The sequence below is a fragment of the Elephas maximus genome, chromosome 1 (genome assembly GCF_024166365.1).
Source record: "Elephas maximus indicus isolate mEleMax1 chromosome 1, mEleMax1 primary haplotype, whole genome shotgun sequence".
In the NCBI taxonomy this organism is placed as follows: Eukaryota; Metazoa; Chordata; class Mammalia; order Proboscidea; family Elephantidae; genus Elephas; species Elephas maximus.
The window spans coordinates 190,360,821-190,504,999 of NC_064819.1; the positions used below are offsets into that span (position 1 = coordinate 190,360,821).

Sequence of the window (144,179 nt, forward strand, 5' to 3'; positions counted from 1 at the left end):
AGTGAACGTTTACAAATCAAGTCAGACTGTCACATATAAGTTTATATACATCTTACTCTGTACACCCATTTGCTCTCCCCCTAATGAGTTAGCCCTTCCAGTCTCTCCTTTTGTGACATTTTTGCCAGCTTCCAACTCTCTCTATCCTCCCATCCCCCCTCCAGACAGGAGATGCCAACACAGTCTCAAGTGTCTACCTGATATAATTAGCTCGCTCTTCATCAGCATCTCTCTCCTACCCACTGTCCAGTCCCTTCCATGTCTGATGAGTTGTCTTTGGGGATGGTTCCTGTCCTGTGCGAACAGAAGGTTTGGGGATCATGACTGCCGGGATTCCTCTAGTCTCAGTCAGACCATTAAGTATGGTCTTTTTATGAGAATTTGGGGTCTGCATTCCACTGATCTCCTGCTCCCTCAGGGGTTCTCTGTTGTGCTCCCTGTCAGGGCAGTCATCGGCTGTGGCCGGGCACCAACTAGTTCTTCTGGTCTCAGGATGATGTAGGTCTCTAGTTCATGTGGCCCTTTCTGTCTCTTGGGCTCTTAGTTGTCGTGTGACCTTGGTGTTCTTCATTTTCCTTTGCTCTAGGTGGGTTGAGGCCAATTGATGCATCTTGGATGGCCGCTTGTTAGCATTTAAGACCCCAGACGCCACATTTCAAAGTGGGATGCAGAATGTTTTCATAATAGAATTATTTTGCCAATTGACTTAGAAGTCCCCTTAAACCATGGTCCCCAAACCCCCGCCCTTGCTCCGCTGACCTTTGAAGCATTCATTTTATCCCGGAAACTTCTTTGCTTTTGGTCCAGTCCAATTGAGCTGACCTTCCATGTATTGTGTGTTGTCCTTCCCTTCACCTAAAGCAGTTCTTATCTACTAATTCATCAGTAAAAAACCCTCTCCCTCCCTCCCTCCCCCCCTTGTAACCACAAAAGTATGTGTTCTTCTCAGTTTTCCATAGCATCTTGATTCATAATAATCCCAAACTGAAAACAATCCAAATTTACATCAGTAATAGAATGGGTTATAAAAATAATAGAATGGATAAATACATTGTATGTTGATGAAATGGAATTCTAGGCATCAATGAATATAAATGGACTAACTACAGGTGAAAGGTTCCTGTGTGGCACAGGTTGCACTTGGTTGCTAACCTAAAAGTTGGCAGTTTGAACCTCCTCAGAGACACTGTGGAAGAAATCCCTGGTGATCTGCTTCTGTAAAGATCTAAAAATCCCTCCTAAATCAAACCCTTTGCCATGCAGTCAATTCTTACAGCCAAGGAAACCCTATGTGGAGCAGTTCTACTCTGTAACACATGGTGGCGCCATGAGCTGGAATTGACCCACTGGCAATGGTTTTTTTTTTTTTTTTAAAGTACATGTGGGACAATGGGTGAATTTCACAAACATAATGTATAATGAAAGAGGCCAATCAAAAAATTCTGTATGTATCATCATATTCATTTAAGTTCAAAAGCAGGAAAAACTAATTTTTAGTGGATAGTTACTTAGTTTGTAAATTTTTTTTTTAAAAAAAAGCAAGAAAATGATTATTTTCAAAATGAAGATAACATGGCTTCCTTTGTTAGGAAGGAAAGGTTAGTGGTTGAGAAGGGACAAGGGGGGACTTTCTGGCAATGTGCTATTTTCTTAATCTGGTTGGATATTTACACAGGTAATATATCATTGAGCTATAAATCTTTATTTTGTGCCCTTTTCTGTATATACATATTTTATTTAACAAAAAGCAAAAAATGTTTTAAAACATAAATTATTACTCTATTCATTTTAAATATAGCAGTAAACTAAATTTTTTATTTTAGGTTGCTTGAAAGCCCTGGAAGTTCTTGATTAAGTTTTTTTTTCCAATAATGCTTTAATTAATCCTTTTGTTCAGTTAATTGATTCTTATATTCTGATTCTCACATTACTTTGCATTAATTTGGCAAACTAAATTAATATTGAATGAGAATCCAATGCTCTGATGTCATTTGGATAAACACCTTGCTAAGTTCTTAGATGACTTCGTGTATTTATTTTGGTTTCAGAACTGATTTTAAATGTACAAAGAACAGAGAGAATAATAATACAATTATTGCAGGAAGAACATAATAGTTTGTAAAGACAATGAAAAATAGTCTTACATCTACCTAATGCACCTACTCAAATAACTCTACGGCATTATAGAGGTTATTTTTATCATACATTTGTATATTAAAATAAGCCTGAAGCAATACGCTGTGTTATTGATAATCAAAAAAATAAAATAACTTGTGGTTGAATCGATTCCAACTCACACCAACCCTGTAGGACAAAGCAGAACTTTCCACAGAGTTTCCGAGGAGCCACTGGTGGATTCGAACTGCCGACTTTTTGGGTTAGCAGCCGTAACTTGCCATAGCTCTTAACCTCTCTACCACCAGGGTTCCATATTATTGACAGATAATAAATATAATAAAATGTATTTTTGGTAATTATCATATGAGTCAGAATCGACTCAATGGCACTGGGTTTTGGGTTATCACATAAATGAGCCCTGGTGGCTCAGTGGTTTAGTGCTTTTGGCTACTAACCCAAGGGTTGGAGGTTCAAACTGACCCAGTGGCACCACCCAGCAGCACCACAAGAGCAAGACCTGGTGATCTGTTCCTGTAAAGATTACAGTCTAGGAAATCAGACCAGGCATTTCTACGCTGTCACTTGAGTCTCTTTGAGTGAGAATTGACTTGACGGCACCTAACAACAGTATTATATAATTAATAACATGATAAGTAGTACAAATATTGACACTAAATTGAAGTCTCATCATACTGTGGTCCAACAAATTTGATTTTGTTGCACTAATTCCCTTCCAGAAATATAGTTTCATGTATACATTTCAGAGAACGAGTTAAGCAATTGGCCGTTAAGCACTGTGGAGGATCTGAGATTGAACTTTACTGGCTTAAGCTTTCCATATTTTCATGGGTGCTGGAAGGAGCCTCCTGAGTTTGAGACAAAGGACAGCAAGCAGTTTGGACTGGTTCCCTCAGCCCTAATTCCCAGAGCTACCAGAAGAGGTCAGGTGATTCCTGCACATAGTTGGGTGGCTTTACAGGAAAGAAACTCCTGAGCCCCAAATAAGTTGGCCTCCTCTGAAGGGAGATGCTACGTCTTCCAAGACTATAACCAAACCTAGTCTTTGTTTCAGAGGGAGGTACTATCTCTATCATCAAAGACTTCCAAATCTGTTCATTACACAAACAACATTGAAAAAACAGTCCAGAAAAATAAATAAATAAATAAAAGTCTTGCTTGTAAGACAAGCAGATTTGGCCAATGCAATATGTCATTTGATTTCTAGACTGCTCCTTCCACGGGTGTAGATTGTGGATCCAAGTAAAATAAAATCCTTGACAACATCAATATTTTCTCCATTTATCATAATGTTACTTCATGGTTTTAGCAATCACCAATTGTTGTTGTTGTTGTTAGGTGCAGCTGAATCAGTTCTGACTCAAAGCAATCATATGTACAACAGAATGCAACATTGCCGGTCCTGTGTCATCTGCACAATTGTTGCTGTTTGAGCCCATTGTTGTAGCCACTGGGTCAATCCACCACTTCGACAGTCTTCCTCTTTTTCACTGACCCTCTACCTTACCAAGCATGATGTCTTTCTCCAGGGTTGGTCCCTCCTGAAAACATGTCCAAAGTACATGAGACAAAGTTTCACCATCCTTGCTTCCAAGGAACACTCTGGCTGCATTTCTTCCAAGACAGACTTGTTCGTTCTTTTGGAAGTCCATGGTATATGCAGTATTCTTTGTCAACACCATAATTCAAAGACGTCAATTCTTCTTCAGTCTTCCTTATTCATTGCCCAGGTTTCACATGCACATGAGGCGACTGAAAACGTTATAGCTGGGACCAGTGATATCTCCGGTTTTCGAAACTGGAAAGAGATCTTTTGTAGCAGGTTTGCCCAATGCAATATGGCGTTTGATTTCTTGACTGCTGCTTCCATGAGCATTGATTGTGGATCCAAGTAAAATGAAATCCTTGAAAACTTCAATCTTTCCTCCATTTATCATGATGTTGCTTATTGGTCCAGTTGTAGGATTTTTGTTTTCTTTACGTTGTGGTGTAATCCATACTGAAAGCTGTAGTCTTTTATCTTTATCTTTAAACAAGCAAGGTTGTGTCATCTGCATAATGTAGTTTTTTTTAATGAGTCTTCCACCAATGCTGGTGCCCTGTTCTTCTTCATATAGTTCAGTTTCTCAAATATTTGCTCAGCCTACAGATTGAATAAGTATGGTGAAAGTATACAACCCTGATGGATGGTTTCCATGATTTTAAACCATGCAGCCTACCCTTGTTCTGTTTGCCTCTTGGTCTATGTTCAGGTTCCTGATGAGCGCAGTTCTGTGATTCCAACTCTTCGCAACATTATCCATAATTTGTTATGATCCACACAGTTGAATGTCTTTGCATAGTCAATAAAACACAGGTAAGCATCTTTCTGATAGTCTCTGCTTTCAGCCAAGATCCATCTGATATCAACAATGATATCCTTTGTTCCATGTCCTCTTCTAAATCTGGCTTGAATTTCTGGCAGTTCCTGTCGATGCACTGCAGCAACCATTTTTGAATTATCTTCAGCAAAATTTTACTTAGGTGTGATGTTAATGATATTGTTTGATAATTTCCCCATTCTTTGGATCACCTGTCTTTGGATTGGGCACTAATATGGATCTCTTCCAGTCGGTTGGCCAGGTAGCTGTCTTCCAAATTTCTTGGTATAGATGACTGAGCTCCTCCAGCGCTGTATTTGTTTGGTGAAATATCTCAATTGGTATTCTGTCAATTCCTGAACACTTCAAGATGTATCCTGAAGTACAGTGCTGTCAATGATAGGATAATATCCGTATACCTACAAGGAAGACCAGTTAATACCACTATTATTCAAATTTACACAGCAACTACTAATGCCAAAGATGTAGAAAGTGAAGAGTTTTACCAACTTCTGCAGTCTGAAATTGACCAAACATGCAATCAGGATGCATTGATAATCACTTTTGATTGGAATGTGAATGATGGAAACAAAGAAGGACCTGTAGTTGGTAAATTTGGCCTGGGCGATAGAAATGATGCCCAGAGATCTCATAGGATTTTGCAAGAATCATGACTTATTCATTGCAAATACCTTTTTTCAACAACATAAATGGTGACTACACACATGGACCTCACCAATGGAAAACACAGGAATCAAATTGAGTACTTCTGTTGAAAGAGATGATGAAAAAGCTCAATATCATCAGTTGGAACAAGGCCAGGGGCCAGCTGTGGAACAGACCACCAATTGCTCATATGCATGTTCAAGTTGAAGCTGAAGAACATTAAAACAAGTCCACTGAAGCCAAACTACGACCGTGTGTATATCCCACCTGCATTTACAGACCATCTTAAGAACAGACTTAAGGCATTGAACACTAATGACCAAAGACCAGACAAGTTGTGGGATGACATCAAGGACATCATACATGAAGAAAGCAAAATGTTATTAAAAACATAGGAAAAAAATAAAAGAACAAAATGGATGTCAGAAGAGACTCTGAAACTTGTTCTTGAATGTAGAGTAGCTAAGACAAATGGATGAAATAATGAAGAAAAAGAGCTGAACAAAAGATTTCAAAGGTCGGCTCAAGAAGACAAAGTATTACAATGAAACATGCAAAGACCTGGAATTAGTAAACCAAAAGGGAAGAGCAGGCTAGGCATTTCTCAAACTGAAAGAACTGAATAAAAAGTTCCAGTCTCATGTTACAGCACTGAAGGATTCTAAGGGGAAAATATTGAAGGGTGCAGTGCAGGAAGCATCAAAAGAAGATGGAAGGAACATACAAAGTCACTGTACCAAAACGTATTGGTCCACGTTCAACCATTTCAGGACTGGGTTTAGCATATGATCAAGAATTGATGGTATTGAAGGAAGAAGTCCAGGCTGCACTGAAGGCTTTGGTGAAAAGCAATCACCAATGGTAAGAGACAATTTTCCATCGATGTCTCATGTTTCTGTTGCTATGAGTTGGAACTGACTCCAGGGCACCTAACAACAACAAAAACCTATTTATATAATTGATATGAGACACAAACTTTCCTCAGCTTCTAGAATATTTTAAAAATGAATTTTTCAGAATTCTTTTGAAATTAGAACAAATTATTTAACAGTCCATGTTGCATTCAGATTGCTATTGAGGGACATAATCACATAAAGTTCAAGCAGGACCTTAAATACACATATTATTTTCTGCCTCCTCCCATAAAAATGTAAATGCCTTGACAACAGTGACTATATCTGAGTGTAATTAATTCCTGTTCTAGTTGTTCCATTATTTGCATTAATCTAATTAAACGGTGATTTAAGTGTATCATGCAACTCTCTTCTTCCTTTCTCTCTCTGCCAATCCCATTACCATGAGGGGGAAAAAAATGGGTGTCTGTAACCAGACTGTTCTAAAAGTAATCAAAGGACGACAATATATCATTTTTTCAACATTATGCCTCCATCAACTCATACCCACAGAATCTAAGATAATGCACCCCACATAGCTCAGGCTTAGTGAGTGTTTGTTGCATTGTGTTGACTTGAACCAAGGACCCTATTCTACAGTCTGTAAGCCAAAAATTGTCTTAGTGACATGTTCAATAACACGTGCTGTGTTCTGAAAATAGAAAGCATTCATTTTTTCCCCCCAAAACAGTATGCAATCAACATTTCAGCTCAAAGACTTCTGTTCACTTATGATGATTCCGATACACAGCTGCATAAAACTGAGGCAAACATCTTATGTATCTCCACGAATAGGTTATTATGAGATAAGAAGTGAGTCAAGGAGTGCTTATTTTTTCTTCATTTGAGCACTTTTTTTTTTTCCTAGTGCTCATTTTCATCCTTTTCGACAGGAATTTAGCAGCCAGAGTCTATGATGGAAATACTATTCATATAAGTTCCTCTGGAGGCTTAATCATCAACACAGTGCATTGGAACCACTCCGATCCTCTTTTCTAAATTAAACATTTCTTTCAACAACAAATGCGCAAAGTACAAAATGTTTCCGTACTCCTTCCACGTCCAAATCACCTCCTACAGGTACTAGAAAATGTGTGTCAATACGAATTAGCATCTACAACAGCTACTCGCCCGTCGCTCTGCGGTCTTGTACACAAAGGGTGAGAGAGAGGCGTGGGGAGGCTGGAAGGCGTCTCTGCACCGCTGGGCGAGGCGAAGGCCGCCCAAGTATCCTGTTGGGGAGCGCGGAACCGGCGCAGGGTGAACTTGGGGCTCGGAATATTCGAATGCCCGGGAAAAGGCTGTCCTGCCCCACAGAGCCTGGGAGAGGGGAGCGGAGTGCGTGCGCGAGCTGAGCGAGCTCTTACGTCGCAGCGAGATCTATGCTGGGATAATTAGAGAGGAGTTGGGCTGAGCCGAGACATCTTTGAGCAGCAGCTGCAGGAGCTAGAGCCGCAGCAGCAGCAGCAGCCCGGCGGGGCGCGCCTGACTTCGGCCGCTCGGGTGCGCACTAGAGAGGTCTGCGCCCGCAGCAGCCGCCCCGCCGCGCCCACGTCCCGGGCGGGTCCGGGCGCACAAAGGCGGCGGCCGCACCGCGTGGCCTCCTTCCTCCGCGCGCTGAGGTCCCACTCCCTCCCTTCTCCTCTCCAGGAGGTGAGAATGGCTGGGCCAAGCGAAGACTTGGAGCAGCGGTGGCTCTAGCTCTGCTCCTTCACCCCTCCTGCTGGGGAGGCAGCGGGCTGCTGGTGGACGATGCGGCCGCGGCTGCTCCCGGCTGCACCCACCGCCCGGGTCCCCGCTGCCGCCCCTCTTCTTTGCCTGCTCCATCCCACCGAGAGGAGTTGATGCTGCTGTCGCCGCTGCTGAAATCGCAGCTGACGGATGCTGGGGAGTGCCGCATTGCTTAGCGTCCCCGCCTCCGGGTTTGCTGGTAGGAGCCGGCTGCTCTTTCTTCTGTCTTGCTTTGGGGTTTTATAGAAAATATAGAGATATATTTATTTTATTCTGCACTCCCCTCCCCTTCCCCCACTCTGCTTTTGAAATGTGCATTCTCGGAAGAGATTTTTTTCCTCCCGCGGTAAGTCCGCTGAAATAAAGGGCTGGGAGAAGGGAGAAGTTGGGGGTGGGGTTGAGGGGAGCCCACGTCGGTGCCAACGCCACCAAAAACCCTGCTGGTGCCTTATGAGATCACGGTGTATTTAGGAGGGGAGGAGGGAAGGTGCGCTATCTGCAGAGTCTCCACCTAACTGGATCATAAAAACCCACTAAATTGGATCATAGAAATTTTAAATACAATCCCACAATTGTTTTTTAAAAATAGCATCTTCGAATAAGCAGAGGGAGAAATAAGCTCTTTCCCCCACCTCTTTCTCTTTCTCTCTTTTTCTTTCTGGCAAAGACGCTCTCTCTCCGCCCTGGAGCTCAGCGCCGAAGAGCCACCTTGTTATTAATCAGAATTTCCATCGTTATTCCTGGCAGGCGCATCCTTCAGTAGGGACGGCAGAAGCTTCACAGTGCTGGGGCTGAGATGTGCGTGGGGGTTGTTTTTCTTACATCTCGGAAGAGAAGAGAAGAGGACAGTACCAAGATCAGCACCACCCGTGCCGGGTAGGATTCGGGGTGTTTTGTTAGGAGAGAAGAAGAACAGAAAGGGGAGCGGTGGGCTGGCCCGAAGTCCTTATCCCTCTTAGGGGAAGGGAAGAGTGAACCAAAGTGGGGCATTGTTTTTTAGGTAATCAGGGGGAAGAAGTTTATATCGCCCACAGAAAAGCTGTGGGAAAACAGGAGCAACAGGGTACCGGATTGGACACCAGGACAGATCATTTCCTGTAAAGGAAAGGAAACAGAGAGTGGTGAGGTCTGGGGGCAAGTGTGGTAGTGGAAGGGACAGGTTTGTTGTAGGACAGTCAGCAAGAGGAAGTGAAGGCTCAGGAACAAGCAGAACAATGACTCATTTACAAGCTGGTCTCTCTCCTGAGACCCTGGAGAAAGCTCGCCTAGAACTCAATGAGAACCCAGACACACTACACCAGGACATCCAGGAGGTGAGGGACATGGTCATCACCAGGCCAGACATTGGCTTTCTACGCACAGATGATGCCTTCATCTTACGCTTCTTGCGGGCCAGGAAGTTTCATCACTTTGAGGCCTTCCGCCTCCTGGCCCAGTACTTTGAGTACCGGCAGCAGAACCTGGACATGTTCAAAAGCTTCAAGGCCACTGACCCTGGCATCAAACAAGCACTGAAGGATGGCTTTCCTGGGGGCCTGGCCAATCTGGACCACTATGGCAGGAAGATTCTAGTCCTTTTTGCTGCCAACTGGGATCAGAGCAGGTAAATTCTAAATCCCAACTTGTACCAGAGGTCTTTTTACTCCCCCATTTTCCAGAATTTACCCAGAGTTGTTTCATAGCTTTGATGATTCTGTTCATGTGGCTAGGAGAGAAGAGAAAATAGAACTAAGAAATGGGTTTTGGGAGGGTATTTTTACCTTTAAAACTGACTCCACTAGCACCCAGTTCTTAGTGCAGTTTGAACCGTATTTATTGTGGTGCATTCTAAATCACTCAACTTCTAAATAAAGCTTCTAATTCATTCACCTCCTGAATAAGTTTCCTGGTCTGTGCAGAAATGAGTATGAGAATGGAAGCAACTTTTCCTCTTTCTTCTGAAAGAAATTCTTAAGCTAGACTCATGAACATCATCATCATCATTATATCACCATCATCATCATCATCAGTCATCATCAGTATAGTCATCTCTCTCGTTAGTACTGAAATTTTATTTTTTAATCGTTTCCTGTGTTCAACCAAGATTGAGTAGTTTTATCGCTTGGGAACTTTTCTGCTTGGCGATGTGTAGATGAAGGAATAATACAATGTGTGTCACTTCAATGAGAAGGAAGAGTTGTACCCTCTGTCACTGAGCATGTTAACTGACACTGAAAATAAATGCTGACTAGAGTGCTTGTTCTACACCTGTCACTAATCTAAAGAATATGTTTTCTCTCTGATGTGATTTTTCATCTTTTGGAAGAAAGTGGAAAACATTCAGATATGTCAGTTGGTAGACTTTTTGAGCTTTCTTGCTTCTTTAATGGGGGGAAGAACTATTCTTATTCCATTTATATTATTATAGAAAAATACAGATGACTTCTACTTTCTCAAAGAGAATTATTTTCTCAGACCAACAGATACAAGAAATTAGAAAAGAGTTTTGTGTCAAGTAGTTTCAGTTATGTTCAAAGTTAAATGTGTCTTATGGGACTTAAAACTGCTACCACAGCTGTGAGTCATAAGAAGCTGTTTGTTAAAACACTGGTGTATCTTTAGTTCAGTGAACTGTGACTTTTGATGTATTTGCTTAGTTTAAAGTGTCTCTGGAGCAATTGTAAAAGACCTTCATGGACAGTGGGAGAACTTATAATCTAGGCTGCTCAGAGTCTTGGGATCTTCGAATGTAAATTATTATAACAGTGTTTTTCCCTTTAATTGGTCACTTTTTCCCTGTAATTCTACATTAAGAACTACCCTGATTATTTAGATAGCTATAAAGAAGAATCATAAAACTAAGAAAATAACAGAGAGAGTAAACCATTGAGGGGAATGAAGTTTTGATAGAGACATTGGTTAGTTACAGAGATCTTACTCTACTTTTTATTAAAAAAAAAAAAATTAGGTTGCAAAATTTAAAGGGCTACATACAAAATTCCATCATATGATCACTATTTCCCTTTAAGAAGTTTTTTTTTTTTTTTTTTCCAATCTGAGGAGTACATTGTAAAAAAAAAAATAGGGTCATGCAAATTAATATTTGTATCAAAACTGAAAAATTTTATTCAATAAACTCTAATATTCCATATGTCCTTTAGAAAGAAACTTTCTTTGTTGAGCTACAGTGAAATGGGAGCTATGCAAATTTTATATTTAAATATATCCTGTGGTCTGTTAGAGACATTATCAGGAAGGCAAATTGCATTTAGTGAGACATCAGACCTATCTATTTTCATTTATTTCTATAGATGAATTAATATTCACGCTAGTTCATAAACCTAATTAAGATGAAAGTCACTTATGGCTCTCATGTACATCACATGGTGATTTTTCTGGACTTACTAAAGAAATTTTTTTTAGTTGTTTATCTCATACTTTCATATAAAGAATGAGTTACTAATAATAAAAATCTCCCTGGAAATCAACAATGGGAGGGGATTTATTGATTGACATGTAATATTATTTTTATCGCACCTGAACAAAATCTTAAATATTATTTTTTAGTGTGTATGTAAAGTTAAAAATGAGAAGCTGTAGAAATATATGTATATCAAGACCCGTAGACTAATAATTGTGAGTTCAATTTCTATGACTGGAAATGAACAGGTATAATAAAGAAGTTACAGTACATCAAGGTCAAAAAGTATAGAAATTAAGTAGAGTTTGTCAAAAATTCAGTTGAATTTCCTCCTCCTTTTTATATTCTTCTAACAAGAGTTCTCTCCTTCCTCACACCCCAAATCTACACACACCCAATGACAAGGACTAGTGGATAAATAGGCCTAACCTTTTGGCATCCTCTGTAAACCTTAATCACTGGGATATGTATGTAAGAACTGCCTCTTTCCTCCTCTGAAACCCACAAGACAGCTGTATTTTTGGCAGAGCTAGGGTGCCACCAGCCTTTCTCCTATCTTTGGCCTGAATCCCCTTCTTCCACCCTGCAGCCTCAGGGTTTACCTGTCTTGACTGCTACAGAAGTTTCTGCCGCCTTCCCTAGGTGTTTAACCTACTGCTGCTTTGTCAAGTGAATATGTTATGTGCCAAATTCCCTGATGCTCATACCTCCCCTCCTCTGTGACTGTGGTGTCCTCATCTTCCTTGTCCTGACCATTCCAGTCCAGGAAAATGGGCTATCTTCAGAAGAATGCATATCTGAACACAATTTTGACCATATTCCTTGAGTTGTTAGTAAATCATCTTGTTCTCAACAACTTTTTTAAAAAAGTAGCATTGTTTTAAAGAAACAATAGGTGGGAAATATAGATTATTACATAGGGACATTCCAGAAATGAGGTAGAAGAAGATGTCCCCCTTTATTTGGAAACAGGTTATTGTCAACTTCTCTAGCACGAAGGAAAAAACAAGATTTTGATAAATTTTGAAAAAAATTCGTGAAGACCTCTGAAAAATTGATCTGTATAACAAAACCACTAAGCCTGTATTATTATATTTCTAACAGCACCCAGACTAGAGTATAAATGCTCAATAAATATTTGTTGAATTAATAGTTACACATTAAAAAACAAAAATCAAAAAACTTAAGTAGGAAGTTCTCTGATATAGCTTTCTTCCATATTAAATTTGTAGAATAGTTTTCTGTGCTCCTCAGGAAACTGAAAACAGTAAATGTATGTGAGATGGTAACTATAAATAAAATAGTGTCTCTTTCTGCCACAATATAATACAGGCCAGCTTCAGGTTGTTTTAAAGAAATGGAGTACTTCCAAAGCCATTAGGAGAGGCATGGAGTCTTCGGGAAGACAAAGATAAAACCATGATATTTACAGTGCACCCACCTTCCAACAGGTTTAGAAAAAATAAAATAATTGAAATACTGAAAGGCTTTCATGTGAAAATGATTTCTGTTTGGTCTGTGGTTCTTTAAAAGAAAAAAGGCTCAGGTGATTTATTACATTTATTGAGAAGGGTGTACCTTGGAAAAAAACAAACAACAACAACAAAGAAAACAAACCTGTTGCCTGTCAAGTTGATTCCTGCTCACAGCGACCCTATAGGACAGAGTAGAACTGCCTCATAGGGTTTCCAAGGAGTGGTTGGTGGATTTGAACTGCTGACCTTTTTGGTTAGCAACCAGGCTCTTAACCGCTGTACCATTTGGGTTCCATACCTTGGAAAAGATCCTTATAATTTTATCTTCTTTCTCTGAGATTGTCTAACATAATTTCTGAAAACAAATGTAAACTCCACAAAATAAAGAACCGTTGGATTGTTACACTGCATCACTAGGCTGCAGCAGCCTTTCACGTGTTACATACTATGTTTCTGTCCTTACTGATAGCACCCTGCCTAGGACATAGTAGATATCTTCACGTGGTCCACCTGATTTTATCAACAGAAGCTAGAAGAGATAAATAACACTACTTCCAAAAAAGTAAGTTTGGAATGAAAGTAGATCAGAGTTTAGGCCCTAGGGTATAAGAGCGGGTACCTGAGAAGTTGAAAGCCACTGGCATCATAATTATTGGGAATATTCATGAGTAAAATTGTGTCACCTAAAATATAATGACATGTTGTCTGAGAGTTGGCCTGTAAGTTGTCAGTTAGCCTATAAGTAGTATTTATTTCCATAATCCTCATTAGACTTGTATTAAAGTTTGCTATACTTCAGTACAGTAAACAACTGTTTATCTGGAATCTGGTTAAAAGCCGTTAGAAAACAATTACATACAGTTATATACAGCTAGAACTCCAATGATTCTTAAAATAGTGGCAATTCACAAAGGACTGACCGTTTTGCACTGTCTTTGGCTTGTCATAACAGACATTGATTATCACTTATAGTATTGAAGTTCTGGAAGAGTTAGAAGACAGACTGAAAATTTCCTAAAAGTCAGTTTGTTTTTTGTATTGTGTGGCTTTTTCATAAAAAATATAATTTATGTAAATGGTCAGCTATTTGTGGTTTCAGTTAGAATTATGATTATGCTCCAATTTACTTAAATAGTGCAGCCAATCATTAAAAAAAAGCATGGCAATGACAGCCTAAAGTTAAAAAAAATAGCTATAGACTATAGAGGTTTGCTTTAATCTCAGTCACAAAGCTTCAGCCTTCTCTGGATACGTATAAAAAAAAGAAAAAAGAAAAAAATGACTAGGAATAGGTTAAAACAGACTAGGACAATTAACTAGATAATTAAGAAAAAACACTCATATGCAATAATCTTAAAACAAAAACAAAAAAGAGGAGGCTGATTTTTTTTTTTTTGTGGCCTGATATTTCAAGACTTCTTGTCTCAGTTGGTTAAAGTATTCATATATTTCTCAACTTTTTAGTTCACAGTGTCATATATATGTGGCAGGACCAGGGATCTTTAGGATCCCAGAGGCATCACTGTGCTGTGTTGTGGGTGTTTTGAGATTAGGTCAAAACTAGAAATAGTGGGTGTGGATTCCATGAAGTTTCTGTCCTTTCAGAGCTTTCTTATTTGGAGATGGGCTCTTATAACCAATAACCTGGAGGATGCAGTTTATTCCAAAGTATATTTTTGGTTCATACCATGGAAAGTGGGTGAGGAAAAAAAATGTCCTGAGAAATGTTAGTGAAATATTGTGACAAATCTCTGAAAAAAATAGGACAGTATCTAAAAACTGGGTCAATATGCAGTAATTAATGAAATAATCCCAAAATAACAGCAAAAGCCAAGAGTGCCAGCCTTCAGTAGGTCGTTGATTAGATCAGGCCAGAACCAGGCTATTTTCATGTTTCAGATAAAGCCGTTGCCGTCGAGTCAATTCCAACTCATAGCGACCCTATAGGACAGAGTAGAACTGCCCCATAGAATTTCCAAGGAGCGCCTGGTGGATTTGAACTGCTGACCTATGTTTCAGATAGGCGACTTTAAACAAGAGTGAAGAGGAGCAAAGGATTTGAGGTTACTACAGTGCACTGAAATGATGCTTCAGAAGAAATATTTAAAGATAGTTTAAAACATGAGCCAAGAGTTAGTTATTCATAAATTATCTTGAGTAAATTAATACATTTTCCCCATTCTGAGGAAAAAAAATTGAGCCCTTTTATATCGCTAAAGGCAGGCACATGTATTTGACTGTCATAGTTAGTGGGGCTGTTGGCATGAGGAAAAAGGATGTCCCTGTATGTTGGGTCCTTATGACATCAACTAACAAACTGAGGGAATAATTCTTCTTTCAAATTATTATTTTTTAAATAGACTTCAGTCAAGCATTTACTATACATGTAAAAATTTAATAGATACTAGGGGCAAATAAGGATGTTTAACATATACTTTGCACTATCAAGGCACATACAACCTCTATGGGAAGAAAAAAAATATGAAAAACTAACTATCAGAGAGGTCATAAGTGCTTAAATGAGGGTATTGTTTGTCAGTGCTGGAAGTTCAGTGAAACAGGACAGCTACAGATTGTAGGGAAAATATCTGCTTGGTTAACTAAATTTCATCTTTTATTGTTTGATTTTATTTATTTGTTCACTTGCTTATTTTAAAGAAGTTTTATAGCCTTTTTTTTTTTTTTGGTGCCCGGCACAGTTCTAAGCCCTTTACAAGGTTATTAAATCTTTATAACAATCATGAAAAGTAGGTATTGTTAATATTTGCATTTTGCAGATGAGCAAACTGGAGGCACAGAACAGTTAAGTATTTTGCCCATGATTCCACAACTAGTAAATGAATTGGTCAATTTTTGTGTGTGTGTGAGTGTGTGTGTGTGTGTGTGTGTGTGTGTGTGTTTAGTTACCAGTTTAAATCTAGGGAAAAACAAATGTATCAAAAAAAGCAAGCTCTGATAATTAAAAATAATCCATCTCTGGTTTAGAAAATCTTTTTTTTTTTTAAAATGGGGAAGAAATTCATATTTTTATTAGACTTTTCAACGGGAATGCTTTATGCCAGAAGAAAATGGAGTAACATGTTTCAGACACTCAAGGAAAGAAAATATGACCCCAGGATTTTACAAGCAGCCAAAATGACTTTCAGAATCAAAGGTCACAGGCAAACTGCTGTCAATATACAAGAACTCAGGAAGTGTTGTACACATGAGCCTTTCTGGCAGAATCTACTAGAAAATGAGTTTCTGATAATGTAATGACTAGAGAATCATTGACAAAAGAACTAGTGGTGGCTATTAAATATTTATTTACTTGTAGAAATAAGATTAGATGACGTTTATAAGAGGGAAAATACAGTATGTAATGTTATATGCATTAACAATACTGATACAGTACAATTATATTACACATCTATTTTTTTAAAAGGTGGGGAAATGAGGAAAGTATACACAAGAAATAATTTAATTGTTTTCAGTAATCACATAAGTGGTGATTACTCCCTGTTCTGAGGCTCTTGTGTGCATAATAAGCAATAAGACAAATGAATAATTATATAATATTATAATAATCTTACCTGCAGTGTTCTTGAGAACCAGGATTACTCTTGGTGTGGAAAGGAGAAGCAAGTTAGAAAAGGTTATGTAAAAATCACGTAATCCTGAATTTATGAACTGGAGGTAATATATGTACATGTGTCTGTCTATTTGTCTATCTAATCTAATCTATCCTGGTACTGTCCACAGGAAAGAATTAGAAACAGTGACCAACCAGTAGCACCCAGGTTATAGCCTCGCAATACCGTGTACCACTAAAAGAAAGCAGGGCTTCTTAGAGAAATACTGATTTTAGTTAGTTTAGAAAATTTTGATTAAACATCACATGATAGACAATTATGAACAGAAAATTAGGGTGGAAGAATTAATACTCTGAAGGCAAAGACTTTGCAAACCAGGCACTTGCTTAGAATAATCTTATGTTTATTCCTGAAAAGAATAGAGTTGCCTGTCTCATATGTTTGTATTTTTGTGGCACAATTTTATCTTTTTTTTTTTTTTGGTGGCATTAGGTGAGCATTTTTTAAAAACTTTTTTTTTCGAAGAAAGATATTTTTCCTTTGGATGTTTTATTACCAGATTCTCTCATTCTCACTCACTTACATTCCCACAGCAGTAAAACGAATACGAGACTCAGACAGCTAATCTCCTGTGCTCCGTGATACAAGCCAGACAGACGAATGTTTTGGAGTTCATATTTCCTCCAGGGTTTGCAGACATCGCTACTTCCCCACTTGTCTCCTGTGAATGTCTTACTGCTTTTCTTCCACCAAAACCCCTTGCCGTGGTCAAGTTGGAGGGTGCCCTGGTACAGAAACCACTGGCAGAGGGCCAGTCATTATTGACGTCCTGATATCCTATCTCTGACACACATATTAAGCCACTGAGACATGAAAAAGCAGAACAGCTACTCACCAAACCCTGTTCTAGGTATGAGCCACCACACGCCGTAGAAAGAACACTGGTTTCCACTCAGAAAGACCTGGCTTTTAATTCTCTTCTTCCTCCCCTGGTGATTTTGGGCAAATTGCATAAATTCTCTGAGAACCTATGTCCTCATCTCTAAAATAATAGGAGCAAAGCCAGCCTAGTGACCTTAGACTGTTTTGAGAATAAGATAATGCTTTGGAAATGGCTTTGGAAATCTTAAACTATTAAACAGATAGAGGTGTTATTATAGGTGTTATCATTATTACCACTTAGTAATACAAAACACCTAGATGGGTTCCCCAGCTTTAGCACTAGCAATACCCTGAGGCATGAATAAAGGTGGTTCTCCTTGTCTCTCCCCCAAGCACGTGTCTGATTGGAATTCCTTCAGACATTAGAAAATGCGGCTTAATAAAAACTGAGGAGGGGAGGCAGGCTTAATGAAGAATTTAATATTGGCTGATTGATTTAGTGACAAAGGGAAATTGCTGGCTGTGGTTCCCGTAAATGTGATGCTAAGCTGTGAGTTCTTCTCTGTCTGGCTGAGAGAATTGGTAAATAAGAAGGATCTGACCTGTTTGTGGTTTTAAGCTGTGGTGGAGGAGGAGATGCTGTGAACCTCGGAGAGGATCACGGGGCAGTTAGCCACCAAGGACCTTGCGTGCCAGAGACAGAAGCAGAGGCAGGGAGAAGAAGCTTCTTTGCTCTTATTAAATAATATTTTGAAAGTACTTGCAGAACTCACTTTTTCCCCGTTAACTTTTCCTGTAAAAAGGGAGGAGTGCCTGGCTGCAGGCAGGGTGCTGGTACCTCTGCAGCGCTTGTCCCCGATCTGGTCTAGGAAGGTGTTTTGCATTGCCCTTTGAGCTGAAAGAGAATCTTAAGTGTATAGTATTATTCAAAAATGATGTCGTTATGTCATTTTGATGACCTTTGTAGGAGCATGTAACTCATTATGGTCTGTGCCCCGGGAATAATTTGACTTTTACATATTATTATTAAATTAAGAACTTAAGTGTTTGGGGACAGAAGATAACCACTGATGGTTAAATGCTTTAGAATTTCAGAGGTGGGAGAGAAAGCATACTGGTGCCTTCAGCAGGTGGAGACATTCTCACAGAGGAGGTTAAGCCTGGGATGGTCTCAGAGAAGGGCAGAATTTAGATAAAGTGAAAAGGAAGAGGAGCCTCCCCAATACATGTCAGTGAAGGCATGGTGGAGGAGTATACCGGTTTGTTTGGGGATGGGCACAACTAGACCTCAGTAGCTGTGGTGAGCCTGCGTATGGGTGTGCCTGGGTAAGAAAGCTGGATTACTCAGGGACCAGTGGGTTTTCTAACCAGCCATCCAGGTTTTAGAATCATTAGTCTCACAATAGGAGATAGGCAGGATTTCTGGAAGAGAAAGAGGAGAGAGAAAGAAAAAGAAAGAGAGGGAGTGGATAGGAAAGTTAGATGCCCAAGACATTATAAAGGAAAAGAAAAACAGTTGAGACTTAGTGACTTGTAAGGGGAGATGGAAAGGGAATATTCAGGAATGATTCTTTATTAATTAACTCCAGTAGGCAATTCCAGAGGGGAACTTGGTTGGGGAAGCAATAGGATGAGCTTAAAATTAACAGGAAGTGTTTCAGGTAACATGGAGTCACTAAGGTGCTGATGTTCAGATGGCAGCCAGAACAATGAGACTATTGCCCAGGAGTGATGCTGGGTCTGGGGATATAGGTTTGGAACATTCACTAACCTGTTGGCATTGGACAAATGGATGAATGCATGGCTCAGTAGGTCAGTGTGAAACTACGTGATGAGAGAAGGGGATCAAACTCTATTTCCACATATGGGTGGTCAGAGAAGAGAGTGGAGCCAAAGAAGAGATATATGGAGTGACCAGAAAAGCGAGAGGAGGAAAAGTTCAGTGTAGCATCATGAAGCCAAATAGAAGGAAGAGTTTCAACAGCAATGATTGTAAAATGATTATAGCAAATATTTATTGAGTCCTGTGGAAATTCAGTGGCACAGTGGTTAAGTATTCAGCAGTTAGAATCCTCCAGCTGCTCCTTGGAAACCCTATGGGGCAGTTCTGCTCTGTCCTATAGGGTTGCTATGAGGCAGAATTGACTCGACGGCAACAGGTTTTGTTATTATATGTCAAGTGCTATTAAAAGCTTTACATGTATTTTTCTTATTTCCATTTTATCTTCACAACAATTTTATGAAGTTAGGAAAAAATGGCTGAAAAAATGCAAAAAGCAAGTATAGAATATGTGATTGTGGAAAGAATAAAAATCATATACGTAATTTGAGAAATTATGGAAATAAATATCTATTGTTTACTTTGTCCTGGGCACTGGACTAAATACTTTCTAAAACCAAACCTTTTGAGCCTATTCTGACTCAAGGTGGCCCCATGTGCTGCACAGTAGAACTGTGTTGCATAGGATTTTTGGTTAGTAGTCAAGAGCTGTTTGTATCACCAAGGGACAGGGCCAGTTTACCCAATAAGTAAGGTATGCATAGGCTTATTTATGCATACTTGCTAATCTGTAGTAAACAGATGAAATTGTTCATAGATTAGTAAATACACACAGGTAAGCCAGTGCATACCTTGCTTAATGTAAGCCAGTGTGTATCTTGCTTACTGGTTAATTTGCCCCTGCCCACGGATGATGTAGTTCAAGGAGGTAACATTTTATAAAGAGGAAAAGAAGGTTTAGTGAGGTTCAGAACTTCTTCAAGGTACAAGATCAAGCCTGGATTAGAAAAGCATGCAAAAGTCCCCATTTTTATTTTGTATTTGTTATAGATGTAGGTTTTCCATTGAAGAACAATAGACTGATTGAATAAAAATACCACAAATCATGAATTCATGAACATACATCCTACTGTACAAGGCAGACTGATTTTATAGCTGAGAAAATTTCAGAAGAATTAGATGCTTTCCTCCTAATTGCACAGTTATTAAATAAGAGCTATGCATGCCAGAGTCTTCTCCGTATAGTTTTTGCACATTATAGTAGCTTTGATTTCTTTCAAGAGCAATAGTCTATAAAGTCTTGTGTCAGAGCTATAAAATTTCTTGCTGGTGCCGTGACTTCTTCTTACTACAAACAATACATCATCCTCCCAAAGCTGATTTCAGATTCAAGTTTTACTTAATGCTATTTTGGGAAGCACAATCAGGAGACAAGAGCTGCATTAATGTGTTAGTTTGTTATTTATGGCTTTCTTCCAACAAAGAAGGGAAAAAGAGTGATGGTGGAGTTCATACAATTGTATGAACTCCAAAATGTGAATGTGGGGAAACTTTGTAGAGATTACTAATTTGTAAATGATCACAGTTAAAAATAATTTCAAAGAAGAGAATGATGGCAGGAATCCCGAAGAGATACAATTCAGAGATGCTCCATTTCTTTGGAAGGTATTTTATACACTTTGGCAAGATCTTGTATAATAATGCTAAGCTTAGGAGTAGCCTGCTGAGCTGCTAATAGTAATAATGTGTTATGTTTGACAACAGAGTGAGTCAAGAGGGCTTTTTTGCCTGCCCTTGGAATGCAGCTAGCTAGGATATTTTTATGTTTGTTTTTTAAATTTATGAATTAATATGATTTATATATATAAAGATCAAGGAGCCCTGGTGGTGAAAGGGTTAAGTGCTTACCTGCTAACCAAAGGGTTGGTGGTTTGAACCCACTAGTGGCTCTGCTGCAAAAAACCTGCTGCCATCCAGTCAATTCTGACTCATAGTGACCCTATAGGACAGAGTAGAACTGCCCCACAGAGTTTCTAAGGAGCACCTGGTGAATTAGAACTGCCAACCTTTGGTTAGCAGCTATAGCACTTAACCACTATGCCACCAGAGTTTCCCTAGAGCCTAGAAAACCCTGTGGGTCAGTTCTACTCTGTCACATGGGGTCTCTGTAAGTCGAAATGGACTTGACAGCACCTAACAACAACAACATACAAAGATAATTCTCTTTTTGGAGCAAGATATTTTATATCTTATATTTGATACATACATAAAACTTGGTTAGATTTATTCTTGAAAACTTAACAAACCTGCTTTTCTTCATTGCTTATACTGTGACTTGCCTGATTTTATTTCCTTTGAAACAACGATGTGTGTTTAAAATTTTCTGTTGATTTTGATGCAGTTTAGAAAAACCATCCTTCAAGGCTATTACTTAAAACAAATTACCTCTTGTCTTCAGCACTTACTGGTGTCATGATTTCTTCTCACTACACACAATGCACCATCCTTCCAGAGCTGATTTCAGGTTCAAGTTTCACTTAATGCTATTTGGTATCCTTATAGCAAGAACGATCATCCTCATGGTGAGATGAAAGTTCTGCGTTGGCCTCTCCCAATGTTTTAATTTTCTTAGAAAATCTGATCTTTAGGAACTGCTTGTGAAAACCCCTTTTCCCTTTATCATTCTTTTGTGAGGAGAGAAACCCCTACTGTTATTGAAAAGAAAGTCCTGGGATTATGCTGCCCTTACCATATCATTATGAATTTCAGAAATGAAATTATTAATTTTTTTTTGAGGGGGGTCTACATTTTAACCTGAAATATCTTCTTTCTTCTCCAACTTTCCAGTTTGTGTATGTTATAGGCTCTGGGTCATTATGCTGTGTTAAGCTATTAAATTTAAGAAAGAGGGAGGGCAGCCATGAAGTGACAAATAAAATTATTTGGCCATGCAGATGTCACAATTTTAAAGATAAATAAATAGTAGAACTACACAAAGTTCCATTTTAATATATATTCAGGAACTATTTTCTGATGTCACACTCCTAGGCCTATAATAGCCTGTCTGCTTTCCAGAGGTTTAAAAACAGTCCCTTGATCCTTGCCCTTTACAATGTAATATGCTGTCCTAAAGACCATCGTTCACTTTTTAAGTAAAATATAGAAACGAATATTCTCCAGTTCTGATTATACCCCACCGAGTACACTACATCTATGGTTACCAATAAAACAAAAAGTATGCCATGTGTATACTACAACCAACATTTATTGACGCTCTACTGTGTACCTAAACCGTTAAAAAAAAAAACGTTGCTGTCGAGTCGATTCCGACTCATAGCGACCCTAACTGTGTACCTACCATTGTACAAATGCTTTCACTTGCATCATCTCTTTGACTCCACCCTATGAGACAGAGTTAGTATAGTTACTCCCGTTGTTTTTTTTTTTTTTTTTTCCAGGTGAAGGAACTAAACTTCAGAATTACAAATCAATGACATGTCCGGGCTCATACAGCTAATGAGGGGGAGGGAGGATATCCCATTTTGAAGTCTTCTGATGCAATGTCCTTGCTAGGTTAGTGCTGCTGTCCAAAAGGAGATCCTATTCCAAACTATTGATTTTACAGATGAAGAAATGAGGCCCAGAGAAAGTGAGAAATTGCCTGAAATTCCACAGTTATTCTTTTCTTTATGAAGTAGTATGCTTCCTCCATTCGCCTCCAAATGTTTTTAAAAGTAAAAATAGAACTACCCCTCTTTATGTACTCACTGTCTCCTACTGTCTCCCTGGTGAGCCCATCACTTCCACTCAATGCTGAGAATTTCTACTCCTAATCCACCCACCCCCACATCGCACCTCTTCCTCAAGGTCCAGATTTATCTCTAGTTTTTCCTGAACATCTCCACCCAGAAGATGGAGATGTCTCAGAAGAAAAAACTTGAAATGCAGACTATAAAAAGTTGAAATTGTTAATATCTTCCATAGATTTACTGATTCCCATTAAATACTGTAATTTCCTGAGGATTTCCTTCTCAAAGTAATTATTTTGCTTTTCTCTCAGCTCTGACTGCATTATCTCCATTGCTTTCTTGAGTTTAGTGTCTATATGCTTTTGATTCTAGAATCTTCAGCCTTGAGTCCCTCCTGAGTTCAGAAGCTATTTTTCTGAGATATTTACTTTATATATCTCTCTGGGTGTTCTACGTATTTCTTAACAACAAGTTCTATTCAAACCCCTACACTTCTAGCTGTCCCAACTATGTTTTTTTTTTTTTTTTGCATTATTCATTCTGATGAATGATTTTTACCATTTACTCAGGCTCTGAAACTAGAATCTGTATGTCATTCTTTACTCTCCCTTCAATTGTATCCCCCACATTTAATTATCACAATTTAACAAATTTACAGTGCTGCTTAAATTTGGTTTCTATCTTCATTCTTATTGCCAGTACCTTAATCAAGGCCTACCATCCACAACTAATGTCTTTTTTTTTAAATTGTGCTTTAAGTGAAAGTTTACAAGTCAAGTGAGACTCTCATACAAAAATTTATAAACACCTTGCTATACACTCCTAATTGCTCTCCCCCTAATGAGACAGCATACTCCTTCCCTCCACTCTCTCTTTTGCCATCTATTTGCCAGCTTCTGACCCCCTCTGCCCTCTAATCTCCCCTCCAGACAGGAGATGCCCACATAGTCTCGTGTGTCTACTTGGTCCAAGAAGCTCATTCTTCACCAGTATCATCTTCTATCCCATAGTCCAGTCCAATCCCTGTCTGAAGAGTTGTCTTTGGGAATGGTTCCTGTTTTGGGCTAACAGAAAGCCTGGGGACCATGACTTCCAGGGTCCTTCTGGTCTCAGTCAGACCATTAAGTCTGGTCTTTTTATGAGAATATGGGGTCTGCATCCCACTGCCCTCCTGCTCCCTCAGGGGTTCTCTGTTGTGATCCCTGTCAGGGCAGTCATTGGTTGTAGCCAGGCACCATCTACTTCTTCTGGTCTTAGGCTAGTATAGTCTCTGGTTTATGTGGCCGTTTCTGTCTGTTGGGCTCATAATTACCTTGTGTCTTTGGTGTTCTTCATTGTCCTTTGCTCCAGGTGGGTTGAGACCAATTGATGCATTTTAGATGGCCGCTTGCTAGCGTTTAAGACCCCAGACACCACTCTCCAAAGTGGGATGCAGAATATTTTCTTAATAGATTTTATTATGCCAATTGACTTAGATGTCCCCTGAAACCATGGTCCCCAAACCCCTGTCCGTGCTACGCTTGCCTTTGAAGCATTCAGTTTATTCAGGAAACTGCTTTTGGTTTAGTCCAGGTGTGCTGACCTCTCCTGTACTGTGTGTTGTCTTTCCTTTCACCTAAAATAGTTTTTATCTACTATCTAATTAGTGAAAAACCCTCTCCCTCCATCCCTCCCTCCCCCTTCTCATAACCATAAAAGAATATTTTCTTCTCTGTTTAAACCATTTCTTGAGTTCTTAGAATAGTGGTCTTATACAGTATTTGACCTTTTGCAGCTGACTAATTTCACTCAGCATAATACCTTCCAAGTTCCTCCATGTTATGAAATGTTTCATGGATACATCATTGTTCTTTATCCATATGTAGTGTTCCATCGTGTGAATATACCGTAATTTATTTATTCATTCATCCCTTGATGGGCACCTTGGTTGCTTCCATCTTTTTGCTATTGTAAACAGTGCTGCATTGAACATAGGTGTGCATATATCTGTTCGTGTAAAGGCTCTTGTTTCTCTAGGATATATTCCAAGGAGTGGGATTGCTGGATTGTATGGTAGATCTATTTCCAGTTTTTTAAGGAAGCTCCAAATCAATTTCTAAAGTGGTTGTACCATTTTACATTCCCACCAGCAGTGTATAAGTGTTCCAGTCTCTCCACAACCTCTCCAACACTTATTGTTTTGTGTTTTTTGGATTAATGCCAGCCTTGTTGGAGTGTACAACATATGTCTTTCCATTCTAGTACAGTCCCATTTAACAGGAAGAAACATTTATTAAGTTTCTGTAACCTGCCAGGTACTGTGGTAAGATGCAAGGGGAAAAGAGATAAAAATTCAGCCCTAAATTTGGGTGGCTTGTGTAATAATAGGCAAATTTCCATTTTGTTTTTATTTATCTGCTTTTCTATCCCTTCATTCTTCTCTCTTTTTTTTTTTTTTTTTTATCTTTATGATACAATTCAGTGCAAGTAATTAAAGTTTGTTGACTCTTTTAACTGTAGCTATTCAAATATGGGGAGCCCTGGTGGCACAATGTTTAAGAGCTTGGTTGCTAACCAAAAGGTCAGCAGTTCATATCCACCAGCCGCTCCTTGGAAGCCCTATGGGGCAGTTCTACTCTGTCCTGTAGGGTTGCTATGAGTTGGAATCAACTCGAAAGCAATGAGTTTGTTTTTTTTTTATGAGTTCAAATATAGTGGTCTTTTTTATTGATGAAACTTTTTGAGATCTCATTCTCAAATTTTTCCCTATGAAGAAGATGTAAAATATCAGTATCATTGTGAGCATTCTTGAGATATTTAAAAAATACCATACTAGTTTTTTTTGGTAGTTGAAATGAGATTTTAAGAAAGCATAGGGAAGCCAGAAGGTACATTAAATTATTGTAAAATATGAAACTAGCTGGTATTTTCAAAAACATTGTAGTTTGGTAGAATACATGTTAAATTCTAATATGTTCAATGAGCACATATAGAATAGAGTAAACCTCCTCTTCAAAGAAGGTTTTAAAACAAAATCATCATCTTCAAATTCTTGAAGTATTTTAAAGGAAATTTTTAGTGTGCTAAAAGGTTTCTGTGTTTTCTATAATAGTGGCTGTCAGAATTAACGCAGTGCTTCTCTGTTGCTGATAGGTACACACTGGTGGATATTTTGCGTGCCATCTTACTTTCTTTAGAAGCCATGATTGAAGATCCTGAGCTTCAGGTGAATGGATTTGTTTTGATCATAGACTGGAGTAACTTCACCTTCAAGCAAGCTTCTAAACTTACACCAAGTATGCTGCGATTAGCTATTGAAGGCCTTCAGGTAAAGATTTACGAATTACCTAGTTTTTGGTTTCCCATGTCCCTTACTGAGTGGTTTAATTAACGTCTTTTGTCTCATCTATTCAAATAATAAAGTATCTTACTTACAGAATAATAAAAATAATTTTTTAAATAATTTTCCAGCACAAACATTACAACGCTTACTGAACAAGAGATTATAGCAGAAAAGCTGAAGAACGCGGGTCTTTTAACAGTTAGATGACAGTATGTGGCGCTTGATACATCTTACTTCTCACCATGTCTAAACATAAATACAAGTGACAAGCTTGATAATCAAAACAATTTTTATCCTGATAATCAAAACAAGCAACATCTTTTGGATTTTAGTTACTGAGCAATTTAAGGTTTGATTTTTGCTGGGTTTTCTTTCCTGTTCTATGTATATTTGTTAAGTGGCTGTATACTTGCTTCATTATTCCATTTAACACAGTAAATTTGGGATATGATCAGGAATATCTTCATGTTGCCTAAAAAACTGTTGGAAAGTTATTCAGTATGTTTTTTTTTGGTCTTTATGATATAAAATCACTGCTTTGACTTATTTTTTGGACTTAATTGGGGCTTATGTTGTCCATTTTTGGAGGGGGAGCCGTCACATGCACTTTATGTAGACACAGCACGTCTTCCAGTGAAAGATGATTCTTTAACTGATTTGGAATTATAAAATGGGGAAATAATTATTATTTGATGCCATTTCATAAATCTGCTATTGCCATTTTCTTTTTCACTTTTAGAATGTCTATCTTTTGCTTTCTAGTTTGCTCCACACTTTGTATATAATTTTCATGGAGTAGATTTCAAACTTTTAAAAAGGATTTTCAAATTACTTCTTGAGTGATGCTATTCATTATTTGCTTTTGATATTTTCCACATGTATTTTAGAAGTTTGCAAGTCAGGAGTTAATGTTTTCTAACTTTTATCACTGAAAATATTACTTGCTTTCAAATCACCCAGTTATATTTGTCATTTATTACACCAGGGTGTTAGACCTTTCTGTTTATGTTGAATAAATCAAAATTATCCAGATCCCTCTTCTACAGTAATTTCTGACTGTGTCTATAAAACTTTTAACCAGTTGCCATCAAGTTGATTTCGACTCATAATGACCCTATAGAACAGAGTAGAGCTGCCCCATAGGGTTTCCAAGGAGCGGCTGGTGTATTTGAACTGCTGACCTTTTGATTAGCAGCCAAACCCTTAATCACTGCGCCACCAGGCATCTAATTGATGACTCTAAAAGGACCACTTCTGCAGGTGGCAGAGCATATTAACCAAACTGAATTCACAGTTTGATTTCTGCCTCTGGAGTTGGTATGACACACTGATCCCTTTTCTCTGGATAGGCTTTTTTTCCTGAAGCAAGTTTCCTGATTTGCCCTTGGTGTCAAGCTTGCTCTTGTTGTGTCTTTAACAACACCTTTTTTTAACTTCACAGAGAACGTTGAAAAGGGTTGCAAAAGGGCATAAGACAAGGCTTGTTTAGAGGTACTTTTATCCTGTAGTATCAGGATTAATTCTGCCCTATTGCCAGGGATATATAAAGTGTTCTTCAGTTTGTAAAGAAAATTGGTTACCAGCCACCATGTTACTTAACACAGAATGATAGCCTAGCCTGTAATATTTTTTTCCCCTATTTAATTTGTGATCTCTTTTTGCACTAGTGGTAGGCTAGGCTTTCAGTTGCATGAAGGATTCATGTTGTTGTCAGTTTCCATTGAGTATATTCTGACTCATGGCGATCTCATGTGTGCAGAGTAGAACTGCTCCATAGGATTTTCAGGGCTATGACCTTTTAGAAGCAGATCTCCAGACCTGTCTTCCGAGGTACCTCTAGGTGGGTTCTAACTACCAACCTTTTAGCTAGTAGTCAAGCACTTAACCATTTGTGCTACCAAGGGTCTCCTGCATGAAAGACTAGAGAAGTCATATTATTCCCCAAGCAATTTTAAAAGCCACCTCAAAGATAGATTCAGTATTATCTGACAACTTATATACCTTATTGAGTCATTTAATAGTAGGGTGATAGGTCATTGTAGGGTGACAAACTGACAACTTGGTCATGTTTGGGAGCTTCCCCGTTAGCCATGGCCATAATCAGGACAAGTTCTTTAAGTGCTTCATGTGAGCATAGCAGAAGCTACAGTCAGGTTAAACCTCAGGGCTTGTGCCTAGAGAGGGAGATGATCTCCCACATCAGCATGGACCTGCACTGGCTACCTATGTGGGACTGCCTCATCTCTATTCCCCAGAAACATCTCAGTCCCCTTCTCTTTTCTCCGAGGACACAGACTGAGTAAACAGGGTTGATTCCTCTTATTTGGCAATTGTAAAGCCACTTAAAATAACTGAGCTCTTTCTGGGAATAATTTTGACATGTTATTAACTTTTAAACCCAAATTTTCTCCAATTCAAATTGATTTTTTATGGTGTGTGTGTGTGTGCATATAGCGTAAAAAATCAATATCTATGTCTATGTAAATCAAAAACCACTGGTAAATCTGAATAGGAATGAAAGATGCACTACAGGTGTTTCATTGGGAGATGTATGATTTCATATTTAGTCTCTTATTGAAGTAACATTTACTAACTTTTCCAATCAAGTCCCTGTTGTACTTTGCATTTACTATATGAGGTCTATTATTGTGCATCGGTGTATATTTCACTCAGAACATGAATGGACATTTTTCAAGATTTCAAGATTTTTCAAGATCATAAAATCTTTGCAGTAAAGATACATACACAATTTTAAGCTGCTGAACACAACTATCACAATCACTAACACCACCAACACTACCACAACAGTGAATACCTTCTGATTAACTCAGGAAAATGAAGAGATGGAAATATTATAATAGTTCAGTGCTAACTTATATCAAACTACAATTCTATTATGTTGATTTTATTAAATCAAATATTAAAAAAATAAGGAAGGCAATGAGTTGCTCTGTTGCCAGAAAGAAAACTTATTTTACTGACAGGTATTATGAATAGAATATGACTGTGTTTTGAAAAGGCCTCCTCTTTCTTCATCTTGAGGTGGCTGTATACCCTCTCTATCCACATACACCAACTCCCCTTTTTCTTTGAGCAAAAGAGTATTTTGAGTGACCTGGCCAGAGATAGCGCCTGATACTTTGAGTAAAGATGCGTAGACTATAGCTATGATGTCCACATCTGTTTACAGTGCAGGGTCAACTGAGGAACAGTGTGGAGGGGTAGAAATAGAAGCTTTTAAGTCAACCAGATCTGGGTTTAGATGACAAATCTGCCACATATTAAGTACTTGAGTAAGTTACTTAGCCTGTTTAAATCTCAGAACCTTCGCTTATAAAATTGACACCATAATGCCAGTTTTGAAGTATTATTATATTAGGAGTGATACATCTTGCACTTAGCAGGTGGCATAAGTAATTAAAGTAATTGATGTGGATCAGCTTATTTTTCAGGTGGCATATTTTTCTGGATGTGTGCTGTAGTTCTCCCAGTTCAGTGCCTACCTAGACGGAGAAGAACAAAAGTTGATTGACGTTGGGAATCTGAATAACATCATATTTTGCTTTTGGTACTTAGATTGCAAATAATGCATTTTTCACCTATTCTCTGTGTGGTTAAATGGCATCTAGATACTTTTACCTTGGATGCCAAATAAAATATATTTTCATGTTGGAAACCAAATGAAAAATATAATTTTTCCATCCTGTGAAACTTTATCTTTGTTTCATTTGAGAGAAGCTCCAGGTATAGCTGAAAAAGTGGTGATTGTGGGGATGTCCTGGACCATGAGGGTTCAGCAAGAATTTGCTAAATTGTTAAAGAGAGGAGGGGAATTTCAGGCAGAGGGGCATTAGGGAGACACTTTGATCAAATACACAGCTATAGGGGTTAAAGTATTTGATGCATCTGTTATGACACAACTAAAATGAGAAGCGAATCGAGGCAAATGACCAGAGATAAGCCCAGAGAGGTGGGCTGGGACCTGGATGTATGGGATGGAAGGTGGCATGCTATGTGGTTTGGTCTTGCTCTCTAGACATGGGAAAGTTGGAGACAGGAGGTAACCTGATCACTCCTCTGCATTGAAAAGATATCTTGGGTAGAAAAATGGACTTGGATCAAAAGGGTGAGGGGTTTGATCGAGAAAATCCCCAAACTGCTCTTGAGGTAATTATATCAATCTGATTTTATAGGACAGAAAATTAAACTTCAGAGAAATTAAAGTGCTTAACAAATTTTCTCAATTGACGCCAAAGCTTCAATCCAGGTTATCTTGACTCCAGTGAGCAATTCTTTCCCGACTTTTGCTGTTTCTTTTGTCTCCAGGGCTGTTCATTAGAAAAAGTGGGTAGGCTCAGGTTAAGAGTAACTTCCCTCACCCACCCCAAAAGCCTCACATTTTAATAAAAATGAGATTTGTTCATTGAGATAGACAGTAAAATTCTAATAAAAAAAGAATCCACAAATGACTGGTTTGTGACCTTGCCCTTTCTTTTCTTTTTTTTTTAAATAACAGTGGCTGAACCATTTTCTTTTTCCCAGTGATCTGCCTCCTTAAGTAACCACCAGCCTCCTAGTTCTCTGTGATAAAGCATGGTGGCCAATGGAAAGGCACTTTGGTGATAGCTAAAGGGAACTTTTATCAACATGACCACAAATATAAAAGCCATTTGTAATATTGATCCCGGGCAATTCTGTATGCTTTCTCTGTGCAGAATCTCCACAGGTTTTTTTTTTTTTAAATAAAAGACATCAACCATTTTTACCATTTTAATGTACTCCCTGGTGGGTAAGAGAGAACGTCAGGTAATTTTGTGGAAAGAAGGTATTCAGGTTTAATTTGAAAGAAAATACAAAGAGAAAATTGTCTTGCTTCTTACAAGACATTAATTGATTAGGGTGGTGGTAGAAACAGGAAGCATCTCAGAAAATCAATACAGGACTAAGTGAATGTGACTTATAGACTCTAAGAAAACTGCCTGGGAAACCAATTAAAACATGAAATGTTTGGGATTACCTAGAACAGCTTATACCCTGTTTGGATTTATAGTGAAATGATGTGCTTTTGTTTTTTTTTTGGATTGCTGTTGCTCTATTTTTATTTTGTTTCCTTGTAAACATTACTATCCTTAAAACTCATTAGTAATGAGAAATTCACTCTTACAAATCCAGAACCTGTTCGTGAATTTCTTAAATTATCCTAACTCTACCTGTGTCATCTGTTGCCCTTTGGGCACATTTATCCATTATTCCTCTTCATTTGTGTCCTGATGTGTTTCTGTGTTTTTGCTTTCATAATTTCACAGAAATCCCCAAACTCCATCTGCCAAAAGTGCATAATGTAGTCAAGGCATGGCTTGCTGGCAAGGAGTTTGATTGTAACAAGGAGTTGAACAGCTCTTTGAATTGCTACACAAGGCTCAGATGCAGGGCCATCTCAAATTGCCTAAAACGGTGCCAGGTGTTGTAAGAGTCCTTAGTAAATAGGACTTGTGAAAGAAAAAAGAATATGTAATTCATTCACAGTGCTCAATGCTGGCCCTTTCTTTTGACTCAAGGGCCCAGTGTTACCAGCAACCACCAACCTGCTGGCTCTGTGGTCTCTGATCATTCATGTGGAAAGCAGAAAGTGCTGCCTGTGCACACTCTGGCTGTCACTGTTTGGAGGCCCAGTCCTAACTGGGGAATCTTGCCAAAATCGGAAGACATGCTAATGACTTGCAGCATCATTGTCCAAGGCTGGGAGTGAGGAGTTCTATTAACTTGAAGGTAAATTAACTTGAAGGTAGCATTAGTTTATTCAGTTCTCCACATTCTATCTGCTTCGAGGTTGAACCTGTGTGTGTGTGTGTGTGTGTGTGTGTGTGTGTGTGTGTGTGTGTGTGTAGGGTGGGTAAGGGAGAATATAAAAAGGAAATGGGTGATATATCGAATAAATTAGGAATTTGTAATAACTCAAAAGGAGTTTGAGCTTTGCAGCAGTGTTCTTTGCAATAGTTGCTAACCTGCCAATAGTTTTCAGGCTTATAATGCTTTGGGCAATAGCAGAAACCTTTTGCATACAAGTTACCTTGTAAACTTGAGGCAGCATTATGGGACATTGATGGGAGAGGACTGAAACAACACCTGTCATTTTGAAAATGAACACACAGACTCATGAACTGTATTCATTCAGACAGCCTGGAAGTGGGAGCATTTATTTCCACATTGTATATGCACAGGCAGAACCATATTGAGAAACAGTGACAAGGGCAGTGTGTAAAAAAAGTGACATTTTCTTCATCACATGCATATCTGTCTAAGCTAACTGTGCCTCCTTTCAGTTGTTTCTTAACCCAAAACAAAACGAGTGAAAACCCTAACAGTGCTTTATTTCATGGTGTGAAAATATGATGGTTGAGCTGAGAAGCTCAGTTCCCAGAAATAGGATGCTGTCTTTCTTGAATGTGACAATAGGCTTGTAAAAGCTATATATAATATTCAGTTCAACAAGCAGGTTGAGGATTATATAACTTTTGGTATGGACTAGATGAATCGTGTATATATTGTTGTTAGGTGCCATCTAGTTGGTTCTGACTCATAGCAACCCCATGCACAACAGAACAAAACACTGCTGGTCCAGCACTATCCTCACAATTGCTGTTATGTTAGAACTCATTGTTGCATCCACTGTGTCAATCCATCTTGTTAAGGGTTTTCTTCTTTTTCTCTGACCCTCCACTTTACCAAGCATGACGTCCTTATCCAGAGACCGGTCCTTTCTTATAACATGTCCAGACTTTGTGAGATGAAGTCTCACCATCCTCACTTCTAAGGAGCAATCTGGCTGTACTTCTTCTAAGACAGATTTGTTTGTTCTTCTGGCAGTTCATGGTTGTCATGTATTGAATTATGTCCCCCCAAAATATCTGTCAGCTTGGCTTGGTCATGATTCCCAGTATTGTGTGATTATTCACCATTTTGTCACCTGGCATGGTTTTCCTATGTGTTGTAAGTTCTATCTCTATGATGATAATGAGATGGGATTAGCAGCAGTTACATTAATGAGGCAGAACTCAATCTACAAGATTAGATTTTATCTGAAGCCAATCTCTTTTGTGATATAAAAGAGAGAAGCAAGCAGAGAGATGGGGGTTACCATATACCACCAAGAAAGCAGTGCCAGGAGAAGAGTGTGTCCTTTGGACCCGGGTCCCTGTGCTAAGAAACTCCTAGTCCAGGGGAACATTGATGACAAAGACCTTCCTCCAGAGATGACAGAGAGAAAGCCTTCCCTGGAGCTGACACCTTGAATTTGGACTTCTAACTTACTAGACTCTGAGAGAATAAACTTCTGTTCGTTGAAACCATCCACTTGTGGTATTTCTGTTAGACAATGGCATATTCAACATTCTTCACCAACACTGTAATTTAATTCCTCTTCAGTCTTCCTTATTCATTGGCTAGCTTTCACATGCATATGAAGCAATCGAAAATGCCATGGCTTGGGTCAGGCGCACCTTAGTCCTCAAAGTGACATCTTTGCTTTTTAACATTTTAAAGAGATCTTTTGCAGCAGATTTGCCCAATGCAATACATTATTTGATTTCTTGACTGCTGCTTCCACGGTGTTCATTGTGGATCCAAGTAAAATGAAATCCTTGAGAACTTCAGTCTTTTTTCTGTTTGTCATGATGTTACTTATTGGTCCAGTTTTGAGGATTTTGGTTTTCTTTATGTTGAGGTATAATGCATACTGAAGGCTATAGTCTTTGATCTTCATCAGTAAGTGCTTCAAATCTTCCTCTCTTTCAGCAAGCAAGGCTGTGTCAACTGCATATTACAGGTTGTTAATGAGCCTTCCACCAACCCTGATACTACATTCTTCATGTATTCCAGCTTCTTGGATTATTTGCTCAGCATGCTGATTGAATAAGTGTGGTGAAAGGATACAACCGTGATGCACACCTTTCCTCATTTTAAACCTTGAAGTATCCCCTTGTTCTGTTCAAAAAACTTCCTCTTGGTCTATGTACAGCTTCCCCTTGAGCACAATGAAGTGTTTTGGAGTTCTCATTCTTCACAATGTTATCCATGATTTGTTATGATTCACACAGTTGAATGTCTTTGCATAGTCAATAAAACACAGGTAAACATCTCTCTGATATTCTCTGCTTTTAGCCAAGATCTATCTGATACCAGCAATGATATCCCTTGTTCCAAGCCCTCTGCTGAATCCATCTTGAATTTCTGGCAATTCCCTGTCAATGTACTGTTGCAATCACTTTTGAATAATCTTCAGCAAAAGTTTACTTGTGTGTGATATTAATGAAATTGTTCTATAATTTCCACATTTAGTTGGATCACCTTTTTTTGGAGTGGGCATAAATATGGATCTCTTCCAGTCAGTTGGCCAGGCAGCTGTCTTGCAAATTTCTTGGCATGGGGAGCACCTCCAGCACTGCATCTGTTTGTTGAAATATCTCAATTGGTATTCTGTCAACTACTGGAGCCTTGTTTTTCTGCAATACCTTCAGTTCAGCTTGGACCTCTTCCTTAAATACCATCGGTTCTTGATCATATGCTACCTCCCGAAATGGTTGAATGTTGACCAATGTGACTCTGTGTATTTCTTCTGTCTGCCTTTGATGCTTCCTGCATCATTCAAAATTTTGCTTTTAGAATCATTCAGAATTGCAACTTGAAGCTTGAATTTTTGTTCAGTTCTTTCACCTTGGGAAGTATGAAGTGTATTCTTCCTTTTTGGTTTTCTAACTCCAAGTCTTCCCACATTTCATTATAATACTTTACTTTGTCTTTTCAAGCTCCCCTTTGAAATCTGCTGTATAGCTCTTTTACTTCAACATTTCTTCCATTCTCTTTAGCTACTCCATGTTCAAGAGCAAGTTTCAGAGTCTCTTCTGACATCCATTTTGGTCTTTTTTTCTCTTTCCCGTCTTTTTTAATGACCTTTTAATTTCTCTATGTCTGATATCCTTGATGTCATTCCACAACTCATCTGGTCTTTGGTCTTGAGTGTTTGAGTCAAATCTGTTTATCAGATGGTCTCTAAAAATAGGTGGAATATACTCAAGGTCATACTTTGGCTCTCGTGGACCTGTCTTTATTTTCTTCAGCTTCAGCTTGAACTTGCAAAGGAACAATTGATGTTCTCTTCCATAGTCGGCCCCTGGCTTTGTTCTAACTGATAATATTGAGTTTTTCCATTGTCTCTGTCTACAGATGTAGTGGATTTGATTCTTGTGTTTTCCACCTCGTGAGGTCCATGTGTACAGTCACTGTGTATGTTGTTGAGAAAAAGTATTTCCAATGAACAGGTTGTTTTTCTTGCAAAACTCCATCACGTGATTACTGGCATCATTTCTGTCACCGAGGCCATATTTTCTAACTGCCAATCCTTCTTCATTTCTTCCTTTCATGTTCTAATTACCAGTAATTATCAATGCATCTTGATTGCATGTTTGATCAATTTCAGGCTGCAAAAGTTTGTAAATATATTGAATTTCCTTCTCTTTGGCATTAGTGATTGGTGCATAATTTGAATTATACTCTAGTTAACTCGTCTTTCTTGTAGGCGTATGGCTATTATCCTATCACTGATAGCATTGTACTTCAGGATAGAGCTTCAAATGTTCTTTTTGACTGTGAACATGACGCCATTCCTCTTTGTCATTCCTGGCATAGTAGACCACATGATTGTCTCATTTAAAATGGCCAATACCAGTCCATTTCAGTTCACTAATGCCTAAGATATGGATGTTTATGCATTACATTTCATTTTAGATGACTTCCAGCTTTCCTAGATTCATACTTTGTACATTCTACAGTCCAATTATTAATGGATGTTTGCAGCTGTTTCTTCTCATTTTGCGTTGTACCCCATCAGCAAATGAAGATCATGAAAGCTTGACTCCATTCACGTCATTAAGGTTAACTGTACTTTGAGGAGTCAGCTCTTCCCCAATCATATTTTGAGTGCTTTCCAACCTGAGGGCTCATCTTCTGGCACTGTATCAGACAGTATTCCACTGCTGTCCATAAGATTTTCACTGGCCAATTTTTTTTCACAACCGGACTGCCAGATCCTTCTGTCTAGTGAGTCTGAGTCTGGAAGCTCTGCTGCAACCTGTCCGCCAAGGGTGACCCTGCTGGTATATGAAATACCATAGGCCTAGCTTGCAGTATTACAGCAACATGCAAGCCACAACAGTACTATAAACTGACAGATGCATGGTGGAAAATATATATACTCAAATATATATTGTTTTTTTCTGTTGTTAAAATTGCTATTCATTTCCTATTATTAGTAGCTGATCCTGTTTAAAATGCCTAGTGTAAGAAGTAGGTGTCAACCCTGGCAGAAACGAAGAAATGAGTGCCCTAGAGTTTCTTAGCCCTTATTTACTGAATTAGAGTTGAGAGTTTAATAAGGTTTAATACCTCTACACTTTTGCTCACTACAAAAGGAACTAGTTACCATTTTGCTTCAAATAGGCAAATAATTACGGCAAAAAAAGTAACAGAAGCAATATAGCACATTTTTGATTTGAGTCCCTGAGATAATGATGAATGGATAAAGGTAATTACCATAATGAAAAACCGAACAGGCCATATGAGTTATTCTGCTTTTTTATTTTATTGGCTATGTTTAGACATGAGTAAGTGCAAGTTATCTGTTATTCTTTCTAGTAGCAGTGGAAATGCGTCTTGATATATCCTTCTCTTCCAGCAGAACCTCATTTTTTCACTCTCTTCAACTCAAAACTGCAAAATGTGAACATCCATTTATTCTTTTTAAAAATTAGTTTAGGACCACAGAGGCGTCAGGTTTTCCTATAGATAATGATAAAATTGACATACATACATTTCAAATGTCCAATCATCATTCCATCTTTGAAAATGAAGCCCCCTGAACAGTTAATAAAAATCTTTTAAAATCTCAATCTAAGGTGCCTGTTTAGTTTGCTTATATTTTAAAATCCTGGAACCATAAAGCCAGAATCTTGTAATCTCTTTTATCTTTATCAATGGGTAATGATCATGTTGTTATATTCCCTTATGTTTATTCTGGAAGTTGAAATATTCTTTTCCTTTATTATAGCTCTTCTGAGGAGCTGTTTTAATGGGCTTAGTTTTCTTTTTAGTTGAAATTGTAGAAACCATAATAAGCTCACAAGAGGAATGCCTTCTTGGATTTATCCCAGGCTATTCTTTGATGCCCAATTAATAGTTTGCTACTGTGGCTTCATGTCAACTGCATTATGAAAACTTCCCATCAGGTTGTAATTTTGCAATACAAGTCAGAATGTAAGGTCACAATAGCTGCTGTAACAACTGAAACAAAAACGTATATATTGGCTCAACTATCTATAACATAAAGTTCAAATAGGTGTTTCTGATCAGCTGATGGTGCTCTTTCTTGTGAGTCAGTGAACCACATTCTTTCCACCTTCCCTTGCCATCTTCTGCATGTCGTTTCCAAGGTCATTCTGTCAATTCCATTTCATTTCCTTGAAAGGTAAGAAAGCATGGAAGATCACATATGATAGATTTTTATGATAAATTTTTATGGGCCAGACCTGGAAATGGTGCACATTGGTTCCTCTTGCATTCCATTGACTAGAACTCAGTCAAGCAGACTCATAACTACAAGAGAGGTTGAAAAATATAGTGAGTGTTCCTAGGAAGAAGGGAAATGAGTGGATATCTTGTACTCTCCTGCACAATGCTGATTCCCTAAAATAACTTTGATGACTCTTCAATCAGTGCCTTAAGGGATGTTTTGCTTATGTTATCTAAAGGAAGAGATGTTAATTAGACAATGTCTCAAGGAAGTTTAATTCCTACAGCTAAGCACAAGGGAATAAATGCATCTTTCCAACAATTAATTCTGTGTACCGACTGCTGTGTATCTGTGTACCTGACTAATTTTGACTAGGTGAGAGGGCTAGCAATTTATATGTCCCTGAATCAGTGTAGTTATATCTTTTATGACAAATGTAGCACAGCTGTGATTCAGTCAACTCAACTCTTCACAATTATTCTGACTCGTCTGTGAACAGTAAGATGATATTTCCAAATATCCTAAATTTAATAATAATAATTCATTCCTCTAAATTCTTGAGACAGTGTTCAGGACACTGTTGTAGATTGAATTGTGTCCCCCCAAAATATGTGTCATAAATCCTAACTCCTATACCCGTAGTTAGGAGCCCTGGTGGTGAAGTGGTTAAAAAGCTTGGCTGCTAACCAAAAGGTCAGCAGTTCGAACCCACCAGCAGCTCTGCGGGAGAAAGTTGTAGTCAGTAGTCTGCTTCTGTAAAGATTGCAGCCTTGGAAACCCTATGGAACAGTTCTGCCCTGTCCTATAGGGTTGCTGTGAGCCTAAATTGACTTGATGGCATTTTTTTTTTTTTAAGACTGGTGGTTATAACCCCATTTGGTAATGTGTTTCTTTGTTGTGTTATTGAGGCAATATTATTAGTGTAAGGTGTGTTTGGAGTCAATTTCTTCTGAGATATAAAAGAACAGATTAAACAAGCAAGCAGAGATGGGGGAAGATAGATGCCATGCTACATGATGATCACCAAGGAATCAAGGGACAGAAGCTGAAGAAAAAAAGATCTTCCCCTAAAGCTGTCAGAGAGAGATAGCCTTCCACTACAGCCCGCACCCTGTTTTGGACTTCTAGAAGGTGCTATGAGTCAGAATCGACTCGATAACACCCAACAACATCAACAACAGCCTTCTAAACTGTGAGGAAATATGTTTCTGTTAAAGCCACCCAATTGTGGTATTTCTGTTACAGCAGCACAAGATAACTAAAACAGGCAGCTATATTGTTGCTTTGCCTCGAAGTTAGAAATCATCTAAATTTGGAATTTTAATTTTCAAAAAATAAGAATAGAACTTTTTTTGGTAAGAGATGGCCCAACTTGAAACTCCTGGAAAAGAATACTAGCTGCTAAAATGCTGGAAGGTTTTCTCTTCACTACAAAACTTTGTTGCAGGGATGTAGAAAACAGAGTGACAGTGAAGCTTTAGGATGTAGAGTCCACAGCATCTACAATACATGAATATTTATCAAGTGCTTTAAAAACCCAGTTTGAATTTTATTTATTGCTTAATCATATGGTGAAAACACGCAAAAGTCAATAGAATTTTAATCGGTACAGAAGTTTATAAATGCAGGTTAAAGTTACATTTTCATTACCTAGTTTTTCAATCATACTTGTTTACTACAAGGAATCCACTTCCCTCTTGAAGGTATTCCAGGATCTCTCTAGTTCATGTTATGACTTTTACCTCTTCTTTACTTGGCTTATAGTAAAATGGTAAAAACCTTTGGTCTCTATATACATTTGCCTGTTTCATATAAGTGGGAACATACAATATTTATCCTTTTGTAACCAACATTTCACTCAATGCAATGTTTTCAAGGTTCATCCATGTTGTAGCATGTATGAGTTCCCAGATCTTTAGCTGGTCTGCCTTCTTCTCTCCACCTCTTAGAGTCTTTTTATGTTTGTTTTGCATATAATATCCAGGGTTTTAGTTATATTTAATGGGAGGAATAGGGACAAGTATGTCTACTTGATCTACTTGGAAACAGAAGACTTATTCACATGTATTTTTTTGTCTTCTAAGATTTTTTCAAAATATCTGATTTACTAATGTTTTCCTGCATCCTTTGGTTCTTAGTGATGCAGTAAGTTTATTATAGTTTGTACTGTTTATTGCCATTTGAATTTATGGAGGAAACAAAAGAAAATTGTGCTTATTCAGTCTGCTACATTGACTTGAAAATTTCTTAATCCTTTAAAGCCAATATTACCTAGTTTATGATCACAGGGTGTTAGAAATCAAGGTCATGAGCCAGTGTTTTGCCTTCACATAAAGTTAAAGATAAAAAATTACTCTTCCTCTTTGTGATAAGATTCTTTTTATGATGTTCTTTAATCTGAATTTTCAAAGATACTTTCTTCTGGGATGATATATGGAATAAATTTGTTTTCAAAAATAAAAATTCCAAGGATTGTATTCATAATTCTTGAAAAATAAGACCTGAGTTAAGATTTAAAAAATCATGTTTATTTACAACTGGGTATTTTTTTTTATTGAGTCAGGCAGAGGGGCGACCTTATCACATGCTTTCAAAAGAAGGTCTGAGAGATGCTTCTCTCAGCTCATGGTTAAGACAAAGCATTTTATGCCCTACATAGGGAAATGATGGGTTGCTACAGACAAGGCTGGCAAACAAACTGCATTTAGTGATAACTGAGGGCTAGTGTCTCAACACTGAATCATCATCATAATGGGTTACTGCTATATTGAAAATGTGGCAAGGTAATTAAATCAGTGAAAGAGGAGTAAAAATCACTTTGCTGAAAATTATCAGGGAGACTTTTATCTAGTTTAATAAAATATTTAGATATTGGAAGAGCCTTAATTCAAAGAAAAGGTAAAGTGACTTTGATGCTGCATGGGAACCATCAAGGGAGGCTTAGACTGAATTGAGCAGCACCATGGAGAGCTCCCAGGAACTCAGTTGCTGGCGTTTGCCTGTTTCTGCTTTGCCACCACTGCCTCTAAAGTGGGTCTCCTTAGCTCTCAGAAGAGGCCATGATCTCTGCAGGAATAGAGATTTTCTCCATTATCCCTGAATCTCATAGTTTACTAGTTTGAGTCAAGGCTACGTTTTTCAAGCGCAAAGTTTTGGTAATAATATGGGCAATGGCTATGTAAAATGTTAAGTGAAATATGTGTGATGTAAACTTGAATGTAAAATATAATCCCATTCATGTTAATATATTTTAAAAAGAAGAGGAGAAAACGCTTTAGAATGTAAGCAATGATATATGAGGGTGGTAGAACTATGATGAAATTTTTCTTTTTTCTACTTTCTACATTTCATCCATTTTACAACTGGGAACATAGAACTTGTACCAAAGAAAATTATTTCAGTCATGATCTACATTAAAAAGTAAGGCAATTTTTTAAACAATATACAGCATGTCATGTTAAAAAGGTTAGTTTCTATTTTAAAATAATATTAACATAGGTCGATGAGTGAATTAATAGAATCAGGCAGCTGCAGCTGCTCCTCTTAAGAACATTATGCAGTGTTAATACACACAGCTATGATGGGTCACATTTGGGGATGAGAAAAAAAATTGCAGTCAGACCCAGGAAAGCAGAGGTAATGGAAATGTAAATATGCATTGGAGTAAAAGAGCAGAGATCCTTAAAAAGCATGTTCAGGTTCCTAGATTGTCATACATAATTGATTCACTTGTTTTTTCAGGTCTTTGTTGTCAGAGGGATCACAGGATGCTTCTGACTGTTCCGACATCTTGGCCCCTCCTCTGAACACAGCACTGATGACACTCCACCTAATACAGTGCCTTGCATATAATAATTTTTCCAAAACATAGAATTCTTTTCCTTGAAATATATGAAGCTAGCTGACATTCCTCCTTCCAGAATTCTTTTTCTCCAAATACATATGGCCAGTTCCTCCACCATTTTTCTCGTGACATAGTTTCCAAATATTGCATCATTCTGGTTGCCTTGTTATAAATTGACAGCATTTTATCAGTTTACACTCAAATAGGAAAAAAAAAGTTAGTATCTTTTTGATCGGTGTGGCACATACTTTCCACTATTGGAAAATTATATAATTAAACAGCCAAAGGGTATGTTAAAGTCTAAAATGTTCTGTAAAAGTACAAATAACATACCAATGGGGCAGAATGGAAAGGGCAAATAGATATTATTGAGATAAAGGACTAAAAAATATATATATATGCCGAGGAGGGCCTTGCAGGATTTTGAAGGAAGGGAAATGAATTGTTGGGAGCACTATCGGCTGAGGAACAGTTGAGAGGAATGAAAAAGCAGATGAATACGTACCTGATGCATTTGAACGTCAGCAAATAGGTTAATTTAACTGTATCTTAAAAAAGAAAAAGTTGCTGCCAAATTGATTCTGACTCACGGTGACCCCAAGTGTGTCAGAGTAGAATTTTGCTTCGTAAAGCCTTTGATGAATGATTTTTCAGAAGTAGAATACCAAGCCTTTCTTCCAAAGTGCTTCTGGGTGGACTCAAACCACCAACCTTTCAATTGTTGGCAGCCGAATGTGTTAATCTTTTGCACCATCTTAGCATTCATAATAACCCCGTGAAGCACAGTTCTCCTCTGCTATGCTTGGGGTTGCCATGAGTCAGAATCAACTCAACAGAATCTGGTTTGCATACATGTATGTATGTGAAGTAGGAAACAAGGTTGTAAAAGTTAGTTGAGACCAAAGAGTAGAAAGTCATGAATGCCACTTTAAAAAAGTCTAAATTTTTCTGTACTTGACCAGTGAAGTTTTTGAGGTGGCCTTGACATAACACATGTATCTTAATAGACACATCTGATGGTCCTGTGACGAATGATGGATTAAACAAGGGGAAAAAATTGCAACAGTTGCAACATGCTGTTGGTTCACCTTAAGCATGCTGTCAACCATATTTCCAACAAACACTGCTTGATGATGGAATTCGTAGGTGACAAGGAGCCTGTGTATTAAAATGCAGATTGATGAGGCAGTTTTTGTCAAAAGCTCTGGCTGCCAAGGTCTCATGAATCATCGTAGATGGAGAATGGCTGATAAGAGTTAAAGATGCATCACCCTTGCTTAGTGAAATGCTCATAACTTCTGCCCACTGCACATGTAGCAAGCCACACAGTGAGGCCAGAGTCAATAGCTGCATAAGTACCAAGTCTCAAAGAAGGCTGAAAGGGTACAGTTCATCACCAGCACAGTGTTTTCTTGTAGTATCCCAGTGCCTCTTTTCATATCACTTTTCTTCTTATTTCTTTGAAATAGACGGTTAAATGGGCTGTTAATAAAACTGTGTAAACTTAGTTCTTGTCCTGTTAAATTCTGTCTGTGCCTGGTCATTGATCTCATCTCTGATCTTATGGAGCTATTATAGGAGAAAGGTAAGAGACTGGATCCTTGAATTCATTGTATAATGTTTAATCTTCAGTGGGGTCCCAGTTATCCAAGAATCTCATCTAATGTGCTCAATGCTCTAGCAGTGAGAAGCGAGGATGAGTCATTTTGAAGTCAAGCTTTCCGCCACCTAAAACTTTATGTTGTTCAGACCCATCTATGAATGCTTAGAGAATTGCTCAGTCCCTGCTGGCTCAGCATAAAGGTCAGCCCTGTCTTAATAGCATATTCCCCAGATCTGCTTCCCTTTGTCTCTTTCCATAGCTCCAAACAGGACGTTGCAATTCCAATTATACTGGAGTGAAACCTTGCTATACAGATCCAAATGACAGCTCGTATTTTCTTCTTCACTTAATGTCTGAGACTAGAACTAACTTGGCCGAACTACACAGAGTAAATTAATGCTACTTTATTTGCTATATATATATTTTTTTTTATGGTGGGGTTGAAATAATTTTCTAAGGAGAATCTTAATCCTATCTGTCAGGTTTTCATTCAGTTCATTACAATGAAGAGGAAAGATGAATTTCTGTTGTGTTAGATGTCTGTATTAAGCCACCTCAGTTTTCACAAGCAAATGCCAGTTCTAACTCTAGCTCATATGCCTGCTAAAGAATCTGAGGATCTTTTTTTTCTTTGAACGTTTTATTGTGCTGTAGGTGAAAGTTTACATAGCAAATAAGTTTTCCAATTAATAATTCATACTAAAATTGTTTCGTGACATTGGTTGAAATCCCTGCGGGGCATCAGCAATTTCCCCACTTCCTCCCTGGGTTCTCCATTTCCATTTGTCCAGTTTCCCTATCCTTCCCTGCTTTTTCATTGTAAAGAATCTGATGATCTTTTTTTTTTATTGTATTTTAAGTGAAAGTTTACAATTCAAGTCAGCTTCTCATACAAAAACTTATACACACATTGTTATGTTACCCTAGTTGCTCTCCCTGTGATGTGACAGCACACTCCTCCTCTCCACCCTGTATTTCCTGTGTCCATTCAACCTTCTCATCTCACCTCCGGACGGGAGCTGCCTGTGTCTACTTGAGCTAAGAAGCACACTCCTCATCAGTATCATTTTATGTCTCATAGTCCAGCCTAATCTTTGCCTGAAGACTTGGCTTTGGGAACGGTTTTAGTTTTGGGCTAATGGAGTGTCCGGGGCCATGTCCTCTGGGGTCCCTCCAGCCTCAGTCAGACCGTTAAGTCTGGTCTTTTTACTAGAATTTCAGGTCTGCAACCCAGTTTTCTCCTGCTCCATCAAGGATTCTCTGTTGTGTTCCCTGTCAGGGCAGTCATTGGTGGTAGTCAGGCATCATCTGGTTCTTCTGGTCTCAGGCTGATGGCGTCTCTGGTTTATGTGGCCCTTTCTGTCTCTTGGGCTCATATTTTCCTTGTGTCTTTGGTGTTCTTCATTCTCCTCTGCTCCAGATAGATTGAGACCCATTGTTGCATCTTAGATGGCCACTTGCTGGCTTTTAAGACCCCAGGTGCCACTCACCAAAGTGGGATGCAGAATGTTTTCTTAATTCTTTGTTATGCCAATTGACCTAGATGTCCGCTGAAACCATGGTCCCTAGACCTCCGCCCCTGCTACTCTGTCCCTTGAAGTGTTTGGTTGTATTCAGGAAACTTCTTAGCTTTTGGTTTAGTCCAGTTGTGCTGGCATCCCCTGTATTGTGTGTTGTCCTTTCCTTCACCTAAAATAATTCTTGTCTACTATCTTTTTTTTTTTTTTTACTATCTAGTAAGTGAATACGCCTCTCCCTCTCTTCCTCCCCACCCTCGTAACCATCAAAGAATATTTTCTTCTGTGTTTAAACCTTTTCTTCAGTTCTTATAATAGTGGTCTCATATAACATTTGTCCTTTTGCGACTGACTAATTTCACTCAGCATAATGCCTTCCAGATTCCTCCATATTATGAGATGTTTCACAAATTCATTGTAGTTCTTTATGAATGGATAAACAAATTATGGTATAGTCACTCAATGGAATACTACACAACTACAATGAGGAAATGCTCATCATCATTAGCCATTAAAAAAAAAAAAAGCCATTAGAGAAAGGCAAATCAAGTCTACAGCGAGATACCATCTCACCCCAACAAGGCTAGCATTAATCCAAAAAATACAAAATAATAAATGTTCGAGAGGTTTTTTTTTTTAATGGCTAATGATGGTGAGCATTTCCTCATTGTAGCTGTGTAGTATTCCATTGAGTGACTATACCATAATTTGTTTATCCATTCATCTATTGATGGGCACCTTGGTTGTTTCCATCTTTTTGCTATTGTAAACAGTGCTGCAGTGAACATGGGTGTGCATATATCTGTGTGAGGGCTTTTATTGCTCGAGGATATATTCCAAGGAGTGGGATCACATGGTAATTCTATTTCTAGCTTTTTAAGGAAGCATCAAACTGATTTCCAGAGTGGTTGTACCATTTTACATTCCCACCAGCAGGGTATATGTGTTCCAGTCTCTCCAAAACCTCTCGAACATTTATTATTTTGTATTTTTTGGATTAATGCTAGCCTTGTTGGGGTGAGATGGTATCTCACTGTAGACTTGATTTGCCTTTCTCTAATGGCTTTTTTTTTTTTTTAATGGCTAATGATGGTGAGCATTTCCTCATGTATCTCTTAGCTGCCTGAATGTCTTCTTTGGTGAAGTGCCTGTTCATACCCTTTGCCCATTTTTTAATTGGGTTATTTGTCTTTTTGTTGTTGAGATTTTGCAGTATCGTGTAGATTTTAGAGATTAGGTGCTGATCGGATTTTTCGTAGCCAAACTTTTTTTCCCAGTCTGTAGGTTGTCTTTTGGTGAAGTCTTTGGATGAACACAAGTGCTTGATTTTTAGGAGCTCCCAGTTATCTAGTTTCTCTTCTGGTGTTTGTGCATTGTTAGTAATGTTTTATATACTGTTTATGCCATGTATTAGGGGTCCTAGAGAATCTGATGATCTTTTAAGTGTATATTTCCGGAAGATTGTTAAAGAGTACAACTTCAAATTCTTCTGCTAAAACTCCTAGGGGTATATTTGCAGTCTGCTGGTAGGTACATTTTTTTTTTTATTACATTAGCCTCATTATTGAGCCTCTGATTGTTTTCCATCTTTTACACTTAGCTTTAATTTAAAAATATTATATCAAGTAAGATATTTACCTTTTCATAAGGATAAAATATAAGAGCTTATATTTAAGGTAAAATCCCTTTCCTAGCTACTTACAGTTAGTTACATTTTCATAATATTTATTCATGGAATTCTTTCCATTCTTTTAAAAATCTTTCTTCTTTGAGCTCAGTGACTTTTTCTTCTAATTTATCTAATTGCTTTCTAACCTTGCTACACAGCTACCATCCTGGAACTGCTTTGCAGCAAACTCTTGACTTAAATGTAAACATTTCTTATTTAGTGCTGTCACTTTATTTTTTTTTCCTGGTTTTCACACCCATATTATTTCTGCTATAGATTAGGCTTTCATATGTCTGTCCTATTCTAAAAATGCTTTGAAATAACGTATATGACGATGTTTATTTTCCCTCTCACTATTTATGGTTTCATGTCCTTAAAAAAAAATTCCTTTCCCATCATTTTAATGAAGTCTCAGGAGTAGGGGAGGCAAATACATGTGCTCAGTCTGTCATTTTAAATCATAAAATGTTCACATATTTTAAAATAATTTTATGTCTCATTGTAACCCACCAGAATGCTTTCGGGTAAAACAAAGAGCATAAAAGTTTTACTTCCAACTAGATGGCAAAACCCATGGGTAAAAGGGATTGTGTCTTCCTCACCATCACTAGGAGCATGGCACAAAACGGGGCTTAACAAATATTCAGTTAATGAATATGTCATCAACAAATACGATCTGTTTTAACTTATACTGGGAAAATGATACAGGTGGATGTTGGTTGTGGAGTGGTTGAAGCAGTGCCACTACTACTATAAAAATATAGGAGTGTATAATTTGCATTTTGTTACTATGGTACTGAGCTCTGATTTAGGAACAGTGGTGGTTCAATGGTAGAAGCCTCACCGTACATGCGGGAGACCCAGGCTCGATTCCCACCCAATGTACATCAAGCACAGCCACTACCTGTCTGCTGGTGAAGGCTTATATGTTGCTATGATGCTGAACAGGCTTCAGTGGAGCTTCCAGTCTAAGCCAGGCTACAAAGAAAGGCCTGGTGATATACTTTCAAAAATCAGCTGATGAAAACCCTATGGATCACAATGGTCCAATCTCTTTGGGGTTACCATGGGTTGGAGGCCAACTTGATAGCTGCCGACAGCAACAATAACAACAACAGCTCTGATTTAATGTTCAAAATTTGATCTCTTTCCCACTTATCAATGAATACGAATATAGTTGAATGGATATGAAACTATGGCAGAGTCCGTGCCCATCTGGACTAAGAGCAGTTTAAGTAGGTCTTTAAACTTTCTGTGCCTCAGTTTTCTCATATATAAAATTAAGATCATGCAAAGACAGCTTTATCCACGAGGTTATGGACATTCTGTATATCAAAAACACCAAAACCTACTTTGTTGTCTCTTGTTTCTTTATCAGTTTTTTTTTTTTAATTGTTTCTTTGTTGTATTTTTCCTACTACTTTTCCTCAGTCTTTAGCTATGTGTCTTTGATTTAGGATTGTGGTTTGACTTTTTCATGTTGGAATTTTAATCTTTTTGAATTTAAAGGAATCATTTCAAATTAATATTCCTTTGCTTATGAAATTGAAGGATTTAATATGACAAGTTAATTTGCCAGCTTTTTTCTGGGAAAGAAAATGTTTCCTTAAAAAGCAATTTTTATTTATGTTTCAGGGAATAGCACAGGATCCTAATTTGCACCCTTAAAAGAATTAGGTTTTGTTTTGATTTTTTTTTTTTTTATCGAACATATACAGCATTGATAATATTAGAGACATAAATATTAGAATATGGTACTGACAGAGGGGTAGACACAGAGATCAATGGACTAGAATAGAGAATCCAGAAATAGACCCATAAAAATATGCCCAACTGATTTTTGACAAAGTGCAAAAGTAATTCTTTGGAGAAAGGATGGCCTTTTCAACAAATGGTACAGGAACAATTGGACATATGTGGGCAAAAAAATGAACCTTGAACTTAACCTTGTATCATCTGAAAAATTAACTCTCAAAATGGATGTATGGTTAAATGTAAAACGCAAAACTATAAAACTTTTAGGAGGAAATCTTTGGGGTAAATGGGTAGGTGATGAGTTCTTAGCTTGACACTAAAAGCACAACCCATAAAAGAAAAAATTCCTAAATTGAACATCATCAAAATTTAAAACTTCTGCTTTATGAAAGACCCTGTTAAAAGGATGAAAAGGCAGGCTACAAACTGGGAGAAAATATTTGCAGATATGTATCTGACAAGAGACTTTTGTTTATGTATTTAAAAAAATATATGTCAAAATTCACCTGGCGGGGGGAACTAAAAAACAAAAATAACCCAGTCCAATTAGAAAATAGGTAAAAGACTTAAATGACGTTTCACTGAAGAGGGTATACAGATGGCAAATAAACACTTGAAAAGTTGTTCAGCATCATTGGCTACTAGGTAATTAAATTGGCTACTAGCCAATTAAAACCACAATGAGATATCCCTGTGTACCTATCAGAATGGCTAAAATAAAAAGTAGTGACAATGCCAAAGCCTGGCAAGGATGCAGAGACATAGGGTCATTCATACTTTGCTAGTGGAGATGTAAAATGGTACAGATGTACAACACATACCCATACTCATACCAATCAGCAGTTTTTTATGAAGTTTAATGTGCTTACCATACAACCCAGCAATTGCACTCTGAAACATTTATCCCAGAGAAAGGTAAATTTATGTCCACACAAAAACCTGTACACAAATAATTATAGCCATTCCATTAGTAAAAAACCCAAGGCTGGGAACAGCCCAAATGTTCTAAAATGGATGAATGGCTTAAGCTGTGGTATATCCAGATCATGGAATACTATTAAAAATAAAAAGGAACAAACTATTGATACACACAGCCGTCTCAAGGGCATTGTGATGATTGAGAAAAGCCAATATCAAAAGGTTACAAATTGTATTATTCTACTTATATATGTTCTTGAAATAAGGTGATAGAAATGAATAAAAAGCTAATGGTTACCAGGGGTTAGGGATTGAGGGCATGTGGATTGGTATAGCTATGGAGTGGGATCCCTATGGTGACGGAAGAGTTTGTATCATGTCGTCCTTTCACAAAGCTACACAGATGATAAACCTGCATAAAAGTATGTACATACCCTCCCCCACATGAGTGTCTGTAAAACTGGTGAAATCTGAATCAGTTCTGTGTATCGTACCAATGTTAGTTTCCTGATTTTGATAATTTACTTTAATGCACTATCTCATTGGGGGAGCCTGAGTGAAGGGTGCTTGAGACCTCTGTGTACATTTTTTGAAAGTTTCTGTGAATCTGTAATTATTTCAAAATAAAAGTTAAAAAAAATCAATGATAGATACAGATGTTTTCTCAATGGTAAAAAAGTGAAATATCATAATAGGGAGTGCATCCATTGTTAGCACTGTGTGACTATATACTTGTTGTCATTGTTGTGTGACATCATGTCAGTTCCGACTTACAGCTAATCCATAGGACAGAGTAGAACTGCCCCGTAGAGTTTCCTAGGCTGTAATCTTTACAGGGAAACCCTGCTGGCATAGTGGTTAAGTGCTATGGCTGCTAACCAAAGGATCGGCAGTTGGAATCCGCCAGGTGCTCCTTGAAAACTCTATGGGGCAGTTCTACTCTGTCTTATAGGATCGCTATGAGTCGAAATAGACTCGAGGGCACTGGGTTTGGTTTTTTTTTTTTTTAATCTTTATGGGAGCAGATTTGCCATGTCTTTTCTCCCATGGAGTGGCTGGTGGGTTCAAACTGCCAACCTTTCACTTAGCAGACGAGTTCTTAACCATCGTGCTACCTGAGCTCCTCTTAATATGTAGTAGGCACAATAAACACAATAAAACAGCAACAACAAAAAAAAATTCATTTTTTTGGGAAAAACACAATAGGATAATATTAAAAAAAAATTCTGATTCTGCATCATTGAAAGAAGTAGGATATTGTATTGGTGTTTTGTTTTTGTTTTTGGTCAAATCTATGTGGCAGAGAGAATATTGTTGTTAGGTGCCATTGATTCAGTTCCGACTCATAACGACCCTCTGTATGATAGAACAAAACACCACCCGGTCTTGCACCATCCTCACAATGTTGTTATGCTTGAGCCCGTTGTTGAAGCCACTGTGTCAATCCATCTTGTTGTGGGCCTTCCTCTTCTTCGCTGGTCCATTATTTTACCAAGCATGATGTCCTTCTCCAGGGACTGATCCCTCCTGATAACGTGTCCAAAGTACGTGAGACGACGTCTCGACATCCTTGCTTCTAAGGAGCATATACTGGCTGTACTTCTTCCAAGAAAGATTTGTTCGTTCGTCTGGCAGTCCATGGTATATTCAATATTCTTCACCAACACCACAATTCAAAGGTGTCAATTCTTCTTCAGTCTTCCTTATTCATTGAGAAAATATTAGTGAGAGAGAAAATCAAAATTCCTCAAAGTAAAATCTACCTCTTACATTTTACATGTAAAAGAATTTCTTATTCCTTTACCTAAATATAGGGATTTTTTTTCCAAAATTAATACATAAACCTTAGAATGAAACTTACCATCAGATACACATATGCAATATACACACGTACAAACAGACAGGAACACATACAGGACCAGTGCTGAGGGAATGGGAAACGGAAGGTAGGAAAAAAGGAATTCTCATCAAGACATGATGCAATGGCAAACTGTGTGGTTGGGGGAGGGTGGTGAAAATGAAAGTGTTGGAGAAAAGGAATAGCTCTGTGAATTTTGTCTTTAAAATCTCTAGAATTCACTTAAATTGCGATTTATGGTTGAGCCAGGCTGTCTGTTCTTATGTGTGCAGATTGGGTTTTTAGAAATGATACAGATAAAAATAACAGCCTAAATATGTCACATACTTCAGTGTTTAAAATGGCATTCATTTCCCCAGTGTTGGTCAGATTCACATGTTATGTAAAACACATTATTGAAGCACTTTGCCACTAGTTTCACAGTTGTTGTGTGCACTTAGGTAGCAATGGCTGATGGAGGAGTGGGGAATGTAATTTCCTTTTACAGGCAGTCCATGTGCTACCAACGTCTGACTTGTACAACCCGTAATTCCGAACCAACCCTGTAAAGTCTATTAAAAATTCGAGGTACGTGCAATAGCTCATAATAGCAGATAGGATCTACTTTGCAACGTGCATCAAAATGTTATTATTACTGTATAATTATGTTAAAGATGTTTTCCTGTATCCGGAAGTCTTTTTTTTAATGTTTTTTATGCAGTATATACTATACTGGAAACCCTGGTGGCATAGTGGTTAAGTGCTACGGCTGCTAACCAAAGGGTCGGCAGTTTGAATCCGCCAGGTGCTCCTTGGAAACTCTATGGGGCAGTTCTACTCTGCCCTATAGGGTCAGTGTGAGTCAGAATCAACTCAGCGGCACTGGGTTTATATACTATATATTTAAGACAAACATCTGACTGACGTTAGATATGTTAGATACGAACTGTTCCAGTTTACATACAAATTCGATTTAAAGACAGATTTAGGAATGGAACCAGTTTGTAATCTGGGGACTGTTTGTACTTCTGCTCATGATTTGCAAGGAAGAGTGATGCAGTTAGAGAGATCACAAACACACAGCCATACACATGCCAAGTATTGAAAACAGCATTTCTTCAGAAAGTGTGTGCTTCCTTAAAGATTTTACACAACTATTGATGAATCCTTTCACCATACCTATTCAGTCCATATGCTGAGCAAATAACCCAAGAAGCTGGACTGTATGAAGAAGAACGGGACATCTGGATTGGAGGTAGACTCATTAATAACCTGTGTTATGCAGACGACACAAGCTTGCTTAAAGTGAAGAGGACTTGAAGTACTTACTAATGAAGATCAAAGACCACAGCTTTCAGTATGGTTTACACCTCAACATAAAACAAAAATCCTCACAACTGGACCAATAAGCAACATCATGATAAACGGAGAAAAGATTGAAGTTGTCAAGGATTTCATTTTTCTTGGATCCACAGTCAACGCCCATGGAAGCAACAGTCAAGAAATCAAAAGATGCATTGCATTGGGCAAATCTGCTGCAAAGGACCTTGTTGAAAAGCAAAGATATCACCTTGAAGACTGAGGTGCGCCTGACCCAAGCCATGGTATTTTCAATCGCATCATATGCATGTGAAAGCTGGACAATGAATAAGGAAGACCAAAGAAGAGTTGAGGCCTTTGAATTGTGGTGTTGGCGAAGAATATTGAATATACCATGGACTGCCAAAAGAACGAACAAATCTGTCTTAGAAGAAGTACAACCAGAATGCTCCTTAGAAGCAAGGATGGTGAGACTGCATCTTACACGCTTTGGACATGTTGTCAGGAGGGATCAGTGCCTGCAGAAGGACATCATGCTTGGTAAAGTACAGCGTCAGTGGAAAAGAGGAAGACCCTCGATGAGGTCGATTGACACAGTGGCGGCAGCAGTGGGCTTAAGCATAACAATGATTGTAAGGATGGTGCAGGACTGGGCAGTGTTTCGTTCTGTTGTGCATAGGGTCACTATGAGTCAGAACCAACTCAACAGCACCTAACAACAACAACAACATTGATATTACTGAACTGGAAATATTGTATTTTTCCTCATATAACATGACAGATTATGGAAGGGAAGACTGCAGATGTGTGTGGTTGCCTTGATGTAAATGTCTGGGAAAACAGAGATGCTTGCATATCTTGTTCATGTAAATTGGCAGATCAAAGGCTAGTATGAACTCACCAACCCCATGTAATACTCAAGAGTGAATTGAAACTCAGGGCACAGTAATGCTATGGGTAGACAGTAGTGCTAAGTAAGTAATCATTGACATCTCCACTCCAGTGAAGCGCACCATGATTCAACAACTTGTTGAATATTACTTCCTAGGAGCTTTATTTGTAGGAGGTCTTTGCAGTAATGCAAAAGAAAGTTTCTAAGGAATAGCTTTGAATAATCTACTTGATAGTTGCCAATAAAGCTACGGGGGTAAGGCAAAAAGAAGAATCTTACCCAGTTCACATGAATTCCCTGGTGTTTTAATTAGAGTCTTCTTAAATTAACCAAGATTAATATCTATAATATTTTGTAATAAACGTAAGAAAAGTACAGTGAAACCTCTGAAGCATTAGATTAATTCTTTTTTTATATTTTGAGGTATATTCATTAAGTGTTTCTGGATTTTGGAGGAGGGGAGCAATGATCCCAAGTTGTCCCTTATTTTTGTTATTGCTATAAAACTAAGTGGTAAGAGAAAATAAATGTTCCCAGATTAGTTAAACTGAGGCATGGTCTCTCTTACCCCAGCCTTACAGAGACTGAATGAGAGGTCCTTATTAGCAGTGTCAAATGGAGGGGACTGTCTAACACCTTGAGCCTCAGTCCTGCTGTTGTTCCTGTGTGCTTCTTTGAAGGACACGTGCTTGAAACATCTTCAGACTCTCTCGATATATCTTTATAATCCACTCCTTCACAATCCATATGGGCACCACATGTCCTGGAAGGAGGTGGTGGAGCTAAAAGTGTCCTAGCAAATGATTGGAAAACATCACCCTGGCTTCAATATCCTCTCCAATTTCTTACTTGAGTCAGCTTCGTGATATTGGTCAAAAACTAAAACTAAGGTGAAAAATGTACATTATTATTATTTTGAAACTGACAGATAACTGTAGCATTTTAAATTGCCTTTGAATGTATTCATGAATCTTTTAATTTTTTTGTACTGTTGCTGCTTTTCTAAGATCTCTGTCCCAGCCTGAAATTCCTCAGCCCGGTGACTTCTCCACATGTACTGTTACTTGAAAGTCAACACATCACACTCCCCCTCCAATAAGGCCCTTGTCGTTATTTCAGTTTCTAGTAGTCTCCCAACCAACTATGATTAAAACCTAGCAATCAGCATTAAGCCGTTCTTTGCTATGCCCCCTCTGCATCCAGTCATTTGCTAAGTTGTATAAAGGAAAAACTAAACCAGCTGCTGTGTAGTCGATTGCAACTCATGATGACCCCTATATGTTACAGAGTAGAATTGCTTTATAGGGTTTTCTTGGCTGTAATGTTGATGGAAGCAGATGGTCAGGACTTTTTCCAGGGTGTCACTGGGTGGGTTGGAACAGCCAACCTTTAGTTTAGTAGTCAAGTGCAAACCATTTGTGCCACCCAGGGAGAGTCCAAATTGTATACCCTCTACCAAAAACCAAACCATTGAGTTGGTTCTGACTCATGGTGACCCCAAGTATTGCAGAGCAGAACTGAGCTTCATAAGATTCTCAAGGCTGTGACCTTTTGGAAGCAGATCACGGGGACTTTCTTCCAAGGTGCCTCTGGGTGTGTTCAAGCCAGCAATCTTTTGGTTAGCAGTTGAGCACTTAACCGTTTGTGCCTCCCAGGGACTCCTGTATAGCTTTTGTTTTTCTTCTGTTTCTAAAATGTGTACCTTGTTTTGTTTTTACAGTTAAAACTTTGATAGAACTCAGATCCAGGCTTTAGTTACTGCATAGTGCTAATAGTTTTAACCTCATCTTGCCATCTTCTGTGTCTTCCTACATGAAATTGAGAAAAGCAGGACATTTTGCATGGTTTCATCAAACCAACTGGACAGGTCAAAATATAAAGTCGCTGTTTTAGTTCCAGGAAATGTTCACTGGAGACATCCAGGACCTTCAGTTTATTCCTATCTTTTTTTTTTTTTTTTTTTAATTTCTGAGTCTTTTATTTTATATTCCTCTTTAAAATAAATTAGATTTTTCTCCCTGATTTATTAAGTTAAATTATATCTTAATTATTTTATGTCATTAAGAATTCTTTGAAAATGCCATTTTAATGACTATTATTACATATTCTAAATCCATTATTCATTCTTTTGTTGAAGTGAATTTAAGTTGGTTCCAATGTTTTCCTCGTTACAAAATTTAACAATGAAACAAACATTTTATACATAAAACTTTGCCCCAATTAATACTGATTTCCTTATAGCTGATTTCTTAAAGTAGCATTAAGGGACATGAGAAGTGTCTTTTGAAGTTTCCTTCAGAAATGTCTTACTGATTTACATTTCTTCAACAGAGTATGACAGTGCTTGTCTGGCCAAAGCCTGAAACATTGAGTTTCATCATTAAAAACAATCTTGGCCAGTTTCACACTACTGACTGTATACAGGAGTGTACTGAAATACCGATTTAAGACCTTTTGTCTGATTCTTACTATAATTTGCTCTTCTCGATTCTTCTAGCAGAAGTTCTGCTGCTTAACTACCCCTTGGCAATTTGGACTGTGAGAACATCAGCACTTCTGAATGTGTGTTCTCTAAAACAGTTTAAGTCAAGTGGGAGACCGAATCCATTATTGATATACTGGCTGGAGTAATAGAAAGGCTTTCCTGCTGCAGCTGACATACAGTTTGGAGCTACACGCCTCAAGATATAGGTCACAAGAATTACTACATATTCTCTTTTGAATTTGTTACCCTTGCTGTATATTCAGTTTTAATAGAAGAGCTTAATTTAGGACCTTGATGATAGAAAATTCTTATGAGGTGGTAATTTTTACTCTGGGATCTCTTCTGCTGTTATACTTGTTTAAATTTGGTACTTTATAGGTGCATGGAGGTGTGGGGATGGCTTTGTTTCATGTTCTCCAGGCCTTCTTGCCTCCCATATGTACCAGCCATACACCGGCAGCAACTGATTGAAATAAACCTGTGTCTTCATGTTAGGGCTGCGTGACTGATTTGCTTCAAGCTGTTACCAGCCTTCTCTGACAGAAAAGAACAACTTGCCCGTTCAGTAATATGATGACTAAATATGTTTCAGATTAGTTTTCTTTGCTGGTTTTACTTTGGGGAAACATTTTTTAGCTAGGTAAAGCTCTTTCAAGAAGGACTATTTTATATAATATTCCACTTTAAGTTGTCTGTGTTATACTGTACTCAAGACATTACCATCCACACGCAAAGTTGATGCCACCAAGTCACCGATATAAATTCAGTGTCTTTTTATCCAGGTATAGGGATGTACCTGGAGCCCTCGTGGCACAGTGATTAAGAGCTGTGTCTGCTAACTGAAAAGTTCGGCAGTTTGAATCCACCAGCCGCTCCTTGGAAAGCCTAGGGGGAAGTTCTACTCAGTCCTGTAGGGTTGCTATGAGTCAGAATCTACTTGATGGCAACAGGTTTGTTTGTTTGGTTTTAGGAATGTATCCATACTAATCCACCAGCGTTGTAGTCCAAGTTTCCTCCAGCAGAGGGGCACGTGATTGAAGTCAATGCCAAATTCTCAACTGTGGGCACAGGAAAACAAGAACAGTATAATGATTTGTCTGGAATTGGAGTAAACCTGAGATTTTTGGCATAACCTACTCAGTTCTAGACCAAAATTTCAGAGACCTCGATTTTATAGTCATGGTGTACTCTGTAGTAAGTGTTCTCTCCAAATAATCCCTCTGGTCTAACTGGCAATTCCACATATGTGGGCTGGGAGGAGAGGCAGGAATATTTTTGCTGACAGAGACACGTTTGTCTATTAGGTAAGTGAATTTATCACGGGGACATAGAAGCCAAGAATGTCGTAGACTACTTCGGTACATGTGTTCAAAGTATATTAGGGAAAGAAAAAAAAAATGGAGTAATATCATGTTTTTCCTGTGAAATAACTTTATGACTGTTGTTTACAAGTGATAATTTAGTGGTGAGGAAGGAAATGAAGTTACTCTTTATAGACTTAAACAAGGCAACTATATTAACTGTGATTTTAAGATTTTAAAAAATAAAATTAAAAAATTTGGAAATGATACTCTACGTTAAGATGGCAACAATGAGAACATCACGAAACTCTCATTTTTATGTGGGCAAGTGATAATTATGTGCCATCTTAGATGAGGAAAGGGTAGTTCCTCTCCTTTCTTTATCTGTAGCTACATAAACTGGAGCAACTCTGATCACCGCGATGTTTTGAGTGGCCCGAGAAGATTCCTCCTCTTGAGTAAAGTTAAAAAGCCCTCCCAAACCAAACAGTGTGTGCTGATTGTAGAATCACAAAAGCATTGAAATCAGGTCCCTCTGTCTTCAAAATGTTGGCATAGATCAGCTCCTGGAAAGCACATGCCCACCACAATTGAAAGGACATGATTCTTTAATATATTGGGGTCCCATGGCAGGTTTTCTTGTAATTTGCATTGAGATTTGTTCCTACATTAAGTCTCTTGAGACTTTCTTTTATGCAGCCTGTAAAGAAGAATATCAAGCAGCATCTCAGTATTTGGACATCATTTCTAATTAACTTATAAAAAAAAAAAACAGAGAACACGCTCAGACAGAACTGAAAAAAGAGCAAAGCTAACACATCTCCATAATGGGAACTGAACTCCAGAGAAGGAGAATGACAAGGCAAAAGGAAGATTTACTAAGCGGCACAGTGTCATATGGTCTTCTACAGCCAAATATTGATGTGGAGAGGATGACAAAAATGGCTATTTTTTAAATAAAAATGTCAGAAATGATAAATGAGATGTAGTTGCCTTTGGGTAGAGCACATTCTATGGACCACCGTTAAGAGAGATACATGTCGACACACTTATATTCATGATAAACCAAAACCAAACCCAGTGTCGTTGAGTCGATTCCGACTCATAGTGACCCTAAAGGACAGAGTAGAACTGCCCCATAGAGTTTCCAAGGAGCGCCTGGCAGATTAGAACTGCCGACCCTTTGGTTAGCAGCCATGGCACTTAACCACTATGCCACCAGGGTTTCCGTATTCATGATAGACAATTTAAACAATAGCTGACATTTTGCCAAAGGTTTTTAAACCAACAGACACTGTAAAGTATGCAAGTGTAAGTCTAGAACATCAGTTTTCACATTTAAACATTTAACCTAAAAAAGTTATGTACATTTTGGTGCATCTTTGGATTTAGAGTTTTAACAATTGGGAAGGCAAAATCACTTCAAAATATATTCATATGTCAGAAATTGAAAATTCTAAAACTAATTTTACCAATAATGGCACATATTAATTGAAAATTAATACATCCTTCAATAACCCTTTTAGATAACCCATCATGGTGAGTCCATGCCACTTTCTAATAACACATTAAAATTAAGACATCATTTTCTGAGGAATCGTGAACGTTTAAGTCTGTAATTTGCTCCCATTTTTTTTCAGAGATTGCTGAACAAACAGAAAGTTTTGCAGAGTGTTTACTTTGAAATATAATGTGATGTACTTGATGGCTAACTTGTTTTCTGTAACAGGAATTGACTGTTCTTTTTTTTTTTTTAACCATTCAATTAATTTCTTTTCTCTGATGACAAACTGTTAAATAAACTGATTGTAGAAAATATTACTCATTACTGTTTTTCTACCTATCAGAGCAATTAGTTTTTTTGTGTGAAATTTTGCTTCTACACAATTGTTTGTGTTTAACCAAGTTCCTCTATTGTGTGTCTACCCAGATAGCATGAAATTTTAAGGGGCAGTTAAAAATTAAGAGGGTGGAGGTGAAGGACCCTTCTGCATGTATGTATACCTGTTACTATCGAGTAGATTCTGATTCATAGCAACCCTATAAAAAAAAAAAAAACCCTATAGGACAGGGTAAATTTGCCCCACAGGGTTTCCAAGGAGCAGCTGGTGGACTAGAACTGCTGACCTTTTGGTTAGCAGCTGTAGCTCTTAACCACTGTGCCGCTAGGGCTCTATAGGTGTGTATACAATCCCAATTTAAACTCTCTTCTCTGTCAGAGGGTCAAGGTCCTTTGTTTTCAATCTGCTATTTGCATTCATTTACATATGGTTGATTACCAGTTATGAGACCTGAGCAGAAACAAACATTCCAATTAGTTAATAATTAGTTTCCTGGCCATCTCTTGTCAATTTGGCAGGAAACACTGGTTGGAATGCTTTGGTAAAAATCTTTGTTTCACTCATGAAAGCAATTGAATCGCTTGCCTAGATCTGTCTGTCTACTTACATGTGAGACTTAACCATGTGGGATCACAACTATAGTCCCGTTCTTTTTAGTTCTAGACCCTGTGCATGATGTTACATGTAGGGGATGGAGGCAGGCCTTTAGATCTGGAAGGATCATGACTTCCCTTAGAAACCTTATCCTTCTAGAAGATAGATAAGACATGTATACAAATAGCTAATACAATATTGTAAAAGGTACATTTAAAGTATCTGAACACTATTATACCATCTAGAGAAGATACCCCTAAAAGAGAAGTGTAGGAAAACACAGTGTGGTTAGCATGTCATAACAGATCAAGTGTAATAACTTTAAAAACATCTGAAGGAAACTAATAGTGATTCCACAGAGCAAACCAGCAGTCCCAGCTACTACAATAATCATTCCATACGAAGGCACACTTTTAGAGAGACATTAAATGTACTGTAACCTATGAGTCATTTTGAACAACTATTGTTGTAATTCCAGGCTGCTACATGTAATTTTATCTGAGCTATATAAAACTTAACTGGTTTTAACTGGAAAAAAAAAAAAAAAAGGTAGGATACACCAACATGCTTAGAGTATTGCCTTTGTCTTTGTTAAGTTATGAGGGTTTTTTTAATCATCTTTTTTTCAGAATTTCTTCAAAATGCATGTTTTATATTTTTTACAAAAGATCACAAAAGAATAGTATAATATTTTGGACCCCAGTGAAACTTTAGGGTCAAGTTATACAATTAAAAGTATAATTTGTAAGTGCTAGAAATGACACTTTATCACTTTCTGTACTTTGCAAAAGTATGCACAGTAGTTGGAATTCTTTTTTAAAAAAGTACAAGAAAAGGAGAAATGAAAAACAAAAAACTCAAAAAATACTACTTTTAATAAAAGTGTAATAAATGAGTGGGTGGGTTACGCATACAATTTCTGCCTGTGTTCACACTGAGAACACTTCTTAACACAGTTGATTGTTCTAGAAACCCTAGAAATTGGGGAGGAAACAGTCTTGTGAAACAAGATCAGAGTTGTAGATTATTTCCATAGACGTGTTTGTTTTATTCTGCTCTGTGGCTCTAAATTTTACCCTGATCCCACCATAAATTATTTCAATTTGTTTTATTTCCAAAATGACAACGTTACTTGTAATGAAGGACTCCTGAGGTTCACCCTTCAGTCAAAGATTAGACAGGCCCGTAAAACAAAATGAGACTAAAGGGGCACACCAGCCCCGGGGCAAGGACTAGAAGGCAGGAGGGGACAGGAAAGCTAGTAATAGGGAACCCAAGGTTGAGAAGGGAGAGTGTTGACAGGTTGTGGGGTTGGTAACCAAAGTCACAAAACAATATGCCTACTAATTCTTTAATAAGAAGCTAGTTCTAACATTCATCTAAAGTATAATTCAAAACAAAACAAAACAAACAAGGGCGAATCTCAAAAACATCATGTTGAGCAAAAGCAGCCAGACACAAAGGTAATATTATTATATGATTCCATTGTATGAAGTTCAAAAACAGACAAAACTAATCTATGTTGATAGAAATTGGAACAATGATGGCATCTGAGTGATGGGGATTGAATTTGAAGGGGGCACCAAGGGGACTTTCAAAGCTGATGGGGATGTTCTATATTTAATTTCGGTGCTGGATAACCTTTGGTATGTATTTGTCATACCTCATTAAGATTTGTGCTTTTCTCTGTGTGTAGATTTTAGCTCAACCTCAAAAAGGATAATAAAACAATTAATTCATTATTAACAAAATATCAACATACAATTTTTATATTTCCATCAGAATTAAAGAATTTTAATTTTTCTTCTTGATTAGTTGGACATTTGAGGCAAACATTTTTCCTAGAAATAAGCACATAATTCATATATGTATTTACTCCATATGTAGTGTCTACAGTAGCAGTGAAGCCCTGGTGGCACAGTGGTTAAACATTAGGCTGCTAACCAAAAGGTTGGCAGTTGGAATCTACTAGCTGCTCCTTGGAAAACTTATGAGGCAATTCTATTCTGTTCTATAGAATTGCTGAGTCTGATTCAACTCGACAGCAGTGGGTTTGGCTTGGTTTTTGATGGAGTAGCAATGAGGCAGTAAGGAGAAGGTAAAGGCTTTGCTTTGCTTGACCCTCATTTTGTAGTTATTTTCAGTAGCAGTCAACTCTTAGGGCAACTCATGCACTGAATGCCAAAAGTACTTCCAAGTTCATCTTATTCCAAAAAAGGATATTTATTTGAGTATACAGTCAACAGAAGATTGGAGAAATGCTGAATTCCACTGGATCCCTTGGCAGGCCAAATTTCTACTAACTAAAGTATTCAGGCAAAACAATCTGTGCATCAACCACGAGGAATAACTGAATGGGAGTTGGGTGAATCAGCAAAAGCTTTCAGAAGGTAGAAATTCTGTTGATTTTTTCAACCTATCTTGGCTGTACTCTCGCTAGTTTCAGGACACTTTTCACTTTATTCTTTCCAGTGAAAAGCAGTGTAGCTAGCAGAGTCAATAACCAGCACATTGTATATTGTTATTTTGATAATTATTATGTATTATGTAGTGTTATGTATGTCCAAACAACTGTAGCTTAAACTACATTATAAAATTACCCCAATGATTGTTTTCACATTTATAAAATTGGGAATAAAGATAATATCGTAGCCCAGTACTTAGGAGGTGTGCTTAGTAAGTAACAGCTATTGTTAGCAATTAACAATCCTATTAACTCTTGTTTTCATTTTGCAGATAAGGAAATTGTGGCTCAGAGAAGATAAGCCATTTACTTAAATAGTCTATTTCAGCAAAGCCTCTTCCTTCTCCTCATTGCTACTAAAGGCACTATCTATGGGGTGAATAGTGAGAGTCTGTTCTGTTCAGTAAACATTTATTGAGCTCTGCTCTGGGATATACACACATTTTCAAAATTCTAGGAATTTAAAGATGAATCAGGCACAATCTGGCTCGTTGTTGAGTGCATAAAACAGAAAGCTTTCTAGATAGTTCAAGGAAAAAGATTTAATACAGGGAGTTAGGTGCGTAACACTTTATTGGAAGAGCTAGAGGAATGGAAATAAAGGGAGGACTACTACTAAACTCTTGGTTTCAAGGTCATACACCTACAACTGTCTCCACCCTCAAGGCCACTGTCTTCTCACCCTCCAAAGCAATGACTAGGAAATGGAAGGTGGGGTCCAATCACTGCTGCAAAGTCTTGCTTATTAGCTGCTACTGCTGCAGGAAGGTGACTGCTGCCTCCTTCTGATCTTCAAATCTTGCCCATGTGCATCTCGACAAAGCTCTCCTATTCAGAGTCCCAGCTACAAGCTATGTATTTTATATTCTTCCAAACCCTGTTCTCTAGAGTGGGGACATTACATGGGTGGAAATGGATACCATTCTAAGGACCAATGAACTATGTAGAACACCCTATCTCTGCCCACCAAGAGCTCATGGTCTAGTTGTGGATGCAGACAAAGAGATAATATCAGGGTAATGTGGCAAGTGCAGTGATGCACTTAGGTGCTGGGCAAGGGGAGGCAAAGATGGGCTCTTATGGGAGAGCAGTGGGATGAGAAGTGAGAAAAGGATCTGAAAAATCTTTCTGGAGATGATATTGCCCAAACTAAGTCTTAAGCAATGAGTAAGAACATGTCATGCAAAGAAGGAGGAAAGGCCATGTCAGGCATATGAGAGAGAACAAAATCAACCAGCTATAAAACAGCATGATGATTACAGAAATGGAGGGAATTCAGTGGAGTGGAGGTTGTGGGGTTGGGAGTGGAGGCTGTGGGGTTGTGACCTCACTGACACCATGTAGAGAGAGGGGATGAAGCTCCACAGAGGTGGAGGTTAAATATAGAAAGACTTGGGGTGCTATTGAAAATTAGGGGAATCACAGTGATGAAAGGGAAGGAATCAGAAATTATTACCATGTTTTAGACTTTCAGGGCTGAGAGGATAGAAAAATGGTATTAAATCAGGGTTTAAACCTAGATCTAGTTGATTGCAAAGTTAATGATTTCCCTGTTCTTTCACCCTGCTTTGACTGTCATTTAGTACTGATGAAGCCAGTGTATATCTAAAGATGTGTCCAATAAAGTGTACAACATCCTGTGCACGTTATGTACAAATGTGTACATAGTCATTTCTCAGAAATGATTATCAGACTTTGAATCACTGAGCTAAGACTTTTCGCTTCACAGCTTTCATAGCTGATATTCATTGATTTTTGTTATAGAAATCAAATTCTCATTCAGGAGTACATTTTAAAAGCATACTAGGTGATTCTGCTTCAGGCAGTACAGCAGGTTAAAAATTCTTAAATATCTTCCTGCCATGAAATATCAGGATGGTAGATAACTCACAATAAAAGTACTTTCGTATGCATTACTGTACTCTCAAGAACCTGGGAAAAGCTCTCCACCCTCCTCTCCCCCAGCCAAACACACACAGAAGTCTACTGGAAACCAGGAGAGTAAGTGAAGTCTGGGTGGGTGTACTAACCACAGGAACCTAGAGCTTTAGAAACTAACGTTTGCCAGGGGGTTGGGATGGGGAGGTGTGGAGGTTAAGCTTGAACAGATTGAAGAAAAGTGGGGTTCTGGATCAGAGATCCTGCATTCTGATGGCCAGGAAACCTTCAAGGAAATCTCTCTGCCACACCAAATCCAAGTGGAAATATAATGATAGAAGTAACCATTGTATTAATGATGATGATGATGATGATAGTTTTTGGTAGTCTGAGGTCAAATGTCTTATATGGGTCTGAGATTTGAATATACAGTGCAGAGAGAAGCCCCAAGATTAGAAATTAATTTTAAGCTGTCCCAGGTTGGTAGCACCTAGCAGGAAGTATTACAGTATTACAGATCTTCCCTAGAGAAAGGCATCCTTAAGCCAGCTCTCAGAATTTCCAAATATGAGTCCACTGTAAACAAGAGGCCGTGAGCCAAAGTCTGCGGAGAGAAAAAAGTCTAAGTTCAAACCCTCAAGGACTCAGAAATAAACTATGTATACAATATTTATGTTATTAGACAGTGTTATTAATGATGGAACTAGACAAAATGAGCAAAGACCAAGAAACTAGCAAAGCCACACGAGAAGCTATTTTATACCTACTAAATTGGCAAAAATTAGAACAACAATGTGGAACAACTGGAACATTCATGCGTTACTGGAGATGGGGTATAAAAAATAAATAAATTGCTATAATTGCTATAATTTTTTCCTTCTTTTTTTTTAAAAATTGTATTTTAGATGAAGATTTAGAGAGCAAATTAGTTTCTCATTAAACGGTTAGTACACATATGGTTTTGTGACATTGGCTGTCACCCCCACGACATGTCATCACTCTCCCCTTCTTGACCTTGGGCTCCCTAATATCAACTTTCCTCCCTTCTTGTCCTTGTCACTGGGCTAGTGTGCCCATTTAGTCTCATTTTGTTTTATGGGCCTGCCTAATGTTTGGCTGAAGGGTGAATCTCAGGAGTGACTTCCATACTGAGTTAAAATGGAGTCCAGGGGCCATACCCTTGGAGCTTCTCCAGTCTCTGTCAAACCAGTAAGTCCGGTCTTTTTTTTTTTTTTTGGTAAGTTAGTATTTTACTCTACATTTTTTTTTCAGCTCTGCCTGGGACCCTCTATTGTGGTGCCTGTCAGATCACTCTGTGGTGGTAGTCAGGCACCATCTAGTTGTTCTGGACTTAGCCTAGTGGAACCTGTGGTATTTGTGGTCCATTAATTTTTTTTTTTTTTTTAGTCCTTTGGACTAATTTTACCTTGTGTCTTTGGTTTTCTTCATTCTTCATGGCTCTAGATGGGGTGAGACCAGTGGAGTATCTTAGATGGCCACTCACAAGCTTTTAAGACCCTAGACGCTACTCGCCAGAGTAGGATATAGAACATTTTCTTTATGAACTATGTTGTGCCAGTTGAGCTAGATGTCTCCCATGCCATGGTCCCGCGTTTTCAGCCCAGTAATTCAGTCCCTAAGGGAGTTTGGTTGTGTTTATGGAGCTTCCATAACCTTGCTTTGGTCACATTGTACTGGCTTCCCCAGTATTATGTACTGTCTTACCCTTCACCAAAGTTACCACCTATCTATTCTCTATTTATAGTTTTTCCCTCCTCACCTCTCCCTTTCCTTGTAACCATCAAAGATTGTTTATTTTTATGTGTAAACCTTTTCAGGAGTTTTTATTGTAGTGATCTCATACAATATTTGCCCTTCTGTGATTGACTTATTTCACTCAGCATAATGCCCTCCAGATGCATCCATGTTGTGAGATGCTTCACAGTTTCATCACTGTTCCTTATCATTGTGTAGTATTTCATTATGTGTATGTACCTAGTTTGTTTATCCATTCATCTGATGATGGGCATCTAGGTTTTCCATATTTTTGCTTTTGTGAATAATGCTGCTGTGAACATGAGTGCACATATGTCTTTTCTTGTGGTAAAAAAAAAATTGTGATAGCTCTTATTAATTCCTAGGAATGGGATTGCTGGATCATATGGTATTTCTAAGTTTCTAAGGAAGTGCCATTTCCAAAATGGTTCTACCATTTTGCATTCCCACCAGCAGTGCGTAAGAGTTCTTCCAATCTCTCCTCAACCTCTTCAACATTTGTTATTTTCTGTTTTTTTGATTCGTGCCGGTGATGTCGGGGTGAAGTGGTATCTCATTGTAGTTTTGATTTGTATTTCTCTAATGACTTGTGATCAAGAGCATTTCCTCATTTTTCTGTTATCCACCCAAATGTCTTCTTTGGTGAAGTGTCTGTTCATATCCTCTGACCATTTTTAACTGGATTATTTGTCTTTGTGTTGTCGAGGCATTGGATTTTCCTGTAGATTTTAGAGATTAGACCTTTGTCAGATTTGTCATAGCCAATTTTTTTTTCCCACTCTCTAGATTCTCTTTTTACTCCTTTGGTGAAGTCTTTTGATGAGCATAAATGTTTAATTTTTAGAAGACTCCATTTATCTAGCTTACCTTCTGGCATTTGTGTATTGTCAGTTATGGTTTGTATCCTGTTTGTGCCATGTATTAGGGCCTCTAGCATTGACCCTGTTTTTAGTTTTATGATCTTTATAGTTTTTGGTTTTATATTTAGATCTTTGATCCATTTTGAACTAGTTTTTATTTATGGTGTGAGGTATGGGTCCTGTTTCATTTTTTGCAGAGGGACATCCAGTTTTGCCGGCCTCATTTGTTAAAAAGACTGTCTTTTCCACATTTGATGGGCTTTGGGCCTTTGTTGAAGATCAGGTGACTGTAGGTGGATGGTTCTCATCTAGGTTCTCAAATCTGTTCCATTGGTCAATGTGTCTGTCGTTGTACCAATATCAGGCTGTTTTGACTACTGTAGCTGTACAATAGGTCCTGAGGTCAGGTAGTGCAAGTCCTCCTGCTTTATTCTTTTTCAGTAGTGCTTTACTTATCCAGGGTCTCTTCCCTTTTTAATGATTAGTTTTTCCACATCTTTAAAGAATGCTGTTGGTATTCGGATTAGGGTTGCATTGTATTTGTAGATTGCTTTGGGTATAATTGGCATTTTCACCATGTTGAGTCTACCTATCCATGAGCATGGTATATTTTCCCATTTATGTAGCTCTCTTTTGGTTTCTTGTAGTAGTGTTTTGTAGTTTTCTTTGTATAGGTCTTTTACATCCCTGGTTAGATTTATTCCTAAGTATTTTACTGTTTTAGGGTCTCTTATAAATGGTATTGTTTTCCTGATTTTCTTTTCATAGTTTTCTTTATTGGTGTATAGGAATCCAACTGATATTTGTATGCAAAGGACCTCTTTAAAGTGTTGAAAAGCAAAGATGTCACCTTGAAGACTAAGGTGAGCCTGACCCAAGCCATGGTATTTTCAGTCGCAGCGTATGCATGTGAAAACTGGACAGTGAATAAGGCAGACCAAAGAAGAGCAGACGCCTTTGAATTGAGGCATTGGCGAAGAATATTGAATATACCACGGACTGCCAAAAGAATGAACAAATCTGTCTTGGAAGAAGTACAGAATGCTCCTTAGAAACAAGGATGGTGAGACTGCATCTTACATACTTTGGACATGTTGACAGGCGGGCTCAGTCCCTGGAGAAGAACATCATGCTTGGCAAAGTACAGGGTCAGTGGAAAAGAGGAAGACCCTCAACAAGGTGGATTGACACAGTAGCTGCAACAATGAGCTCAAGCATAACAATGATTGTAAGGATGGCGCAGGATCCGGCAATGTTTCGTTCTGTTGTGTGTAGGCTCGCTATGAGTTGGAATAGACTTGGCAGCACCTAACAACAGCAACATCTTGTATCCTGCTGCTCTACTGAATCTTTCTGTTAGTTCCAGTAGTTTTCTTGTGGACCCTTTTGGGTTGTCTATGTATTGTATCATATCATCCGCAAATAGGGCCAGTTTTACTTCTTCCTTACCAATTTGTATGCCCTTTATTTCTTTTCCTTGCCTTATTGCTCTAGCTAGGACTTCCAGCACAATGTCTAATCAGTTTTTTAAGTTGAAGATACATATACTCTGTGACTCAGCTTTTCTGTTTTTAGATAAATAGCCTACAAATACACTTGAACATGCACAAGAGTGTTGTCTAAGAATGGTGAGTGTTCAGAGCATCAGTGCTGGTAATAGAAAAACAAAAAACCTAGAAAACAACGTGCATTGACTGGAGAAAACAGAAATTAATTTTGGTGTGCTATATACTACTATATGTATCTGTGCCAGTGAACTGAAGCTGCATGCTTATAAACCTCAAAAACAAAGAACCTCAAAAACAATGTTTCGTGTTAACAGAGAATACATACACTGTGATAGCATTTTTGTAAAGTTTAAATACTTAAAAAACAACAATATATTTTAGGGATACACGTATACACAGTAAAATATAAAAACAGGAAAGAGAATGATAATATGAAATTTTGAAATGTGGGGGAAGAGGAAACAATATGAATACAGTGAACCCCAAATTTACCAACCGTGTTCTATTTCTTAAGATGTGTGGAGGGTACATGGGTATTTGTCTGACAGTGTCTTTATTGCTTATATACATTATTTGTTTTATTTTGTTTATATAAATATTTCATGAATTGGAATTGACTCGATGGCAAATAGTAACAACAGCAAATATTTCATAATTTAAAACCATACCATGTCTGCGTTTCCGTATGATTCATTTCTATGATTGTAACAACCTCTTGAAGAATGAGAATCTGCATAGTTATAAAATGAGGTAGTGACCTAAAAGGAGACGCATTTTACCTTTAGCTACGCTAATTAATTTATTTTTTGAAGTACTATTGTCTTTTTATAGTGTGCTATTCTCAGGCATAAAATTTGCTTTGCAAAATATGTTGCTCAGCTCTGAAAATCAGTGTGCAAAACCACTAATTCACTGATGCTTATAGAAGTATTCCCTCAAAAAAAATACTGTAATGAGTTTATGCCACATCTGTTTTTGACCAGAGAAACACATTCATGAGAATGTAAATTAAAAAAAATATGTACACAATTCTTTCAGTTCACTTACTTTTGTTTTTCTTCATGTTCTAAGTAGAATCCAGCAGAATGTCAACTATTTGTGATGCCACTTGAGAGACTCATCTATTGGTTTAGTTTTTTTAAAAAAGACTTTATGGTCAGTCCTGTGTGGAATTTTGAGTTAGTAGCAAATAATCAGGCTCATTTATATGGAATCCATTGTATACTCAAGTGAAGTGTAAAATATTGTAATTCATTGGGCTTAAGTATTCTCTTCATATTATGGAGTGGGGTAAGGATGTACCTATTCATTCATGATAGGAAGAAAACACCTCTCCGCATCACATCGGGTTCAAACCTTACACGAGGTTGAGTCCTTCCTGAAGAAGAGCCTGGCTTTATTACAGTCCCATTTTATTACTGTAAGTTCCAAGGATTTTGACTTTTATTTAACCTAGAGAAATGCATCCCTATACTTCTTACAATACAACTCTTAAGTTTTTATTTTGCTTAAGTATGTTTCATTTTTTTTGGTAGTCAAAATAAGGAAAGAGAATGTTTGTAATGAAATTAGTAAAATGGTAAGAAAGACAATCAAGTCCATTTTTATATCTGACAGTTCTCACATTACAAATGATGACATTGCAATCTAATCAGACATTTTAATTCAAATATATTTAATGTAAATATAAATAACTGAAGATTGAAGTTGTCAAGGATTTCATCTTACTTGGATCCACAATCAACACCCATGGAAGCAGCAGTCAAGAAATCAAATGGCGTATTGCCTTCGGCAAATCTGCTGCAAAAGACCTCTTTAAAGTGTTAAAAAGCAAAGATGCACTTTGAAGACTAAGATTTACCTGACCCAGGCCAGAGTATTTTAGATCACCTCATATGCGTGTGAAAGCTGGACAATGAAAAAGGAAGACTGAAGAAGAATTGATGCCTTTGAATTATGAAGTTGGCGAAGAATATTGAATATACCATGGACTGCCAGGAGAACACACAAATCTGTTTTGAAAGAAGTGCAGCCAGAATGCTCCTTAGAAGTGAAGATGGCCAGAGAATGCTCCTTAGAAGTGAGGATGGCCAGAGAAAAGGAGGAAGACCCTCAACGAGATGAACCGATGCGGTGGCTGCAACGATGGGCTCAAGCATAGCAAAGAATGTGAGGATGGTGCAGGACTGGGCAGTGTTTCGTTCTGTTATGCACAGGGTCACTATGAGTTGGAACCAACTCAATGGCACCTAACAACAGCGTAAATAATTGACATAAAATATTTTCTGTAACAAAGATTAATTGTTTGGCAAATATCTAATGACATTTGTTTACGTTTCTTGGCCTATGGTGGGAAACCCTGGTTGCATAGTGGTTAAGTACTATGGCTGCTAGCCAAAAGGTCAGCAGTTGGAATCCACCAGGCGCTCCTTGGAAACTCTATGGGGAAGTTCTACTTTGTCCTAAGGGTCACTCTGGGTCAGAATCGACTTGGTGTCAATGGGTTTGATTTTTTTTTTTTTGGCCTGCAGTGACTGGCTGTTAGTAGTTTGCTGGCTTAAAATAAGGCATTTGTAAAAATGCTGAAATTCTTATCAACAGCCTATTCTTGGGAAGAATTTGCTATTGTACATTGTACAGTTACTATATGAAAGTTACAGGGTTTGGTGTGATAAGGTTTTTTTTTTTACTCTTTTCTTCTTTTCCGTAAGTATACAGATAATCTCAGTTAAGTGTGTAGAATGAAGAGCTTATATACCATATGGCCTTCCCTAAATCTTCTCAATGTATTAAAGAATGTCTCAATTTTTTTCTTTCTCTGTGTTACCCTAGGATAGTTTCCCAGCACGATTTGGAGGAATTCATTTTGTCAATCAACCGTGGTATATCCATGCCTTGTACACCGTGATCCGGCCTTTCCTGAAGGAGAAGACTCGGAAAAGGGTATTTGTCTTCTTTTTTTTACTATCGTTTCCACTCTTCCATTCTATGAATCATGACACATACTGCCTGTATAATACTGACTATAGTGAAATGGGCTAGTGTATTGTATACAAATGTTAAACATAAAAGCCATTTTAAAAGTCTTAATCTTGTGATTAATTCTGAAAAGTGTATCTGTGAAACGAACATTTACAAACTAGCTCTTTTGCTTTCTTACAAAAGGGAAGACACTTTAACACGTCCTTTATATATAAAGCCTCAGTTTAAAGGCCAAAAAAACCCAAACTCCTTTATGCCATACTACTATATTGTTACTGGTGAGCTTCGCTTCAAGTAAGGTCTAGACAAAATTTAAAATTTTTGTATGTTGATAAATGGGAGTGACTTATTTCAAAATGTGCGTTACATAGCATAGAGTGAATTTTGTGGTATCTAATATAATTTTGTAATTACTGTCATGATTAATCATGTTTTTTGGAAATAATGTATAGAAATTTTAACATTTTAGATCAGTTTCATCTAAAAAAGAAGACAAACATAAAATATAAAAAACAATTTTCCTGAGAATTAGGTAATAGTTTATTCAAGCATTTAGTACAGTGCATGCCATATGGTAAGTACTGAACACATTTTGTCATTATTGTTAATAATACAGGTTTTAACAATGCATTTTAAGGCATTTTATCTCATTTAACCCTCACAGCAGGTCTGGCAAGAAAACGTAGTAAGAATTAGCTCCTTTTTCAGAGCTGAGGGAAGTGCGTCTTCGGATGGCTAAGTAACTTGCATATTGATATACACAGCTGTAGAATTGTAGAGCTGAGATATGGGCCCAAATCGTCCAGATTTGCTTAAAATGTGAAGCTATTTTTGACACTCCATGCTGCATCCAATTTTCAAATGATTAATTCCACAGTAAAATATGCTTACTTCTCAATCTATGTGGAAGATACTTTCTCATGTTTCTCAGTGACTGAGGGGACACCTCACGTATTTCAGTGTTGTGGAAACCTTGTTCGTAGAAGCCTCCTTGTGGTTTGAAAGTGTAACTTTTATTATGTATCCATATCAAATATTAGTGGACAGAAATTTTATCTTACATGAATTTGTTGAGAACATTCCAGTGGTTTAGAGAGAAGAATTCTGTAAATAACCAATTTATATTAGGAATTATTTTTACCACTGAGAGTAAAATTAATTCATGTTTTAGAGTTCTGAAAATGCATTGAAGTACCTCACAAATAGCACTTTCAAACTTTGTTTTATGAAGGGGTGAGCAGGTGATCCAAAACACCTGCTGGGGCTTTTAGGACAAATTATACTAGCAAGTGCTTGTGTAGTATTCACTCTAGAATTCACACTGTGCTAAGCATTTTATATATGTTAACTCATTTTATTCTTACAAAAGTGTTTTGGGGTAGGAATTGTTATTTTTCTCATTTTATAGATGGGAAAATGAAGCACAGAAGGTTAAGTAATTTCCTCAGGATCACAGCTAAAAGATAGCAGAGTTGGATATGTGCATATAGAGGGAGTTCCTGGCAGAAGGAATAGCAAAGGCAGAGGTCCTTGGGTAGGGGCACCCTGGTGTATACCTGACCAACATCAAGGAAGCCAGTGTAGCTGCAATGAGTGAGCTATGGGGAAGGGTAATGGGGACAAGATGGGGAGGGAATGTGGTGGGCTAGATCATAGAGGGCCTGTACACTGTTGCAAGGATCTGGGATTTCAGTCAGAGTTAGATGGGAAGTCCTTGAAGGGCTTTGAGTACAGGGATGCCGTGATGTGATGTGATTCTGACATGCTTATGCACCGCTGGCAGTCTCTCGCTGGGTGCAAACTGTTAGCATACTCAACTTCTAACTGAAATGTTGGAGGATTGAGTCTACGTAGAGGCACCTTGGAAGAAAGGCCTGGTGATCTACTTCTGAAAAAATCAGCGACTGAAAACCCTGTGGATCTGGCATGTTCTTATTTGCTACATCCTACTCTGACATACATACATGGGGTCTCCATGAGTCAGAAAAGACTCAGAGGCAACTTTTTTTTAAAGCTTTGTTGAAAAAACAATGATAAGGATGATAAAGATTACGTCTAGAAAAATAGTAATGCACTTCTTTTGACAATTCTTTGGTTGAATTTGATAATTTTGACAATGCCTAGAAAGATGCATTGCTGGAATTATTCCAGACAGAAGGAAGATATCTGAACGTCACTATTTTAATTAAAATTATATGACCTGGAAATTTTCGTATGAAAATGTAATTGTACGTTAAAAAAGTCTTTAGTTTCCATTTACACAAATCAATTCCCAAAGCAAAACCATTATATTTCCATTCTTTCCATTATATTTCTGTACCAGTGTTCTAAGTGATTCAGTGTCACATTATTACTCAAATACCTTATACTTCAGATGCTAGAAATCTATATTCTGAAAGACTGGTAAAAGAAAATCTACTGTATTCAGTAAATCTTTGTCCACAAATTCAGGTATGCAAGAAATGTGTGATTCTTCATTTTCTTAAGTTAAATCTGACTTTGAGTCTCCAAAACACAGGGTTGGTGGGAAATCTCCCCTTTGGCATTATAGGGACTCCTTCTTCAGCACCTTAAATCTTCTATGCTGAGCTAAGCTTCCAGTCCATCAGCGATGACTTCAAACATCCTCTTTTTTTCAAGACAGTCATAGTTTCTTGAAGTAAGGTCTCCTTCTGCTCCCAAACTCTCTGTGAAAAAAGGACATCTTTTCTGAAGCTGGAACCCAAAGGCTAGGCTCTAACCCACCATCAGTGTATTCTTCATCTAGCCCATGGTGGTGGTCTTGCCACTCCCCAAGGGATTGCCAGGGAGCAGGTTTTTCTATTAACTGCTGCAAATTTCCACTTCTGCCTCAATATAGCAGGCCCTCTCTTCTACTCCTTGCCAATTCTCAAAAGTATCCCGCTCTTTGTGTTCCACTCCAGGTCTCCTAGCATAACCTCTTTAATGGAACAATGTAGGAAAATAAATGTCAAAAACAGTAATATCATTCAGGATAATTCTTAGAATCATAAAGTATTCTAAGACAAAGGAGTTGAAGAAGACCGGGATTTCTCCATGAAATGGTAGAAAAGAAAAAAATATAAGAAGAAAACAACTGTAAAATTTTAATAAAGGATTCCACAAAACAAAGAACCATATAAAAGCAAAAATTCAACAGTTGGCTAATTACAATCTAACTGCCTTATCAAATACATCCTTATCTGATACATCTAATTTGCTGAAAAGTTAGAGCATGACAGGAGTTAAGGATGACTCCAAGGTTTTTGGCCTGAGAAGCTGGAAGGTAGTGAAACCATTAACTGATGCTGGGGATATGGAGGAGGAGACTTTGGGAGTAAGATTGAGAGTTCAGTTTTGGACACATTGAGTGTGAAGTGCCAATTGAACATTTAAAGGGAGATGTCAAAAAGAGTGTGCAAATATCAATATAGAGTTTAAGTAAGAGTTCTAGATTCAAGCTATAAATTTGTCAGTGTATATAGACACTATTTAAATCCACGAGACTGAGTAAAGTTACCAAGGTGTGAGTATGGCTAGAGAAGGGAATTAAATCCAAGAACTGAGGCCTGAAGCCCTCCAAAATTAAGCTGTTGGGGTGATGCGGAATAAGCAGCAAAAGAGACTGAAAAGAAGAATCTTAGCAAGGTAGGAGAGAAATAAGAGTCTGTAATATCTTGGAAGCCAGTTATAGAAAATGTTTCTATGAGGACAGTCATCTTCTGTATTCAGTGCTACTGAGAGTTCAAGAAAAATGAGAATTAAGAATGGAACACTCCATTTAGCAAGAGGAGGATTTAGACAAGAACAGTTTTGTGCTGAGGTGAGGGCAAAGTTTGTTTGGATTAGATTTAGGAAAAATGGAAAAGGAATATTTGAACAGTAACTATAGACAACTCTTTTGATGATTTTTGCTCGGAAGGAAAGAAGAGAAATAGGATAACAGCTGGAGGTAAAAGTAGGTCCAAGGAAGGTTTTATATGTGTGTATGGGGTGGGGAGTGGTGTCAGTGTTTGTTCTCTGATGGGGAAGATCTAGCAGAGAGCAGAAAATAGAACATGAAAGATAGAATTGCTTGAGAAATATAACTGAGTAGGAGAGAGAGTGGATTCTAGTGCACAGGTGGAGAGGTTGTCGTTTGTGGGGTTTATCTTTCCATTTTACTAGAAGCAAAGGCAAAGCAAATGAACACAGATGCTGGTGGGTGGGTCTCATCTGGCTGCTCTGTTTTGTCCGTGAAAGAGGAAGCAAAGCCATAAGTTGAAAGTGATACTGAGGAAGGAAGTAGTAGAATGTTACAGAAGAGACAGGATGTGGTGTGCTAGGATTACATTTCCTTCGCTCAGGGTTTATTACCATAATCCTCACATCACTTGATGGGGAAGGTTTCCAACATGAAGAAATACATCTGGTAAAATAAAGGTTATGTACCTAATAAAATAAGGGTTTTAACTACTAGAACTTAACTTTTCCAAGGTAATTCTTTTCATTTCTTATGAGAAGAGACCTGAGATGTATGTTAGTTGTGTGTGTGTGTGTGTGTGTGGTGTGGTGTATATTTTCCTGGGTATAAATTCTGGCTGTTGCGCTCTGCAAATAAGGGCAGGAAGGTTGATAGAGGTGTCGAGTGTGCAACTGTGAAGTACATAGGCCTTGAATCCACCTCCCACTTTTCAACCCCACTGCTCCCTGCAACTTGCCCATTCTGAGCTTAGAGCCCATGATGTTCTGTGGAGCAGACTGGCATCTTCCTGCCCTGTTTTCCAGGCAGTCATTTTCTCCACTTATTTTGGCCAGTGAACTGGTCTCATCTGTTTTTACTCTTCCAGAATTTGTCAAAACTACTTTTTGATTGGTGGCTCCCATCCCTCTTGTTGCATTTGGTGTTGTAGATTATTTTTTTTATATACATTTATTTGAGTAGATTCTAAAGTTATAAAAAGCAAAGACAAATGTATTTGTCTGTTCATCAACTTCTTTTATTTACATCACACACTTTGCATTATAAAACCTTGAACCTGAAGTATGATATTATTTTTAAGTCACTCATATAGTCCTTAAATTAATATTATATAAATTTATTTGAGATAGCAACAAGGCCTTACTAGAGGAGGCTGATCTGCAGTTTTGAGATTGAAATGAGAGAAGAGGAAAAGAGTAGCCGTTTATGGGGAAATAAATCTTGATTTTGAGTATGTGTCTTGAATAATTCTCCACTTAAAAAAAATAAAAGCTCTATGTACAGCTGCCATAAAACACAAAAAACCACACCTGTTGCTGTAGAGTCAATTCCGACTCATAGCGACCCTATAGGACAGAGTAGAGCTGACCCAAAGAGTTTCCAAGGAGTGACTGGTGGATTTGAACTCCTGACCTTTTGGTTAGCAGCCATAGCTCTTAACCACTGCACCACCAGGGCTCCAACAGCGACTTTATGACCTCATGCACACCAGAACAAAACACTGCCTGGCCCTGCACCATCCCAGTGATCGGCTGCAGATCAGACCCTTGTGATCCACAGGGTTTTACTGGCCTTTTTTCTAGTCCATCTTAGCCTGGACACTCTCCCGAAATCTGTTCAGCAAGTCTCCACTGACAGATGGGTGGTAGCTGCACATGAAGTGCATTAGGTAAGTGTTCACAAAAGGGAGCATTGACCTAAACAAAACATTTATCTGCACGCTTCACCTTAACCTGGCCCTTCATTTTTTAACAGCAGACAAGGCGTAAGGGAAGTCAGGGACATTTAGATCTGCCAAGGGTGTCAAAGGGCAGCTTGTCCAAGCTCTCAGTTTAGGCACCCATGTGTTTTCTTTCTTCAGTTTTGGTGTCTTGAGTGAAAGGGAATTTATAAGCTTGTCACACAGACATCTCCTATGGATGTCTATCTTTAATTGTTAGAAAGTTCTTCCCTAGGTTGAGCTGAATTCACCTTTCTATTACCTGGTTCAGTCCCACAGGAGCAGCACAAAATGAACACCTTCCTGCTTCTGCACTGGTGGCATGTTGCACAAGGTGCTTCTTCCCTGCTCTCGGGGATTATGAGAGATTGGCTTCAAACCAAAAGAAAAAAAAGGAAACCTTGGGAGATGCTCTTATTACTAAACCAAAAAAAAAAAAAAAAACCTAAACCCATTGCCATGGAGTCGATTCCAACTCAAGGGACCCTATAGGACAGCGTAGAACCATCCCAGAGGGTTTCCAAAGAGCAGCTGGTGGATTTGACCTGCCAACCTTTTGGATAGCAGCCATAGCTCTTAACCACTGTGCCACCAGGACTCCAACAGCTACTACATGACCCAGCAATTCCACTCTCAGCTATATTTCCAAGAGATTTGAAAGCAGCAACACAAGAAGACACAGATACACAGATGTTCATTGTAGCTCTAGTCACAATAGCCAAAAGGTAGAAACAAACCAAATACTCATCAACAGATGAATGGATAAACAAAATGTGGCATATACATACAATGGAATATTGCTCTGCCATAAAGAAAAATTAAGTCCTGATACATGCCACAACATGGATGACCCTTGAAAACATAATGCTGAATGAAATAAGTCAGTCACAAAAGGATAGATATTGTATGATCTCACTAGTATGAAGTACCTAGGATAGGTAAATATATAGAGATCAGGGTTTAACTGTGGATACCACGGGTGGTTGGGAGGGGGAATATGTGAAATTATTGTTCAGGAAGCATTGAGTTTTTGTTTATGAGAATGGAAAATTTGACAAAGGATATTGGTGACATTCGTAAAGCATGATTGATATAATTCATCTCACTGAATGTATAGGTGAAAAATGTTGAATTGACTAGTGTTTTGTTTTCTATATTTATACAACGATAAAAAAGCTCTGTATAGCTGATAATACCAATATAGTTTTACATTTTAAATCTACTATCCTATTTTCCATTTGGACAATAAGCAAGGATATCTCTAGTAGAGGAGATTCTGGCAACATTACAGAACGTAAGTCCTTTGGGACATGACCCGTCACTCAACCTTTCATGATGACAATGCTAATTTCCTTCTTTTGTTTATACCACACACTTTGAATTATAAAACAGTAATTTAGTGGTTACAGTATTTTTATTTTTATTGGTGATAAAGAGAAAGCCATACTGGTAACAGTTTTGGGCTTAACAACTTGAATAAGCTCCGTAATTGATGAGTCTCTTAAGAGAAGGATCTGTTTTAACAGCATTTATTATGCACATAATTAAGTTTACACAACTAATACCACCATGATGCACAGATCAACATGCACCTCTTTTTCTCCTTATGCCCCTCATTATGAATCAGAAAACTAAATTTCTGGTTCCAGCCCTTTAACCCAGTGAGTATCTTGACTGTCTAGAGACTACATAGAATCCTTGATCCTCAGTTTTCTTATATGAAATATTAGAATAATAGTACCAGCCATGCCTGTATCATAGAGTGGATGAGAACATAAATATTTTAACGGATGTGGGAAAATCTTGTATTTGCTCCTACCCTCATCCCTCTTTCCCAGCATCTGAATAGTGTTTATTCTTTTCTGTGTGTTTCTCCCACCCATTTTCTTGCATTTCTAGATATTTTTGCATGGTAACAACCTGAACAGTCTACACCAACTAATTCATCCTGAGATCCTGCCCTCTGAGTTCGGAGGAATGCTGCCCCCTTATGACATGGGCACATGGGCAAGAACGCTGCTAGACCATGAGTATGATGATGACAGTGAATACAACGTGGACTCCTACAGCATGCCTGTGAAGGAAGTAGAAAAGGAGCTCTCTCCCAAGTCTATGAAGAGGTATACTGGAATACATTGGGAAATGCACTGGGGGTGGAATGGGGGGGGGGATGCATACTGAGTCTAAATCCAGGTTTTATATTTTTCTGAAATTGATGTTTGGTGGGATTTTAAAGCTTTTTATACCTCCATGATGTCTAAGAAGTATGAGTCAGTGATAAAGTCATCTGAGGTAACCTCGTGTCAGTGTTGTTCCAAATTTACAATCTAGCAGAGTCCTTAGAAATTACCAAATCTCATGTTTTTTTTCAAACTTTTTCCTGAGGAGCCAAGGATTCTGGTAGGCACCTCTGGAAGAGCAAGTGGGAAGAGAAAAGTACCCATCTCCAGTGTAATAACAACTCTGCTTTTATCTGAGCAATTTTTTGGACTTCAGTGTAGGATTTTCTTTGAAGAAAGGGATTTATGGCGAGCACTCTCTCTCTGTCACACACACACTGGTCAATCCAAAGCACTACATTCAAAGCTTATGTTCCCTTTTCAGTATCTCTGCCAAGTCTGTTCAAATGTCTGACCATTCTTGGGGCAAAATGTTCTCTTTCCTTACAGCTTTAATCTTTATAAAATTCATTGGTGAGTCATAGTCTGACTCTCCGCTTTAATCCTCAGGTTATTTTTATGCTTATTTTCTTTCAATAAATGCATATTTATTGAACAAGTGCTTTATAATCGGCAGTTTTTAGGTGGTTTTGGATCCAGTGTAGATTGGAATGTGTCATTCAGTCTAGCGGTGATGGAGGTGGGGTGTCAGATACACAAATGCATAACTGGTCCCTGGTTTGCATTCTCGTTCTGGATTTGGATTCTATAACAAACAAGAAGTCTAATCTACAGGATTTCCAAGCCTCACTAACACTAACAAATATTATTTTTATGATTTGTTTTCCATCCACAGAAATGCAGGAACCAGAGCCCCCTCAAATTTCTTCTCACCTAGCTCAGGGAAGTCCCAAGGGCATCTCACATGTCATACCAAACACTCTCCTGAAAACCGTGCAACATCCATCTTTGATCATGGCTCTGACGCACGGCTTGGCACCCCTGTTCTTCGAAACTGCCCTCTGTTTTGTGGCTGCTTCTGATGCTGATGATGTTGCTGTTGTTAGTGTGTGTCTGATGAGTTCCCTTGCCCAGGATGCTGCACAACTCGTCAGAGAGAAGGGAAAGCCCAGATACACATTCCATTCTTCAACTTCTCTATCAACAAGTTTATGTTTGAAACAAGCCTAGGCTACTAGACACCCTTCTCTTAGAGCAGGAGCCCTTAACTTGAGACCCATGGTCTCCTAACATGAGGGGTTTTTTGATGAACTCTCAAGAGATTCTGTTAAGTTCTTAAAATTGTATGCAAAGTTGCAAGTGTATGTCTGTGAATATAAGTATATTCTGTGCATTTTTCTAGAGAGAAGGCATTTTAACAAACTATCAAGATGTTTTCTAAAGCAAAAATAGTTAAACCAAAAAACCAAACCCATTGCCTTTGAGTCTATTCCAACTCATAGTGACCCTATAGGACAGAGTAGAACTGCCCCATAGGGTTTCCAAGGAGCACCTGGTGGATTTGAACTGCTGACCTTTTCGTTAGTAACCATAGCTCTTCACTACAATGCCACCAGTGTTTCCAAAATAGTTAAAAGCAACTGCTTAATAATGGCTTCCTTCTAATAACAATAATAATAATCCAAATAATAATAGTTGTAACAATCGTACCTACTATTTTTTAAGTTCTTACCAGGAGTCAGGCACTGGGCACCTTTTGTTTTTGTTTGTTTGTTTTTACATTAATTTAGTTAATCATCACAGCAACCCTTTTTAACAGGAATATTTTATTCCCGAAATCACATAGTATATGGTGGAACAGGAGTTGCAATCCATGATGTATAGAGTCTTCTGTACTTGTTGATATAACCCTATTTTCTTTCCATGGAAGTATGGTACAGAGCTCCCTCACTCTGGAGCTGAGCTATGCAAGTATTTGGAGACTGCTGTGATAGGTGTCCCTATAGCCTTCTCCTTTGTCAGCTAATAGTGTGAACTTCTTTGAACTACTATTTGTGTGACATGTTTACTACTGTCGTCCCCTCCTTTGAGCTCATTTATCTCCGTATCCCCTACAGCCTCAGGCACACCACCATCAGTTGCACCCTACTCGCCTTCACTTTCCCCAACACCTCTGACATGGATTCAATTGTGTCCCCCCAAAATATGTGTCAACTTGGTTAGGCTGTGATTCACAGTATTTTTGGCTGTCCTTCATTTCATGATTGTAATTTTATGTTAAAGAGGATTAGGTTAGGATTGTAACGCCCTTACCCAGGTCACATCCTGATCCAATGTCCAGGGAGTTTCCCTGGGGTGTGGTCTGCACCACCTTTTATCTCTCAAGAGATAAAAAGGAAAGGGAACCAAGCAGAGAGTTGGAGACCTCATACCACCAAGAAAGCAGTGCCAGGAACAGAGCGTGTCCTTTGGACCTGGGGTCCCTAAGCAGGAGAAGCTCCTGGTCCAGGGGCACATTGATGAGAAGGCCAACAGAGAAAGCCTTCCCCTGGAGCTGACGCCCTGAATTTGAACTTTTAGCCTTCTTTACTGTGAAGAAATAAATTTCTCTTTGTTAAAGCCATCCACTTGTGGTATTTCTGTTATAGCAGCAGTAGATAACTAAGACAACCTCCAAGCTGGTGTCTTTCCCTCCACTCTTACCCTGTCCCTGTCTCACATTTATTATCCAATGATGGTCTAAAATTAAAAAAAAAAAAAGACATATCAGATGATTGCACTTCTTTGCTTTAAAAGCTCTAATGACTGCTGATTATACAGTTAATAAATTCAACTCCATATCATGGCTTACAAGATGCTGTGTATTCTGACCCTGCCTACCTTCCCCTTCTAACTCACCCTCTTCCTCTTCTACTATATCTAAAACACAATTGCCAACTTTCTGCTTCTTCATCCTCTCCAACTTATTACTGTTTAAGGGCTTTTGCATTGGTTCACCACTGCTAGAATGCTTACTTTTTGCATCTTCAAATGGCTGGCCCCTATCAAAAGTCATCTTCTCCAAACAGTCCTTTGGTCTTTATCAACCATCAAGTATTAATTAGCTCTACCTATCTTCCCATTTGGAAACCCTGGTGGTGTAGTGGTTAAGAGCTACACCTGCTAACCAGAAGGTCAGCAGTTCGAATCCACCAGGCGCTCTTTGGAAACTCTATGGGGAGACAGTCCTAGTCTGTCCTATAGGGTCGCTATGAGTCAGAATCGACTCGAGGGCAGTGGGTTTGGTTTTGGCCTACCCATTCTAGTCACTGCCTATCAATCACCCCTCTCTATTTTCTGCGTAGCATTATCAGTCTGTGAAATGACTGATCTTATTTCATTTTTTATTGCCTACCCCAAATGGAAGCTTCTTGGAGACCATGGTTTTGCATATCCTATTCTCTTAATCCCCGTGCCTCGTATAGGGCCTGACACTTGGGCGAGGCTCATTAAATATCAGTTGAATGAATGGAGTGCTGTGAAGTCAGTCAGTGGCCCCTTTCAATTGCAGTGTTCATAACTGAATAGATGTCATCTGACCCTCATATCACTACTTGCATTTAGGTTCCTCAGTTCTGTCTTTGAGCATAGACCTCCTTGGTTTCTTTTGGTTCCTGTTGTTGTTGTCACTGTTACTGTTCAGGCAGCCAAAGCACATTGCTGATTCATATTGAACACCCTAAAACTATTGAGTCTCTTTTACATATAAATCCATGTCTTCCTGAGTCTCTATTTCTTTGTTTAGCTTTTTGCTCCAAGCACATTACTTTAATTGATTAACACTTGTTAGATTTGGCTCAGTGTATACACCTTTGAAAGTCTTTTTTGGATCAGAATTCTCTTCTCCAATTAATTAGGCCAGTACTCCCCTACAGGGTTGATGCACACACACCGACTTCTCCAACTCTGAGGTTCTTGCTTCCCCTGACATGGGCTGATTAGGAGTTCAGACATCCTTTGTTTGGTGTAGGATTTGTATCATATGAAGTTTTTATGGTTGTATTTGAAACGTCCTGAAGGAAAAGATTAAGAGAGTTGTTTCACTTGATTCTCTTCTCTGTCAGGGAATGGCATCTCCCAAGGATGGAGGATGGGAGAAGATTGTTTTAGGTTCTACCCTGCTCCCCATTTCCTTTTATGTTTTATATTATGCATAGATTGAGAAATCATTTCTCCAGCAAAGAGGTGTGGGTAATTTTTCTTTTGGGCAAGTTTTACTTGAAGAACTTGACCCTTTGTGTAAATTTGTAGAGGGATGATATAATTAAGTGAAAAGAGACAAAGTTCTCCAGATGCTGGGAGTCTTCCGTCATATCTCCAGTGCCCAGGATAGTTCCTGGCACATAACAGCAGCAATGAACAACAATACTAACATTGCTATGGTGATATGACCTTCTGATTTTATTGAATAATATTAAATGTTTATTGTTACTATATGCCGAACACTACTCTAAGTGCTTTGTACATATTGACTCATTTGCTTCTCAAAACATCTAATGAAGTAGTACTATCTCCATTTTATTTATGAAGATTCCAGGACACAGAGAAGGTAAGTAGTACTATCTCCATTTTATTTTGAAGACACCAGGACACATAGCTACAGAGTACCAATGCCAATATTGGAACATAAGCAGTGATTTTCCACAGTCTGTTTCCCCAACCACTCCCAATTGCCTTGTGTCAGAATTTGTGCTGGGCTTTATAACACAGTATTGCATTTGATTCTCACTACATCTGTATGATGTGTTATTTTTTTCATTTTACAGATAAAGAAGCAAAATGCTAGGAAGTTTTCACCTTCCCAGGGTCCCAGGGCTAGTAAATAGCAGAACCAAAAATGGAATCCAGCTCTGTCCAAAATCTGGTCTCTTAGCCACTATAGTGTAACAGAATATTGTAGATGTATAATAAATGAATAAACTAATAGTGATAACTAACCTTAAATTATTGGTTTTCAGGAAAGAATATTATTCATTGCACAGACAGTAGGGCCTGCATGGAGACTGCTGACATGTATTAACACCTCCCGCTATTGCATCTAGAACAGACCAATTCATTAACAGTGGGGACCCTGCAGAAATAATCCTGTTCTGTAGTATAAGAGATTAAAAAAAAAAAATCTGGACTCGCATGACAGTACATTTAGTTCAAGTAAATACCAAAAAACCTTAATTTGAGACTATTTCTACCTGGCTTGTTTTATTAAGGAATGGTCTACATATCTAATCAACATTCATCGCCTGACAATGCTGATATCTGTAGTATATGATAAAAGCAAACTAAGAATTCAATCCCAGGTTGAATAGTGCTCTGTTATTTAAAATGTTTTGTTAAAATTCACATAGTTTCTAATAATATTTTTTAAGAAATAGTCAAAGGACTTAAATGAGTGTGTGTGTGCGTGTACGTGCGCACACTTTAATAAAATACTAGAGCAAATCCTTAAATTGTGTATCTTGTGCTGTCTGAAGAGCTTTGATGTATACTTATTGAATGTTATTATTATATACCTCGACATTTCGTATATATTTCTGCAGAGAATTGCTTTCTCCATTGTCCTCATTACTTTTCACTCCCAATGCTTAATATTAAAGTTCTTTCAGTATAGAAATTATTTATTGGATGGAAGTTAAGTATTTAGATATAGACTTGCATACTGAGATCCTGTTGTTTACTAGACCCTGTGATACACATTGTGTTTACAGTAAGGAGAGACACTGACAGAGAATCCCTGCTCACGGAGCTTACAGTTTAGTGGGTACCAGTTGTCAGGCTAATTCTTTAGTCTGGAACTTTGAATAAACCTCTCTCTATTTTAGCATGGATTCAGCTTGGGAAACTAATTTTCTTAGGTGAATCTTATTGAAAATAAATAAATAAAGATCTGTTCACTAAGTATTTTGTGCAGTTATGCACTTCCTTAAAATATAAATCTATTTATTCATGTACTTTTTCCTAAGATAATTATGTTTGTTGCACTTAAAGTGATGCAAAATCTCTCTTCTCTCTCTCCTTGTCATCCTTGTTCTCCTCCTTGTCCTCCTTCTCTTCCTTTCCTCCATCTCTCTCTTTCTCTGACTCTGCTCTAGTCAGTCACCTTTCTGAGGTAGGCATCTAATTACCTATTTAATATTGAGATAAATTCGTGAAAATGACTTAGGAAATAAAACCTGTGCCTTTTTTATGCTCCCACCTTCATTTTCATTCCTTTTCTTAGAAACAAACTTGAGCTTATTTAAATAAAGGAGTCAGTTTATCAGTTAACCCTGTAATTATTTTTGCTTTAATAATTAGTTCTGTTGCTGTTCTTTTTCATTAGCATGTGCAGTTGTATGTTAGCTTATAGTCTTTCTTTTTGAAAGTTAATGAGGTCTGCTAAGAGGCATATTGCCACAGCTATAGCCTATTGGCTGGAATGCAGCAGCAGGGGAAAAATTCATTACTGAGAAGAATTTTAAAAGGGCAGCTGCTTCCTTAATGCTACAGCTATTAAGACGGTAGTTTCCTGCCACAACAGTAGCATGTCTCATTGACTTTCCTCCTTCTTGGTTTCATGTTGTTTCCTAATGATGAATTGAGATATGATCCCCACCTGCTATCAAGGGAATGTGTAAGAGGGTTTCAAATTATTTGCTTTCTTAATTATAAGGTGTTGCTGCCTGAAGAAGAGGGAATCTTACTCTTTTAAGAGACTTCAAACATTTTATGAAACTTTCAAATTAAGATTGATTTTTTTCTATTTCTTTTTTAATTTTTATTGTGCTTTAAGTGATTGATTTTATTTGGATGTCCTAGTTAGAAATTTAACAAAAATCACATTCAACTTTGGATTTTTTTGTAATGTGATCATTCAAATATAAAATGATGGTTAGAGAAAAATGGGCATTTATATTGAATTTGTTCTGTAGAGCCCTTTAAGAAAGAAATCAAGTCTCCTATTATTTCTGTTTTCTCATAACAATGATTTTGTTGCAATATTTTCTCCATTTGGAGATTTTTTTTTTTTCTTGTAAGGGGGGACACATTTGTCCTCTTATTAGGAATTCAGTATCTCAAAGAATCCTGTTCCATGGTGAAGAGGAGCACTTAAACCTGTTATGGTCTATTTAGAGTCCTTTGCTGTTCACTATTTTATTTAGAGGCCAGAAAGGATTGTTTCCTTACTCTTATGTAAAACACCCCCATAAGTGTTTCTCTCTCTGAATGTGCAGTATTCTCAATTCATAAATTCCTTGATGTAGGGGAAGATAATCCCGCATCCAAGGGAGAGTAATAATGAAGAAAAGACAGAGAAGAGAATGTCAAGAGTGATTATTTGGTAATAACTCTCTGACATTGGCTTTATCCTTTGCAGATCCCAGTCAGTAGTGGATCCTACAGTACTAAAACGCATGGATAAAAACGAGGAAGAAAACATGCAACCTTTGCTCTCTCTGGACTGATACTCTGCACTCCATATGGATTAGAAATGGAAGGTACTAGTTTTCAGCAACAAGGACAGCACTGTGGAAGATTTACCAGCTGGAAACCTATTTATTCATGTTAATGTAGCATAATATATAATAAGGTGTCAGGCTTTCCCATTTGCCTGAACCATGGGTGCCCTGAGATGGATTTAAAAAAAAAAGTCAATAATTTATTCTGTTAAGTGCCAAGTTCTTTGTAAATACAATGTAATCTTCATGTCAACTTTGTAAATTTTGGTAGTAACCTAATTTGGAAAAGATTGGCTCATGAGTCCATGCCAGCGATATGAACTATAACAAAAAAGAGAAAAGACACATAAAAGATCAAAGTGAATGAAGTGTAGCCCTGGTTCCTATGAAGCCATATATCAGATATTATAGTGATTGTTTCATTGTTCTTCTCTGAAACTCTGTCAGTATTCAGACGTTCTTTTAATGGACACAGGGAACTAGATGATTCTAGGAAATTATTATGATAAATGTATTTCCTGTCTAGTGATTTTCATTTCACAGGAAATGTGTCCTATCAGCTATTACTGGCCTTGCATTTTAGAGACAAGGAATGGCAGATGAGCTGGTAAAATGAACACTTGAACTCTTCAGTGTTGTTTAAGTCCGGGAGTCTTGCAAAAAGATAAGTCCCCCCCAATTAAGGTGTGAAATTCTTTTCAAACTGCTGTATTCACAATGTGCCCTTTATTCAAGACCCCTTTGTATCTCTGTCTGATGTACTTTAAGAATTTCTCCCAAAAAACTCTTCTACCAGGAGAAAGAGAACTCATTCGTGAATAGGTTTTGACAGCTAGTTTTGAACGTAAAATTTGCCACTTACAGATAAGAGACTAATTTCTGATTCTTGTGCATTGGTTGGAAAATATATATTCACACACACATATATATTTTTATTGAGCTCTAAAGAATCCTTGATGTGACAGGCTTATAAAAATAAAACATACATATTCAATTGTCTTAGAGATGTTATAGATTATTGATGAGATGCTAACTCTGGAAAACCACTTCCACTAAGTTAATGAAAATGAGGTATAGTGAAACAGACTTGCAGTGAACCTATTTAAGGGCACTCTAATTTAATTTGTAATGCAATCTTGAATCTGTTCCATTTTGGTGAATTTTTTTTTTTTTTATTCCTCAAAGAAGCAACAGATCTCAATATTTAGTGACCAAGAGTAAAATAGTTTTTTTTTTTTTTTCTGAATTAAAGTTTATTTTCTATTATCCTGGTAATCCTATCTGGACACATTTTCTTTTCAGAAAGAATTGAGTGAACAAATTGCATTCAGGAGACATAATGAAAGCATCTGAGAGCATCTGAGATAGCATATTATAATTTAAATCCAGGTTTGAAATCCTTATGTTATTTAAACTTATTTCATAAAAACTCTTCAATTATGGCAAAACTTAAAATCATATCAAACTTCAAATTCCAATGTGAAAAAGCAAGATTTTTACCACCTTTTCAGAGTGATAAAATTTGAAATTGAAAAGTTACCATTAAAATATTCTTTTCAGAGAAAAATAGCTCAAGGAACTGTTAGAAACCAACAGACGTAAGGGTGTGTAGAAGACTTTACGTACTTTTTAGCCAGAAGTTTCAAAAATTCTAATTATAATTCTACAGCCAAAAATCTTAAAAACAAGATCAGTACCTCAATCTGCATGTACAAGTGGACTGTCTAGTGTTTGTAAAAATATATCAGTTAATATGAATGAATGATACCTTAAGATTGCCAATCTCCAATCAAAAGCAGAAAAATAATGACCAAGGTCAGGTACTCTGCTCTATCCATGAATACCACAGGGATTAGAATGAGTTGAGGATAAAGAGCCACAGCAATTCTCATCTTCAAAAGTATTGTAGCTGTTGGTGTTTTTCTGGGTTTTTGCCTATTCATTTTATAGCCTTGTGCTTTATATACTATATAAATCAGTGTTAGACAATATGATGCACTAGAATAGAATAGAAACAACCCAAGTACGGAAAGGCCGTTGACTTTTCATTTTCAGGAGTTTCTCTTGATGTGCAACATTTATTGCCAACTTTTAGAATTCTACCAACTTCAGATGTCAACCAGCATAGCCAGCTCCTTTCCACTATCCTTAAAGGTAGTGTCACACATGGAATAACTAGAAAGGCATATTTTATATGTATACCAATCTAATTATAAGTACCATTCACGCTATCTCCATATCCCACATTTGGAAACTTTGCATTGGCATTGCTGTTCTACTGTTCTTCTTCAAATGAGAAATTGAGATTTGGCTGGATTGTGTAAATTGTTGCAAAAATGAATGAACAAAACACAACAATGATGCCTTTTGAAATTACTATATCTAGTTCAATCTGTGAATAAACTCATTTTCCAGTAATGGTTTTGAAGCTGCTGAGTCAAAGGATAATTGTTCAACTTTTCCCCTCAGCATGAGCTAATGAGCCCTGTTTAAGAGTTGTTTTTACTCTCAAGTGATTGTCTGTGTCATGTAGCTATGGTGTATATAAAAAAGCACTCCTATAACCTTTCATTTTAATTGCGATAGTATACCTCCACTCACACTCAAATAATAGACTAAACTTGCCACTGTATTTTGAGATCAGGGCTCTGTTTTTTTAGGTGTCTTGTTATTCAAAGTTTGTAGACTTCAAGGAATTACCACATTTGATTTGGAATGAGCCAGTAATCAATTTACTTCTCTCACTCCACCTGCTCCGCCTTCTATTTCTTACATCTTTTCTTTCTTCCACCTTCTTTTTCTTACAAATTTTATTTCTTCCAGTTGCTTCAGGGGAAGCTGCTTCCAAAGCTGGTTTAAAAATAAATAACTTCTCTTACCATGTTGTCAGCGACTTTTGCACACATTTTTGACTGATGTTTAAAAAGGAAGAAATTATCATGAAAATATACTCTAAGAAATATGAAAAAGTGCCTCTAAAAATGGAATAAAGCAGTGATACTGGAATATGGATTTTATTTGTACTCTTCTCCAAAAAGGAAATACGTGCATCTATAAGATTGAAAATAGGTACCATTTGAAGAAGAATATTTGAAACCTTGCTTTGAGTATTCTCATACAGTATTCTTTATTGTGTCCAATACAGTATTTTAATACATGTTATTAACCTGCCTGGCATCATATACAAGTATTAAATAGAGTTTTGTAAGCAAATTTTTGAAATGTGAATGCATGCTTTCTTTTATTTCTATAATAATTTGCATAAGTGTAGGCAGAGACATTCTTAAGTCTTTTCATATAAAATGCTTGTGTACTTAAAAAAAAAACATTACAGTATTGGAAATTCATAACATTCATGTGCAGGAAAGTCAAGCAGTTAGGTTGTCTTAATATTGTTAATGAGGTCATATTGTTAAACCTTTGAAGTGTCCATAATAGTCTTGAGGGAAGAGAAGGTACCTCTGTTGCATTAAGAAAACGGAGAGTTGTTATAGACTTGGGGGAACGTATCTCTAACTCTTCAGGTGAAGAAATCTTTAGAATCAGGGAAGTGGGCCTTCAGGGACAGGCTTCCTTTGCTTCTACAAACAACCTAAAAGTTTATGAACATGTCTATGATCCTTTAAATAACCTATATTAAGAAAACCTGAGAGGCTGTAGTACCTGCTATTGTTTTATCTAAAAGTCTAACTTGTCTGGTTGGTTAATATCCCTTTGCTTCTTATTTTGTATATATTCATTAATGATAACTTGAAACATTGTCAGTAGCCACGAGGACATTTCAAAAAGATTTCCAATGCACAAAATAAAATGAGCAGAGCTCTGGCATGGTATTTGAACTTTCTAATAGAGTATTTGTATCTATAACATCAGTAAGATAATAACCATATATTCTATCTTATATGTGCTATATAGACATATAGCCTAGTAAATAGTGGTTCATTTTAAATTTGTAAGGCATGATCATGCAAGAATAGGCAGACTAGATACAAATATATTGGAACAGAAGCAGAATACTGGCTAAATATGCAGGATATGTAATTATTCTTTGGTGGGGAAAAGGATTTCTGTTTGTTTTATTTAACAAAACAGCTTTCCAATATATTGTACTTATACTATAACCCTTGGCACTATTTACTATTTGAAAGGGAACAAATAAGTAATAATACTGTAATATTATTATATCATGAGTGCAATAGCTTAGAGAATATATTTTTTCCCATGGATTCCACTTTTTGTTTTAAATAACAGCTGAGGCCAGCACCACACATGGGAGAATGCCATGGAGTATATTCAGTGCTGAGTATAGGATGAATTCTCCTGGGCTGTAGAAAAAAATGTAAAATAGCGACTGTGTGGATTGAAATACGGACATTGACTTCTTTTCAGAGGAGTGTAAGTGATACGTTGAAATCAAATAATGTTTAAAAACCAAATAATCACAGGAGTTAAAATAAATGTACTTACAGTAAATAGTGGATATTGTCACAGTTTAGAAAGTGTTTGGTCAGTACTTGACTTATCCTCAAGTCTCAATGCAAGTATTTCTGTCTTTAATTATATCAGTGCATTTCTTTTGTTAAAATCACTTTTTGTGGTGAATGAGTGGGACCTAGATGAAAATTGAACGAAATAAATTTTAACAACACTTTTAAGATTGAATCAATCCCAATTATTTTGAAAAATTGCAATGGGTTAGCTGTAATTGGTTTGCTTATAATACAGATTCAAAGCCATTGTCTTGTTTCTAATATAGGGTTTCAATTTTTGTATTTGTCTTTAAAAAGAAGTTCATAAAACCAACTAGCTCTTGTCTCCAAAATTGTCCAGGAAAAGAAGATGCCTAAGAGGAAATGATCCAAGTCCTTTTTAAGACTTCTGAGCATACTATATACTATATGTCTCAAATGCCTTTGACCCGTTGAGGGATTTATTTATTTCAATACAGTATTATAAACAGTGTAACATCATTTTTGGAGTAATACATAATACATTTTTGTTTTAAAGTATATTTTGCATATGGTGAATGTTGAATTTGTTAGTACTGGATATACATCTGTGAAATGGCTATTTCTAAAAAACTGCCCCAAAATCAGACAACAATAATTTTATTTTGAGAAAAATTGTGGTTATCTTTTTTAGGTTTAGATGCCCGAAGTTTTCTGATATTCAAATGTTTGTAGCTTATCAAGGAAAATACCAAATTGGTTTCATCAAACTGACATTTTCTGTATTCTATAATTTCTAAGCAAGCTATCAAAGCATAGTTGAATGAAGTTGTAAACCAACTGTTAAATTGAGCATAGCAGAGGGAATAGTAAAAAAAAAAACCCTAAAATAACTAATAGTTTTATATTTCCATGTGAAATTATTGGATTAGACAAGTGACTGGATTCAGAAATTTTATATACAAAAACACTGATTTAAACAAATTGTATTAAAAATAATCCCAGTCAAAAGTGTGAAGTAAAATAAGAATATTCAGCCTGATTTAGAAAGAAAAAAAAATGCTTGCTCAATAATACACATGTGTGTCTTCTGTGAGTTTCCTTAATTTATCCTACCTGTGGATGAAAAGTCATCTAACAAGATAAAAGAGGCACAATTGCATTTACCTAAAACTTCTTCAGAAACCCTGGTGGCATAGTGGTTAAGTGCTACGGCTGCTAACCAAAGGGTTGACAGTTCAAATCCGCCAGGTGCTCCTTGGAAACTCTATGGGGCAGTTCTACCCTGTCCTATAGGGTCGCTTTGAACCAGAATTGACTCGACGGCACTGGGTTTGGTTTTTGGTTTAGAAATTCCTAAGGTAGATTTTCTGACTCTCTTGGGCCCCCAAATAGATAATTTTCCTGTCACAGCTTTTGAGGTTATCAAAAAAATGGTATTGCCGCTTTTCTTCTAAAGCCATGTCAGGACAAGGCAAGTGACTGCAAAGCACCCTGAGTGGAAGTAAATCCCGGGCAGCCTGAAAAACCCAGAGCTGTTTGTCTCCCTCTCTGATCACCAAAATGTGCATTTCTTCTTTAGGCAGGTAATGGAGAAAATATTATTAATTATAAATCCAGAAAAAAATATTACAAAACATAAAGAGTTTCTGGCATCACAAGTTACATACTTGGCCAATGACAAGGGACTGATACGGAGCGATAGAATAGGATGTGGAATCTGTTTGCACATGGCAACAGTTGAAGAACCTTATCTCCCAGCATCATGTCTGCTTTTAAAAAGAAAACTATGTTCTCTTCTCCCCTTTTTTCTAATTGGAATGATAAAAGCACCCAGTAGCCAGAAACTATAAACACTTTGTGTGTTGCCTTTAAGAAAAAACTGCTCTATCATACACATATAAACACAATTCACTTTGTTGCATAGAATTGAAATATTTGCATGCTAATTTTTAGATTCTTACATAAAAGATTTTAATAATACAAGAATTTAGTGCTAGAAAATTATTGAGTGTTCTTTGTTTCTGGGATTCATGGAGAAGACTGGTAACATGGTTTCCTTTGACTCATATACCTGACATTTTTACTTGGGTGTCCAATGGCATCTCAAAATGAACATTTAAAATATCCAAACTTTTCTTCTTTCACTCCAATCTTGCTTCTCCATTAGCCTTTCCATCTTGCTGTTTATAGTTTCTAGGGCTAAAAACTTTGGAGTCGTTGTCTTTTTTTTCTCCTCTCTTTGTCTCACAACCACATCCAATCAGCTGGCCCATCCTATTGACTCTGCTTTAAAATGTATCCACACTCTGCTTCTCTAATGTTCATTGTCACCAACCTGGTCCAAGCCTTCAAAAATTTTCACCTAGAATATTTTTATAGCCCCCAAACTGTTCTTGTTCTGCCCTTGACCTCTACAGTCGATTTTAGAACACATCAGCAGCAGTGATCCTCTTAAAATGTAACTCAGATCATTCCACTATCCTCAAACCCTCAGAGTTTCTCATGTCCCTTAGAGTCAAAGTCAAAGTCCTTATAATGGTGGATAAGTAGGGTTAATATGAAGTCAGTGAGCACCAGTATAGCAGAGTAGCTGGCATTGTACAGCTAGTACAATGCTAGTTGATAAATATTCTTGCTTCTAATGTCCTACATAATATACCCCTCACTACTGATCTTGACTTCTCTTAGATCATCTCCCTTGCTCTCTATACTATTGCGAAATTGTCACCCTTGCTGTCCCAGAAACTTGCTAAACATGCTTCCACCTCAGGACCTTTGGATTGCTGTTCCCTCTGCCTGGAATTTCTTTACCCTAAATGTCCACATGGTTTATTCCTTCTACAGTACCAGTCTTGGAGCAGTTGACCAGTGGGAAGGTGGTCCTGTTAGGATAACCAGGAGTCAAGAAATAAAATATTTTGGTTTTCTCTAAAGAAAAAAGACAACAAAAACCAGGGCCCCAGAAGCCATCACAAAGAAGGGGTCAACTGTCACCAGCAAATTCATCCACGATAGGGAAATCTCAGATGAAAAGAGAATCCTGGCTTTGGAGCAGAGCTGGAAGATCAGGTGGTAAATGATAAATTAATTTCATTTTCTTCAGAGATTAGACCATCTCCTTCAGGTCTTTGCTTGGATGTCACTTTGTCAGTGAGGACTCCCTAGATTTGCGTATTTAAAATTAAAGAGCCTCATGGCTCTCAATATTCAATGTTCTGCTCTATTTCTTCTCCATAGCATTTATCACCTTCTAACACATCATATGGCTTGTTTATTTTGCTTATGTTCCGTTTTTCCCCACTAGAATATGAACTCCACACGGGCAGGGATTTTTGTCTGTCTTGTTCACAGTTGAATTACCAGTGCCTTGAACAGTGCCTGGAACATAGTAGTAAACCCAAAAATATTGCATGATAAATTTTAATTTGTTGCAATATGTTATGTTTCTTTCATACTAGCTAGTAATACACATTTCAGGAGAGTCCTTTTTTTTTTTTTCTTATTAAGAAACATCTTGCTATTCATCTTCAAAGGAAACATTTTTCTCTCTCTCATTGATGATGGAATCATGAACCATTCTAGAGAAGAGAATTACCTCCTTCTCTTCCCCCACATCTGATTTCCACCCCAGGGCCTGATTTTTACATTAATGTCTTTGGAAATTAAAGTCAATGGACCCTATCATATGTACCTTACATTGATTCTAGGGGAGACTACAAGATACCTCAAATGAAAAGTCATTTGAGCTCAAAACCATAGTGAATTCACCTTTATTGGTTATCCTAAATAATTCCAATTAAAAAATGTAGGGGATTAAAAGACCATAAATTACCCAGTATTAGAAGCCAGGTGAAGAGAATATGCTTGCGTTGTTACTTTTACTGAAAAGGAGAAGGAGAAGACAAGGAGGGGGGAGGAAACAGCAACTATAACTCCTCTTCAACAATTATAAGATCAGTGAAGTATTCTGGTGTTTCTAAGGTATTCCCATGATCTAGAAATCTATATATTACAACCATTTAGTCTATAAACCGTTTTAACAAATGTCTTATATTAATTTGCTTTTATATTTGATATATTTACTTATATCTTGAAAATTTATAGCTCTGATACCAGATCCCAGATGGCAGGAATTGTTTGAATACATGCTCATGTATTCTAACTAGCGTTGCAAATTCCTCCCTTCACCTCTATATTTTATTTTCAGTTATCATTTTTCTGAACTTACAGTTGCATTTGTTGTCCTTAACTCTTCCCATATTTTTATTTGGACTATGTTTTCCATAATTTCAATGACAAAACGTTGTAGATATTGGCTTTTGGTGTTATGGGTTTCATATTTTTATTCTTTGCAAATTGTCTTTTCATTCTTACCAAATCTATGTCATCCCTTTGCCTCAACTGCATTGTTGTGCCTTTTCTTACATTGTAGCAACTCAAACCTTGCAGTATTATCATTTGCAAGGTCTTCTATTAAGAAGACACTGAAAGTAAAGGATTGGCAGGGGTATTGAAGAAGGAACTACAGTCTGAAGAATAAGGATAGATGTTTGAAAATGTTTTCAGAAAATAACCAGCCTTTTAGTGGCTTCGTGATGGGTAGAGATTGTGTTTATTTTTGTGAACTATATAGCACATTACTAATCAATATAGATCATGTTTCTTGTTAATTGCGTAACTGTATGGCAATCAGGGTCAATGGAAAACATGCTTCTCTCTCTAGAGAGGAGACAAAATGGCTCTTGCTCAAGAACAAGGCAGAATGTTTTTATGTTTCATATTATCTGATCCTTGGCTGTCTACACAGTGGAAGCCATTTGCCTCTGTGATATTCTTTTTTGTCAATCTTCAAGACTGTGTTTAGCATCACTTCAGAAATAAAGAGCTCAAGCTGAAGTACAGACAGTACCTGAAAGATCCTGTAGTTCATGTTTCCTTCCTCTGAATATTGTTTCTTTTCATGAATTATTTTTACAATTGAGCCCTAAGAATAAGTTCTTTGGTAAATTTTGTTAATTACATCTACTTTGGAATGGATCTAGCAACTTTACAAAAGAAGTCACAGTTCATTATATTCTTAAAACCATAATGTTTCATTTACTTTTTTAAAAGAAACTATCTCATTATCTTTGTTGGTTCTGAGACTAAATGGAGTTCTGTTAAATAAAATATCACTAAATGAAATTTCAGATTTAGAAATGTGGGTGTGTGTATATGTTCTTATCATTCTTTTCATCATAAATAAATTCCTATAGGTTTAGAAAACATATATGTCAAATAGCTATGGATAGTTTTGTCAAATATGAAGGCATATGAAATTGGTGTGGGTACTTGAAAGTAAAAAAAAAAAAAGATTTTAAAATGGATTGAAACATATGTGGGTATATTATTATAAGGAACCATGGTGGCACAATCGTTAAGAACTCGCTGCTAACTGAAAGGTCAGCAGATTGAACCAATCAGTGGCTCTGGGAGAAAAGACTTGACAATCTGCTCTGGTAAAGATTACAGCCTAGGAAATCCTATGGGACAGTTCTACTCTGTCCTAAAAGGTCCTTGTGAGTCAGATCACAACAACAAAAACAGATGTATTAGAATGTTATTTTGAATTTAATGTTGATTTGATCAAGTATATTTGATAAAATTGGCTTAAACTCCAAATCATTAGAAAGAACTTCCTGAATTCTAGAAAACTAGAATGGATATAAAAGCCAATGACAGTTACAAAATCTTCTTGAAGCACTGGAATGGATTGGGTAATAATTTCAGTTTATTTCATTTTTTTCATTAACAAATATTTATTGGGCACTTACTGTGTAACAGGCACTGTTCTGTATGAGAAGGAATCCTGTTGCTGATGAGTCAATTCTAACTCATAACCAGTAAACAAAAAAAGTCACTGTCCTTCTTGAAGTCACATTCTAGTGGAGAAGATATACAGAAACCAAAAGAAGTTCTCCCTTTCTCCACCTTCCTTGTGTGTGAAGCCTGTTTCCATCCTCACCATGTCTTCTCAAAAGACTTTTAGGATCAGGAGATTCCTGTCCAAGAAATAAAAGCAGAATCACCCATTTCCCAATGGATTCGAATGAAAACTGGTAATAAAATCAGGAACAACTTCAAGAGGAGACACTGGAGAAGAATGAACCTGGGTCTACATGAGTGACACGTTTGTGCTCTATCACATTCACTAGCATCTCCCCATATCAAGCTGAAAATTACATCACTATCTGAACAAATGGATATATCATATTGGGAAAATTCTGGTTTCTTCTTTTATTTTTATGCTTTGGCATTAATAGGTTGGTTTGGTAATAAATATGTGAGACTTTTCGTTTGAAAAAAATAAAGTTATATATACTGTCAGAGGGTGGTATAAATGTGATGAAGACAAGGCAGGGTAAAAGTCAGAGTGTTAGGCAACCACTTTAGACATGGTGGACAGGAAAGACCTCTCTAAGGAGTTATCTTTGGATTGTGTTTTTCTGTACTATCATTTTTCAAAACTTTTATCAAGAGAAATACAGCATGGCAGTTAAGAAAATATTCTAAAATTTTTGCTCTTAGATTTGCCAGTTTAATTGTGTGACCTTGGGTACTTTTTTTCCTTATCTGTAAAATGGAGTAATAATGAGCTAGATACTGCTATGCATCCTCTTGAAAATCTGGCCCCTCCCTTTTCATGGAAATAGTCAATATACTTGATCTTAGCCGAAAGGCTAGAAGCCATGAAACATCTACTGTAATTCTCCTTATCTGTGCTGTTTTCAGAGTGATTATCGGGGTTCTATTTTTTTATGATTCATATCTCCTTAGTGCTGCTGGTGGTTGCCAGGGTTGCTGATGCTCGCAGGAAAGGCATCTTCATAATCATTGCCTTTCAGGGTCATTCAGAGGCACCAGTCCCAACCCAGTTTTGTGCCTCTGAAGGTAAATTTTTTGCTACTTTAATTCATTATAACTGAAAAACAAATACCAATTTTTATCAGAAAAGACAAAAAAAGTACCAAAGAGAAACAAGTTCTGATATTAGACAATCCAATCTTTCCTTTTCATTGTTTACTTTCCATTATCCATGGGCAGGACTATAACCCATGGATGAGTTTGTGTATATTCTATGTACCATAGTGTGTTAAAGGGAAACCTGACCATCATGGATCCAGAGGCAATTATTTAAGGAGTATTGAATGGATTATTTACTGCTGGTATATTAAATTTAACAAATTTTTTTTTGTACAGTGGTCATATTATAAAATACTTTGAGAAATTCATCGTGCGGATATCTCAACAAGTAGAAGAATACAATGAATATTGACTATAATTCATCTAGGAGGAGCCATGAGTAAATAGTTTCTCTAATGAAATAGAGAAAAAAAACACGATGACCTCTTTCCTAAGAAAACATAGAGCTGTTCTATTTCTGTTTTTTATAGAAAATCACAAAAGAAGAGTGTCTGTTTCGTGCAGGCAGGATGCCATGTTAACTACAGTGAACAGAAAAATGGATTCCCCTTTCACATACTGATTTTTATTTTATAAAGGAATATTTCAGGCCATCAACAATTGGCTCATTATGTTTATGATGGCAAAAATAAGATCATTCATCCTGATCATAATAAAGTATCTTATTTCTGGAAGCAGGAGGTGTAGATACCCTTCAGATCACCTATTCTTTTTGACTGATTTCTTCATTAATTCTTTATGAATTGATTTCTCTCATTGATTCTATGCTGATTTTAGCCAGTCTCTAAATATAAAATAAATAAATAAATCATGCTTAGTAAAAGGCATTTGAAAACCTTTTTCTAGAGCAAAAAAATTTAAGATATTTTTGCCAGAGTTGCTCTTTTGGCATTTAATGGATATTATAAATATGTTTTAAACAAAAGTTCCTCAAGAATAGTAAAACAAACTCTAGAAATAATTCAAGATTTTAAAAAATCTTAGAAACGTGAATATGCATGTAGTTTTAATTTAGAATAATTTAGAGGAAATTTGGTTATTGGAGATTGACAAAGAGGTAATTATTAAAACCTAAGTAGATAAAAGAAGAAAAACTTCCTTATTATCTCTTGACTCCAACTAAAAACTACTTTTATTGTTTTTTCTTGGTTTTCTTGAAAATAACAGATACTACTGATAGATGACACATTAGAGATTAAATAATCCAAATCCCCCATTTTATTAGTGTATAAATGGAGTCCTATAAGATCTGTCTTGGCAAACCTCACATAACTAGCTAAACGAAGTGCTGGTACTAGAATCAAACTCTCAACCAGTCTAGTGCTGTTGTCGTTGCTTTTAATAACTCCCTCCCTTGCTCTCCTAATCCCTTTCCTATTCAACTCTGTCCTACCTATGGATGACCCCACTTTATTTTATTCAAACCATTTACTGGGCTTGGGATTCCTTATGAGAATTATATTAGGTAAATATCTACTAATGCAAATATGTAGCAATACCAAGAAATCTTCAAATTAGAATTATACGTATTCTCTATTTTCAGCCTTCCAGGATCTTACCAGTCAATGGATGTGAGATGAGCCCAGTTCAATGGGAAAATGAAATTTCAACAGTCCTTTGCCAAATTCACATGATATTCACTCTATGAAGCCAATTCTCCTGTGTTTAGAAGCATGTGTTTCTTGATTTCAGGAAGATGTTTTCTCTGCACCTCTTTTGGCCAATGTGGTGGGGAGTAGCTCAACCCAGCTACTCAGTTTAGCTGTTTTGACTTTCTTCCTTACATTTGTCAGTGATTTAAGGCAAGTATAAGGCATGGAAGTTGGAGGTTGCTGCCAAGCAACTATGCAGTATACAGGATAGCTGTGGAAAGAGATCCTTCTACAGGTAGATTCAGCATTTTTTTCTCTACTGTATTTACTTTGAAGTGCTTTTCTCATAGGATTAACTGTAGAAATTCTACAGGTTAGACTCTTTAACAGATTGGATTGTTTTTTTAATCTTAAAAAAAATTGAAGAGAAATAGATCTTAAAAGATTTTGGTTTAATCTTAGCATATAAAAATACTCAGTCCAGTAAAAGAAAGAAGGAAAGAAAAATAATAAAGGCTCTGTATCAGATTGTACCTGAGACGATCTCAGCATTGTCTATGATTGAGTTTAGTAAAGGGTGGCTCTGTAGCTACTTCATCACTATTACTTTACCTGATTTTTCATAGCTTTTTTTGACTTTTAAAATAATGCATGAAAACACTGTATGAGACTCATACTGAGAATATAAATGTTACGCAGGGATATGCTCTCCTAAAATAGAGCATTTTTAAGAACATAATATTTATGATACAGGCAGTCCCTGGTTTATGAATGTCTGACTTATGTATAAGCTGTAGTTCCTAACCAACCCTGTAAAGCCTATTGTATTAAAACTTTGAGGTACGCATGGATAGGAAGACTCAGCATTGTGAAAATGTCAATTCTACCCAAAGTCATCTATAGAAATAATGCAATCCCTATCCAGATACCAGCAGCACTCCTTCATGAGATGGAAAAACTAATCACCAACTTTATGGAAAGGAAAGAGGCCCTGGATAAACAAAGCATTATTGAGGAAAAAAAAAAAGTAGAAGGCCTCACACTACCTGATTTCAGAACCTACTATACAACCACGGAAATCAAAACAGCTTGGTAGTGGTACAATGACAGGCACATAGATCAATGGAATAGAATTGAGAACCCAGACATAAATCCATCCACCAACAGTCACCTGTTCTTTCACAAAGGCCCAAAACCCATCAAAGGGGGGGGGGGGTGGGGGGAAGGCAGTCATTTTAACAAATGGTGCTGGCAAAACTAGATGTCAGTCTAAAAAAATGAAACAGAACCCATACCTCACACCATACATAAAAACAAACTCAAAATGGATCAATGACCTAAATATGAAAACTAAAATGGTAAAGGTCATGGAAAAAATAATAGGGACAACACTACGGACCCTAATACGTGGCAAAAATAGAATACAAACCATAACTAACAATGCACAGACACCAGAAGATAAACTAGATAACTTGGAGCTCCTAAAAATTAAACATGCTCATCAAAGGACTTCATAAGACCCTATATACAACAGAACAAAACATCGCCTCATCCTGCGCCATCCTCACAATCACTGCTATGTTTGAGCCCATTTGTTGCAGCCACTGTGTCAATCCACCTTGCTGAGGGTTTTCCTCTTTTTCTTCTGACCCTCTACTAAACACGATGTCCTTCTTCAGGGACTGGTCTCTCCTGATAACATGTCCAAACTACATGAGGTGAAGTCTCACTATCTTCTTTTTTAAGGAGCACTCTGGCTTTACTTCTTCCAAGACAGATTTGTTCATTCTTCTGGCAGTCTATGGTATTTTTAATACTCTTCACCAACACCATAATTCAAAGGATCAATTGTTCTTTAGTCTTTTATATCCATTGTCCACCTTTTGCATGCATATGAGGTTATTGAAAATATCATGGTTTGGGTTAGGCACACCTGAGTCTTCAAGGTGACATCTTTGTTTTTGAACACATTAAAGAGGTCTTTTGCAGTAGATTCACCCAATGCAATATGTTGTATGAGTTCTTTACTGCTTCTTCCATGGGCGTTGATTGTGGATCCAAGTAAAATGAAATCCTCAACAACTTCATTCTTTTTTCCATTTATCATGATGTTGCTTATTGGTCCAGTTGTGAAGATTTTTGTTTTGTTTATGTTGAGATATAATCCATACTGAAGGCTTTGGTCTTTGACCTTCATCAGTAAGTGCTTCAAGTCCTCTTTGCATTCAGCAAGCAAGATTGTGTCATTTGTATGTTGTCACATGTTGTTAATGAGCCTTCCTCCAATCCTGATGCAGTTTTCTTCTTTAATAGTCCAATTTCTTGCATCATTTGTGCACCATACTTATTAAATAAATATGGTGAAAGGACATAACCTGGATGCACACCTTTCCTCAATTTAAACCATGCAGTATCCCCTTGTTCTGTTCCAATGCCTGCCTCTAGATCTATGTACAGGTTCCATATGAGCACAATTAAATGTTCTGGAATTCCCATTCTTCACAATGTTATCCATAATTTGTTGTGATCCACACAGTGGAATGAATGTCTTTGCATAGTCGATAAAACATGGATAAACATCTTTCTGATATTCTCTGCTTTCAGCCATGGTCCATCTGACATCAGCAATGATAACCCACGTTCTCTTCTGAATCTGGCTTGAATTTCTAGCAGATGAATGATCTTCAGCAAAATTTTACTTGCTTGTGGTATTAAGGACATTGATAATTTTCACATTCTGTTGGATTACTTTTTTTTGGGTGGGCACAAATATGGATCTCTTCCAGTTGGTTGGTCAAGTAGCTGTCTTGCAAATTTCTTGACGTAGATGAGTGAGTGCTTTCAGTGTTGCACTGATTTTTTAAAACATCTCAATTGGTGTTCCATCAACTCCTGGAGCCTTGCTTTTTGCCAGTGCCTTCAGTGCAGCTTGAATTTCTTCCTTCATTACCATCAGTTCTTGATCATATGCCACCTCCTGAAGTGTCTGAATGTTGACAAATCCTTTTCAGTACAGTGACTCTGTATTCCTTCCATCTTTTGATGCTTGCTATGTCATTCAACACTTTGCTCATAAAATCCTTCAATATTGCAAATTGAATCTTGAATTTTTTCTGCAATTCTTTCAGCCTGAGAAATGCTGGACGTGTTCTTCTGTTTTGGTTTTCTAACTCCAGGTCTTTGGACATTTCATTATAATACTTTGTCTTCTTGAGCCACCCTTTGAAATCTTCTATTCAGCTCTTTTACTTCATCATTTCTTCCTTTTGCTTTAGTTACTCAATGATCAAGAGCAAGTTTCAGAGTCTCTTCTGACATTCATCTTGTTCTTTTCTTTCTTTCCTGGCCAGTTTAGCATTCAGTTTAAAGGTTCCTGAGTGGTACAATTGGTTTGTGATGGCTGCTAACCTAATGGTTGGTGCTTTGAATTCACCCAGTGGTGCCACAAAAGAAAGGCCTGGAAATCTGCTCCTATAAAGATTACAGCTGAGAAAACTCTATGGAGCACAGTTCTACACATGGGGTCAGCATGAGTCAGAATCGACTTGATGGCAATGGATTTGTTTATTTTGGTTTAGCACTATTTAATAATTTTTTTTCCCTCTAATCTAGCATTTCTACTTGTTTTGCAGTGGGAAGAAGTATCAGAGTGCCTGATTAATCATACCAATAGTATAAAAATCTTTCAAATTGATTGCTGTCTTCGGCTGGGTTCTCTCGAGAAGCAAAATCAGTAAAGTGTATAAATATATATATAGAGAGAGAGAGAGAAAGAGAAATTTATAACAAGGAATCAGCCTATGCAATTGTAGAGGCTGTAACATCCCAAGTAGAGGCTTCTCCTGATTCATGTAGCCGCAGGGGCTGGTGAACCCAAGATCGGCAGGTCAGAGAGCAGGACTCTTGCTCAAAGGCTGTAAAGATGGACAAATTCTAAGATCAGCAGGTAAGCTGTTAGCTCAGGTCTCAAGAACTGGAGGTCAGATGAACAAGACCCAGTTGCAGGATCCAAAGCAAGCCAAAAGCCTTGGCAAGGTGAGCAGGAAAGAAATAGGTGGTGGAGGACAGAGAAATGAAAGCTGAGGGGGCACTGAGCTGCCACAGGCCCCGCGTCTGCCAGTACCACTCAGCAGATCATATCATGGGGGTGATAACATATCAGATTTCAACAGGGAAGTGATCACAACATTACACAACTGCTAAAACACTGAGAATCACGGCCCAGCCAAGTTGACACACAATCTTAACCTTCACAATTGCCATTTCAAAACTTTGATCTCTAACAAAATAAAGACATTGAAATAATAAGCCTAATTTATAGTTTAAGAAATATATATTATAGAAACATTGCTATGTCCTTCCTCTCTAATGCTTTCGACATGTGCTCTAATGCAATGAGTTCGAATGTTGTTCTTTAAAAGAAAGAAAACTATATATTGTGATTGTAGGAGGTTAGACACCTGTTGATTTAAGTATAAATGCTTTAGCCATTATAGATGCACCTCAAGTGAATTATTCCATATTTGTTGGAATCAACAGTAGGTTTTCTTGGAATCATAATTGCTTAGTCATCTTTTTCTCTCTTGCAGATAATTTATGTATTGCTCTAGGCAAAAAAACATTCAGATTTCTCCAGCTGTCTATGCTTTCTCCCACAACATTAGGAAGAGTTTTCAGAAGGCACTGATACATTGAAAGTGTTCCACAAAGAGTCTCCTATTTCTCTTGGATTCCTTCATTTAAAAAATCGTATAACAGAACTGAAGTCCTGTGAGGATTACAGGAATCAGTGTTATGGTAACAAAATACTCAGGTGAGATTCTTTCTACTTCTAATGTTTCTAGTGTCCAGCACCTCCAGGAAATGCCTCTACCATTTCTTAGCAAAATTACTTTATACTTTCAGAGCTATGGCTTTAAAAAGGGGTGGTCCAGAATTAGAAGTAGTCTCAGAGACAATATGTTTTTTGTGAACTGGCAATATATCAAAAGTTACTCAGAATCTAAAATGATTTTTAAACTCCTCAATAACTCTCTACTGACCTGTCTGAATTAAAAAGTTCAAAGTGGCTATGAATAACATATAGTAATTAGAGAAAGTCATTCTTATAAAAGAATCAAGGACAAAAGATAAGAATCTTGTGGATCATGATTACCCAGATTAGTGGTGAGGACTGTGGCTCTCAGGTCAGATTCCTAAGTATAAGTCCTTCTTTATCACTTACCACCTATGGGATGTCCGGAAAGTTTTTTATCTTCTTTGTATTTCTAAGGATTGTTGGGCTTATTGAAGGATGAGACACATGCAAAGCACTTAGAGTAGTGGTTGATAAATATCTAATATTTGCTATTAGTAATAATTATATTGTATAAGTGGAAACTTTATATTTTCTACCCTTAGGTGAAAAATGATAAAATACAAAGATGTAAACTGATAACATGGCCTTAGTGTAAAGGAGAACATCTATCACCCAAAACCCAAATCCATTGCCATCGAGTCAATTCCGATTCATAGTGATCCAATAGGACAGAGTAGAACTGTCCCATAGGGTTTCCAAGGAGCATTTGGTGGGTTCGCACCACCAGCCTTTTGGTTAGTAGCTGTGGCTCTTAACCATTACGCCATTACAATTTACCACATCTATCACCAAACCAAAACCAGCTCCATCGAGTCGATTCCTACTCATAGTGACCCTATAGACAGAGTAGAACTGCCCCATAGAGTTTCCAAGGAGTGCCTGGTGGATTCGAACTGCTGACCCTTTGGTTCGCAGCCATAGCACTTAACCACTGTGCCACCAGGGCTTCCTATCACAGGATGGCTTAAAATCTGCACCTCTTTTGCTCCAAATTCCTTATTTTTTAATATTTAAATGTGTAGTTGCTCTTTCCCGGGTCCCAGAACCCTATTTAGTGACAGAGGAAACTACTATCATACTTTTGGCAAGTGTCTCCTGTCCTGTAGAACATGTCTACTCTTATAACTAAGTAACTCATGCCCCTCCAAGAACTGAAGACTGAAGCGTACCCAGGGCAGATGGAGAGGTGAAAAATGGCAAAAGGACCATGAAGTTGAACTAGAAGCCAGAGAAGACAAAGCATTTCACTGAGATGAGTTTTATTAAGTAACATTACAATTTATGGCAAAATCTGAAAATACTGAAAAATATTGAAATAATATTGCTCATTATTGCTAGCAGTGCAATGAACTAAATGAATATTGGTCAATTATTAAAGTCACTAAAACACTGAATTATATTACTTTGTCTTAATTATTAGTTAATATATAGCTTACACTACTTTTTAAATGGTCTTAATAAACATGGAGGAAGGAGAGAGGCTACTATGTGCTAAGTACTTTTTTTTTTTATTGAAAGAAAGGTATTTTTCACCCATAGTTTACTTAAGATGAAAGGAAAAATCTTGTGCAGATGATTTCAAAGGTAATAAGTGGTAAAACCAGGATTTAAAAAAATGCTTATTGAGTTATTTCTACTACAACTTTGTGCTACTTAAAGGTTAAATCTCTGCATTACAAGAACATTAATCAGTATATTCTTCCCTTTAAAGAATACTAGTTAATAAAGATTTTAATAATATGTGTTGTAATGTGTGGTTAAGCAAGCATGTCATATATTACATGTACAATCCAATCAGACTACTAGTTTAACTGCTATTGAAATTAATTCTAAGTCATTTCATAATAATAAAAAAACCTCTCTGTTATGTTTATTGAGCATAATGTTTCTTTCATCGTGACATATTTGTAATATGTGTCGATAAAAGCAAAACCTGAAACAGATCTATCTCATAAAACAGTACTGATACCTGAGAACAACTGCGTTACATGCGCTGGAGCTTTTAAAGATTTACTTTGAAGCAAAAGCACAGTTCCTAAGAAAAGCGTGAGAAACCTGTTCTCTGATGACCTGCTTTTCAAAATGAGTTTGTTAAAATACATACGATCTTTATTGAGTGGGAAATGGGGACACTGAAGAGCCTCTTGCTCTCCTTTGTTTCACAGGACAGCTTTATTGAGTGAAAAGGCAAAGGGTATGACATGCAAAGCACTTAAAATTTTCCCTGCATGCCTATCTCCTTTAATTTTAGAAAATCTTTTACATTGGCTTTGTGACCTTGTCTGATCTTGCCACATGACTCATTCTTTGAGATGGCATAGGAAAAAGAGATGTTGAACAGGCTTCTGGGAACACTAACAACTGAAGTAGAACTTTAATTGGTTGATTAGATTAACCATATGACATTTACCAGGAAGGGATATATTCTTATTAAAGGAACAGAATAGAAAACGTTCAGTCACCAACATAGGGAAATCCACCTCATAAAGAAGTTTATACCGTATTTTTACACAAATAATGCATGCATTCTACTTTTGCTTGCCAACTGCTCCTTCCCCCTCAGAAAATATTTTCTTAAGTTTGCCATGCTAATTTTTTTTTTTTTTTTTTTACAGCAACTTGTAAAAAAAATGCCATAGTAGTTCTCATGAAAATACTTGCAGGGGGCGGGGTGGGGGGGAGGAACAGTTTGCAAACAAAGATATAGTAGGCCTCAGTCTGGGCTGTGGTGGAAAGAAAAGAACAGCCTCTCCTGAGAATTCATAACCACGGACCTCCTTTCCACATGGATTTGGGGTTCCTATTTATAGTATGTAAGTGGTCCAGAAAATCCTAATCTGATAGATGGTATAAAGAAAATACATAGTCCCAGATAGTGGGATCCCTGGGATGACTGGCAGAAGCAAAAGCACAAGCCCTCTGGAGGGACAGACGAGACTGTGGTTTAACATGACCATCACATACAAAGCTTTATTGAAAATAAAACTTTTCATAATGTAAAACATTTAAAACACACAAGGAACAAATTAACCCTGAGTAGGAATCATCAGATACTACAAACATTAAAAAGTATATAATCTCCCTCAAATCACAACTATCAGATAAAGATTTTTTTTTTTATTGTACTTTAGATGAAGGTTTACCAAACAAACTAGCTTTTCATTGAACAATTAGTACACATATTGTTTTGTGACTTTGGTTACCAACCTCATGACAAGTCAACACTCTCCCTTCTCTACCTTGGGTTCCCTATTACCAGCTTTCCTGTCCCCTCCTGCCTTCTAGTCCTTGTCCCTGGGCTGGTGTGCCTCTTTAGTCTTGTTTTGTTTTATGGCCTGTCTAATCTTTGGTTGAAGGGTGAACTTCAAGAGTGACTTTATTACTGAGCTAAAAAGGTGTCCGGGGGCCATATTTTGGGGTTTCTCCAGTCTCTGTCAAGCCAGTAAGTCTGGTCTTTTTTTGTGTGTGAGTCAGAATTTTGTTCTACATTTTTCTCTAGCTCTGTCTGGGATCCTATGTTGTGATCCCTGTCAGAGCAGTTCGTGGTGGTAGCCAGGCACCATCTAGTTTTGCTGGGCTCAGTCTAGTGGAGGCTATGGTAGTTGTGGTCCATTAGTCCTTTGGAGTAACTTGTCCATTGTGTCTTTGGTTTTATTCTTTCTTCCTTGATCCAGATGGGGTGAGATCAGTGGAATTTCTTAGATGACCCCTCAGAAGATTTTAAGACCCCAGACACTACTCACCGAAGTAGAATGTAGAACATGCTTTTTATAAACTATGTTATGCCAATTGATCTAGATGTTCCCTGAGACCATAGTCTACACGGCCCTAAGCCCAGTAATTTTGTCTCAGGTAAAGATTACTAAAAAAAAAAAAAAAAGGAATCATGCCTATAAATTTCTTTGGTCAACCTTCTTCATAGGTTCTCACACCTCTTTTTTTTTAATTCAATGAACTAAGAACTTAAGTGTGAAGATAAAATGTTAAATTGCAGAAGAAAATATAGAAGAATGTCTGGATGTTTGGTAGGGAAGGAATTCTTAAACAGAACCCCTCCCCTTTAAAAAAATAATTATACAGGAAAAGAGAGATAAAATTGACTACGTTAAAATTAAAATTCTCTTTACAGCAAAGACATACTAAACAAATTTAAATGATAAGCTGTTGTTGATGTTGTTGTTAGGTGGAGTCGAGTCATTTCTGACTCACAGTGACCCCTTTGTAAAATGAAACAAAACACTGCCCCATCCTGTGCCATCCTTATAATCATTTTTATGCTTCAGCCTCTTGTCGCAGCCACTTTGTCAATCCATCTCCTCTAGGATCTTCCTGTTTTTTGCCAAACTTCTACTTTGCTGAGCATGATGTCCTTCTCTAGGGACTGGTCCCCCCTGATAACATGTCCAAAGTACATGAAACGAATTCTCACCATCCTCATTTCCAAGGAGCACTCTTGCTGTATTTCTTCCAAGAAAGACTTGTTCATTCTTCTGGAAGTCAATGATGTATTCAATATTATCTGCCAACAACATAATACAAAGGCATCAATTCTTCAGTCTTCCTCATTTATTGTCTAGGTTTCACATGCATATGAGGTGATTGAGAACACCACGGCTTGGGTCAGGTGCACCTTAGTCCTCAAAGTGGCCTCTTTGCTTTTTAACACTTTAAAGAGGTCTTTTGCAGCAGATTTGGCCAATGCAATGTGTCCTTTGATTTCTTGACTGCTGCTTCCATGGACATTGATTGTCGAGTTCATTGTCAAAAAACATTTCAAGATCTGTCCTGAAGTACAACATTGTCAGCAACAGGATAATATCCATATACCTACAAGAAAGACCAGTTAATATGACCATTATTCAAATTTACACACCAAAATCTAAAGAAATTGAAGATCTTTGCCAACTTCTGCAGTCTGAAATTGATCATACAATCAAGATGCACTGGTAATTACTGGTGATTAGAATGCCAAAGTTGGAGACAAAGAAGGATTGGTAGTTGAAAAATATGGCCTTGGTGGTGGAAAAGGTGGCAGACATGGCATGATAGAATTTTTCAAGCCCAACAACTTCTTCATTGCAAATACCTTTTTACAACAACATAAATGGTGACTATACATTGGACCTAGCCAGATGGAATACACAGGAATCAAATCAACTGTATCTGTGGAAAGAGATTCTGGAAAAGCTCAATATCATCAGTCAGAACAAGGCCAGAGGCTGACTGTGGAACAGACCATCCATTACTCATAAGCAAGTTCAAGTTAAAGCAGAAGAAAATTAAAACAAATCCACGAGAGCCAAAATATGACCTTGAGTATATCTCACTTGAATTTGGAGACCATCTCAAGAACAGTTTCCATGCATTGACCACTAGTGGCAGAAGATTAGATGAGTTGTAAAAAGACATCGAGGACATCATACATGAAGAAAGCAAAAGGTAATTAAAAAACAAAAGAAAACAGGCAAGAAAGAAAAGACCAAAAAGGGTCTCAGAGGAGACTATGAAACTTGCTCTTGAACATAGAAGAGCTAAAGCAAGTGGAAGAAATGATGAAACAAAAGAGTTGACAGGAGGTTTCAAAGGGCAGCTGCAGAAGTCAAAGTAAAGCATTGTAATGAAATGTGCAAAGACCTGGAGTTACAAAACCAAAAGGGAAGAACACACTGGGCATTTCTCAAGCTGAAAGAACTGAAGAAAAAAATCAAGTGTTGAGTTGCAATTTTGAAGTATTCTAAAGGATCAAAATCAAATGGTACAAATACACAGTCACTGTATCAAAAATAATTGGTAAACTTTCAACCATTTCAGGAGGTAGCATATGATCAGAACCAATAGTATTGAAGGAAGAAGTTCAATCTGTACTGATGGCACTGGCGAAAAATAAGACTCTAAGAATTGAGGGAATACCACCTGAGTTGTTTCAACAAACAGATGTTGAACTGGAAGTGCTTACTTGTCTATGCAAAGAAATTTGGAAAACAGCTACCTGGCCAACCTACTGGAAGAGATCCGTATCTGTGGCCGTTCCAAACAAAGCAGATCCAACAAAATGCATAAATTAATGAACAACATCATTCAAAAGTGACTGCACCATACATCAACAGGGAGCTGGCAGAAATTCAGGCCTGATTCATAAGAGGACAAGGAACATGAGATATCACTTCTGATGTCACATGGATCTTCGCTGAAAGCAGGGAATACCAGAAAGATTTTATTGACAATGCAAAGTAATTTGACTGTGTGGGTCATAACAAGTTATGGGTAACATTGCAAAGAATGGGAATTCCAGAACATTTAATTTTGTTCATGGGCAACCTGTACCTAGACCAAGAGAAATTCATTCAAACAGAACAAGGGAATACTACATGGTTTAAAATCAAAGAAAGTATGCATCATGGTTGCTCCTTCCACTATACTTACTCAATCTATATGCTGAGCAGATAATCTGAGAAGCTGGATTATATCATGAGGAATGAGGCATCAGGATTGGAGGGAAGACTCATTAACAACCTTCTTTATGAAGATGACACAGTCTTGCCTGGCGAAAGTGAAGAGAACTCGAAGCACTTACTGATGATTAAAGACCACAGCGTTCAGTATCGATTACTCCTCAACATAAAGAAAATGAAGATCCTCACAACTAGACCAATAAGCAACATCATGATAAATGAAGAAAATACTGATGTTATCAAGGATTTCATTTTACTTGGATCTACAATCAATGTCCATGGAAGCACCAGTCATGAAATCAAATAACTTATTGTATTGGGTAAATCTGCTTGCTGCAAAAGACCTCTTTAAAGTGTTGAAAAGGAAAGATGTCACTTCGAGGACTAAGGTGCGCCTGACCCAAGACATGATATTTTCAATTGCCCTATATGCCTGTGAAAGCTGGACAATGAATAAGGAAGACTGAAGAGGAACTGATGTCTTCAAATCATGGTGTTGGTGAAGAATATTGAATATACAATGGACTGCCAGAAAAACTAAGAGGTCTGTCTTGGAAGAAATACAGCCAGAGTGCTCCCTGAAAGCAAGGATGGCTAGGCTTCGTCTCATGTAGTTTAGACATGTTATCAGGGGGAATCAGTCCCTGAAGAAGGACATCTTGCTTGATAAAGCAGAGGGTCAGCAAGAACGACGAAGACCCTCGAGCAGAGGGATTGACACAGTGGCTGTGACAAAGGGCTCAAACATAACAATGATTGTGAGGATGGCACAGGACCTGGCAGATTTTCGTTCTGTTCTACATAGGGTTGCTATGAGTCAGAAGCAACTCAATGGTACCTAACAACAACACACAGTCGAATGCCTTTGTGAAGTCAGTAAAACAGAGGTAAACATCTTTCTGATATTCTCTGCTTTCAGCCATGATCCTTCTGGTATCAGGAATAATATCCCACATTCTACGTCCTCTTCTGAATCTGGTTTGAATTTCTGGCAGTTCTCTGTTGATGTTTTGCGGCAACCACTTCTGAATTATCTTCAACAAAATTTTACTTGCATAATGATAAAAAATATAATTTCTGCATTTTGTTGGTTTAACTTTCTTTGAAGTGACTATGAATATGGAGGACTTTTCTAGTTGGCTGGCCAAGTAGCTATCTTCCAAATTTCTTGGCATAGACAAGTAAGTGTTTGCAGTGCTGCATCCATTTGTTCAGACATCTCAACTGATAGTCCATCAATTTCTGGAGGCTTGTTTTTCACCAATGCTTTCAATGCAGCTTGGACTTCTTCCTTCAACACCATCAGTTCTCAATCATGTTATATCTCCTGAAATGGTTGAACATCTACAATTCTTTTCTTTGTATTCCTTCCATCTGCTTTTGATGGAATATTTTGGCCTTAGAATCCTTTTGCATTATACAACTCTAGGCTTGAATTTTTTCTTCAGTTCTTTCAGCTTGAGAAATGCCCAGTGTGTTCTTTCCTTTTGTTTTTTTAACTCCAGGTCTTTGCATATTTCATTATAATACTTTACTTTGTCTTCTGCAGCTGCCCTTTGAAACCTTCTGTCAGCTCTTTTACTTTATCATTTCTTCCATCTGCTTTAGCTACTGTATATTCAAGAGAAGTTTCAGAATCTTTTCTGACATACATTTTGGTCTTTTCTTTCTTTCCTGTCCTTTTAATGACATCTTGCTTTATTCATGTATGATGTCTTTTATGTCATCCCAAGCTTTTCTGGCCTTCAGTCGTTCGTGTTCAGTGGGTCAAACCTATTCTTAAAATGGTGCGTAAATTAAGGTGGGGTGGGGTATGCTCAGGGTCATGCTTTGGCTCCTGTGAACTTGTAATTTTCTTCTGTTTTAACTTGAACTTGCATATGAACAATTGTTCTGCAGTTAGCTCCTGGCCTTGTTGAGACTGATGATACTGGGCTTCTCCGTCATCTCTTCCCACAGATGTAGTTGACTTGATTTCTGAGTATTCTATCCAGCGAGGCCCACTTGTATTGTCACCATTTATGCTGTTAAGAAAGGGTATTTGCAATTAAAAAGTTGTTGATCTTGCAAAACTCTGTCATGTCATTTCGGGTGTTATTTCTATCACTAAGGCTATCTGTATTTTCCAAGTACAGATCCTTCTTGTTTGTTTCAACTTTCGCACTCCAACCACCAATAATTATCAATGTAGCTTAATTGCAGGTTTATTAATTTTAGACTGCAGAGGTTGGTAAAATTTTTCAATTTCCTTATCTTTGGCCTGGTGTTTGGTGTGTAAATTTGAATGTTAGTTGTATTAATTGGTCTTCCTTGTAGGCGTATGTGTATTGTCCTATTACTGGCAGCATTGTATTTTAGGATAGATCTTGAAATGTTCTTTTTAACCATTTCTGTTCAATTTGTCATCTCTGGGATAGTAGATCATATGGTTGTCCAATTCAAAATGGCCAATACCAGTCCATTTCAGCACACTAATGCCGAGGATATCGATGTTTAGCAATTCCACTTCATTTTTGACAACTTCTAATTTTCCTAGATTCATACTTTGTACATTCCATATTTTGATTATTAATAAATGCTGCAGCTGTTTCTTCTCATTTTGAGTCCCGCCACATCAGCCAATGATGGTCCCAAAAGCTTGACTGCACCCATGTCATTAAGATCGACTCTACTTTTGAGGAGGCTGCTCTTTCCATTTCATATTTTTAGTACCTTCCAATCGAGGGGCTCGTCTTTCAGCGCTACACCTGACAATGTTTCTCTGCTGTTCATAAGGTTTTCAGTTGCCAATTTTTTCAGAAGTAGACTGCCAGATCCTTCTTTCTGGTCTGTCTTAGTCTGAAAGCTCTGCTGAAACCTGTTCAGCACGAGTAATCGTGCTGGTATTTGAAATACCAGTGTCATAGCTTCCTGCGTCACAGTGACATGCAAGTCAGCATGGTATGTCAAAAAGACAGATGAATGATGGGAGCATAGGGTTATTCCTAACATTTCTTTATTATCCCTTTAAAGTCCATGGAATTAGTAGTGATGCTCCCTCTTTCAGTTATCATATTAGTAATTTGTATTCTCCTCCCTTTTGTTCTTAGTTAGCCAGCCTAGAAGTCTGTTGGTTTTATTTATCTTTTTAAGGTTTCATTGTTTTTCTGTTTTTATTTTATTTTCACTTTTGTTGATTTCTGTACTAACTTTTAGTATTTATTTTGCTTACTTTGTATCTAATTTGCTGTTTTTTTTCCCTAGTTTGCTAAGGTGGAAGCTTAGATTATTGATTTTAGATCTTCTTTTCTGAACTATGCATTCATTGATTTAAATATCCCTCTAAGCGCTGCTTTCTCTGCATCCTACACATTTTGATGTTATATTTTTAATTGTTTCAAAATATATCTTAAATTCTCTTAACATTTTTTGGTTGAGCCATGTGTTTAGATGTCTGTTGTTTAATCTCTAAATATTTAGGAATTTTCTAGCTCTCTTTGTGTTACTGATTTCCAGTTTAATCCATTGTTGTCTGAGAGCATAGATTGTATAATTTTTATTCTTTTAAATTGGTTAAGATGTGTTTTATGTTCCAGAATGTGGTCTATTTTGGTGACTGTTCCATGTGAGGTTGAGAAGAAAGCGTGTTCTGCTGTGTGTTAGATGAAGTATTTTGTAAATGTCAATTAGATCCAGTTGACTGATGGCTCTGTTTAGTTCAATTATATTCTTACTGATTTTCTTCTTGCTGCATCTGTCAATTACTGATGGGTATTGAAGTCTCCAACTATAGTAGCAGAATTGCTTATTTCTCCTTGCTGTTCCATTAGTTTTTGCCTAACATGTTTCGACCCGCTCATGTTAGACACGTGCACATTAAGGATTGTTATGTCTTGGAAAGTTCACCCTTTTATCATTATGTAATGCTCCTTTTTATCCCTGATAATTTTCCTTGTTCTGAAGTTGGCTTTGTCTGAAATTAATATACCTACTCTAGCTTTCTTCATCCCTTTAATTTTAATTTATACTTGAGTTTATATTTAAAGCGTTTTTCTTGTAAACAGCATACAGTTGGGGTTTTTTTTGTTGTTGTTTTTTTCAATCCTCTCTGACAGTCTCTATCTTTTAACTGGTAAACTTAGATCATTCTAATTTGTATGTTGAAGCCTCAGTCACATTAAAGTGATTAGTCACATTTAAATTATATCTACCATATTTGTAGTTGTTTTTGTCATTGTATTTGTTTTGTTTCTTTTCTTTTTTTTCCCCCTCTTCTATCTTTTCTGGTTTTAATTGAGCATTTTATATGATTCTATTTCCTCTCCTCTCTCAGCATATCGATGACATTTCTTTTTAAAAACTTTTAATGGTGACCTGGAGTTTACAATGTACATTTGTAACTAATCTAAGTCAACTTTCAAATGACACTATATTGTTTCACAGGTAGTTCAGTATGTTTGTGTGTGTATATATATAGTATACCTTTATTATAAAGTATTACAGGAATTTATTATAATGTATAAAATTTTTATTATAAAGTAAATAAATTCCTTATTATAAAGTATTCCCAATTCTTCTTTTCCATCCCTTATAACACTGTTGTCATTCATTTCACCTATTCTTAAGCATTGCCACTATTGCTATTTCAAGCAAACTGCTATCTATTATACCAATGAAGAATAAGCAAAATAAAATATTTTATTTTACCTTCATGTATTCCTTCTCTAGTATTCTTCTTGTTTTTATGCAGATCTGAGTTTCTGGCCTGCATTGTTTTCCTTCTTTTTAGAAATTATTTTTAATATTTCTTGCAAAGCAGGTCTACTGAATACAAATTCCCTCAACGTTTGTTTACATGAAGAAGACGTTATTTCTGCTTCACTTTTCATGGATAATTTCACTGGATAAAAGAATTCTAGGTTAGTTTTTTTTTTTTTCCAACCATTTAAATATTTTATTCTGCTTCTTACTTGCATGGCTTCTGAAGAAAAGTGTAATGTAATTTTTATCTTTGTTCCTCTATACGTAAGGTGTTTCTTTTCCCCACTCTGGCTTCTTTCAAGATTTCCTCCTTGTCTTTGATTTTCTGCAGTTCAAATACGATATGGTAGGTGTAGATTCTTTGGTGTTTATCCTGCTTGATATTCCTTGAGCTTCCTGGTTCTGTGGTTTGGTGTCTGTTATTAATTTTGGAAAATTCTCAGCCCTTATTACTTTAAATATTTCTTCAGTTCCTTTGTCTCTTTGTTCTACTCAGGTATTCCCATTACGTGTATTTTACACTTTTTTGTGATTGTCTCACAGATCTTGGATATTTTGTTCTTTTTTTTCATTATTTTTCTCTTTCTTTTCAGCTTAGGATGTCTTTAAGTTCACTGATTCTTCCCTAGGTGTGTCAGTATACTGATGAGCCAAGACATTCTTCATTTCCAGTACTTCCTTTTGATTCTTTCTTAAAGTTTCCATCTCTCCACTTACATTACCCATCTGTTCTTGCATGCCGTCTACTTTTTCCATTAGACACTTTAGCATTTAGTAAGTTACTTTAAATTTCCAGCCTGATAATTCCGAAAACTCTGCCATAGCTGATTTGTGTTCTAATGCCTGCTTTGTCTCCTCAGGCTGTGCTTTTCTTTTTATTTTGGCTCATAATTATTTGTTGATAGCCAGACATGATGTACAGGGTAAGATGGACTGTGCTAAATAGGCGTTTAATGTGAGGATTAATGCATATCTGGCTATGAGTTAGGCTGTGTTTACAGTTTCCTGTAACTGTAGGTACCAGAAGCTAAAATGTCTTTTAGTGTACTTGTTTTACTGTCCCTAATTTTCTTGGCTTTCCCTAGAGACTCCATCTTAAACAGGGTCTGAGTTTTCTAATTCTTTCAGTTATACTTCTGTGTTATTATATAGGAGCCTTTTTTTTGATGTGGCAGTCAGGCGTGAGGAAAGTAGAAGCATTTTATAATCCTATGATTTGGTCTCAGTTCTTTAGTGTACCCTTGAACTGTGACCTTCACAAGTCCTTTCTCCTCCCACCTCCCAGCTTAGTTGAGATAGGAAAGCTAGTGTGGGCTGGAGTTGGGTATTTTTTTTTCTTCCATATCAGTTACCCATCCATTGCCGTCGAGTCGATTCCGACTCATAGCGACCCTATATGACAGAGTAGAACTGCCCCGTAGAGTTTCCAAGGAGCACCTGGCGGATTTGAACTGCAGACCTCTTGGTTAAGAGCTGTAGCACTTAACCACTATGCCACCAGGGTTTCTCCATATCAGTTAGTTTGTGGTAAAATCCAAGTCGGTTAGGATCTGGTAAATTGTTTCCCTTGAGGGCAGGCCTTATTAAGGGAGACAGAATGCTTTGAATACATTTCAAAATAGTCATTCCCCCCCCCCGCCCCACACCGCTGGAAGCATGAGGGAATTTTTCCCCGATCTTCAACCTGAGAAACTGGTGAGTTCCTCCTGGAGGTAAAACTCATAAATGTTTGCTACTCACTCCCCCTCCAAACACTAGACCCCCAGAAGTTTTTCTCTCTCAAGCCTACGTGTAGGAAGTCTCTAGCAATTAGTCAGTTATCCTTCAAATGTTTCTATCAGTTTATGGCTCCAACAGTGGTTTATGCTCCCATTAAGCTGTGAATCTCTGTATTCACTGTCTTTCCAGTCTTGAGGTGTTGGTTGGCTTTATGACTTCAATTCTCTTATGAATCTAAGAAGAGTTACTGATTTTCAGTTTCTTCAAGTTCTTTCTTGTTATGAAAATGGGAGTCATCTTAGTCTGTGCTCTCTAGAGGGCCAAAACTAGTGAAATGTATATGTAAATATATAGAGAGAGACTTATTTCAAGGAAATGGCTTACTCAATTTTGGAACCTGGCAAGTATCAGGTGGCAGGATGAAGACCTCCATTAGCTCATGTGGTTGCAGGGGCTGGCGAAGCTAAAATCTGCAGGTCAGGTGGTAGGTTGGAGGCTTCTGCTAGGTCATTGGCTTGCGGAGTTTGGCAAATCCAAAACCTGCAGGTCAGGTGGTAGGCTAAAGACTTCTACAGGCTTATATCCCAAGGACTCAAAGTCAAGCAATGAGAAGAGTGCAGGAGATCGAGCAAAAAGAAGAGGATACGGTTAGGAAAGAGCTTTGCCACAACATCCATTTATATACAGGAGGCAGACCACACCACCAAGAAAACTCCACTTTCAACTGATTGGATGCTCACATCAGATTACAAAATGGAAGGTGATTACGTAATGTCTGCCAAATCACGGAAAGTTATAGCTCAGCCAAATTGACACAGAGCATTAACCATCACGGAAGTGAAGACTTCCAAACTCTTTATATGTCAGAATGGAACTGAAATTTAATAATAAGAAAAAAAATAGTCTAGAGCAATGTAGCAAAAGTATAAAAAAATACCTTAAAGCTATAAACACCAAATTCAAAGTAAGGATTACCTGTGTTGAGGGGGAGAGGGAAGTGTGATTATGTGGGGATACACATGGCTTCAAATATATCTGTAATGTATTATATACATATAAAAAAATAATATATATATGTATATATAAATAATTTATTTTCACTATTGAGAATATACACAGCTGAACATATACCAATTCAATAATTTTAATTCAGTGGCACTGATTACATTATTCATATTGTGCAACCATTCTTACCCTCCTTTTCTGAGTCATTCCTTCCCCATTAACATAAACTCACTTATCCCTATGTTTCCCACCTAATCTTTTGAGTTGCTGTTGTCGGTCTTATCCCATATAGATAGATCTTAAAAATACACAATTTTTTGCTCAAGGCAGATGTTCTTTATTAGTTAAGCTAAACTATTGCTTGGTTTTAAGAAGACTTCAGGAAATATTTTTGGCTTGAGGTTGAAAGATTATCTCCAGGTAATAGTTTTAGAGGTTCATCCAATGTCGGTGCTCCAGAAAATCTGAATTCCATGAGAATTTGAAATTCTGTTCTGTATTTCCCCCTTTTGTTTAGCATTGTATTTCTTTTAAAAGAATATGGAAAAATGTTAAATTAGGAGCAAGTTAGATGATACGATAGATGAATATTCATTATATTATTCTTAATATTTTCCTGTTTGTTTGAAATGTTTCATTATAAGGAAAGAAATCAGGTTTGTTTGTACCCCATTTACTGAATAAATATTGGTCAAATAACTAAATAATTAGAAGAAGTGACATTTTATGACTCTGCCCAAAGAACCCACATCTCAGTGTTGACCAAGCCCTATATAATTTGGTTACATTAGGCCCAGGCCCCACCCATGGGGCACATCATAGCCTTTTGAAGTGCTACAGAATAATTTTCATCTATTCCAGTGTTCTGCTAATTGAAACTCAAATGATAAATCTGTGAAGCTTTTATAACTTGGGGAGATATGAAATTACAAGCCCAGGAAATGATCAAAGAACAGAAGTAGAAAAGTTAGTTAATCTATGAAGCTAAAGGGCCAGAAGACCAACAATTGGCCACTGTATTGAAGTTGTTAGTGGGACCTGATTGTTTAAGATAGAGACCTCTTAGAGGCACCAAGGTAGACCACGGCCTTATTCAAAAACCACATGATTGCTACAATGGCTGAGAACCAAGTATAAGCCTCAGTGTGCAGGTAGAGATAGGTTTTGTTTCAGTTGTTATACGGGAGTGGGCTTTTTTTTTTTTTGCTTTGATGTATATACTTTATTTGTACTATTTCCAAGAATGATGGTATGTTATTAAGTATTCTGTGGTTTGGTGCCCAGCTACCTAATTTTAAGTCCATTTCTATTTTTTAAAAAATTACAAACAATGACTAAAGGCAAACAACAAACAAATGAATATCACAACTAGGTGTTAATGCTGCCTTCCATCCAATTAATTTCAAATAGATAAGCCTTTGATTTTTTAAAGTAATATTAGTGTTATCTACCACTACCTCTTCTCAGATGTAAGTAGCTTTCTATTTTTATTCCTTTTGGATAGATTGTTCTGAACTGAAAGGTCAGATGTGATTTAAAGGGTCATTCTGAGGAAGAATAAAATCAAGAGAATGGCTAAATAAAAAGAAGTGAATGATAGTAGTGATAGCTAAAGGGCATTTTAAAGAGCATTCAATTATTATGGAAACAAGACAATGAATAAAAACACCCATAATAATATTTACCAGTTATTGGGTCCTTATCCTGTACCAGGTTCTATGTTCTGCCCATTATATACTTTATTTAATCCTCACAACCACCCTATAGGGTAGATACCAAGATTAGCCAAAATGAGGAATGTGATTTGAGGAATGAGAGACCCAGGAAACTGTGGTTTAGTGACATCAGTTGAGCTATCCAAGGACACAGAGCTTATGTTAGAATTCAAATCCAGTTCTGTGTGATTCATAAACCTAGGTCTTTAACCTCTGCAGCGTACAAAGGACAAAGATTTCTTTTAAGGAATGGTAACAGCCAACATGAAGCTTTATAATCTAAATCTCTTGTGCATTGCCAGAACTTAGAAGAGAACAAGGCTGAAAATTGACTCTGCTTTGCCCTGAGTTGTTTCAGGACATCTTGTCCTCTGGCTCATGTTTGCTGATGATTCAGGACGACTGAAATCTCCTTAACACACCACTTAGACCAGAAAAGCAGGGCTCTTACTGAGCTGAAGTTGGCCATCGAGGTAGTGTACATCAATTAGACCTTCCCTCTGAGAAATCCATAATCAGATTTGGGAAGTCTGGAAGGAGGCCAGGCTTTCATTTCGACAGGAATGGATTGAGATTCAGATGTAAATAGGAGAAGAGAAGGACTGCTGTGGCAGTGGAAAATAACTATGTAGACCTGGATGGTCAATTTAGCATAAGTCAGGCAGACATATAGGTTGCAGTTCCCTGCTAGAAGGGCTTGTAGAGGAAAGCAATGTGATCCATGGGGCTATAATCCTGAAAATGGATTGGTGCTAGGGGTACAACTTTTCCTATTGAAGAAACAGAGTCAGTGGGGAAGTCCAGCAGTTTGCTTATCAAAGAGTAGTTTGACATGGGTTCTTAGCCTTACTTTTCTGATAGTTTATAGAGAGAAACACAGCTCCAGTGTCATTTTCAGGGCTGTCATGGATTGGGTTATGTCTCCCCAAAAATGTGTGTATCCACATGGTTGGCCATGATTCCCAGGTATTCTGTGGTTGTCCTCCATTTTGTGATTGTAATTTTATGTTAAAGTGGATTAGGGTGGGATTATAAAACACTTACAGGGTCACATCCCTGATCCACTGTAAAGGGAGTTTCCCTGGGGTGTGGACTGCACCACCTTTCATCTCTCAAGAGATAAAAGGAAAGGGAAGCAAGCAGAGAGTTGGGGACCTCATCCCACCAAGAAAGCAGCACCAGGAGCAGAGTGCTTCCTTTGGACCTGGGGTTCCTGCACCTGAGAAGCAACTCAGTTAGTGGATGTTTGATGACAAAGAACTTTCCTCCAGAGCCAACACAGCAAGAAAGCCTTCCTCTGGAGCTGACACGCTGAATTTGGACTTGTAACCTAATAGACTGTGAGAGAATAAGTTTCTCTTTGTTAAAGCCATCCACTTGTGGTATTTCTCTTATAGCAGCACTAGATGACTAAGACAAGGGCCTAAACTAATAATAGACATGCAGGCAATACTCATTGTTGATTCACTTACATTGTCACCATTGTATCCCTAATACTCAGAGGAAAAAGAACCACAGGTTCAGAAACTTGAAATATGGCTGGGATTGTTTACTCAAGATCTATACACATGAAGGAATTAGGTGCATAGCCACCAGGCAGATGCAGGGAAACTATCACATCTCAGTTATCAACACATCACATTTAGTTTATGGATTCTTCTTTGTACGTTAGCACAATTCAAGTTTACCACGACCATCCCCAGCCTTTCAAGAATTCCTTTAAAAAGCTCACAGGGTATTAAGGACCTTTATTCAGAAGTAAACAAACTTCCAAAGTCTATTTGAAAGGGAAAATTGGTAATGTGCATTTGCAAAGAGGTCAAATATATTTTAAAATAATGAAAACCGAATGATCGTTCAGAAGAAGAATGGGGAGTATTACAGTGATATCGATTCAGGAAAATAAAACAAAATGTTAAGAATATTTTGATATCCTAAAGCCCATTACTCAGTATTTACATTGCCCAGAAAAAGTGAATATAATACCATGATAAATGTAAAAGGAATTCTCTGTTATCATGGCCCTGTATATTTATTTTCTGATTTTCTAAGGGGCCTATTGCTGTGTCCATATTATGGTTTTCTTAGGATCAGTCTAATTTTCATCATGTCATTTCACCATGAAGTTGTTCTTTGGGTTGTCCTTTTCTATAAGAATTTTGAGAGTTCGTATTTCCTGATACTGAAACATGGGAAAAATTTATTAACATAATGTTTATTATTCTTATTCTTATGTACGTATTACTCATCCCAGTCTAAGAAGATATTTATTTTTCCGGAGTCTAGGATGTCACTTTAAGTTTTGAGGGAAAACCATTTTTATTTTACATCTTAAACTTATTTCTAGTAAATTTTTGCATATGGGATTATAATAAAGTTGGTTCTTTTCTGGAAACTAGCAAGTTAGCCTAAAATAATTTATTGCCATCATTTAAATGATTTGGTTCATGAGAAAGTAAATTAAAGAGATCAAGGCCAGTGCCTCAGCTATTTAAACCTACAATCAATAATTATTAAACAAGAAATATTTTTATTTGGTAATAATTACATCATTTTTTTTTATGTACATATAAGCACCCCCTTATTTTTTTGTAAACTCTAAATTATGGGGAAATGAAGATATTAAGTATGTACAACCAAACTGAGCTAGACACCTTGTATGCGTCCCTTCTGAAAAATAAGATTAGCACAGAGCTGACTCCTTTAGCCTTTTTTGTACACCTTCCAAGATGTTGTATGATTGATTGCTTTGTAGGGTATCTAAATAAATATAGCTGGTGGGCATGGGAAACCCAACACATTGTTTCCTCTATGGCAAGGCTTCATCTCAATTCAACTCAGCAAATGTGTATTGGGCATTTAATATTTGCTGGGCCCCATCTATGAGTTTGGAAACCCTGGTGGCATAGTGGTTAAGTGCTACAGCTGCTAACCAAAAGTTCAAATCCCCGAGGCGCTTCTTGAAAACTCTACGGGGCAGTCCTATTCTGTCCTATAGGGTTGGTATAGGGTCACTATGAGTTGGAATCGACTCCACGGCAATGGGTTTGGTTTTTTGGTTTATCTAGCTGTTTGGCTGGAAATATGAATAAGAATCAATTTTTCCCCTTTATAGGCTTCACAAGCCAGAAAGGGAGACAGAGGCACAAACACAAGTGAGTGTATTGCAGCATGGAAAGCGGCAGAGTTATAAAGTACAATGAGAGGACTGATGAGGGAATGATTTTTTCTGACTGAGGGTATATAGATTTGGGAGTGAAAACAAAATTATAGAGAGCTGTGAATATGAGACAACGTTTGAGCTGATCTTGAAGCCTGAGAAAATTATTTTCCAGGTAGACTAGGGGAGAATGGCATTAGAGGCCTAGGAAAGAACATGGGCAAAGTCAGAGCACGGGCCCTGCTTGTAATATGTTTTAGGAATAGCCACTGGGAATGTTTACTAGTAAGGTTTTGTAGGGTCCGCGGAAGTTAAGATCAGAAAGGCAAACTGCAACCAGGTTGTTGGGTAAATGGAAGAGGTAGTAGGTGGAGGTGGGGCTTAAAATCATAATGTTTTCCTTCATGCAATGGAAGGTGGAAAGCAAGGAAAGGCTTAAGATAGAAGCTGATAGGATCTGAAGTCAGATGCAGCTAAACCATCTCAATCAATTTATTCTTCCTTTCATTAAATCCTGCTACATTTTTCTATCACAGAAGACTTAAATTTTGTAAGGCTATATTTTAATCAGAAAATCATTTACTTGGCATTGTTCTCAAAATGGAGCCCTCCTGGCACAGTGGTTAACAGCTTAGCAGCTAACCAAAAGGTTGGCCGTTCAAATCCACCAGCTGCTCCTTGGAAACCCTATGGGGCAGTACTACTCTGTCTTATAGGGTCACTACGAGTCAGAATCGACTCGTTGGTAATATGTTTTTTATTTATGCTGAAAATAGAAGGCTAAACATAGGGGAAAGGAAAATGGTGGCACAAAGGTTAAACTCTTAGCTGCTAAGCAAGAGATTGGCATTTCAAACCCACGAACACCCCTGGAGGAGAAAAGACCTGGCAATCTGCTCCTTTAAGATTGTTGTTGTTGTTGTTAGGTGCCGTCGAGTCAGTTCCGACTCATAGCAACCCTATGCACAACAGAACGAAACACTGCCCAGTCCTGCGCCATCCTTACAATCTTTGTTATGCTTGAGCTCATTGTTGCAGCCACTGTGTCAATCCACCTCGTTGAGGGTCTTCCTCTTTTCCACTGACCCTGTACTCTGCCAAGCATGATGTCCTTCTCCAGGGACTGATCCCTCCTGACAACATGTCCAAAGTATGTAAGATGCAATCTCCCCATCCTTGCCTTTAAGGAGCATTCTGGTTGCACTTCTTCCAAGACAGATTTGTTTGTTCTTTTGGCAGTCCATGGTATATTCAGTATTCTTCGCCAACACCACAATTCAAAGGCGTCAACTCTTCTTCAGTCTTCCTTATTCGTTGTCCAGCTTTCACATGCATATGATGCGATTGAAAATACTATAGCTTGGGCCAGGCGCACCTTAGTCTTCAGGGTGACATCTTTGCTTTTCAACACTTTGAAGAGGTCCTTTTGCAGCACATTTGCCCAATGCAATGCATCTTTTGATTTCTTGACTTCTGCTTCCATGGCTGTTGATTGTGGATCCAAGTAAAATGAAATCCTTGACAACTTCAATCTTTTCTCCATTTATCATGATGTTGCTCATTGGTCCAGTTGTGAAAATTTGCCCAATGCAATGCATCTTTTGATTTCTTGACTTCTGCTTCCATGGCTGTTGATTGTGGATCCAAGTAAAATGAAATCCTTGACAACTTCAATCTTTTCTCCATTTATCATGATGTTGCTCATTGGTCCAGTTGTGAGGATTTTTGTTTTCTTTATGTTGAGGTGCAGTCCATACTGAAGGCTGTGGTCTTTGATCTTCATTAGTTAGTGCTTCAAGTCCTCTTCACTTTCAGCAAGCAAGGTTGTATCATCTGCATAACGTAGGTTGTTAATGAGTCTTCCTCCAATCCTGATGCCCCGTTCTTCTTCATATAGTCCAGCTTCTCAGATTATTTGTTCAGCATACAGATTAAATAGGTATGGTGAAAGAATACAACCCTGACGCATGCCTTTCCTGACTTTAAACCAATCAGTATCCCCTTGTTCTATCCGAACAACTGCCTCTTTATCCATGTAAAGGTTCCTCATGAGCACAATTAAGTGTTCTGGAATTCCCATTCTTCACAGTGTTATCCATAGTTTGTTATGATCCACACAGTCGAATGCCTTTGCATAGTCAATAAAACACAGGTAAACATCCTTCTGGTATTCTTTGCTTTCAGCCAAGATCCACCTGACATCAGCAATGATATCCCTGGTTCCACGTCCTCTTCTGAAACCAGCCCGAATTTCTGACAGTTCCCTGTCGATATACTGCTGCAGCCATTTTTGAATGATCTTCAGCAAAATTTTGCTTGTGTGTGATATTAATGATACTGTTCTATAATTTCCACATTCGGTTGGATCGCCTTTCTTGGGAATAGGCATAAATATGGATCTCTTCCAGTCAGTTGGGCAGGAGACTGTCTTCCATATTCCTTGGCATAGACGAGTGAGCACCTCCAGCACTGCATCTGTTTGTTGAAACATCTCAATTGATATTCCATGAATTCCTGGAGCCTTGTTTTTCGCCAATGCCTTCAGAGCAGCTTGGACTTCTTCCTTCAGTACCATCGGCTCCTGATCATATGCCATCTCTTGAAATGCTTGAATATCGACTAGTTCTTTTTGGTATAATGACTCTGTGTATTCCATCTTCTTTTGATGCTTCCTGCGTCATTTAATATTTTCCCCATGGAACCCTTCACTATCTTAACTTGAGGCTTGAATTTTTTCTTCAGTTCTTTCAGCTTGAGAAACACGGAGTGTGTTCTTCCCTTTTGGTTTTCCATCTCCAGCTCTTTGCACATGTCATTATAATACTTTACTTTGTCTTCTCGAGAGGCCCTTTGAAATCTTCTGTTCAGTTCTTTTACTTCATCAATTCTTCCTTTTGCTTTAGCTGCTCAATGCTCAAGAGCAAGTTTCAGAGTCTCCTCTGCCATCCATCTTGGTCTTTTCTTTCTTTCCTGTCTTTTCAGTGACCTCTTGCTTTCTTCATGGATGATGTCCTTGATGTCATTCCACACCTTGCCTGATCTGCGGTCACTAGTGTTCAATGGGTCAAATTTATCCTTCATATGGTCTCTAAATTCAGGTAGGATATACTCAAGGTCATATTTTGGCTCTCATTGACTTGCTCTGCAATTCTTCAGTTCCAGCTTGAAAGTGCATATGAGCAATTGATGGTCTGTTCCACAGTCTGCCCCTGGCCTTGCTGTGACTGATGATATTGAGCTTTTCCATCGTCGCTTTCCACTAAAACATCTGGTGAGGTCCATGTGTATAGTCGCCATTTATGTTGGTGAAAGAAGGTATTTGCAATGGAGAAGTCGATGGTCTTGCAAAACTCTATCATTCAATCTCCGGCATTGTTTCTATCACCAAGGCCATATTTTCCAACTACTGATCCTTCTTCTTTGTTTCCAACTGTTGCATTCCAATCGCCAGTAATTATCAATGCATCTTGATTGCATGTTCGATCAATTTCAGACTGTAGCAGCTGATAAAAATCTTCTATTTCTTCATCTTTGGCCCTAGTGGTTGGTGCGTAAATTTGAATAATAGTTGTATTAACTGGTCTTCCTTGTAGGCATATGGATATTATCCTATCACTGACAGCGTTGTACTTCAGGATAGATCTTGAAAAGTTCTTTTTGACAATGAATGCAACACCATTCCTCTTCAAATTGTCATTCCCAGCATAGTAGACTATATGATTGTCTGATTCAAAATGGCCAATACCAGTCCATTTCAGCTCACTAATGCCTAAGATATCAATGTTTATGCGTTCCATTTCATTTTTGACGATTTTCAATTTTCCTAGATTCATACTTCGTACCTTCTAAGTTCCAATTATTAATGGATATTTGCAGCTGTTTCTTCTCATTTTGAGTCGTGCCACATCAGCAAATGAGTGTCCCGGAAGCTTTACTCCATCCGCGTCATTAAGGTTGACTCTACTTTGAGGAGGCAGCTGTTTTCCGGTCATCTTTTGAGTACCTTCCAACCTGGGGGGCTCATCTTCCAGCACTATATCAGACAATGTTCCACTGTTATTCATAAGGTTTTCACTGGCTAATGCTTTTCAGTAGACTGCCGGGTCCTTCTTCCTAGTCTGTCTTAGTCTGGAAGCTCAGCTGAAACCTGTCCTGCATGGGTGACCCTGCTGGTATCTGAATACCGGTGGCATAGCTTCAGCATCACAGCAACACACAAGCTCCCACAGTACGACAAACTGACAGACACATGGGGGCCTGTAAAGATTACAGCCTAGGAAACCCTAGGGTCAGTTCTACTCTGTCATGTAGGGTGGCTAGAAGACGGAATTGTCTTGACAGCATGCAAAAACAACAACAATTTAAATAACCAGGGATTAAAATGAACATTGAAAGGTCTTTTTTCTGCCCTTTGTCTCTTGGGGCTGGCAAATCTAGGCCCAAGGAGTCAGAATTGACACTTTCTTTAGCTTTAGTGATAATGGTATTGAGATTCCTTCATGACATGCAATGCATCCCTCTTACCAGACAACCCTCATCCTTTGGCTTTTCTGTATGTGCACCCGTTGTTTCTTCTCTTCAGAACAAGTTGAAGGACCTGAACTCACTATACTTTTTTCTTTCTGTGCATGTTGACATTCTGTTTGCTACTTTTCTCTAATCCTTTCTTTCCTGGATAGTTCCTATTTTTTCCTCAGATTCAACTCAAATATAATCTGTTCAAGGAAGACTTTAGTGACATTTTTGAATCTGGGTTAGGTCTATTATGTGTTCCAGTGCTGACTGGTGAGACCGTGTATATCTTGATTATAACATTTTATTCATTGTTTTGAAGTTGCTTAATTTTTTCCCACAAGAGACTGAAAGCTTTTGGTAGGCAGGCACTATGTCCTACCTTTAGCTTCTTGATGTCATATACTTAGAATATATCCAATTATTTGCTGAATCTTATGAAACAGAATGAAATGGAAGATGCAAATGGATTAAGTGAAACTTATTTGCAGACAAGGAGTCCCTGGGTGGCCAAATGGTTAAGAACTTGAAAGGTTGGTAGTTCAAATCCACCCAGAGGTGCCTCAGAAGACAGACTTGGTGATATGCTACTGAAAGGTCACAGCCTTGAAAACCCTATGGAGCATAGTTCTACTCAGACACATATAAGGTTGCCAGGAGTCAAAATTGACTGGATGGTAACTAACAATAAAAACATTCTTAGGCAAAGGAAAGATAAAAGATTTGCCATAGCCAGAACCTGGATGGTTCTAAGCCAGTAAATATAGGTAGAGCAGAAGAAAAACAGGTTTCCCAGGGAGTTTCAGATTTAAACTAAGTGCACGCACATGAAAGGTATATGTATACCACAAAACAAAACCCATTGCTGTTGAGTTGATTCCAACTCATAGCAACCCTACAGGACAGAGTAGAACTGTCCCACAGGGTTTCTAAGGTTGTAATTCTTATGGAAGCAGACTGCCACATCTTTCTCCTGTGGAATGGCCAGGGGGTTCAAGCCGCGGACCTTTTTGTTAGTAGCCGAGGGCTTTAACCATGCATCACCAGGGCTCCTTGTATATGGATACATTGCCTGTAATTAAAAAATTGACGTATCTATTTTGGAATAGAATCTTTTTTTTTTTTCTCCAAAATCAGAAATAGGGAAGCTAAGTAAGTTATATGAATCAAATAATATTCATCCAGCTATAATGATTTACTTACAACTCAGGACCTTTGGTCCATAAATCCACCACACTGGGTACCCCTAAACGCTAGGGGAAAAAAAATCTTTACCTTCGAGTCTATTCTGACTCACAGCAACCCTATAGGACAGAATAGAACTGCCCCATAGGGTTTCCAAGGAGCAGCTGGTGGATTCGTACTATCAAAATTCTGGTTAACAGCCAAGCTAGAGACTATGCTTTACTTATTCTTTCTATTACCTAACACAATGTCTAAGTTATACCAAACAGTTGCTGTCCAGCCAATTCCGACTCATGGTGACCCCATGTGTGTCAGAGTAGAATTCTTCTTAAGGTTTTCAAAGGCTGGTTTTTTGGAATTAGATCACCAGGCCTTTCTTCCGAGCCATTTCTGAGTGGACCTGAACCTCTAACATTTTGGGTGGAAGCTGAGCATGTTGACCATTTGCACCACCTAGGGAACCTATGTAGGTTATACCAAACAAAAAGACCGAACCCATTGCTGTGGAGTCAATTCCGACTCATAGCGACCCTATAGGTCAGAGTAGAGCTATCCCAAAAGCAATTCCAAGTAGTAGCTGATAGACTCAAACTGCCAACCTTTTGGTTAGTAGCCATAGCTCTTAACAACGGTGTCACCAGGGCTCCATTCTAGGTTATAAAAAAAAAGGTTATAGTACATACAAAATAACTAGTTAACAACCAAGAGCTTAACCATTGTTCCACCAGTGCTCCTTTAGTTATTAACTAAGACTAACTAGAATAATAAATATAAATTTCTTAGCACAACGGCAACTCATTGTAGGTTGGCTTCCCTTCCTTAGGGATAATTCATGGATGCCAGTGGATAACTGTATAATAAGTTTTGGCATTAAATACTTAATTCTACAGTTTACATTTTTTTTAATTTAAATATTTAATTTTATTTAAAATTTCTTTACAAATGCTATATGTAGGTATATTTTTATTTATTTTATTTATTGTTCTTTAAGTGAAAGTTTACAAATCAAGTCAGTTTCTCGTACAAAAACTTATACACACCTTGCTATGTACTCCTAGCTGCTCTTCTAATGAGACAGCATACTCCTCCTCTCCACCCTGTATTTCCCGAGTCCATTCAACCAGCTCCTGTCCCCCTCTGCCCTTTCATCTTGCCTCTAGACAGGAGCTGCCCACATAGCCTCATGTGTGTCATTGAGCCAAGAAGCTCCTCACCGGTGTCATTTTCTACCTCATTGTCCAGTCCAATCCCTGTCTGAGGAGTTGGCTTCTGGAATGGCTTCAGTCTTCGGCTAACAGAAGGTCTGGGACCATGACCTATAGTCTCAGTCAGACCATTAAGTCTGATCTTTTTTATGAGAATTTGATGTCTGCATCCCACTGTTCTCCTGCTCCATCAGGGATTCTTTGCTGTGTTCCCTGTCAGGGCAGTCATGGGTGGTAGCTAGGTGCCATCTAGCTCTTCTGGTCTCAGGCTGGTGTAGCCTCTGTTTTATGTTCCCTTTCCATTTCTTGAGCTCATATTTACCTTATGTCTTTGGTGTTCTTCATTCACCTTTGCTCCAGGTGGGTTAAGACTAATTGATACATCTTAGATGGCCACTTGCTACGTTTAAGACCCCAGGAGCCACTCACCAAAGTGGGATGCTGAACTTTTTAAAATACATTTTGTTATGTCAATTGACCTAGATGCCCCCTGAAATCATGGTCCCCAGACCCCTGTCCCTGTTACTCTGGCCTTCGAAGAGTTCAGTTGTATTCAGGAAACTTCTTTGCCTCTGCTTTAGTTCAGTTGTGCTGACCTCTTCTGTATTGTGTGTTGTCTTTCCCTTCACCTAAAATAGTTCTTGTCTACTGTCTAATTAGTGAATACCCATCTCCCACCCTCCCTCCTCCCCCCTCTCGTAATCTTTAAAGAATATTTTCTTCTCTATTTAAACTATTTCTTGAGTTCTTATAATAGTGGTCTTATAGAATATTTGTCCTTTTGCAACTGACCAATTTCACTCAGCATAATGCCTTCCAGATTCCTCCATGCTACGAGATGTTTCAGGGATTCGTCATTGTTCTTAATTGTTGGGTGGTATTCCATTATGTGAATATACCATAATTTATTTATCCATTTATCCATTGATGGGCACCTTGGTTGCTTCCATCTTCTTGCTATTGTAAATAGTGCTGCCATGAACATGGTTGTACATATATCTGTTCATGTGAAGGCTCTTATTTCTCTAGGATATATTTCAGGGAGTGGGATTGCTGGATCGTATGGTAGTTCTATTTCTAGCTTCTTAAGAAAGTGCCAAATTGATTTCCAAAGTGGTTGTTACCATTTTACATTCCCTTCAGCAGTGTATAAGTGTTCAAGTCTCTCTACAAACCCTCCAACATTTATTATTTTGTGTTTTTTGGATTAATGCCAGCCTTGTTGGAGTGAGATGCTATCTCATTGTAGTTTTGATTCACATTTCACTCATGGCTAATAATTTCCTCATGTATCTGTTTATCTGTTAGTCATCTCAATGTCTTCTTTGGTGAAATGTCTGTTCATATCCTTTGCCCCTTTCTTAATTGGGTTGTTTGTCTTTTTCAGGTTGAGATTTTGCAGTATCATGTAGATTTTAGAGATTAGATGCTGATCAGATTTGTTGTAGCCAAAAACTTTTTCCCAGTCTGTAGGTAATCTTTTTACTCTTTTGATGAAGTCTTTGGATGACCATAAGAGTTTGATTTTTAGGAGCTCCCAGTTATCTAGTTTCTCTTCTGGTGTTTGTGCATTGTTGGTAATGTTTTGTATACTGTTTATGCCATGTATTAGGGCTCCCAGCATTGTTCCTATTTTTTCTTCCATGATCTTTACCGTTTTAGATTTCATATTTACGTCTTGGATCCATTTTGAGTTAGTTTTTGTGCATGGTGTGAGGTATGGGTCTTGTTTCATTATTTTACAGATGAGTATCCAGTTATGCCAGCACCATTTGTTAAAGAGACTGTCTTTCTCCCTTTAACTGACTTTGGGCCTTTGTCAAATATCAGCTGCTCATATGTGGATGGGTTTATGTCTGGATTCTCAGTTCTGTTCCTTTGGTCTATGTATCTGTTGTTGTACCAGTACCAGGCTGTTTTGACTACTGTGGTGATATAATATGTTCTAAAATCAGGTAGTGTGAGGCCTCCCACTTTGTTCTTCTTTTTCAGTAATGCTTTACTTAACCAGGGCCTCTTTCCCTTCCATATGAGGTTGGTGATTTGTTTCTCCATTTCATTAAAAAATGTCATTGGTATTTGGATCGGGATTGCATTATATCTATAGATCAATTTCGATAGAATAGACATTTTTACAATGCTGAGTCTTCCTATCCATGAGCAAGGTATGGTTTTCCATTTACATAGGTCTCTTTTGGTTTCTTGCAGTAGTGTCTTGTAGTTTTCTTTATATAGGTCTTTTACGTCTCTGGTTAGATTTATTCCTAAGTGTTTTATCTTCTTGGGGCTATTGTAAATGGTATTGATTTGTTGATTTCCTCTCCGATGTTCTTTTTGTTGGCGTAGAGGAATCCAACGGATTTTTGTGTTAGTCTTGTATCCTGATACTCTGCTGAACTCTTCTATTAGTTTCAGAAGTTTTCTTGAGGGTTCTTTAGGATGTTCTGTGTGTACAATCATGTCCTCTGCAAATAGAGTTACTTTCACCTCTTCCTTACTAATTTAAATGCCCTTTATTTCTTTATCTAGCCTAATTGCTCTGGCTAGGACCTCCAGCACAGTGCTGAATAAGAGTGGTGATAAAGGGCGTCCATGTCTGGGACTGTTCTCAAGGGGAATGCTTTCAGACTCTCTCCATTTAGGATGTTGTTGGCTCCTGGCTTTGTATAAATGCCCTTTATTATGTTGAGGAATTTTCCTTCAATTCCTATTTTGCTGAGAGTTTTTATCATGAATGGGTATTGGACTTTGTCAAATGCCTTTTTTTGCATCAATTGATAAGATCATGTGGTTCTTGTCTTTTGTTTTATTTATATGATGGATTACATTGATTGTTTTCCTAATGTTGAACCATCCCTGCATAGCTAGTATGAATCACACTTGGTTACAGTGAATTTTTTTTTTTTTTTTGGTATGTTGTTGAATTCTATAAGCTAGAATTTTGCTGAGGATTTTTGCATATAAATTCATGAGGGGTATGGGTGTGTAATTTTCTTTTTTTGTGTGGTGTCATTACCTGGTTTTGGAATCAGGGAAATGCTGGCTTCATAGAATGAGTTTGGGAGTACGCCATCCTTTTCTGTTCTCTGAAATACCTTTAGTAGTAGTGGTGTTAATTCTTCTTTGCAATTTGGTAGAATTCTCCAATAAAGCCATCAGGGCCAGGGCTTTTTTTGTTTGTTTCTTTGGGAGTTTTTTAATTACCTTTTCAATTTCTTCTTTTGTTTTCAGCTTATTTAGTTGTTCTACACCTCTTTGTGTTAGTTTAGGTAGATAGTGTGTTTCTAGAAGTTTGTCCATTTCTTCTAAGTTTTCAAATTTGTTAGAGTACAATTTTTCATAGTAATCTGATAAAATTCTTTTAATTTCAGTTGGGTCTGTTGTGATATGGCCCATCTTGTTTCTTATTCAGGTTGTTTGTTTCCTCTTCTTTTTTCTTTTGTCAGTTTGGCCAGTGGTGTATTGATTTGTTAATATTTTCAAAGAACCAGCTTTTGGTCTTGTTAACTCTTTCAGTTGTTTTTCTGTTCTCTGTTTCATTTAATTCTGCTCTAATTCTTATTATTTGCTTTCTTCTGGTGCTTGAGTGTTTCTTTTGTTGCTGTCTTTCTATTTGTTCAAGTTGTATGGATAATTCTTTGATTTTGGCCCTTTCTTCTTTTATTGCTATAAATTGGCCTCTGAGCACTGCTTTAGCTGTGTCCCAAAGTTTCTGATAGTGTTTTAATTCCCACTGGAGTCTATGAATTTCTTTATCCCATCCTTAATTTCTTCTATAACCCAGTAGTTTTTGAGCAAGGTGTTGTTCACTGTCTGTGTGTTCAATTTTTTTTCCCTGCCTTTTCTGTTATCGATTCCTACTTTTATGGGTTTACGGTCAGAGAAGATGCTTTGTTATATTACGATGTTTTAGATTCTGTTAAGGCTTACTTTATGACCTAATATATGGTCTATTCTAGAGAAAGTTCCGTGTGCACTGGAAAAGAAAGTATACTTGGCTGCTGTTGGTGAAGTGTTCTGTAAATGCCTATGAGCTCAAGTTGGTTGACTGTGGCATTTAGTTAGATCTTCTGTGTCTTTATTGAGCTTCTTTCTGGATGTTCTGTTCTTCACCAAAAGCGATGTGTTGAAGTCTCCTACAATTATGATGGAGCTCTCTATCTCACTTTTCAATGCTGTTAGGTTTTGTTTTATGTATTGCAAAGCCCTTTTGTTGGGGGTATAAATATGTAACATGGTTATAGTCTCCTGGTATATTGTCCCTTTAATCATTATGTAGTGTTCTTCCTTACCCTTTGTGGTGGATTTAGTTTTAAAGTGTAATTTGTCAGAAATTACTATTGTCACTCTTGCTCTTTTTAGACTCTTGTTTGCTTGATATTTTTTTTCCATCCTTTGCTTTTTAGTTTGTTTGTGTCTTTAATTCTAAGGTGTGTCTCTTGTAGGTAGCATATAGATGGATCTGGTTTTTTTTTAATACATTCTGCCACACTCTGTCTCTTTATTGGTGCATTTAGTCCATTTACATTCAGGGTTTTTTTTTTTTTATGAGTTTATTGCTGCCATTTGATGTCTTTTTCCATTTGTTGTTGACAGTTTCTTTTTTCCACTTAATTTTTTTTGCTGAGTAGTTTTTCTTTGGAAACCCTGGTAGCGTAGTGGTTAAGTGCTACAGTTGCTAACCAAGAGTTAAGCAGTTCAAATCTGCCAGGCCCTCATTGGAAACTCTATCAGGCAGTTCTACTCTGTCCTATAGTGTCGCTATGAGTCGGAATAGACTTGACGGCAGTGAGTTTGGGTTTTTTTTGAGAGTTTTTCTTTATATATTGCCTTTTCCTCTTTTTCATTGTTGTTGATTTTCTTTTTTGCAGTCTTTATGTTTTGATGTATAGGATTTTTAGTCTGCTTTGGGGTTACCTTTTTATTTACCTATATTTTTCTAAGTGCAAACCAAACTTTTATCTCTTTATATTGCCTTGACTTCCTCTCCATATGAAAGATGTATGACCACATTTTTTAGCCTCTCTTTAGTGATTTAATGTTGTCATTTTTTACATAATGACATCACTGTTTCCCTGTTTTGAGCATTTTTTTAATCTTTTTTTTTTGTGTGTGTGTGATTTCCCTATCTGCATTGATATCTGGTTGCTCTGTCCTGTGTTCTAGTCTTAGGTTGTTATCTGATGTTATAGATTTTCTAACTAGAAGACTCCTTTTAGTATTTCTTGTAGTTTTGGTTTGGTTTTTGCAAATTCCCTAAACTTCTGTTTATCTGGACATATCTTAATTTTGCCTTCATTTTTTTAAAAATAATTTTTATTGTGCTTTAAGTGAAAGTTTACAAATCAAGTCAGTCTCTCACATATAAACTTATATACACCTTACTACATACTCCCATTTTCTCTCCCCCTAATGAGTCAGCCTGCTTCCTCCTTCCAGTCTCTACTTTTGTGACCATTTTGCCAGTTTCTAACCACCTCTACCCTCCCATTTCCCCTCCAGACAGGAGATGCCAACGTAGTCTCAAGTGTCCACATGATGCAAGTAGCTAACTACTCATCAGCATCTCTCTCCAACACATTGTCCAGTCCAATCCATGTCTGATGAGTTGGCTTCAGGAATGGTTCTTGTCCTGGGCCAACAGAAGGTTTGGGGACCCTGACCACCAGGGTCCTTCTAGTCTCAGTCAGACCAGTAAGTCTGGTCTTTTTATGAGAATTGGGGTCTGCATCCCACTGTTCTCCTGCTCCCTCAGGGGTTCTCTGTTGTGTTCCCTGTTAGGGCAGTCATTGGTTGTGGCTGGGCACCATCTAGTTCTTCTGGTCTCAGGATGATGTAGTCTCTAGTTCATGCAGTCTTTCTGTCTCTTGGGCTCATAATTACCTTGTGAGCTTGGTGTTCTTCATTCCTCTTTGATCCAGGTGGGTTGAGACTTATTGATGCATCTTAGATGGCTGCTTGCTAGCGTTTAAGACCCCAGATGCAACACTTCAAAGTGAGATGCTGAATGTTTTCTTAATAGATTTTATTTTGCCAGTTGACTTAGATGTCCCCTGAAGCCATAGTCCCCAAACCCGTCCCTGCTTTGTTGACCTTTGAAGCATTCAGTTTATTCAGGAAACTTCTTTGCTTTTGGTTTAGTCCAGTTGTGCTGACTTCCCCTATATTGAGTGTTGTCCTTCCCTTCACCAAAGTAGTTCTAATTTTGTCTTCATTTTTGAGAGACGGTTTTGCTGCATATATGATTCTTGGCTGGCAACTTTTTCCTTCAATGCTTTATATAAGTCATCCATTATCTTCTTGCCTGCATGGTTTCTGCTGAGTAGTCTGAGCTTATCCTTATTGACTCTTCTTTGTAGGTGACTTTTCGTTTATCTGTAGCTTCTCTTAAAATTCTCTATCTTTGGTTTTGGCAAGTTTGATTATAATATGTCTTGGTGACTTTCTTTTGGGATTTACTTTGTGTGGGGTTTGATGAGCATCTTGGATAGATATCTTCTCATCTTTCACAATATCAGGGAAGTTTTCTGCCAACAAATCTTCAACAATTCTCTCTATATTTTCTGTTCTCCCTCCCTGTTCTGGTACTGCAATCACTCAGTTATTTCTCTTGATAGAGTCCCACATGATTCTGAGGGTTTTTCATATTTTTAGATTCTTTTACCTAATTTTTCTTTGAATATGTTGGTACCAAGTGTTTTATCTTCAATTTGACAAATTCTGACTTCTATTTCCTAAATTTTGTTCCTCTGACTTTCTATTGAGATGTCTAATTCTATAATTTTATTGTTAATCTTCTGAATTTCTCATTGCTGTCTTTCTATGGATTCTTGCAGCCTACTAAATTTTTCATTATACTCTTGAATAACCTTTTCAATTTCCTCCACTGCCTTATCTGTGTGTTACTTGGCTTGTTCTGCATTTTACCTGATCTCTTTTATCTTTTGAAGAGTTCTGTATATTAATCTTTTTTACTCTACCTCTGGTAATTCCAGGAGTATTTCTTCATCTGGAAGATTCCTTGGGTCTTTGTTTTGGGAGCTTTTTGAAGCTATCATGTTCTGCTTCTTTATATGATTTTATATTGACGGTTGTCTCCGAGCCATCTATGTTATTGTATTAACTTATTTTATGTTTCCTTACTCTATCCTAGCTTCTTGCTTTGTTTTGTTTTGATGTACCCAAATAAGCTGCTCGATTGAGCTAGCTTGATTATTGGCACCTTTCAATCTGTAACGTCCTGTCACCAGATGGCTAGATCTGTTTCTGGGTATATGAGCCTAGGAGTCCATTCACTTTTCTTGTATAGATTCAGTTCAGGTGTCCCAATAGACAGTCACCATGCATATAGTGTACGCTCTCATCTATGGTCTTGGAGGAGCAGGGGTTATTAATGTAGGCACAGATATCTGGTTGCAGCAGGGGGTCACACTCTGAACAAGGCACAGGGCTGGCAACCATTCCCCAAGTATCTGCGCAGAAAGTGCATCTCTCTTCCCTAGAGCTCACAGTTGGGTGGGCTCTGTAGCTGGACCATGGGCACCCAATGCTTTGATCTGTAAGAATTGGGAGGCACAACTTATCCTTGGACCCCTGTCATGGGTGGCTGGGGGTGTGGGTGGACCCACCAGTCCTCAGCTCCCTGATGTGGGTAGGTGAGGACCCTGCTTAATAGGCAGAGTTGTGTCAGACATCAAAAACCCACCTCTCAACCACACAGCTGAAACAGTTGGAGTCAGACCTTAGAAGCATACACAGTTGCACGGTGCCAACAACAGCCTAAGATGCTGAAATGGGCCTGCACAGGTACCTGCAGAGAAAAAAGGCATTCAAAGTCTGTGGACCACTTGTGCCTAGACAGGAGCTGCTTCTGCCCTGGGTTCCCAGCTTAGAGGAGACAGCAGATTATTTTTTTCCCCTTTTGTTAATTTGTTCCTTCGCCAAGGCTGGGAGAATGGCTCAGGGTATGCAGCAGGACCTATCTCAAGCCCAGAGAAATCGACCACCACAAAGCTGACTTGGGGGCTGGGACAGAGGGAGGAGGGATCAGATAAATGGGAGAGAGTTCTTTTGAAAGGGGTGCTTTTTGATTTGCATGGTAAATTAGATGGAAGCACTTATCTTTTGCCAAGAGCGCTGTTCTTCATTGATTCTGGAGGCGAGTGGACTGTGTGCCGCTCACTCCCTCTTGCTGAGGAAACTGCATCCTGAGTGCTACCACCAGTCTCTCTGTGATCACGCCAGGGGATTGGCCCTATGCTGCACATTCTCTCTTGCTGAGGAAACTGTGTCCTGAACGCTACTGCCAGTCCCGACACTGTGACGCCAGGGTATGGGGGCTGAGGGGCACTGGTTCCTGCCGAGTCATGTCCAGCAAATCCTCGCTGCTTCTGAACAGTCTCTCCCTCCCCCTCCCACTCAGTCAGATTTCTTAACTTTGCCTTTAATGTTCAGGGCTCCTAGTTTGTCATATATGCAACCGATTCACTTGTTTCTTTCCAGTCTTTGCTGTAAGAGGGACCACCAGAAGCATCTGACTACCCTGCTATTTAGGCCCCACCTTACCAATTACTTTTATATAATTTACTTGTTGTAAAGTTACAATGGTGCACAGATTTGCTAAAACTGAAATGTTATGTAGAAAGCTCACATACTTAAGGATACATACATTGGTGGCTTTTTGTTGTTGATGAAGAATATTAAATATACTGTGAGCTGCCAGAAGAATAAACAGATCAGTCTTAGAAGAAATACAACCAGAATGCTTCTTAGAAGACAGGATGGTGAGATTTCGGTGTACTTCCTTTGGGCATGTCATCAGGAAAGACCCATGGCTAGAAAAGGACATCATATTTAGTACAGGATCATTGAAAATACGGGAAACCCTCAATAAGATGGATTGAAACAATAGTCACAACGATGCACTCATACATAAAAAATGATCATGAAGACAGCACAGGACTGGAGGACTGGATAACATTTCATTCTGTTATACTTAAGGTGGCCATGAGTTAGAGCTGACTGGACTGTTGTTAGCTGCAGTTGAGTCAGCTCCTGACTCATGGAGACCCCATGTGTTAGAGAATAGAACTGTTCTGTAGGGTTTTCTTGGTTGTAATCTTTACAAAAGCAGTTCACCAGGCCTTTCTTTTGCAAAGTCGCTGTGTGGATTGGAACCCCCCACCTTTGGACTGCTGGCAGATACTAATATGCTTCGCCACCAAGGCGTGTATATATATATAAAACCAAACCACACTCACTGCTGTTTGAGTGGATTCTGACTCATAGTGACCCCATAGGATTTCCAAGGCCATAAATCTTTATGGAAGCAGACTGCCATGTCTTTCTCCTGTGGACCCACTGGTGGTTTCAAACTGCCAAACATTCTGTTAACAGTTGATTACTTTCCACTGCACCACCAGGGCTCTGTATAAGGAGCCCTGGATGTGCAGTGGTTAAGAGCTACAGCTACTAACCAAAAGGTCTGCAGTTTGAATCTATCAGCTATTCCTTGAAACCCTATGGAGCAGTTCTACTCTCTCCTATAGGGTCAGTATGAATTGGATTGGACTCAACAGCAATTTTTTTTTTTTTTTTTTTGGCTGCTAACCAAAAGGTCAGCAATTTGAATCCACCAGATGCTCCTTGAAAACTCTATAGGGCAGTTCTACTGTGTCCTATAGGATCACTATGAGTCAGAATTGACTTGATGGTAATGAGTTTGGTTTGGCTTTATATATGTTGTTGTTAGGTGCTGTGGAGTCAGTTCTGACTCATAGCGACCCTGTGCACAACAGAATTACAGGACAACTGTGGAAGTGATTTACTCATCTAGGTTTTAACTGCCTCTGCAGATCAGCCTTGGTGATATTAATATATTTAGAAGGAAGGAGCTTGCCAGATGCATATTGTTAATTTTGTTACATGGTTCAGCTTCGTTTGACTGTATTTCCCTCCTAAGAATAGTTTGCTGAAATGATGCCCTATGGCTATAAACAACTCAAATTATAAAATCTTTTAATGCACTTGCCTGTAATTGCAAAGTTAAATTTTCAACACCCTTGAATCTGTCTATCTAGGTATATATATATGTGCATGTGTGTGTGTATACAAAAATTCATAGTGTCAAGGGCTGATGAGTTTAGGTTAAGGAAAAGAGAAATGGAAAAGTGTATTTCATGGTTCCTTGGCAGGGGTACAGGGAAAGGCATGGTGCCAACAGGAGAATGAGGGAAGGATGATGTGGTGCACAAAGACCTTTTTCTCTGCCTCCCCCACCAAAAGCATTACTAAGGAGCTACCTCCTATTAACAATAAATATTATAAAAGAAAATAAAACCCAATTTTTCCCTAAGTGCTTTATTTCACAAACACTAACAGGAAGGGAAATTTCTATTGTGCCCAGTGGAAGAATTAAAATTCTAGATTTAGTATTGTGTTTTTCCCAGGAAAGATTATAAACATTATTCATCAGCAATTATAGATAGGTTCATTGTTAAATTATGATATAACAGAGGTGTAAAATAGATAAATCTATGGCCTCTTTTAAAATAATAAATGCTTTAAAAGATCAGATAAATCCACATATGACAAAAAAAAGCCCACAAGAAGAAGCAGCCCTGCAGAAAGTGTTCCAGAATTTTAGAAATACTCAATGTATCATCCTTATTTCATTTTTTAGCTTCTATTGTACCTACAAGAAACACTATTTTATTTCGTTGTATATCAGAAGGAGATAAGAATGTGCTTAAGGGATTTTGATCCAATTAGTATTATATTGCTGACCTTTAGTAAAGTATAAAAACCAAAAAACCAAACCCAGTGCCGTCAAGTCGATTCTTACTCATAGAGACCCTATAGGACAGAGTAGAACTGCCCCATAGAGTTTCCAAGGAGTGCCTGATGGATTCAAACTGCTGACCCTTTGGTTCGCAGCTGTAACACTTAACCACTATGCCACCAGGGTTTCCTTAGTAAAGTATACACCATATGAATTCAAGAGTAGGATTGAAGTAGATAAGTTATACATAACATGTATTCTAAGGTTCAAGGGTGTCAAAAATTGAATTTTGTCATTACAAGCAAGTGCATTATAAGATTTTATAATATGAATTGTTTATAGCTGTACAGCATCATTTCAGCAAACAATTCTTAGGAAGGAAATACAGTCAAACGAAGCTGAACCGTGTAACAAAATTAACAATATGCATCTGGCAAACTCCTTCCTTCTAAATGTATTAATATCACCAAGGCTGATCTGCAGAGGCAGTTAAAACCTAGATGAGTAAATCACTTCCACAGTTGTTCAATTTGTGTCATTATGAAACTTGTGAAATTATTTTATAAATAACCTCATTAGACATTACATTCATACTCATTAAAATTGTTACACTGTTATCTGATTTTTTTGGTGTTTTTTTCTTGATGAAATTTTAAGTGTAATGTAAACAAAAAGTTCTAACTGCAATACAGAGTAAAATAAACAGCTTTTTATTTTTCTCAAGATCATGGAAATTGGGTTTTTACCCCTTTGGAGTACTGCAGAGGAGTAGGCCAAAATGAATAAAATAAAATAAAATAAAACAGAGCAGATTTGGGGTTAAGAGATGCAAAGGTTAACACAGGTAAACCTTATTTTACATAGTAGATGTGTTTGCAAAAGTATGCATGACCTGTGAACCAAGTAGGGAATAATTTATGTATATAAGTGGTAACTGAACTTCTGCAAGTGAATGAGATTGGATAGAGATTGTTAGTATCTATCCTAGCTTCAACCTAAATGTTCACAATTATTCCTGAATCAAATATAGGAAGGTATATCTACAATGGCCCTGCTTCACTCATGATAGGGTTAGAAAATATCTTCTGATTCTCTAAACTAAGGGCTGACTATTTTGGAATTAAGTACAGGTGGTAAGTTTCTGAAGTTATTTCTGTGGAGTGGCCTGCCTGGCTCTCAATTCTACTCCAGTGGCTTGAAAATCTGGCATTAACTCATTCCCCAGTGTCTCTGGATCAGACCATCCATGCTCTTAACCTCTTTCCATGAGTGCTTTAGATACTGGTATCTATTGTACTACTCCAAGACTTCACTTCTATAGTTTTCTCTTCTCCTTGCATTCTCATTTCTCCCTGTCCAATTTATCATTCACAGTGGCAAATAAATATGCTATAATTTTAGCAATCTTTAAAACAAAGCAAACAAGCCAAAAAACTTTTTTGACCTCACATCCCCTTCCAGCTACTGAATGGTTTTTTTTGCTCCCCTCCATAGCAAACCTCTTTTAAAGTATTCTGCTTTTATGGTGGAAACCCTGGTGGCGTAGTGGTTAAGTGCTACAGCTGCTAACCAAGAGGTTGACAGTTCAAATCCGCCAGGTGCTCTTTGGAAACTCTATGGGGCAGTTCTACTCTGTTCTATAGGGTTGCTATGAGTCGGAATCGACCGGACGGCAGTCGGTTTTGTTTTTGGTTTGCTTTTATGGTCCCTACTTCTTTATCCCTATTATCTCTTGAATTCGTTCAGTTTCTTTCTTTCTTTCTTTTTTTATTTTATCTCTACTTCTCTACAAAAACTGCTCTTGCCAAGGTCATCAATAACCTCCATAATGATAAATCCAACTTTCAGGCTTCATTTTTCTTGACTTTTCAGTAGCATGTTAAGCAGTCTCTCTACTTGATATTAAACATTGCCTTCTCTTGGCTTCTGAAACACCATCCTTGTTTACTTTCAATTGCTATACCTGGATTGGATTCATCTTCTCCACAACTGAACATGGCATGTTCTAAGCTCAATGGAGCTCACTTCTTCAAATGTATTTACTCTTCTTCATTTTATGATTTTAATGTTATTTTACATGTTATAGCTCTCACATTTATATCTTTAGCCCTGACCTCTTTTCTGAACTACAGATTTTTTTCTACAAATTCCTACTTGGTACCTTCATCAGGATATGGAATCATAATCCCAAATTAGCATATTTTAAGACTTTTTAAAATAATTTTCCTGCCAAATCTATTAAATCTTTACTCTTTAAAACAGTGATTCTCAACAAGGGATGATTTTTGTGCCCCATTTGGCAGCGTCTGGAAACATCTTTGGTTGTCACGACTAGGGAGGGTTTACTCCTGGCATGTAGCGGAAAGAGGCCAGGGATGCTACTTAATATTCTATAAAGCTCATGACAGACTCTCACAACAAAGAATTATTGCCCAAAATAACAATCTTCATTCTCCTTTGCTTCCTCTCATCATATCCTACACAGCCACAAACATTCTAAACTCTGCTTTTGAAATATATCTAGAATTTCTCATCAGTTTTACTGCTACATCTCAAGTCTATGCCACCATCAACTCATGGTCCAATTAGTCTCACTATTTCTACTATTGCAGATGGAAATTGTACGCCCCAATTATAGTAATCCTTTTAAAACAAAGTTAGGCTTCCCAAGGTTTCTTTTTTTTCTCAGAATAAATGCCAAAGCTTTAACTTTCTTCATAGCCTATTTTAAATTATCTGTCTCAATATACGCTCTGAATGAGTAGCAACTCTCTTTTGTTCACTGCAGTATTTCAGAGACTAGAATAGTGTATTGCACATAATAGGTGAACAATATGTATTTATGAACTGAATGAAAAACCACAAATTTAGTCCTGCTTGATGACCCAAACAGCACCAAATTTCTCACCATAATATGGGTAATATCAGCTGTAGAGCAGGTTATAAGGATTATATCACAACATTATTATGTCTTTTCTCAGCAAAATAAATCTTGGCTAAATACACACATGCACTCTCTCTCACAACACATACTAATACATACATTGATAAAATCATAGATTTGCTGTTATTTTCTGGCAGCAGTCAAGATATCATTTCATTATTCTCAGACTTCCATTATTTCTGTTGAATGGTCAGTAACCATTCTTTTGTTTCTCTTGAAAATGATTCTCAGGTTACTTTACTTTTGATTTTAAGTAGTTTAACTATGATCCTCCTAAGTATAGTTTCTTTGTTTTATCTTGTTTCCATTTTGTACTTGTCCTTGAATCTGTGGTCTCATGTCTTTTGTCAGTTTTGAAAAATATTAAATTTTGTCCCCCCAAATATTATTGAAGTCCAGGCCTGTACACTGTGAATATAACCTTGTTTGGAATGAGGCTTATCTTTTGTTATATTACTGAGGTCACACTAAAGTAGGCTGGGTTCAAAACCTAATCACTTCAGAGTTATGAAAACAGCAAAATAGAGACACACGCAGGCGAACGACAGATGCCACGTGATGACACATCTACAAGCAAAAGAATGCCAAAGATTGCTGGCAGACACCGGAAACTAGGAAAGAGACCCACAGAAAGAACTGACAGAGCTGATATACTGTTTCTCACTTTTGTTCCACATAATTGTGAAAAAAATAAATTTCTGTTCTTTAAAGACAGCTGCTTGTGGTATTTCTGGTATGGCAGCACTAGGTAACTAAGAAAAATGATTTATCTGCCCTATTCTCTCTCTTTCTTCCTGCAACCTACTGACATACATCGTAGACATTTTCACCAAATCCCATGTATCTCTTAGGCTCTTTCTATATATTTCCATTTCAAGCTTAAATTTGAATATTTTTTGTTGACTTATTTCTAATTCAGTAATTCGTGACGCCACGATGCATCTGACAGTTTGTCATAGTGTGGTAGCTTAAGTGTTGCCACCAGTATTTTGAATACCAGCAGGGTCACCCTTCATGGACAGATTTCAGCGGAGCTTCTAGACTAAGAC

The 144,179-nt window shown here is 37.6% G+C and overlaps 1 protein-coding gene and 1 pseudogene across 3 annotated transcripts; both read left to right on the forward strand.

Moving 5' to 3' along the window:
* The first annotated feature begins 7,689 nt into the window (after window positions 1-7,689).
* On the forward strand, window positions 7,690-86,297 carry CLVS2 (clavesin 2). Of its 3 annotated transcripts, none has more exons than XM_049900123.1 (6): window positions 7,690-7,985; window positions 8,534-9,389; window positions 25,777-25,951; window positions 70,424-70,534; window positions 78,154-78,374; window positions 85,768-86,297. In XM_049900123.1, the coding sequence occupies exons 2-6, from the start codon at window positions 9,001-9,003 to the stop codon at window positions 85,853-85,855; spliced, it is 984 nt and encodes a 327-aa protein (XP_049756080.1). In that variant the 5' UTR covers window positions 7,690-7,985; window positions 8,534-9,000; the 3' UTR covers window positions 85,856-86,297. The 3 variants fall into 3 exon arrangements, with proteins under 3 accessions (XP_049756080.1, XP_049756074.1, XP_049756087.1); XM_049900117.1 differs by having other exon boundaries at window positions 7,968-7,985; window positions 8,454-9,389; XM_049900130.1 differs by lacking the exon at window positions 7,690-7,985 and adding an exon at window positions 84,503-84,519 and having other exon boundaries at window positions 8,441-9,389; window positions 85,768-85,837.
* Window positions 86,298-96,305: 10,008 nt separating this feature from the next.
* Window positions 96,306-96,466, forward strand: LOC126070180 (60S ribosomal protein L39-like; annotated as a pseudogene).
* The last annotated feature ends 47,713 nt before the right edge of the window (window positions 96,467-144,179 follow it).

Excerpts from the sequence above, each read along its gene's own strand:
- CLVS2 (XM_049900123.1), top strand. The coding sequence starts at position 9,001 with ATGACTCATTTACAAGCTGGTCTCTCTCCTGAGACCCTGGAGAAAGCT. Across the intron at positions 25,952-70,423 it reads TAGCTATTGAAGGCCTTCAG|GATAGTTTCCCAGCACGATT; the intron begins GTAAAGATTTAC and ends GTGTTACCCTAG. Across the intron at positions 78,375-85,767 it reads TCTCCCAAGTCTATGAAGAG|ATCCCAGTCAGTAGTGGATC; the intron begins GTATACTGGAAT and ends TATCCTTTGCAG.